Source organism: Onychomys torridus, chromosome 14, assembly GCF_903995425.1.
Source record: "Onychomys torridus chromosome 14, mOncTor1.1, whole genome shotgun sequence".
In the NCBI taxonomy this organism is placed as follows: Eukaryota; Metazoa; Chordata; class Mammalia; order Rodentia; family Cricetidae; genus Onychomys; species Onychomys torridus.
Genome location: NC_050456.1, coordinates 47260970 through 47382177, shown reverse-complemented (window position 1 = coordinate 47382177; position 121208 = coordinate 47260970). Strand labels below are relative to the sequence as shown.

The 121208-nt window shown below is 39.9% G+C and overlaps 2 protein-coding genes across 3 annotated transcripts in view; both read right to left on the bottom strand.

The window, feature by feature from the left end:
- Positions 1-2250: 2250 nt before the first annotated feature.
- Positions 2251-97222, bottom strand: Mpp5 (membrane palmitoylated protein 5). Of its 2 annotated transcripts, none has more exons than XM_036205819.1 (15): positions 97047-97222; positions 51008-51088; positions 48032-48552; positions 29724-29932; positions 20751-20828; positions 20337-20483; positions 18984-19145; positions 17179-17256; positions 15349-15532; positions 14281-14352; positions 13700-13771; positions 11272-11439; positions 10306-10508; positions 8775-8885; positions 2251-5345 (listed from the first exon to the last, which is right to left on the bottom strand). In XM_036205819.1, exons 3-15 carry the CDS (start codon positions 48396-48398, stop codon positions 5169-5171), a joined length of 2028 nt encoding a protein of 675 aa, XP_036061712.1. In that variant the 5' UTR covers positions 48399-48552; positions 51008-51088; positions 97047-97222; the 3' UTR covers positions 2251-5168. The 2 variants fall into 2 exon arrangements, with proteins under 2 accessions (XP_036061712.1, XP_036061713.1); XM_036205820.1 differs by having other exon boundaries at positions 4537-5345; positions 48032-48319.
- Positions 97223-117918: 20696 nt separating this feature from the next.
- The window catches only part of Fam71d (family with sequence similarity 71 member D), a 17807-nt gene continuing 14517 nt past the window's right edge, over positions 117919-121208 (bottom strand). The window contains exons 5-6 of the mRNA XM_036205639.1: positions 118095-118164; positions 117919-118047 (exon numbers count right to left, since the gene is read on the bottom strand). Of these exons, the coding sequence (XP_036061532.1) occupies positions 117919-118047; positions 118095-118164 (199 nt within the window). The remainder of the gene's footprint in view (positions 118048-118094; positions 118165-121208) is intronic.

Below are 121208 nucleotides of genomic sequence, written 5' to 3'. Positions count from 1 at the left end.
TTTGCGCCTTTCCTGGGACTCACTCTGTAGCCCAGGCTGGCCTCGAACTCACAGAGATCTGCCTGGCTCTGCCTCCCCAGTGCTGGGATTAAAGGCGTGCGTCACCACTGCCCGGCTGCCTTGCGTTTTCAGAATTGTCTGATTTGGCATGACTGTCTGATTCCTGACTGTAATGTAAGCAGTTCCAGGCATTCTGGGCTTTGACTGAGCACGACAGTTACGGGAGTGACACTAATATCACAGGAGAACCGCTGTCACAAGGTGGACTTTGGAAGACGTTAAATGATTTTGGAAACATTTAGGACTATTTGCCAGGCACTCACTGTTTTGTGTGTTTATGTTCTCAAAATAACCAACCATATTAAGGTTTTGTTTTTTGTTTTTTAAGTGGTGCTAGGGAGTAGACCCATGGCCTCATAAGCAAGCATTTATATTAAGTCACATCCCCAGTCCAAAAATACATATTTTAGCTCATTCCGTGGAATAAAAATTGAGACACATTGGAGCTTGAGTAATTGCTTTTAAATTAAAAGGCTGGAAAATGATGATGGTGAATCCAGAATTTAACCCAAGTAGTCTAACTTCAATTGTATAAAGGATTGTATTATTGTGTGTATGGGTACGTAGAGGTAGAGGAGTGTGTGTACCACAGTTCACACAAGTCAGTTTTCCCTTTGACCATGTGGATCCCAGGATGGAACTTGGTAACCTTCATCCATTGAACCATCTCACTGACCCTACCTTCACAGGTTCACACTTAACCTTTTGTCCTTTTTGGTATGTGGTGTACATGTTTGTATGTGCATATGGAGGCCAGAGGACACCCTTGGGAGCTATTCCTTAAGACCTGCCTTTTCTTTTTTTCTTTTTTATTTTTTTTGAGAGCCCTACTGGCTTGGCTCTTGCCAGACAGGCTAGACTAGCAGGCTAGCAAGCCCCGCCTCTGTTCTCCAATCCTGGACTTAGAAGCTATTTGGGTTCTTGGCAGGGTACTGAACTTAGATCCTCCTTGGCAAACCCTTCAGTAATCTCCCAGTCTATATCCTTTTTATCCTTCTTGTCTCTTCCATATTTAAAATTCTAAGTATTCAAGAGCAAGATAGCCTGTCTCGGAGGAGCTGATTTGTAGGAAACCAGATGTGGCTTACCGGAGAAAATGTCAGGTTCAGAGTCAGTTCAGTAGCCAAGTTCACAGTAGGTGACATTGAACTGTTCAGCAATCAACTGCCCAGTATCTTAGTGAGGTGTAAACTACCATTTCAGTTCTGCGTATGGAGAAATTGAGCAGCTTATATAAGTCAAATAGCATAGGTGGAAATAAATACAAGTCAAGGGAGACTTATTGCAGAGGCATAATCCTTGAGTACTCAGCACTGCTCTTAGTTCGAAGAGCGCCACATTTGGTGATTTTATTTTTAAGGAAATCCATTCTCTTGAAAGCATTGGACCAAAGGAATTTAGATTTCTCATGTAGTGTCATTAAAGCTCTGGTGCTTACTGGGCTTGCCTCAATGGTCCAGATCGACAGGTGAGTTCCTTTTGAAATAGGGTCTTACATGTTCCAGGGTGGTCTGGAACTTCCAAGTGCAGGGATTAGGGCATGCATCATCTCATTCAGCTAAAACTTCAAATGACTTTATGGCTTCACATTAAAAAGTCAAGATTAAATAGTGGGTAAATGTTGTTGCGTTTGGCTAGGAGTGAGCTGACCCAAGGGGAAAGACCAGGAGTAGAAAAGAAAGATGGAGTACATCAGGTTGCATGTATGTAGTATACGTTTTTATGATTTGTAGTCTTTGAGAGGTAGACAGCAGGAGAAGTGAAGCACGCGCCAACAACTAGAAATTCTCGAACCCCTGGCTGCCCTAGAGTGAAGCTGCCTAGTATACACCTCTTCTCTCTGAAAAGTTTTGTTTTCGCAACTGTCAGCTGGCTATTTTCAACAGTTTTAGGTTAAAGGCTAGGTCTGGTAGTACACACCTTTAACCTCAGCACTTGGGAGGCAGACGCAGGTTGATGGAGTTCCAGGACAGCCAGGACTCTCAAAAGTTTCTTGTTTGTTCCAACAATAAAGAAATAAGACTGACCATCTATGCAATTAAAGGACTACCCACGATGACACTGTGCTTTGTACTGCACTCAGATCCTAGCAGTGTTGCTTCTGACAAACCCTTGGAAGAGGAGTGGTCTGGATGTGGACAAACCTTGGCTCGGACCATCATAAAAGAAAGTATTTAATGGCTTTTATGATTCAAAACATAGTTTTACCTTTTATTTTTACAATACAGTGTACAGTATGACATCTCAAGATAATGAGTGAAGGACAAGATAGTCCTAAGGGAGGTCAACAACAATGTCAGAGTGATTACCTTCATGAAGGAGAAATCCCTGGTTAATATTTTACACATTCACAAAAATTACATTCAAATCATTCCTTGTCAATATTTACTCCTTAGGTCACGAGAGAAGGAAAACAATCCATACACTAGATTTTCATAGAAAAAAATCTGGACCAGTCTAAATGTTAATGTCCTATCTGTTCTGACATTGGAAAATTTAAGAAATGTTTGGGTTTCCTAAGGACATGTCATTAGCTGATACTGTCTACTTTGTTTCTGATGGTAACTGAGCTGCTGATCCTTCTGCTTCCACCCCACCCAAGCTCTGGGACTACAGCCATGAACCCCCATGCTGGGTGTCTGTAGAGGCTGGGGATCTAGCCAGGGCTTTGTGCATGCTAGGCAAAACCCTATCAACTGAGCTATGTAACCACAATATCATTTCTGTAAGTGCAGTTTCCAATCAACCACAGAGGGATGGGAAACACTGTACAATTACATGTATAACAAAGCTTTTTTTTTGTTAGCATAGCTTAACTTTTCACTGTTTAGGGACTATGTTGAGCATTAGTACATTCCTAATCACTAGGATTTAGAAAAGTTCAGGACATATACTATTCATTGGTGGATCTGAGTAAAGACAACTACAGGATCTCACTGACCTTGAAAATCACAGTCTAAAAGTATGCATGGTGGCATGGCACATGCCCAAGTACAGGCTCTGCCAGTGAAGGTCATGTGTTTGAGTCTTGATAGCACATGGCCCCACTGTCCCCAGTGGCACTGACACTACTTAAAACTTAACTCAAATTCAAATCTTCTTTTTCTTTTTGGAGACAGAGTCTCATGTAGCTCAGGCCAGCTTTGAACTCTAGATCTTCCTGCTGGGGTTAGAGGTGTGCACCAAGTCTCTGTCAGTCAGTATTTTCAGTCGGAATGCAGATCACAAAGCTCTACTGACCACTGACTACCCTTTCATTCCTGAGAAGAAAACACAGTGGAAACTGAAAAGATTTCATCTTTTAAGTGCCGAGTATAAATTGATCTTCAGTGCTGACAAGGATGTGACTTTGCATTTTTCTTGCTGTAAACTGGAAGTGTTCAGATTTGAAACTGTAGAGCATTCCTTCCTTCAACACAAGAATGTTCCTTTATTCCTAAGGAAAATCATTTTTTAAATATTTCTAAATAGACACACTTGCCAGCCAACTACAAAAGCCATGCAAAAATTGAACGTATAAAGACATCACAAACTAATTCATTCCAGTAAGATTATCTAGAAGAGACATCAGAGACATAAACGGCACTGACGAGACATCAACTGCTGGTGCTATGTGACAATTCCGTATGATTCCAGTGTTCAGTTTTGGGAAGAGGAAATGCTGTAGCTAAAGAAAATTTAGACATTCCTATTGTCAGACATTACACTTTGCTTATAGGCTTGAGAAGACTACAAGTTAACTTTCCACGCAGATTTGTAGACACTGCATTTTAAAGCTGTAGCTGTAGAAACAGTATGAAAATTCTATTAGTGTCAACATTTAAGATTTAGCAAGCTGTTGTATTCCGGTCACAAGGCAGACCTGGTTAGGACAAAAACATGTCCGTACATGCTTAAATAAACTTTTCTCCAATGTCCTTTTCTAAAACGCTCCATGACTTAAGTCTTCCATCTGATCTCAAAGTTAGTTGTCATGGTATTCCCTCAGTGTATATGTGTACAAATTATATTCCAATGCTCACGGCAGCTATTTATTAGTCTATTAAATATTAGTATACAGTACAGCAGATTTCCAGTTTGATACTTACATACATAGCACAGTCATAGGTAAAATTCTGTACTCTGATATAAAAATGCAGAAACTGTCAAATGTATTGTATCTTTCCATGGAAATAAAAAACTATTTCCATCACAAGGAAGAAACTTCAGTGGTCAACACAGTTTATACAAATTCTTGTATCAGAGAAAGAAATCAAGGCTATCAAATCACCACAATTTACTAAAAGAATTTAGAAAACTCTATCTTTAAAAATGTCAGAATCTTTTGTATACTTTTAACTACACTAGAGGCTGCATTTTCATCCACGAAGTCCAAACTAAAAAGCTGGTTCTTTTTTTTTTTATTTTTGGTTTTTTGACAGGATTTCTTTGTGTAGCCCTGGCTATCCTAGAACTCACTCTGTAGACCAGGTTGGCCTTGAAATCAGAGATCTGCCTGCTTCTGCCTCCTGAGTGCTGAGATTTAAAAGCATGCCCTGCCATGCCCAGCAAAGTTGGTACTTCTGATGGAATGGTTTTTTTTTTAGAATGATAAGACATAAAATAAACTTAAAAAGTTGCTCCAAACTAAAGCGGCACTTTTTTCTTTTCAAGAGAAATATTTCTGGTGACTAAATCAGTCGTTGAAGAAAATACTGTTATTCCCAGTGCACAGAAGCACAGCCCCTTCTCCCAATAGTCCCACATGGTCAATTAAGTTAAGTGTTAAATAGTGTTAATATTTATAACTCTGTGAGACATGGTATACATACCAGTTTTTCATTGACGTCTGACTGAGAAGCAGAGTCAGGAAGGTGAAAACAAAAGGTTTCACCAGGATAAATCAGAAATGCTTTGAAGAAAGTTTCCATTTTAAATCTCCAAACAAGCCAAGGATCCCTAAAGCCATGCACAGGAAGTAAGAGTGTTGTGTACAAACTGCCTAAAGGACCTTTCTCACTGCTTATTCTGCCTCCTTCTACCTTATCTCAGCATTGAAGCCATCTTCCTGTGGGTGGTTTGCCAAATAGAGTTCACCATGATGCCACAGACTAGACGAGCCGTTTCCTTCACCTTAGCCACGTGGACGGCACCCACTGAGGCTCAGTGTCCAGTTTGTTGATGAGCCTCAGCAGTTCCTGGCAGGCTTTGTCGAGGTCGGCATTCACAATCGCAGTGTCAAAGCAGTGCCCACTGCTTTGCTCCATCTCTCTAGTCTTCTCAATCACCTCCCTCAACTCCTCGGGCTGCAAAGAAGACAGACAGACCGTGAGGCCACACAGAGCACACGGCGAGTCAGCAGTGCCATGATGTGGCTCCTGTTAGACCCAGAGCTCCTTCCCGACGCTTCCCTTGGACCATCTTGGCGTCAGTATCCAGAACTGATTTGAATCTTGCCTTACAGCACTTTCGTCTTCATGTATTTCCATTTTATCTTTATGTGTGAAGAACATGGGCAATTACTTTGAATTCCCTAAAAACTTTCATTTTCAAACATTTTAGAGTCTAATAACCTTTATCTAAAAGTAACATTGGGGGCTGAAGAGAAGTCTCAGCAGTTCTTGTAGAGGACTCAGGTTGGGTTCCCAGCACTCGCATGACAGAGTTGACAACCATCGCTAACTCTGACCTCCTAGGGGACTGTAGGCATGTGATGCAGACATAAATGCAGGTAAAACACCCATACACATAAAAATAAAGAAATCTTACAAAACAATAGTAATATCTTGTATAATATGGAGTTCAGCTTTCTGACTAGAGTAAGTGCCTCTAATATATTTTTCACAGGAGCATTTACTTCTGCTGGGCCTGGTGACATGCACCTTTAATGTCGGCACTCAGGAGGCAGAGGCAGGGGAGTTGGAAGGCAGCTTGGTCTACATAGTTCCAAACCACCCAGGGCTACACAGTGAGATCCTGTCTTGTAAACAACAATAAAAGTGCCTTTATATGTGTGGCAAATTTAGGCAGAATTAACATGGGAAAAGAAAAGGATTAATACATTGGGTTATATTTTGCTAAGAAAATCTTGTATCAGTCCAAGATTTAATAACCCACTGGGGGAGGTATTCCACTTAATACACCTTAAAACTCTGTTTTTAATGTACAAAGATCCCCCCCCCCCCGCCCTGCTCCCCCCACCGCCACCACCAAAGGATCCCCAGGCTGGCCTTGAATTCTGGCCTTCCTACTTCTAGTATGGAATAACAACAAGTGTATACTGCCACACTGGACTTTCCTAAGGGTAGTTTTTTTATTTTTTATTTAACTTTCTCCTCCCCTGACTCTGCGCCATACAGTGTTTCTCTATATGCCTCTGGTTGTCCTGGAATTCCCTATGTGAACTAGGCAGGTATTGAACTCACAGAGATCCACCTACATTTGCCTCCTGAGTGCTGGGATTAAAGGTGTGTGCTGCCAAAACTGTGCTTGGCCCTACAAAGGACAGTTTAAGATGCAAAAGAAAATCCCACTAGAGTTTGGGAAACAATATAAAAGAGGCTAGTTTAAAATACTGAGTAAAGGAATGATATTTAATGGAGTAAGCCAGAGGGAAGACTATAAGCAAAAATAATTCAGAGTCCTACAACAATCAGGCTCACGGTCAAAAAATGGAAGCTACCCTAACCACACTTGTCAATCAAGATGTCTAATTAAACCAGACCAGATGTTGAAGTATCACTGTATTGGGCCTACAATCACTGTATTGGGCCCACAAAATGACTTCCACTCAACAGCAACAGGAAAACAGAAAAAGTGTGGCAACTCTTCCAGGCTCTCCTGTTTCCATTTTGAAAAGCTGTGATTGGTCCACAACAGACTTATTATAACCAAACACTATGACATTTTTCTAAAACCTGTCAACTCAAAGCTTAAGATTAGTTGTTAACAAACTAAAGCATTATTTCATCTTTTTATCATTTACTACCATATATCTTAATTTCTTATTCAAATTATAACCCATGGCTCAGATAAAATGTTTTACCTGAAAATTGTATGAACTGAAAAAAACTAACCTTTCACCAAAACCTGACATCCATCACCTCACCCTTCTCCTCTCAAACCCCTTCCCCAAACCTAGGACAGGTTCCACAACTCTGAGTACAAGACGTTCCACCAGAGGTTTACATTTGGAACCCAGTGAGCAACATTGTCACTAAGACTTGTGTTTACCCACCAGTTATATCATGTGATAAAGTACTATAAGACTGGTTTACATAGTTTCAAGTCACCAAGGGCTACACAGTGAGACCCTGTCTCCAAGACAACATACATACACACAAATATAAGTGGAATAAAAAGGCAACCATATATACTACCCTCTAGCCAGCAAGTATAGAGTAGACACTTAAAGCGTGTGTATTAAGAGTGGGTGATGGGCCATAAAATAAAATTCAACACATTTCAAAAGGCTGACATCTCTTGGGGTCCATTCTATGATAATGATGGAACTGTAATTCAGTTCCATTTGGTGATTTTAAAGAACTTATGAGGCAGAGAAAGGCAGGAGGGATGATTGACAATTTCATATCATCATGAACTTCATAGCAAGATCCTGTTTTCAAACCAAACCAAACCAAACCAAACTTATTTCTCATCACTAAAGAATTAAAGAAAAAAAGACAGCCAGATGTGGGTGTATGTCTTTAATCCCAACACCCAGATGCACAAGTAGATGGGTCTCCATGAGTTCAAGGCCACCTGGTCTACACAGCAAGTTTCAGGCTATTGAGAACCATTTTGAAAACAAAGAAACAAAGGACCAAAACAACAAGTAAGAACACAAGATGTAGAGAAAATAACTGAAATATATACATGTGTAAGGGGTACCAATATAGCTCAGCGGGCAAAAGCGCTCACTACACAAGCCTGGCAATCTGAGTTCAATTCCTGGGACCCAGGCAAAGGCGGAAGGAGAGAAACAATGCCACAAATTTGACCTCCGACCTTGATATCCACATCATGGCACACATTCACCCATCTACACAAATGTACACATACACACACACAGTCAAAAATACTAAACGAATACAAAAAACAACCCAACTTTTAAAAAATGACAAGGCTTGAGGTCTTCACAGAAGAGCATTCTCAAATGCCTACATGAGATTTTCATTATCCACCAGGAAAATGCAGATGAAAACCATATATACCATGGACTCCATCAACACATTCAGCAAAGATCTAAAGTAATTTAAACCTTTGTTCCCTTTCTGTTCCAGATCATGTTCTAAAATGAAGAGAAGGAAAACTAAAACAAAGCTCAGGTAAAAAGAAGACAATTCTGGAACCCTGAAAATGTGGACTAGCTAAGGAGAAAAGTGGGTGTTGCCAAAGATTTGCCGAGACCTTTGAAGGGGGAGGAAGCAGCAATATGATCGATCCCCTTGGAAATGTCAGACCTTTTTGGAGAGTAAACAAGTTTTAAGGGGTTCTGGAGGTTCTCATAGCTCTGGGGTTAGCAGAAGGGGTAGGGGAGACAGGAGCAGCCCTCGGATTTGGAGAGCTGCCATGGTCCAGCTAGCTGCAGCTACAGCAGCTTTGGGGCAAGTGATATAGAAAGAATAATCAGCTTGATAGCTGATGCTGATACAACTACTCAACTCTAGGAGGTAAGATGAGGGAGGTTTCCTGCTTGACGTCAGTGGAATGATACAGCACCGTGACAGGCTCACCTTTGGATTCTTGCCCTCTTTGGCTAACAATGCCCGAAGTCTTTCTTGTGAGGGCGGTGCAATGAGGATGATATACGGCTTCAAATCCGAATTCCGGAGGGTCTTCAGAGACTGTAAAGATATTTGGGTTTTAGAAACAACTCCCATCACTGAACTACTTCTCAATAATATATATTGTTAAGATGTCTATAAATATTTCCAAGCATTTTATCATAAATCATAACATTTTGATAGTATCTTCCTTCACAGTAAAAGTATATAAATATAAATTCACATATATTATGTAAGCCTAGTGTTCTATATACTGAAATAGAGATAAAAGACATTGAAGGGATTACAACTATATAATAAACCACATGGATTATAATAACCACATTAAAATTCATTTTTGAGGAATCAGAATCTGGGCAGTTGCCTTTCTAGGTGAAGATATTAAAAAGCAAAACCAGAGTGAAAAACTTCCCATACACAGGCCAAAGAGACCCAAGATGAGGCAGATTGTATGCAGTTCTATCACTGATTGCTGTGCACGCTCAAGTTGAAGTACTCTAACAAGCAGTATTACACAGACATGCCCTATCATATGTGAAGAAACATTAATATGTTACACTATTTTAAGTCTTATGGTAATATCTGTTAATCCAAATAAAGAATTCCAAAAGAAATTTATAAGTTTCCTTAGTCCGGTGGTGGCTCATGCCTTTAATCCCAGCACTTGGGAGGCAGAGCCAGGCGGATCTTTCTGAGTTCAAGGCCAGCCTGGTCTACAGAGCGAGATTGAGGACAGGCACCAAAACTATACAGAGAAACCCTGTCTCAGAAAAAACAACAACAAAGTTTCCTTAAATAAAATGTTTATGATTGAAATAGCACAAACCTAGTGCCTCTGCCCTCTAAAAGCCCAAACCCAAAACGAACAAACAAAACACTAATCTTAGGAAGCCACTTAAGAGTCAACTTCTGTCTGTGTACATCTACTTAATGCCCACTGGGGTTGGGGCTTGAGTTGGTATCTGCAACAGACCCAGCCACATTAATTAAAGTTCTATGTTAAAGCTGAATCATTTATAAGAAGTAAAACATTTCCACAGCAAACACAATCTTTAAAACCCCAAATTTCTAAAGGTAGCATTGAAAATGTAAATCTAAGAAGTACTGGCTGGTGTGATTATTCTATCAAATAGGTGAATCTCAGGTCTTCTTATTCAGATAACAATGAGTCTTGACTGGGATATGTGTGGCCTTTAAAACTAAGATTAACCTTTGAATTTTCCAATTTTTCTCAGATCAGAAAAGGTAGATTCTAGAGACTTAAAGTATAGTCGGTACCAGAGTTAACTATATTTTAAGTTTGAAAAATATGTACATGTTGAAAGAGATTTAATGACATATTTGGTTTTAGAAAATAGAAAATTGCACGAGAACGTAAATCATAGTCATTCTGGGACCCATTTTTTTTTTTTTTAAACTAGATAACTTAAGAAAATAAGTCCTTCAAGTTTAACACTCTAAAACACAATTCTAGCTTTACCTGTGTTCGAAGACTTAAAAGACAGATTTTTCCAGAGTTGATGACTTGTCGTACAGAATCTATGCTGGTTCCATACAGATTTTTCTCGAATTCACCATGCTCAATGAACTTGCCAGCTGCTATATCTGCCTCAAACGCTTGCCGTGACACAAAGTGGTAGTCTCTACCAGCTACTTCATGGTCCCGCCTATTCCGAGTCGTATCTAAGCAAACAAAATTAGATAAAAATCATAAACACAAGGGACTGGAGAGGGAGGTTAACAGTATAGTCTGGCCTTTCCGTAAGACCTGGGTTCGGTTCCTAACACTCACATCAGGTGGCCCACAGTTCCAGGGTACATGGAGCCCTCTTCTTTCCACAAGCAAGTGCACTAACATGCACACACCCCTCCCGCAACATACATATAAATAAAATAAATCTTTAATAATAATATTAATAAGTATGGATCAGTGTGGAGAGGAAGAACTTTTATTTTATACCACAAATTATGAAATAATGAGGAAATGTTAAGGGCCTGTGTGTTTAGCACTGTTCCTATGGAGACAGGAACAAAAACAATTTACAATGTCTTAATAGTTAACCTTAGTTACCTTGATCCATTTTGTTTCTACTGTAAAATACCACCAACTCACCTCTTCTGAAAGTTTATTTCCATAATAAGTACTATGTAATCTGAGATTTCTTTCCAGAAATTAGGTCTAAATTGCTATCTCCAACATCAGTTTAAGAATGAAGAATTGAGTTTCCCATGCAATAGGGAAATGGGCCTAAACTAAAATTTATTTAGAAAAATCTCCTAGTGCCATACACTTAGGACAATTTTAATTCCTCAAGAACTACTTTTAATAAAAACTTGCCAACAGGTTTGGTTAAACAAATTTCCTCTTTCACTGACAACACTGTTTCACTAAACGTCACTGAGATTCTGAGGCGAGCGCAGGAAAACGGAATGCGTCCAGACGTACGAGGGACTGCAGACGCGAAGCGGTCCTTTTCTTTGTTCATGAGTCTCTGGCGCAGCTCATTCTGGCCACAGTTCTGGGGACCAATCAAGATAATAGGTCTTTTCCTATTTGCTGGCTGATGGTAGAGTGACATTTCCTCATATGTTAAGATCTCTTCATTGTCATAATCTTTGGGGAAGAAAGAGTTAAGAAGTTCAGCTATAACTAATATAATGCCATGTCATAAAGATATGCTTTCTTACATAAATAGCTAAGTTTTGTTCGTGCTGTTGTGTGTTTGTTTCTGAGGTACGAGCTTACTCTGTAGCTCAGGCTAGCTTCAAACTTGTGGTGATCCTCTTGCCTCAACCTCCCACGTTCTGGGATTACAGGTGTTTAAGCCACCTGTCCAATTTAAAAGTTACTAGTTTGCAGTGAATACTGTACCAGAGGGGACTGTAGGGGATAAGCTTATGGTATATGTGTCATTTTCATAGACTCCACTTAATAGGGCTCCTTGTAGGATCAGCTATAATGTAGAGCAAGCATGGGCAAACATCTGCACACTGTGGCTACCACCAGGATATCTGAGAGTGCTAGAATGCTTTCCTGTAGGTACACAAGCTAAAGATATATTATACTTCAACTACTTACCCTTTAATCCAGAATCATGACTCAAAATACAAACTGTAAGCAGTGGGGTGACATCCCTAAAAACCCAAGATACACATGAAGCCAAAGCCATCAAGTCAGAACAAATGCAGGCAATTAGCAGCCAGCATGAGGACGAGGCACCAGGAAGTTCCTTGACGGAGGGAACCTTTTACGTCTTGCTCATGTCCAGCATAGATTTGGGGCTCAGACTGTTTAAATTCTAACTCAACTGTTTAATTAGCTGCAACAATTTCAACAGAAACTTTAATATCTGAACTTGAATCTCTTAGTCTGCAACCTCAAGGAATTGGCTGTGAGATGAAAGTACATTGTTTACTGCCACAGAGCACAGCAGGTACTTCAAGGAGCAATGGCTGCTTCTTTTCTCAGTCATTTTCCTTCTGAGCTTCTTCTAACTGTACAGTCACGTTGGTGCATTCTGATTTCCAGACTTGGTCATGTCTACATCTGGGGGCTTCAGTCTAGAGCTCTAGAGCGGTCTGTATCACTCTGAGTGTGTTCTAAAAAATAAAGGAAGAGGTGCTGGGATGTGCTCAACAGTGGAACACTTGCCTCACGGAAAGACAGATCGGGAGTGGAGGCAGAAAGGAAGGAAATAAGAAAACAGGCTCATCCCCACTTAGATCTGCAATGTACTAGCAAACAAAGATATTAATCAGTTTTAGCCAGTAAGATAAAGAACTTATTAACTCTTCTTAGTTAAATAATATACTAAGCATAAAGGATGTTTGCTTTAGAAAACAATTACTAAAGCTGATTGAATTTTAGATTCAGCATCATATAGAATTTCTAATAAACTAGCTGGGTGGTGGTGGTACACACCTTTAATCCCAGCACTCAGCAAGAAAAGGTAGGCATCTCTGTTGAGTTCTAGGCCAGTCTGTTCTACAGAGCGAGTTCCAGAAAAGCCAGGGCTACACAGAGAAACCTTGTCTCGAAAAAACAAATAAGAGTATCTAATACTCCTAAGTTTTTCTTTAGTAGTTTAATTTATGCTTCACATTCTTGAGAAATAAGCCTTGCAGATTTTAAAGTAGTGCTTCTGACTTATTCTTTGGTTTTCTTTCTTTCTTCCTTTTCTTTCTTTCTTTCCTTTCCTTCCTTCCTTCCTTCCTTCCTTCCTTCCTTCCTTCCTTTCTTTCTTTGAGCTGAGGATCGAACCCAGGGCCTTGTGTTTTCTAGGCAAGAGCTCTACCACTGAGCTAAATCCCCAACCCCCTCCTTGGTTTTCTAAAGTGGACCACAGCAGGGCTGAGGACTTTAAATACAATGCAGACCAATCACAAAGGTAATTTTCTGGACTCACTAGTCCAGAAAACGAGCAAATGAGAAAAATCACAGGTGGTGGTGACAGCTGACATAGATTGTAGGTGCCCCAGTCAGGCCATAGCTGTCAGTCAGTGCAGAAAACTGCCGTCCCTGGGAACAGAAACCCAGTGTTAACTGAGCTCTGCATTTTCAGAGATGGTATGACGTTGTAACTTCTAATCTTAGCAATCTGTCAAGATAAAAAAAACATTCCTGTGTGCTGGCCTTAGCCAGTAAGCAGTGTGCTCTGTAGAATGAGCTGCTTTTGTGACTTAAGATACTGTAGACAAACTTCATATTTTATTTAAAACACATTTTTTTGAAAAAAAAATTGTTAGAGGCAAGTAATAGTTTTGTAAAAAAAACCTTTAATAGAAAAAAAAAAATAAAAACCCTTATAGGAAACAACTGATTACAGATGTTATAAATACAACTCCAACAATCTATACCTGAGATTAGAACTTACCATCATTTTTATTGGCGTTATATAAAACCTTTTTCCTCTTCTTTTTGTTCTTCTTTGCACACCACAGTTTTCCTGTTGATTAATTAAAAATAGTTATAAATACAGTATTTTTTCCTTAAAAATGCTATTTCAAACTGATCTAAGATTTAACATATACTGTTAACAGAACTGTTTTTCATTTGTCATTTTCTATTAATTACACAATGTAGACAGATGTCTAATATTTTCATCCTTTCTTACATCTAAAGATAATGAGTTTTGGCTGGGCAGTGGTGGCACACACCTTTAATCCCAGCACTGGGGAGGCAGAGGCAGGCGGATCTCTGTGAATTTGAGGCCAGCCTGCTCTACAGATCGAGTTCCAGGACAGGCACCAAAACTACTCAGAGAAACCCTGTCTCTGGGGGAAAAAAAAAGATGAGTTTTGCCTCTAATACTTCTTTAATGCATACTCCTTTAATGTATACTCCTTTAATGCATACTCCTTTCTTTCTTGACAATTCTAGTGTGTATATTTAACATAATTCCAGATGAAAACCCAGGAATCTTGCTTTTACTAATACCGAATATAAGTCTCTAACCTGATTTCTCTGGCTCCTTATCTTCTTCTATGGTTTGCTTCATGGCTTCCCTTTGCTGTTGAAAGCTTTTTCCTTAATAACACAAAGAGAAAGAACAGTGACACATTTAAGATAAAAGGATAAAAATACTTTTAATCAAAGAGAAAACATTAGAAGTAATTTTTCATACTGCCTTCCAAACCCTTCTGCCAACACAAGAATAATTCCAGCTAAGATATATAGCCCATAAATGTCCTTTAAAAAAAAGATGGCTGGGCAGCGGTGGCACACGCCTGTAATCCCAGCACTCGGGAGGCAGAGGCAGGTGGATCTCTGTGGGTTCGAGGCTAGCCTGGGCTACAGAGCCAGTCCAGGACAGGCTCCAAAGCTACAGAGAAACCCTGTCTCGAAAAACCAAAAACAAAAAAAAAAGAAAAAGAAAAAAAAGATTTATTTTTAATTGTGTGTGTGTGTGTGTGGGGGGGTGTGCAACGTGGATACTGGAGACCAAATCTGGGTCCTTTGAAAGAGCAGTATGCACTCTTAATTGCTGAGTCATCTTTCTGCCCCAAGCCTGCAAATGTTTAAGTTTTGACTCAGCTTATCAATCTAATCATATGTATTATTTATTTATCACATATTATAAAAAGATGAATAATTGACAAATATCAGAAAACCTAATAGTTGAACTTTAAATAAAGTTTCAATGAACATTACTATATATATAAAGTACCATGCTGGGACGGATAATGGTTCTCCTCACTGAGGATTATCTCAAATCAGACATATAATTCTAGACATTAACTTTTGAAGTAGTATGCAGCAGGCATTCTTTATTTTCTGCTTCCAAGACACCAGCAACATACATATTCAGTGGCACTTATTATTCATAATTTCTCCTGTTTTCATGTATGTATGTGTGATAATGATTTCATTTCTTCCTTTATTACCAATGATACAGATAAGTAGAAAAGATTTCAATGTAAGAGGTTTTCAAGATGACTAACCTTCATCTTCTCAGATCTCTGCTTTCAAGTAAATTAGAGTTGTGCCCTCTGTCCTTCAAATGCTTTCACTCACGTCTCTTACCTGGAACAAGTCCAGCCAGAGGCTGATTGTCTTCATCCCCCTCTCTATAGGCCTGCCACCAATTAGGATCTTCTTGACTGATCACATGAAGTATATCTCCTTTTTGAAAAGACAGACCTAACTCTCGACATGGAACATAAGGGTCATCTGAAGGGTCATAGTCAAAATGAGCTTTTACATGGATCTGAAACACAAAAAGGGTAAAAATAGAGTAAGAATAAATAAAATGGTAAAGTAAAATATCCAGCACAAATGTAACATGTGTTATAGCAGTGCACAGAAATTAACTAAAAGGGCATTTAGTTAAGTAACAATACTTTAGGGTAGGATTCACTTAAGCTCTTCTGTTGATATCTCTGTAGACTACAAAGACATAGGAGAGTATTCAAGTTGGGTTCTTGTTAACAGCTAACAAAGGGCAAGGTAAGCAGAATAGAAACAATTTGACCGTGAAAACAGTGGTCCTCAGTAAGGTATGCAGCTTCTAAAGCACCACTATGAGAAAAGCCAGATTAATCTCACCAGGTCCCATGAAGTGTTCATCTCCCCGGGGCTGTCATAGCTGGCGGGCTTCATGATTGGTGCAACTGTGCCTTAGTTACTTAGTGTTTCTTTTAAAAGTGCATATAACTAGCATGTTCCACACTGCTAAATTATCTAAATCAGGATGGTCAACTGGGAAAAAGAGCCTTACCATATTTGATCCACATATCTGCAATCCATTTATAGAAAATAAAATACAAAGAACTGTTTCTAGAAATGAGGACAATGTTTATGTTCATCATGGGGTGGACTACAAGTGAATAGTGGCTCAAGGGGATATAAGGTTGGGATTTTTGATGCAGATGACACTGTGGTTCTTTAATTGGGTGTTGTTTGCAAATACAGGAAAGATCCTTTGTCCAATTTGCAAGTGGGGTCTGTTTACCTAAGAGGGTTCCCCAGGGAACCGTCTATTCTTGATATGAAAACAGACATCTGATGTAATCATATGCTACACAGCTTATGTGTTTAGTATATTCAGAGACAGGCTAACTATCAATATTGGTAGACTATTTTAACTCTTCTACACTCAATGCCGACGAGGGACTATTCCTGGTCCCTCCCTCGTCTCCAATCGCACATCTAAGGAACCAAATTTCTGTTTCCACGGATTTACCTGTTTTGGGGTAGAATATAAATGAACCAGTAAAGGCCTTTTGACTGACATAATTTTTCCAAGTTCATCTTTGTTGTAGCATATACTCACACTTTAGCCCTTTTTTAATCAAATAACATCTCAGAGTACAAACTACACTATAATTTTCTGATGTTGCTGGTAGCTATTTTTAAGTTTCTGTTTTATTTTTTTTTTAATTTTTTTTGGCTCTTACAAATATTACTTGCATGAATATTCATGTGCAAGTTGTTCTATGAATATGTGTCCAATTATCTTCAATATATACTTAATAGCAATTATTGGGTTGTATAGTAATCAAGTCTATCATTTAATAGAGCTGAGTTAAATATTTAACATGCAACCATACACTGAATTGAGTTACATATATTTGTAAAAGTACCTTTCTCCTCAATGTTACTGAGCTAAAGTCAATCATAACTGTAAACATCAATATTAAGAATAACAAAAATTGAGACTGAAGTATGTTGTATATTTTACTTTTAAAAAGTTCAGAGTTTACTAAATTTTAAATGTTGATATTTTATACTTATTTTAATAAAATCACCCAATTTCTCTGTTTTTACTTGATCACTCTATATTCAGTGAAGTTTCTGATACAGAAAAGTAGAAATCAAAGAACAATAAATAATAAATATTTAAAAATTACTTACTACAGTTTCTTTAGCAGGAGGAGGCTTGATTTGTTGACTAGGAATCAGAACAAATGTCAAAGTACCATGCATATCAGACTGTAACAGAAAGGTTAAACTACTTTAGAAATCTTTTTTGTTTGTTTGTTTGTTTTTTTGAGACAGGGTTTCTCTGTGTAGCTTTGGTGCCTGTCCTGGACTAGCTCACAGAGATCCACCTGCCTCTGCCTCCCGAGTGCTGGGATTACAGGCGTGCGCCACCACCGCCCGGTTACTTTAGAAACCTTTATGAAAACCATTCTACTATCTTATGATTACACTCTCTAAACAGGATGATCCCGGTCCTACAGGAAAACATTTTCTATTCTCAGATGCTGTCTTTCCCAGACTTAGTCTTTCTGTTCTACTGTTTACTGTACAGACGGAGTTGTACAGCTAGGTTCATAATTACTGCTCAGTACAGAACTAGCGGTTTTCGGACATACCTAGCCTAGACAGCAATCATCACAAATTTTGGTGCTAACACAACAGGGAACAATGCTCAACCTAAGACATCCACCAATGAAATGGGCTACAAGTGACATCCAATGACATTTGCTCTACCAGAGCAATGGGCTGAAAATTGGTGGAAATAAAGATAGGGATATTTTCTAGCTTTTATAATAGATATCAGCAGGCAGTAGACATACTACTGTAACAACTGATGCTAAATAATTAAGAATATAAACACTGTTTGTCTCTGGGAGGACCGCTTGTAATCCCAGAACTTAGGAAGCCATGGGAGGAGAATCACCAAAAAGGTCAGTCTAGGCTACATAGTGAGTTTTACTTCAGCCTAGATTAGGAGTGATACCTTATCTCCAAAAAGAAAAATCATAATTTGTACTTCTGTACAATATGATCAAAACTTGTTCTCAAAAAGACAATTATTCTGAGTGTGGCAGCAAATGACTTTAATTTCAGTACTCAGGAGGTATGGGTAGGTGCATCTCTGTGAGTTCGAGGCCAGCCTAATCTATCTACATAGTTAGTTCCAGGACAGCCAGAATTTCATGAAATTGAAATAATGAAATGAAATGAATTGAAAAGAAAGAAAGAAAGAGAGAGAGAGAGGAGGCGGGGAGGAGGGAGAGAAAGAAAAAAAAAAGTAAAGAAAAAGATGGTTAATCAACTACAATCACTTGTAGCTCTTACAGAAAATCTGGGTTTGATTTCCAGCACCCATAGGATGGCTCACAACCATATGTAACTCTAGTTCCAGGGGATCTAATGCCTTTTCAGATGTTCTCAGATATCAGACATGTACATGGAGCCATACATACATAAAAACAAAACACTTATACACATAAAATAAATAAATCTTTAAAAAATTGTTTTTATAAAGGTAATTAGAAGTGAGTACATGATTATATACTAACACTGCCCAACAGAATTTGCTCAACAGAAATGTGCTGTGGCCATCTCTCAAGATGACAGCCATTAACTACACAATAAATCTTGGACAATTGTAGCTAGTGAGAATGAGAAACTGAATTTTAATTTAATTCACCAGGCACACACAGGGTGTACAGACACGCATAAAATAAAAACAAATCTTTAAAAAATAATAAGGAAAAATAAAATTGTTATAATAAAGTGCTAAGTAAATAAAAATAAACAAACCCAAACCCAAAAATACAAAGACAGAAACTGACAAATACTGTAAAGTTAAGCTAAAGACTATCTTATACTCAATTATTAAAAAAACTGTTCTGAAATAATCCTTCCTAAGTTTAATAACAAGACAGGTTTTCAAATGAATCAATTATTCTACAGTCTGAACATACCAACAAGTCAAAAACCTCATTGACATCTTTCCCCCGAATTTCAATGCCATTGATCTCCAGAACTTCATCGCCTTCATGTAAAAGTCCACTCTTCTCTGCGGCTCCTCCTTTCACTATCCGGCTGATGATGACAGAGTCCATTTCATTACGAACTGTGGCACCCTAAAAACATCCAACATCTAATTTAAACATAAAAATGTAATTTTTTGTTAAGCATTTCACTTTCAAATTCTATTTATTTAATCTAATAAAACTAGCCTTTATCTTGAGAATAAATTTACTCACATTGCTACAGTCATAACTAATTATACATGAAAGCAAAACATCCCCCCCCCAACATTTTCTGCTTCAGAAATACTTTATTCATTAAAATTCTGAAATCACACAGATTTCTGGAGCATATAATAACAGAAAAATGTACTCAATATTTAAAGACATAAAATGGTAATTGTTTTCTTCTGGACAGCTCACAAACCCCTGTAACTCCAAAACCAATTACTTTTCCTGGCATCTTCATGTACCTGCATGTATGTGGTACACATACATACATTCTAGCATATACGCATACACATAATGAATAATTTTCTTAAGAATTTACTTTAACATTGTCATAACTTTCCTTTTTACTCTCCTGGAAGGAACTAGGTACATAAACTGCTTATACATTCTTTTTAAAAAATATTTTTATTACTCTATTTGTGTGAGCACGCTCATTTGTGCATGCCCCAGAAGTCCTCAATCACTCTCATATTTGGGGACAAGGTCACTAAACCCAGAGCTGACTGATTTGACTAGGCTGGTGGCTAGGCTCCAGAGAAGTCTGCTTGTCTCTGAGAGAGTTGGGATAACAGACACATGCCATCATCTTGGCTCTCCACAGAGATACTGAGGTGCAACCTCCAGATCCTCATGCTTGGATATCAAGCATGTTCCAATTAAGCCATCTACCTAGCTCCCAGAGATTAGATTTTCTAGCTGTAGGTGTAAAGAGTAAGTTGGAAGAAAATTAGTTATCTCTTCTTGATGCTCAATAGATACTTTATAAGCTATTATTTTCACTATATCATGAATGAGAAAAGGTAATGAAATTTGTTTTTCAACCAATAAGGGTTTTGAGCAAGAGTGTATTAGAGCTGCAACAAATTAACTCACAAAGAGAAAACTCCAGGAACATAACAGGATCTTTAGCTGTGCACATATGAGACCTTGTTCTTTTTTTTTAATGTGGAGCTGAGGATCAAACCCAGGGCCATGCGCTTGCTAGGCAAGCGCTCTACCACTGAGCTAAATGCCCAACCCTTTATGAGACCTTTGTATACAAAAACATCTCAGGTCAGACTTGGGAACACTTACCAATGGAATATCACGAGCCTTTTCTATACGAACTATTTTTACAGTTTCTCCTCCATACTGGCCGATACTTTCATAAACTCTCTCATCTGTAATGGGCTCTAGCTGCATTTCCTGCTCAGCAACCTTATCATGGGCCAGTAACAGTGCCTGTTTCAAAGAAACCCACAGTATTTTAAGGAATACACAATTGTAGTAAGATTTAGTTCTCTCATATACATAGTATTATGACCAAGTCCTTAAAGGCTTAAAATGCCACAGATAATCATGCAAGGGATTTTTGCCCAGTTTTAAAATAAGCTATTTAAAAACATGATTTGGATATTTTACATATGAAAATGTATAACCCAACAACTTTGCAGCAAGGTTACAAACACAAATACTGGAAACATATACAATGTTCTGTGCTTTCTTTACCTGAATATGTGGAGCATTTAACAAAGCAGTTAATTCTTGTCCTTCCTTCTGATGGACTGGCTTTAAGACAGTTTGTACCTAAGAAATTTAAAAGAAAATTTTTTTTCTGATTCATAGGAATTAACAGCAGCATCTACGTAATGTAGTACTTTCATTTTTAAGTGAGAACCAAAAAGGCAAAAAGCACTTATAGTGAAGAAAAACAGTAAACAAATATATGAATAAAAAAACCCTTTCCCACAGATCTTTCAATTTTGTTAGGGGTAAAAATCACATTTTTGAAAGCATTCTCCAAATATGGTACTTACATCTACAAGTGAGCCATTTCAACAGTTTCTCCCAACACAGCATAGCATACACTAAGGATCTCATGACAGAATATCTGCTCACCAGTTAGTTACCATGCTACCTTAGAGATGGTAAAGCCTATGTGTTTTTCCAGACAGGGTTGCTCTATGTAGTTTTGGTGCCTATCCTGGATCTCACTCTATAGTCCAGGCTGGCCTCAAACTCACAGAGATCCGCCTGCCTCTGCCTCCCGAGTGCTGGGATTAACAGCATGCACCACCACTGCCTGGCTAAATCCTATGCTTTCAGAACTACATTAAAAATCTAAAAAGTTATAGACTTACAAGATAAAAGTACTGATGTTGGACAATGTGTTGTTAAGATAAAACCCCACTGTCATGATACATTTCTGAGGTTCCTACGTCTTAGGCAGGCTGACCTCCACCATGCGGGGCTCTTCAAAGACTGACTAGATGCCCTCAGTCTGTGTCTGCATTTGTACTGTCTTTCCTAACAATGCTAGATGATTTAACTTACCATAGGTGTTGTCTACTTTCCTGTACTTTGCAGAGAACCAGCTTCTAATGTAATGATTATCTATTCTTCCTACTAAGAAATTTAATTAGTCTTTCCTATTTCCTTGGTTTCTAGTTACTTGAACTAAAAATTAAGTCCACTTATTTGTAATTCAATCTTCTACCAATGGAAAATGTGGTAGGTATGTTTCTCTGTACATTACTTTCTCTCAAAGATTTATTGCATGCTCTTGCTGTTTATGCCTCTTTATTGCCTTTGTACCTCCAAACCCCACAGCCACTCCAAAATGGTACACTGTAACAATGTGGATTACAAACCAAAATTTTCACTGTTAGTGAAATTAGAAGAGTAATCAATGATTAGAGCAGGAATTCTATATCCTTTTCAGCTATTTTATTAGCAATTCTCCAATTAAACCTATCAGATGACAAGATGAGGACCAATTTTACCACAACAAGCATACCAAAGCTGTGAGAAAGAGCTGGAGAGGGGGCTCCACAGTTAAGAGCGCTTGCTGTTTTTGTAAAGGATTGGCATTTAATTCCCAGCACCCAAAGCAGGCAGCTCACAACCACCTGTAACTCCAGATCAAGGGGATCAGATGCCTTCCTCTGGTCCCTGTAAGCATCCACATATACATGTACATGTATGTACACACACACACACACACACCCCAAAATACTGTGATAGTGCTAGGTGTGATGGTGCATGTTTTATTCTCCTCACTCCCCAGGCAGGAGGATCCCTGTGAGTTCCAGGTAGGCCAGGGCTAACCAGTGAAATAATGCCTAACAAACAAACAAACAAACAAAGTACCTCAAGCTACTCTGTCCCCAGTTTTGGTACCTAGAAACTACAACACAGTGCTTTCCTTTTGAAACTTCATGAAAACTGCTAGAGTTAACTTAAAATTTATAATCCCTGACCAAAAAACCTTTTGACTGCTGGAGAAAGCAACTGAGAGAGAAAGACAGTTTTGAATTAATAATGCATCAAGACTTTATAAAGGCTACAAATCAACTCAATACTAATATTCTATGTGCAACACTCCCCCCACCCCCGTTTCTACTTTTAAGTCAGTTCCTAAACATTTCTGAAATTTTTCTTTAAAAACAAACAAAAAACACTAGGCTAGGCAGTAGTAGCACACACTTTTGATCCCAGCATTCAAGAAGCAGATCTCTGTGAGGGAGTTCGAGGCCAGCCTATTGTACAAAATGAGTTTCAGGACAGTCAAGACTGTTACACAGAGAAACTCTGTCTCGAAAAACTAAAAACAAAAACCAAAACAAACAAAAACCCAGAACTCTGATAAATACCCCTTTCTCTACCAGCAAGCCCAGATATTATCTTTTCTAGTGTCAGTACACATCATTAGCTGCATTACAAGGTTAAAGGAATTGAAGGACTATTCTTATATGTTACTGGCCCCTTCCCACCAGCCTATAATCAGAATATATTAAAACCTCAAAACTGCAAATCTTCTACAGTGAAAACATCTGACCAAATAGTAAAGACAGAGAAATGGCCAATAACTGTGCAAAAATAGTCAGCAATCATGATGGAAATGTAAATTAAAACAAGAAACCACCACACCACATATTTGAGGATCAGTAACCAGAAAGTTGGCAAGATGGTTCAGTGGGTAGGTAAAGACACTTTCCACCAACCTGACAACCCAAGTTCAATTCTCAGAATCCACATGGTGGAAGAGAAAATTGACTCCTCAAAGTTTTGCTCTGAACTCTACATTCACACTCCACAATAAACAAAAGAATGTAAAAATAAATTTAAAATGAGTCAGTAATAGGAAACAACCAATCTCTCTCAACAGGTTTAAGTGACTAAACACTGAGACAGCCACACAATAGAATACTACTCAGAAAACATTACGAACTACAAGGGCTGGGACTTGGGTGAGTGGTAGTGTGCCTACCACGTGTGAAGTGTTGGGTTCAACTTGATACATACACAAGAGATGAACCTCAAGATCACACTGAGCAGAGGACCTCAGACAACTGTCACGGTTTGATGAGGAATTACCCCACAGGCTCATGCTGTTGAACATGTGATCCTCAAGTGGGGGTGCTGTTTTGTGACGCAGTGGGCTGCTGATTGTTTCTGTGTGTATGTGTTATAGGTTATAGCCAGCTGTCCTACATTCCTTCTGCCACAATGAGCTACCTCAATGTTTCACCTTCCCAACCAGGGAAGCTATGTCTTCCCGAATCCTGAGAGCCCAAACATATCTATTGAAGCTGCTTCTTGTCAGGTACGTAGCACACTGACAAGAAAAATAACTAATGCAGACACACACACAAAAATACTGTCAATTTATTTGACATGTTCATAAATGGCAGATTAGTAAAGCAGGAAGCAGATCAGCTATGACAAAGGGACAAAAGAGTAGAAGAGGTGATTACTGTCTGTTCAGGGCCTTGGGCGAGCTCTGTGGATGGTGGATGTTTTAGTAACTTGCTGGCAGGTGGTAGATTGCACAGGTGTATACACAGACATTTACACTGAACCAACCACAAAACACCAATTTTTAATAAATGCAAACTGTATCTCAATAAAACTGGACATACACACAGCACCGAGGACATACAAGCACTCTATGTATACAGTTACTCCTCAGTATCGAACAGAATTAGTTACAGGAACTCTTGTTCCGTACCCAAATCCATAGTCACTTGAGTTTCTTCTACAAAAAGGCAGAGTATCTGCATGTAACTAACACACTTTTCCATCCATATACTTCAAATTTTTCCCCTAGTAATGATACCTAATATAATGTAGCAGTTGTGTAATATTGTGTAGGGAATAACAAGGAAAAAAAGTCTCTGTTCAGTACAGATTTAAATTATTTTAGCAAACTAGGCTGAATCTGAGGATGTACAGCCCAATAACATAGAGGGGCAATTACACATCCCTTTTGTTTGTTTTTGTACGGTGCTTTGGGACTGAATTCAGGGCCTCGCACATGCCAGGCAAGCACTCTAGCACAGAGCTCTATCCTCAGCCCTGGTGGATAACTCTACACCTACTTTTACTAAAATGAGATCATACTGTTCAAACTGAATAAGAATATTGCATAATTATTTTGATTTGATTTTCAATTATAAAACAGAAAACGACCACTGTCATCTTCACTGCTCTTTTCAGGCACTTACAGAATCAAGTCAAGAACCTTGGCATTAAGTATCCCCTGATTTTTGCCTTTTTCCCAGCCCTGGCATTACTCATGCCCTTAGTAGGGTCCATCATTAAACCACGGTTGCACCCATATGCCACACTGTCTTCCCACAATCCCTGTGCTCATGCTAACACACACACACACACACACATGCACGCATGCACGCACACGCACACGCACAGGCACACACGCACCAGTATTTCAAAATAAAAAAAAAAATCAAATTCTATTTCCTAATATGTTGACTTACATTTTACTCATAGATGTTTTTTGGATAAGCAAAAGTTTATTTCATGAAATTCAAGTTACCAATCTTTTTTTTAAAAAAAGCATAACCACCACAAAATTTGCTTATTAATGTCTAAGAATTAGGTTATCAGAGATTTAATGTGGATTTTAATATTTTCAATTTTTCATAGTCTTTATTACTTATCACTTAGTAGTAAATGTTAACTGAGGTTTTGTTCACACTCTTTATGAAATGGTAGGGATGGAATCCAGGGCCCTCTATCACTGAGTGCCATCTCCAGCCCTTCAATGATACATACATAAATATTTCATTTTTAATATATTTATTTCCTCCGTGTGTGTGCATATGTGGGTACATACATGCGATGGCATGCATGTGATTAGAGGCCAAATTGTAGGAGTTGAATCTTTCTTTCAACCATGTTTGTTCCAGAGATCAAACTCAGGATATTAGGCTTGGTGGAAAGAGCCATTTCACCAGCCCTTAACTTACATTTTCAGTTATTGAAAACAAAGACTACTACTACTTTGTTGTTGTTTGGTTTTTGTTTTTTGAGACAAGGTTTCTCTGTGTAGCCCTGGCTGTCCCAGAACTCACTCTGTAGACCAGGCTGTTCTTGAAATCAAGAGATCCACCTGCCTCTACCTCCCAAGTGCTGGGATTAAAGGCGTGCACCACCATGCCCGGCCCCAAAGAACACTTCTTAATGTTTCACTAAATTTGTTGTGACTTTTTCAATGATATCACATTTCCATTTAAAATGACATAACTAGGGACTGGAGGATGGCTCAGAGGTCAACAGCACTTGTTGCTCTTGGAGGGACAATAGTCTGGTTCCCAGCACCATGTCAGATAGCTCACACCCCTTCAACTCCAGCTCCATGGACTAACTCTTCTGACCTTCATGAGTGCCTGCAAACATACATGTGTGCACACACAAATACACATAAATAAAAGTAAAAAAAAATAATCTTTAAAAAAAGACACAACTAAGAAGCATGAGGTTATCTCTTGTAGATGCACATGTACTTTTGGTTTAGAGACAGTTTGACTCTGTATAACTAACTCCAGGCTGGTCTCATATTAACTACATAGTTGATTCCTGGCTTTGAATTCACTGTGATTACAGTGTGTATTGTTGTTCTCAGAAAACGTCTTTTATTTATTTTACTTTATTATTATATTGTGGTGCTGGAGATTTTATACAAAGTTTTGAATGTGCTACACAAATATTTTACCAATGAGCTACATCCTCAGCCAAATTTCTTCTAAATGCTACATATTAAAACTGGTGAATTCTGCCTGGTGGTGATGGTGCACGCCTTTAATCCCAGGACTCAGAAGGCAGAGGCAGGTGGATTTCTGAGTTCAAGGCCAGCTAGAACAAAGTCATGCTATTTCAATCTTTTGTTTGTTTTGTTTTGTTGAGACAAAGTTTCTCTGTGTAGCTCTGGCTCTTCTGGAACTCACTCTGTAGACAAGGCTGGCCTCAAACTCAGAGAGCTGCCAGTTTCTGCCTTCTGAGTGCTGGGTTTAAAGGTGTGTGACACCACGAACAGCTTGATCTGTTTTTTAAAAAAGTAATTTTCAGGGAAGACATTTCAGTTAAAAGGAATAGAAGTGGTATTTTTAAATTCACAACAACAACAACTGCATTTCCTGTGATGCTAGCAATTGGACCTCGGCCTCATATACGGTAGACAGCTGTCAGAACACCAAGCTACGCCTGGTGCTCAACAATTCCGTCAATGAAAAGGACACCACACAACCAATTTCAACAGTAAAAGCAAGTTCAAGGAATAGGATCCATTAGGCCTTTGACACTCTGATAGATGGCCAGTTTTCTTCTTTCTAGAACAGGTCCATGTGTCTCTCTCCCCTGGGAACAGCAGACCTCTCTATCACACTGCATGTGAAGTTTTGCCATCTTAGGCATTTCAACAAGGAAAACATCTCCGTTAGGGACACTATGCTCATATTTAAAGTCTCTCCTAACCTAACGTGTAGTCTGTAGCTCTTAGAAATTGTACTTGCGTTCTTTATATACTTTGGAGATCAGTCCTCTGTCAGATGTGGATTGGTAAAGGTCTTTTCCCATTCTGTAGGCTGTCTTTTTGTCTTATTGACCGTGTCTTTTGCCCTGCAAAAGCTTCTCAGTTTCAAGAGGTCCCATTGATTGATTGTTTCTCTCAGTGTCTGTGCTACTGGTGTTATATTTAGGAAGTGATCTCTTATGCCATTGTGTTCAAGAGTACTTCCTACTTTCTCTTCTATTAAGTTTAGTGTAACTGGATTTATGTTGAGGTCTTTGATCCACTTGGACTTGAGTTTTGTGCATGGTGACAGATATGGATCTATTTGTAATCTTTTACATATTGACATCCAGTTATGCTAGCACCATTTTTGAAAATACTTTCTTTTGTCCATTGTATAGTTTTGGCTTCTTTGTGAAAAATCAGGTGTTCATATGAGCGTGGATTAATGTCAGGGTCTTCAATTTGATTCCATTGGGCTGTATGTCAGTTTTTATACCAGTACCAAGCTGTTTTTAGTACTATAGCTTTATAGTAGAGCTTGAGGTCAGGGATGGTGATGCCTACAGAGGTTGCTTTATTATACAGAATTCTTTTAGCTATCCTGGGTCTTTTGTTTTTCCATATGAAGTTGAGTATTTTTCTTTCCAAGTCTGTGAAGAATTGTGTTGGGATTTTGATGGGCATTGCATTGAATCTGTAGATTGCTTTTGGTAAGATTACCATTTTTACTATGTTAATCCTACCTATCCATGAGCATGGGAGATCCTTCCATTTTCTGATATCTTCTCCAATTTCTTTCTTTAGAGATTTAAAGTTCTTATCAAAAAGGTCCTTCACTTGTTTAGTATTATCCCAAGGTATTTTATATTATTTGTGGATATTGTAAAGGATGATGTATATCAAAATACTGAACAATCCAATTAAAAAATGGGCTAAAGAGCTAAACAGAGAATTCTCAAAAGAAGAATCACAAATGGCTGAAAGACATTTAAAGAAATGCTCAACATCCTTAATCATCAGAGAAATGCAAATCAAAACGACTCTGAGATACCACCTTACACCTGTCAGAATGGCTATGATCAAAAACACTAATGACAGTCAATGTTGGAGAGGATACTGAGCAAAGGGAACACTCCTCCACGGTTGGTGGGAGTGCAAACTTGTTCAACCACTGTGGAAGTCAGTATGGTGGTTTCTCAGAAAATTGGGAATAGATCTACCTCAAGACCCAGCCATACCACTCTTGGGCATATATCCAAGGAATGCTCAATCATACCACAAAGATATATGCTCAACTATGTTCATAGCTGCACTATTTGTAATAGCCAGAACCTGGAAACAACCTAGATGCCCGTCAACTGAAGAACGGATTAAGAAAACGTGGTACATATACACAATGGAGTACTAGTCAGCAGAGGAAAACAATGACATCATGAAATTTGCAGGCAAATGGATGGAACTAGAAAATATCATCCTGAGTGAGGTAACCCAAACCCAAAGGGACAAACATGGTATGTGCTTACTCATAAGTGGATTCTAGATATAAAGCAAAGAACAATCAGATGGCAACCCACAGAACTGGGGAGGCTACATAGCAGGGGTACCATAGGATGACTGTGGCTTATAATAAATTTTGGGTTTACTCAATTACTGGGCAAGCCTCAATGAAACATTTCACTATTAGGATAAGAATTTATACTGTATCAATCTGATAATAGAAAAATAAATAAATTAATAACTTTAAAAAAAAAAGAAATTGTACTTGCTCCCAGTCCCTTTTCTGTATTTTATGTGGACTCAAAGTACATTTATTCAATGTTTTTAGAATTATTTTTTGTAAGGTTAAAATAACTTGAAATTCTGTAATAATGACAGAATGTATACTGTCCCGAAATCAGAGCTTATTCGTAATGCTTTAAAACCTTCAATGTGAAAGATGCTTGGGGACATATTAAACATTGAACATCAACTAGCATTTGAACCTAGAATTTAAAAGCAATATGTTAACAAAAGAAACTGGATAACATGGGCTGGAGAGATGGTCAGTGATCAGAGCAGGGGCTCCTCTTCCGGGGGACTTGGGTTTAATTGCCAGCACCCAGATGGCAGCTAACAACTGCCTGTAACTTTAATCCCAGGGGGCCAGACACCTTCTTCTGGCCTCTATGGGCACTGCATTCATGGGATGCACAGACATACATGCTGGTGAAACATAGCAACATATAAAATAAATAATAAAAATTAATAAATTAATAATCTGCAACATTTATACTATTTTCATAAGAAAAATCTCCCAATTATCAGCAATGTATCTTCAAGAGTTAATATTTATAATCCCTGATTATTAGGGATTATTTTATCTGAGTTAATAATATATAATAAATGGTTAAATAAAACTATACTAAATGCATTAAAGTTGAAACATTTGCTACCATCTATACTTATTTTATGTATAAAATTAACACTTCCTGATCAGTATAACTAGGTAATAAATACTTTCAGAACATAATGCATGCAGCAATTTTTTCTCATTTCCCATTGCAGTATCTTAGCAGGTGACCACTATCAATTACCTCAGACAATAATCACATCAGCCTTGCCAACAGTCTGCCTCATTGTGACTAATCACTACCCTGTGGATGTCAACAAGATGTTTAGACACGTACCTCTTGTACAAGGTCTTGTACATTGGCGATAAGAGGAAATGGAGGACTGGCCTTGTTCATGTGCACTGTGACAGCATTGTGTATCTTGAACGCATTCTGAAAGTCTTTGTTTTGTACAAGTTGTAAAAGCAGTGAAATATCCTCCTGGCTCTGAGAATCAACCAAAGTGTGTTGGATATGTTTAAGTGAAGAAAATAAGTCTTCAACTTCTAGTAGGAAAAGGAAAGTTGTCCCAAAATTAATTGTTTTGGTTTAAATTCAACACATGTTTTAAGATAAAATTCCTTGAACCAGTAAAACTTTGTCTTTAGGATAAAAATAGTTTGCATAGTTTTAAGTGTCAATCATTGTTATTTTAATAACACTACATAAAACTGTTAAAGTATAAAACATATTAACTTGCATTTTAAGAAAGCATTTTAATTGGAAAAATACATTCTTACTATAAAATAAAGGAATACAATATCAAAGCTAAAAATATCAATAATCCCACTATCTAGAAACACTTCACCTCTTAGCATAACAGTACACCGTAACTGCTTTCCCACATCACTATTTTTAAAAGAACATTACAAGTAATGGGTGCATCATATTTTACATGGCTAAAGCACAACTTATAATAATTACATTAAAGTCCAACGTTTAGGATACTTCCATTTTAACTATCATAAGCAATAAGAAGTATTTCAGTATAAAAAAAAATCATTGCTGCACATAAATTTGCTGTTAGGATGATTTCTAGAAACCATTACTGGAAAGATGGCTCAGTGGTTAAGAGCACTCATTGGCTGCTCTTCCTGAGGACCCAGATTTGATCCTCAAGAACCCACGTTGCAGCTCACAACTGTAACTCAAGTTCCAGAGGATCCAACACTATTTGGGCCTTTGAAGACACCAGGTTTGTAGATGGTGTACAGACATACACACAGGCAAAATATCCATACATACAAAACAAATAAATGAAAAAAAATTTAATTTCCTAAAAATAGAACTTTTACTTAAGATTCTCACTTTTTTTTTTTTTTTTTTGAGCTGAGGATCGAACCCAGGGCCTTAAGCTTGCTAGGCGAGCGCTCTACCACTGAGCTAAAGCCCCAACCCTGATTCTCACATTTTAAAAGCCTGTTAGTGGTGGCCCATGCCTTTAATCCCAGCATCTGGGAGTGGTGGGTCTTTGTGAATTAGAGGCCAGCCTAGTCTACAAAGTGAGTTTCAGGACAGCTAGGACTATTACACAGAGAAACCCTGTCTTGAAAACAAACAAACAAACAAAAATCAAATTCATCTTAATGAGTTTTTGCTAATTTATATTACATTAGTAATGTCATTACCAATATCCAATATTCTTTGCAAAACTGATGTAATAGGGCGAATGAAGTGTATTCACATTACCAACACCTTAGGGTTCCTACTGCTGTGGTAACACTATGACCAACAGCCTCTTGTGGAGGACAGGGTTTATTTCATCTCACGCTTCCAGGGAACAGTTTGTCCCTGAGCGAGGGCAGGGCAGGAACCTGAAGGGAGGGACTGAGGCAGAGGTCACGGAGGAACACTGCTTATTGGCTTGCTCCCTCTGCCTTGCTCAGCCTGCTTTCTTACACCCTCCAGGACCAACAGCACTGCAGTGGCACCACCCAAAGGGGGCTGGGCCCCCCCCCACATAAATCACCACTTAGAAAATGCCCCACAGACTTGCCTCCAGGCCAGTCTTATGGGGTGGGCTATTCTCTCAATGTGGTTCCCTCCTCTCAGATAACTAGCTTGCACCAAGTTGACAAAACAAAACAAACTAGCCATTACAAACAACTACTTTGTTGTCTACAAAAGTAATGAATGTGTGTGTCTCCTAAAATGTGAAAGTTTCTAGTCTGTGTGTGTTTTTTGTGCCTACTGGTATACACACACAGCACACTCATTTTTCCAGTTATTGACCTGGCCCAAATGCATATGAACCATTAGTAGTTTCTCCCCTGTTCCCCAATATGGTTGTGTGTTGTGGGGGGGTATTAAAGTGAAAATGCTTTAAAAATCTTTATTTTCAAAATTACTCACAATCTTTAGCATATAGTCCATTATCTTTTTTCTTATTTTTCTAAAATGAAAAATCCCTTTGTAATTTTGACAAAAATTAAGTTTGTAAATGAATCTGGCAAAAACATATAGTGGATACTGTTACATACAGTAACATGGGGAAATGCCTTAACTCTTATTAGTTCTGAAGAGAAATTACCAACTTTCATTCCTTCATTTTATGTGGCACCATTTTAATAGCAGTTAAATTTTAAAAATTTACACTTAATTTTGTGTGTATTTGTGTGTGCAATGCATGTGTGTGGAGGTCAGAGGGCAACTTGCAGGCATCAATTCTTGCCTTCCAATGTGTGGGTTGAACTCAGGCTGTCAGACTTGGTGGGAAGTACCTTCACCACTGAGTTAAACTTTAGACAGGCTCTAAAAGCACTTCAGTTGATTCCTGGAGTTTCTTATCTTTCCCTCTCAAATCAAAAGAGCCCTAGTGGCCCTTGTTTTTTGGTGGGTGTGTGTGTGTGTGTGTGTGTGTGTGTGTGTGTGTGCGTGCGCGCGCGCGCGCGCGCATACAAACCCCTCATTAAGTACACAGGACAATGAGAAATTACATGGTTATCAACATTTTAAAACGATTCAAAACTGGAAAAACTACTCAAAACTGGAAAAACTACAACAACCTAGGAAATTGTTCCAGAGTTTGGAAGGAACACTTGATGAGAGCCAGAGCTTAGGCACAAACTATTATTATGTTTACAAGAGTAGATAAGAATATGGAATTTAAGATTCTACCAAATTCTAAGAGGTGACAATATTAATAACTTTCAAGTATCTTCAGAGCAATACAGGAAAACATTTAAGTAACTTAAAAGAAAAAATACGAAATCTACAAAGCAGTTAAGGTAATTGTCCACAATCTTAAGGGAACTACAGATACTTCGCAAAGTGGAGGGAGTCTTATTAAAAATGTTAATAACTTAACTGTTAAAAGCAGCTCAGGGAGTTTGTCTGGGAAATGAGACAAGTGAGGAGCCTGGGGCCTCACTGCTGACTGAAACCAATAAGCAACCTATTGCAGAAGGGAACTGCTTCTCGGGGTCTCTGCAACTCCAGGGAGAATGAAATTATTTTAAGACAAAAAGATGTTAGAAAATCTCTCCTGTACACTAAACCTACTTAAAAATGACATACTAATAATATTTTTTTAAATTATCTATATTCTCACCTATTTGTCATAATTACTGGCATTACTTCATACTATATAGCTTTTCCAGGTTGTTTTTTTTTAAGGCAGATCTAACCATATAGTGACACTGTTAATTTTTATAACTGTAATACTAATTATTCATTAGAATAAATCCCTAGGGTAAGCTTACTGAGAGTAGAAACTTAGGACTTCTATACACATTGCCAAACTGCCTCCCAGATCTGTGCCAACTTCTACTGCCCTAAGCAACGGCTGTGAGTCTCTGCTCTCAAACAAATTAAGGACTGCTGATCTTTGTTCTTTGGTGAACGTATTTCTGTAAGACATGACCGTTTGCATTTCTTTTTTTCCATGAATTTATCCTTAATAACTAGAATTTCACTGATATATTGATATTCCTCATTTTTCCAGTGGAACATAATGAATGTAATTTCACTGCTATATTAAAATAATAGCTTTTAGTCCAAAGTATCTATCAAAATAACTGAAGAGGAAGGTGAGGAGATGGCCCACAGTAGGCAGTGTTTGCTGCTCAAGTTCTGGTCACCAGCACCCACTGCTCATGGCAGCCCTGTGGAGTGGAGGCAAGGTGCCCGGGGCAAACCGGCTGCCTTGACTAGTTGACTTGGCAGGCTCCGGGTTTAGTCAGAAACCCTGCCTCAGGAAAACGAAGTGGAGAGCAACTGAAGATGACAATGGATGGCAATCTCTGGCTTCCACACAATGTACACATGTACTATGTACATGCACAATATGAACACACATATACACATCTGCCCTCCTCTGCTCACCCCCCCCAAAAAAAAATCACTGAAGAAATTTAAGAGTTGTATATCTAAGATTTCTACCACAAATACAATTCCAATTTCAGTGTCTCTAGTGATATTATTAAGTTGGCTATAATCTTCTGAATTAGAACCACTGACTTAAGGTATTCAGATTCAGTTATCACAATAAGAAATTACGTATTTGGGACTATTATTCATACCTATTTTCTCAATTACTATGAGTTTCTTTATTTTTAAAAAAATAATGTATTTGGCCAGGTGGTGGGTAGCACACGCCTTTAATCCCAACAATTGGGAGATAGAAGCAGGCTGATCTCTGAGTTCGAGGCCAGCCTGGTCTACAGAGTGAGATCCAGGACAGGCACCAAAACTATACAGAGAAACCCTGTCTTGAAAATAAAAAAAAAAAAAGTATTAATTTTTATTTAATGTGTTTTATGTTGTGGGTGTTTTGCCTGCATATATGTCTATATACCATGTGTGTACCTGATGCTTTTGGAAGCTAGAAGAGGGCATTTGATTACCTGGAAATGGAGTTACAGACTGTTGCGGGACACTGTGTGGGTGCTTGGAATTGAATCTGGGTCCTCTGGACTGGCAAAAAGTGCTCTTAACTGCTGAGCCATCTCTCCAGCCTCTACTATGAGTTTCTTATGTTTGCTTTGTTATTCTACTTCCTTCTTGGCAATTATCTGTCACCTTTATTCTTACTTTCAAATTTAAAATAAAACATGGAAATAATTTTTTCAAGTATATCAGACAGTGTAGTCATAAGCCAGGAAAGCCAACTGAGAAAGTAGGAGGTGGTACCTAGACTAGGGATGCTAACTGATAGAGAATGCTTGAGACCAGCACCATTACTTTGGAAGATTAGCAGAGTTAAGATACTGTTCAGAGGCCAGGCATGATGGTGCACGCCTTTAGTCTAAGTACTCCAGAGGCCAAAGGGCAAGTAGATCTCTGTGAGTGTGAGGCCAGCCTGCTATACAAAGTACATTCCAGAACATCTAGAGCTACATAATAGAGACCCTGTCCAAAAAACGAATAAACAAGATACTGTTCAGACAGTAAATAGGAAATTTGAAGCAATCAGTAGGCTTTTTCTGTTGATAGGATCTGAAATAAGGAATACAGGTTCCAAAGAAAGGTCATATCTAGCCAATCTGCCCACCTTGATTTCTAAAGCTGTTAAGACCATGTGGCAATTTCTAACTCAGAGGGGGAAAAACTACTTACTCTAGAGCTGCCTTCACTCAGGGTGCTTGAGAACAAGGTAAGATCACCGGTACAGGCAGCCAGAGAATAATAATGATACAGCTGAAACTTAAAAGACTCAGGACACTGAAGGTATGCACATTCAAGGATAAAAGTAGGGGCTAGAGAGATGGCTTCATGGTTAAAAGTATCTGCTGCTCTTCCAGGACCTGGAGTCAATTCCACATGGCAGGTCACAACCATCTGCAAGTCCAGTTCCAGGTGACCAGATGCCCTCTTCTGGCCTCTATGGGAACCAGGCACACAAGTGGTGCACAGACATATACAAAGGCAAAATACCCATACATAAAATAATAAGTTAAAAAGATGAAAGCAACTAGTGAGAAAACATTAAAACTACACTAATTCTAGAAATGCCTATAAATTTCACCTATATGTAAGACTAATTTAAACTTGTTCCAAGGAATGTTCTTTTTTTTTTTTATAATGGCTTCTTTTTTTTTTTCTTAAGGTTTTTTTTTTTTTTTAAAGATTTATGTATTTATTACGTATACAGTGTCCTGCCTGCATGCATGCCTACAGGTCAGAAGAGGGCGCCAGATCTCATTACAGATGGTTGTGGGCCACCATGTGGTTGCTGGGAACCGAACTCAGGACCTCAGGAAGAGCAAGCAGCCAGTGCTCCAACCTCTGAGCCATCTCTCGAGCCCCCAAGGAGCATTCTTTAAACCAATACTCAAGTCTATCAAGACCTATTCATGTTTGCTTCTGTTTTTTTTTTTCTTTAATTAGTAAAAATTTTTCACCAAAATTCCAAATGTCACCAAACTAAACTGAGATCACTTATACTGAAGCTCAGCTTTTATAATTAGGTATTACCATTACTGACTAAAACACTATGAATATTTGGCTGAATTACATACAGTTATTGCCCTTCCTGAATCGTAAAATATAGCATATATTTCATGTATTGCTTCATTTAATCTTCATTAAAATCTTGATAAATACTTCCCTCTGTGTTTCTGTTTATTCATTTTTTGAAATGGTCTTGTGGAGCCCAGTGTAGTGGTTTGAATAGGAAAGGCCACCAAAGACTCATGTGTTTAAATGCTTGGTCCATAGGAAGTGGCACTATTAGGAGGTATGACCTTGTTGGAAGAAGTATGTCAGTAAGAGGTGGGCTTTGAGGTCTAGAAGCTCAAGCCATTCACGTCCTGTTGTCTGCTGATCCAGATGTAGAACTCTCAGCTCCTTCTCCAGGACCATGTGTCTGTCTGCACACTGCTATGCTTCTCACTATAACTGTATGTTTTCTTTATAAGAACCATCATGGTCTTAGTGTCTCTTCACAGCAATAGAAACCTTAGTGAAGACACCCAGGCTGGCTGGAATCTACTAAGAAACAGAGGAAAACCATGAGGTCTTGATCCTTCTATCTCCATCTCCTGAATGCTGGTAGGTGGGCACCATCTTGCTTGTTTTTTTTCAGCAAGGCTGGGGAATAGTACACAGGGTTTCATCCATGCTAGACAGTCTACCAACTGATCTTTATTCCCAGACCCTGAGGAACTTTTCCAAATTAAACAAAGACCAACAAGGAATGAACACTTGGGGCTGGAGAGATGGCTCAGAGGTTAGAAGCACTGACTGCTCTTCCAGAGGTCTTGAGTTCAATTCCCACCAACCACATGGTGGCTCACAACCATCTGTAATGAGATCTGGCGCCCTCTTCTGGCCTGCAGTCATACATGCTGTATACATAATAAATAAATCTTTTAAAAAAAGATACTGAAAAACAAAAACAAAAATCAAACACTTAAGACACATCAAATTTATACAGGTGGAGAAAAATGACAGATTAGACTAATGCCATACATAAATGGCATCAGAATGAGGGTCCATTGCCAACTTCTAACCGGAGGCAGGGTGAAGCTGGGGTCCAGGGCTTGAGGGTATGTACAGTATTACTTACTTGTTTCAGAAAGGCTCCTTTGAGCTGTGGTTTCTGCCCAGTTCAGCAACACATACTGTTTTTACTTGGATTTAAAGGAATGCATGTGTTATGGCTGTATCACTCACTGCCTATTCATAGGAGATGCTTCCTACAGTTAATTGTCTTGTGTAAGCTCGCCTTCCAATTCACCCTCCAAATGCTACTTTTACAATACTGCTGCATGTTATTTTCTGATAATTTAGATAAGAATCTTATTTTTAAATATTTTCTCAGAGTATTCTGTTTAACATCATAATAGTAGGAAGACTATGGGGGCAGTTATACAAAGTAAGCCAGAGCTGCAAGTTTTCTGACTAACAAGGCTAAATGCCTTTTTGAGAAATGTAAAGGATTTCTGATAGCAGTGCACTGCTACTAGTAACCAAGACATACAGCACAGTCAACAGCTAGGACTGAAAGATAAATCCCACAGCAGTTTTCATGACTGAATTAACTGGGAAAGCTTGCTGTGGCGTTCTTAGGAAGAAAGCTGCACCATATGTAGTTGCAGCACTTTACAGAAAATGTGAAATACCAAATAACATAAGCCCTCTAATTGAAACTAGTATAAATAAGTTGGTCACTTTAAAGGACATCTAAATTATGTGTGCTGCATTTGCTCACAATAATTTTATCACATAGAAAGTAATAAACAAGCCGGGCGGTGGTGGCACACACCTTTAATTCCAGCACTCGGGAGGCAGAGCCAGGCCGGATCTCTGTGAGTTCAAGGCCAGCCTGGTCTACAAAGCGAGTTCCAGGAAAGGTGCAAAGCTACACAGAGAAACCCTGTCTCGAAAAACAACAACAACAAAACAAAACAAAGTAATAAACATGTACAACATTAGCCTTAAAATATGATGAATAAAATTATACTGCTTTCTCATTTTTTTTAAACTAATGAACATGAGAAACTGTTTTTTGTTGTTTTTGTTTTTGTTTTGTTTTTCGAGATAGGGCTTCTCTGTGTAGCCCTGGCTGTCCTGGACCTCACTCTGTAGACCAGGCTGGCCTTGAACTCACAGAGATTCTCCTGCCTCTGTCTCCCGAGTGCTGAGATTAAAGGCATGTGCCACCACCACCTAGCAAGAGTTTTATCTCTGAAATTAAGAGTAATGTCATAATGAATAATAATAACAGCAACATTAACTCTGATAGTTTTGATGGTTCTCAATCATCTTGATATGATTTTCAGCCTTATTTTGATCTCCAATGAAAAATTTTAATTTCATTACATTAAAATTTGAAATTTGCTCAGTACTTAAGAGCTCTGGCTGCTCTTCCAGAGGACTCAGCAACCACATGAAAGTTCACAACCACCTGTAATTGCAATTCCAGGGGATTTGATGGTCTTCTTCTGGCATGCATGTGGTATACAAACACACACGTAGGCAAAACATCCATACATATTCACGTTTTTCTATTTACTTTGTGTGTGTGTGTGACACACACACACACACACACACACACACACACACACACACACACGAGCGTGCATGCATGCATGTGGGTAGCTACAGGGACAACTTGAAGGAGCTGGTGCTCTCTCTACTGCATGGGCCCTAGAGATATAAACCTAAGGTTATCAAGCTCAGCATCAAGCATCGTTACCCACTGGCCTCTTCACCAGCCCCCAAAATGCTTACTGTCAAAGATTAGACTATTTAGTTGTAAATAAAACAACAAACCTTTGTTCTAAACAGCAGATCTTTAAAGGCCTTACACTAATATGCTCAATGCTCTTTCAGGACAGTTCATTTCTTACCCACTTAAAGGAATGCTCCCTCCACTGATGGCTGCACTTGAAAATTAAATCTACAGAAGTTCTTCAACAGAAAACAGGGCCAGAGGAAATTTCAAACCATGCTCTCAGACAGGACAAAATCAGTCCTGACAAACATGCATGCTCTTCTGAAATTACGACGAAGATGGGGTTAGACTGTGCTCAGTGGGGAGCACTCGCCCACAACACACTTAACCAGACTCGCTCAATCTTTAGCACCTTAAAACAAAGCAAAGCAAAACAAAACCCAAGACACAGAGGCAAAAGACAAACAAGACAGAGACAGCATAGGACTTCCTTCATCCTCACCATACACAGACAATGGACAAGAACCCTGGAACAGGTGAAAGAACACAGGGCTAGACAGACACTGGTATGAGGGCCAAGCAGGGAGCGACAAAGGGCGTTCTGAGGCAGAGAGGTGGGGATAGTCTACACTGTGGAAGCAGAGGTAACATGGCAAGTCTGGCTTTGGTAATAAATTCTAGGGGGGTTGCAACTTTCCTATATAGCACTTCTTCATATCTAGATTAAATTCCTCACAGCTACAGTGTTTAGTTATTTCTTACTTGATTTTCAGTAGAAATTATTTTAAGTTCCCACTATCATATCTACTATTTCATGTGATTTAAGTGTTGACTACATATGCTAACAGAAATCAAGTATATTGGCTTTGGGATATAATTAAAAACAAAAGCACAGGTCCTTAAATTCACCTCTTGACTTTTTTCCAGTCTTGGCTTGCTCCCAAGAATAGAAAACAGAAGGAAGACTCTAAGACAAGCAACGGGATCGGACATGAGGGCACAACCTTAGAGGTGTAATGCTTAGAGGTGGGAGGCAGAAGCATCAGTTAGAACCCAATACGGTCTACATAGGGAGTTCCAGGCCAGTCTGGGCTTTATAAGGAGACTTTCTCAAAAACTAATGAACCAAAAAATAGGTAATAAGAAGCAAGAGTCTACTTTCCAGTACTTAAGAATCTGGACAAGCATTTGAGAACATTTTTTAAATTTACTTTTATTTATATGCATGTCTTCTCTGTGTGGCTATGCACATCTGTGATGGTGCTTGTGGAGGCCAGAGAGGCATCAGGTTCCCCTGGAGCTAGAGTTACAGGCATGTCGGTGCAAGGAACCAAACCTGGGTCCTTTTCAAGAGCTGTATGCTCTCTCAACCGAGCCTCATCTCTCCAGTCGCCAGGCTTTTTTGACTAGAACTGGGTGGGAACAGAACTAGGGTAATCGCTAAACTTACCTCCAGAAGCTAAAGACCTCCATCTCCTAGCACAGTTTCACAGCATGAGACAGCCGTATTCTGTGAGTTAATCTCACTGTTACTTAGTGCTTCCACTTAGCCATAGTAGACAATCTAGCAGTTTACCTCAGCATTGCGTCCCAGGGATCAAAGCCAAAGCCTGGCTCACTCTCAGCAGGCACTGTACTGCGCTCACTTCACTGCGCTCACTGCACTGCGCTCACTGCACTGCGCTCACCGCACCGCGCTCACAGCACCGCGCTCGCACCGCGCTCACTGCACTGCGCTCACTGCACTGCGCTCACTGCACTGCAGTCACACTGGTACCCTCTTTTCTCTTTTAAACTCAAGAACAGAAAATCCAGATCTTTGAACTTTGATTTTTCATGGACTAGGTCAGTATGATTTTGTTCTAAATAATCAGAAACTTAAGAAATATCCTGAACAGTAATTACTCATTAAGCTAAATTTAAAAAACCCCAGAGACAGGGTTTTAACATAGTAATAACAATACTGCTTGCCTAGAATGTGCCAGGCTTTGGTTAAGTTACTAACAGTGCAACAAATAAAAACAATAACAAAAACCTCCAAATACAAGTGTACCACCTGCTTACATACAGCTTTCCGTTTGGGTCTCAAGAAAACCTTAATACCAAAGGTTTAGAAAAATAATTAATTTGTCCAAGGTCAATAGTAATTAAGTGACAATAAAAACGAATTAAAAATCAAGTGTGGGCCTGAGTTTTGTGCACCACATGCATGCAGGAGTCACTGAAGGTCAGGAGAAGGCATCAGATCCTCTGGAAATGGAGGTAGAGGTGGTTTTGACACCCCCTTCCCATCATGGGCCTCTGCAAGTGCACTAAGTTCTCTTAACCATCAAGCCATCTCCCCTGCACCTGCCAAGCATTTAACACGCCATAAAAGGAAGAAGCAAGTCTTTGCAAGAAAGGAAAAAATTAAAAACTAGTATTACCTAATAACAGAGTCAAATTTTAGGTATGTGTAAAAAAGTTTGAATGATGTAGCACTGAACCACTTTTAGTAAAATTATATTGAAGAACCAAAATTTATAGGAGTATGTACATACCCAATGAATTCCTAAATCTTTAGGGAAGCTCTGATTTTAGCAAACCCACTCAGAAACTTTTCAAATGGTCTCAATACTTCAAACAAAGCTATTTTCAATTGTTTTATCACTTCATTTGTAGGAAGAAACAAATGTCAATGAAGGTATGGCTAATACAGTTTGTTTAGAAGGACCTCTAGCAGGCTAAGCAGACATCTGATGGCGAACGTCACCTCACAAGAAAGATAATGTAAAAAAGATTCATTGGCCCTGACATTTTGCTAGCTTTAAAGAAACTTATTTTTAAAAGCTTATTACAGTAAGGCAAAACTGTAGTCTCACAATCAATACAAAAACTGATCAAAAGTTAGTTTATATTAGAAATGTGCAGGAGCTGTGTTACTTTGATTTCATTCTTTATTCACCCTTGTTTTCTTCACTTTTTTCTTTTCTTCAACATTACAAATATCTGGTATAAATCAGCAAGTTCTAACCACAAAACTCAAGAGTGTGTGTGTGTGTGTGTGTGTGTCTCCTTTCCTGCTGCCTCTTCAAGGACATATCAATTACACAGACGTGTATGTAACAGAAAGTAGTTTTCTTTAGCTTATTTCCTTTACTCTGTCTACTTGTTCACAACTCTGGCCCCAAATTATATAACTGTTAATACAAAACAGAAGCTGAAACACATAACATAGAAATATCTGAGAATTACTTGATTATATCTTACTCTAATCTACAATTTTTTTAGGATTCGTCTTACAAGATAGTTTTCTCTGCTGATAAATGAGAAAAATTTTTTTTATCTGCAATAAAGCAAGGGTTTGAATGTATGTCAATTTTAAGGAAATCTTAATAAATTAAAATTCTTACAACTTATAACAGTATTATTTACTGGTTTCTGACTGCTTTGAAAAAAAATTCAATTTATCCCTTCTGAGTATTTTCTCTATCAATTCCTTTTTTGAGCCTTTATTATATATATTACAAATTTACAAGTACTTTCATTAAAAATAACTTTTCTAATGACATTTTAAATTCTTATGGAATGTTTTGTCTACTCACAGATAAATGATGTATCATTTGGAAACTGAAGGTGTCTTCTCAGAGAAATAAACCAGTTGCTCCATCCTTCCCTCACTTAAAACAACACTGTTGCTTCTGGCTGTGAGGGCTGACACCCTCTCTTATCATGTGTGTTTAATTAAAATACTGACAAGAAGACACTTAATTTTTAAGGGAGTATTTCTGTTGTAGTCTGATGTGTTAGCAGATTATTAGCAGAGAAAAATATTTGGTAAACACTATTACACTTCTTTAGAAATATTTTTCAGTTCTTGCACAAGACGAGGAGTTTCATTATGATTTCTTAAATCTTCCAAGAAATAAATTACCAATGCCCGGCACTATATTTCAATTTACTTTGAACAGCTTTGAGTTCAAAGTCCACAATGAAGGTATCAATGAAAACCATAGTGGATTATCAATTGGAAGAAAGAATAGTTCTTTTAAACCTGTGGGAAAGCGAGCTATGGAATCCATGAGCAGGAACAGAAAGAAGCAGGGAATGTGGCTTAGTGGTGAGGGAGGGAAGAGGAGTCGAAAGCAGAGGAGGAAGAGGAGGAAGAGGGGAAGAGGGGAAGAGGGGAAGAGGGGAAGAGGGGAAGAGGGGGAGGAGGATTGGAAACTCACTACAAAGGCTGACACAGGAGGGTAACTGGAACCCAAGACACGTGAGACCAATTTGAGCAATGTAGTGAGAAAGAGGGTATGAAAAATAAGAAAACAAATAATAAAACTAGAAATTATTTTACTTTTTGTGTGAAAACAAAACATTACATTTTCCATAAACTAACCTAGCTTAAGCTATATACAAAGTGTAAACAGCCTGATTCTAAGTAGTACACATGGCCAAATGTATTAAGATTTTAAACTAATAACAGATCAATCCAGACTTTATGAGGGAGGAGAAGGAAACGGAGAGATGGTGAGAAATGAGGGGTAAGCAAGAAGAAATAGGGAATGACTCTCAGTGGGAAAAATATTAAAATTCCTTCATACAAGTACACTAAATACATAGTTTTCCCACTGTAATCACATCTGAAGGCATGCAGCAGTGTCTCTGAACACTTAGCTGGAATAAACCTGGAACAAACGCTGTCAGATCCTGACCAAGGAACTTCCCCTTCCCTTACGACTTGCTGATACCCCACATCCCATGTAGAAACTCCAGCCCCTTTTCCCTCACCACCTAACTCAATCCCCCACTGTCTCCTGCATCCTGAAAGCTGCATCACGGTAGCCCGATAGGCGGGGCAAGGCAGTTTTGAAAGATAAAATGCCTTGTCTGGACAAACAATTCCAGGAGGTAGAGACTATGAAAGCCCCTGAGGCTGCACTTACCTTCCCATTCCTAAACCCCAGGCACTCCCTTCCCTCTTTGCAGACCACTCCTCCACACACATCCAGGCCTGTCCTTCCTGGGTCAAACAGTCCTTTCTGCTGAGGTCAAGCTGCTGGTCTCTTTCTGACTTCTGTCTCTTTAAGCTGCCCCAGAAGTCTAGCATACATTATCTATGACTATTTTGTTTGTTTATTATTATTATTATTATTATTATTATTATTATTATTATTATTATTTGAGACAGGGTTTCTCTGTGTAGCTTTGCACCTTTCCTGGATCTCGCTTTGTAGACCAGGCTGGCCTTGAACTCACAGAGATCCGCCTGCCTCTGCCTCCCAAGTGCTGGGGTTAAAGGCGTGCGCCACCACCGCCCGGCTATCTATGATTTTTTAAAACAGAAGCATGAACATCTGAAATAGGCATTCTAAAAAAATTACCAAAGAAAAGTAAGTGAGATAGAGTAGCAACTGCTCCATATTTGAGATAAAAAGACTCATGGAAGAACAAATATAGCATATATATGATGCTTGTGGGCAAACCGGGTTAGCATGAGCCCTGGCCAGGTGCACCAAGTGCAGGTTAGCTACCACGTTCTATCTAAACCACTACTTGCTGCAGTGGCAACTCCAGATCTGGCAAATTCAAATTGGACCCTCCCAAGTATTAGCTTGATGTCTTTATCAAGTGTGATGTGACTGAGAGTCAACTGTTGCTCCTTTATCACTTTGTTAGAGACGTCTCATCATGCTGCCCTGGCTGGTCTGGAACTCACAATCTTCTCACATTCGTCCCCAGTAGTTAGGATTACATGTGTGCACTGGTACTGGCTACTTCCTTCATCTCTGAAACAGAGATGACAGAGACCTTCGTAACAGGATCATTATAGGAATGGTGTTTGCTAAGGTACCTAGGCTGCAGGGTTCAATAGGCATGGGAATGGCAGAATGATGGAAAAATAGAAGCATGTCTTTATCACATCTAAAAACCAGGAATCACAAGAAACAGCACCAGCTCTAAAGAAAACACAAATTAACGTGCAGGGCAACATTTCTCAAAATGACTTCTACTGGCTTCTAACACAGCTCTGAAAGTATTGGTGTGTGCAGGAACAAAGTTCATTGATTAAATATTCTAAGTGTGGGAATATACATCTGCCATCACTCATCAATCTCATTAGGTCTACACTGCCAGCTAACATTATAAAGGCTTAAAGAAATTCTTTCTGAGAAGGCTTTTGACCTAATACTCTCATGGTTTTTGGACACATAACTCTTTTGCACATAAATCGTATCCTAGGTCCAGGTTTTCAGTTTTTGTCAGGCAATAGAATTTAGAGATAAGTTGATCCCACATGAGTAGTTCCTGTTTGTCTTACTGACAGTCATAAAAAATAGATTTTAAGATGTAGTTATCATTTTCATTATTATTTAACTTTGCTTTCCAGTGGTTTGATTTTTAAAAAGTTGAGTTAATAGGAAATGTGAGAATATCAACTCACTTTACAGTATAAAGCCTGTAGTATCGGATCATTTGTGCTGGTTAGTTTCTGTCAACCTGACCCAAAACTAGACATATTTGGGAAGACAGACTCTCAACTGAGGAACTGCATCTTTTCAGACTGGCCTGTGGGCATGTCAGGGAGGTATTTTCTTGGATACCGAGTGATGTGGGAGGGTGCAGACCATTGTGGGCAGTGCCCCTCGTAGGCAGGTGGTCCTTGGCTGTATAAAAGAGTAAGCTGAGCAAGTCACATAGATCATGTCGATGAGTAGCTTTCCACCATGGCTCCTACCCTAACTTCCCTCAATGATGGACTCTGATTCTCTCCAAGTCACTTTCAGTCACTGTGTTCATCACAGCAACAGGAAGCAAAGGAGGCCACGAATAGAACCAGGAGTGCAGTATTTCTGTGACAGACCTGACCATAATGTGTTTGGGAGAACTGTGGCGAAAACTGGAACCCAGGGCTGGTAAAGCTGGTAAAGAGTTTAACAGGCTGTTCTGTTAACAGCCTGGAAGAGAAGAAGATCGAGGGAAATGCAGACAATGGAAGCCCAGCATGTAAAGAGAAGTTTGAGTCTCTCAAAGATTTTATTAGGGCTTTCCTATGATATTTTCAAATTAAGAATCTCTAGTTTCTGGTTGCTGAGGTTGAAGAATCATCAGTGATTTCTAATAGAGCAGCATCACTAAAGTGCAATGTTTACTTAGATAGGACAATCGATACTAGTTAGCAGAGGTTGAAAAATAAACTGATTAACAAGAGACCAGCAACACTGTGTGGTGATATATTGTGTACCCTAATAAACTTGCCTGAGGAGCAAAGGACAGAGCCAGTCACCAGATTAGACGGAGAGGTGTGTGGTGGCACACAGCTTTAATTCTTGTACTGGGAAGCACACATTCCTTTAATCCCAGGAAGTGATGTCTGGGCAGAGAAAGGTACATAAGGCGTGAGGAAACAGAAACTCACTCTCTTGAGGCAGAGGATTTTGTAGAGGTAAGAACTAGTGGCTGGCTGTTCTGCCTCTCTGATCTTTTGGCTTTCACCCCAGTATCTGGCTCTGGGTTTTTTTTTATTATAAGACCTTTTAAGATTCGTGTTACAACACTGAGGAGAAATTTTTTGGCAACTATTTCCTCCAGGAGAACACAATGAAGCTGTGGTCCCCTGCCAAGGCTGCATCTCAAGATGGCAGATGAAACTGGCAATGTGAAAGTCTCCCGCACAGTTTGTGCCAACTGGTTTTTGATGGCTCAAAATTTCAGAACTGAAGAGGTCATGAAGACAAGCTGAGGCCCGGCACCTTGTGGCAGGGTGGGAATCCCTGAGAGGACATGAGACCCACTGGTGAAGATGTAGCCTTCACTGCAGTGGAGACTCCAGAATATGGGGAGATGACAATACCATGGGAGAACCACCAAGGATGGTAGTATGGTGGAGTGAAGCCAATGAGCCTATGACACAAGCTGTGCTCAAGCCCTTTGATACTTAGAAGATCATAATTGAGTCCCAGACACTGGACACTGAGCCATTTACACTACTGGGATTTCCCTTTTGAAATAAGAAAGTATACAACTTGTTTTTGTTTTTTAAGGTTTATTTTTTATTATTTGAATTATGTATACAGATGTGGGGAGTATGTGTACCTGAATGCAAGTTCCCAAATAGGTCAGTGGTATGAGATCCCCCTGGAGCTAGCATTATAGTAGTTGTAAGCCACCTGATGTGGGTCCTGGGAATTGAACTCAGGAAGAGCAGTATGTGCTCCTAACAACTGAGCCTTCTCTCTAGCCCCTTGTTTTATTTTTAGAGGAGCACACAATAAGAGATTTTGGATTTTTAAGAATTTGGGCTTTTAAATTGCAGGAATTTTTAAAACACTGTGGAAATTTTAAAAGTTAGATTGTCTTATACTGTGATATTAATAGTAACATGATACATTAGGGACAAGTAACAAAGGAGCGACTATGGTTTACTAGTGATGTATTTGTATATTGTGTTGGCAAAGGGTCAGTTGTGCTGGTTTACACTAATTTGACATAAACCTAGACTTACCTGAGGAGAATCTAAGTTGAGGAATTACATCTATCATATTGGCCTACAGGTATGGCTGGGAGCATTTTCTTGATTAGTGGCTGATGTGAGGGGGCCAGACTATGGTGGGCAGTACCACTGGTTACATGGCATGTTCATAAGAATTGCAATAGTCCCTCCAAATTAAGGGAATGTTTGTTTTAGGAAGGAAGGGGAGGATTGGGAGCTTCATGAAGTAAATAAAAAGGCACATGTCAGGGAGAACAGGAACTTACAATCTCATTCTTCAGGGCCCTTTCCCAGCAGTGAAAAAAAGAAGCGAACAATTATTGGGGGCAGAGGAGAGATTCTGTCCAACTAAACTGGCTGAAAAAGAAATTCAGACTGTCAAGCTGTTTGCCAGCTGCACAGAGTGAGTAAAGTTTGCAGTTTTGGGGAGCTGCTACCCACATTGGTATAGGCTTTCCGGTGCTGAGTTGCTTTTACATTATCCTTGCTCCTTGTAAGTAATCCTTTACCCATAGTCCAGTTAGTGACGCCAATAAAAAACGCACTGGCTCACCAAATTGGACATTGGTGCAGCCATTACTTTGGTCTGTCCTGGCTCCTTTTCTGGGATGAATAGACATGTATTACATCTCCCCAGGAAAAGTCTGTGAAACAACAGCCACCCCTGGGCAGTTAAAAAAAGCAATTTGAGGAAGCAAGTCACGGGCAAGCCAGGAAGCAGCTTTCCTCTCTGGTTCCTGCCCTGACTTCCCTCAATAACCGACTGTGAGTGGGACATGTAAGCCAAATAAATCTTTCCTCCCCAACTTGTTTGCGGTTGTAATGTTTATCCCAGCAACAGAAAGCAAACCAGGACAATATTCAAACCAGTGCTTTTGTTCTAAGAGCAAAGAACTGATCCTGGTCTTTAATTCAAGCTGCCATTACTTACATTCTCTTAAAGCTGGCCCTTCTCATAGACACTTTGTGACAGTGTAAGTAAACCAAAGCAAAACATGCTGTGCTATTTTTACTTACCTAATATTTTCACAGCATAGTGAGGACTTTCTAAAACAAGTCCTTCTTCGGTGTCAAATATAGGGTTATCTATTCCAGTCTTTGGAGGAATTTGAGCTAGTTTCTTCAGTCTCATGGAAGAGTTTAGGTCAAGTTCTTGCTTTTTCCCTTCTTCCTCACGCCTGCGTCTCATATCCTCCTGCTGCTGCCGAATCCGCTCCAGCTGTGCACTTCTTCGCACGGGCATCATCCTGGTGCCCAAATCTCCAGGGCAGTCAACAGCCATCTCTCGGTGCTTCTGATGTTCCTCTGGTGATGCAAGATCAAGATTTTTTATTCCGATGGCTGATTCCTCTGTCACATGCCCATTCATATACGATGTTGTCATGGTTATCTATAAAACCTGTACCACTTTTTAGATATCAATTTTCCTATAAAGCCAATTCTTTTAATTCTGTAGTATAAAATCCATGTTACTTCAAAGAAAAAAAAACTTCTCATATCACATAATAACGCTATGAAAATGTATCCATGAGGGAAATCTAAGAGGAAAGATGAAGGAAAAAGTGTAAGAATTACAATATAAAAACAAACTTTACATAGCCCATTTCCCATTTCTACACAATATAAAAAATATCTACTATGTTCTTAGTGTAGTTTACAATGCAAATTAAGGTAAGGCCATGCGTTCCCTTCATTTTACTGATAATGTTGAGAACATCAAGATATTTTTTAAAAAGTTGCCCCTCCAGAATATAAAGTATACTATTCAATTTACAGGTTAAGAAAACCAGTTTACTGTAAAGTTTAGCAGAGCGAGAAAGTAAACCAGTTTGGCTATTAATTCTATAGAGAATAGGTGCTTTGGATATAAAGATATATTTCAACAGTCACTTTAAACATCTCAATCTTATTCTTAATTAATACACACAGGATTAGTTAACTGTGTGAACAACAGCAATGTAAATGGCTAACTTGAAATACAGATAGTGTTTTTAGGTTAAATTCATTTTTAAGTGGGTTTTGTAATGAAGATGATGCCCCAAAACAATAAGGCTTATCAGTGAAACTATCTAAGGACAAAACTACATAGATTAGAAAAGGACTATGTAGAACATCAGTCTTTATAACTGGTCAATTTATAAAGAAAATTAAAATTATGTAAGGACTCATTTAGAGAAAATGGTAGTTTCCATACCATTAAACCAAAGACATATAGCAAAAGGAGCACACAGACCAGAAAACTGAATTTTCATTTTGGCTCTATTATATTTCCCAGCTTGTTTGCTTAGAGACAGTTTCCCTCTGAACCTCAGAGGCACTTAGAAAACTTACTCACAGAACTTTATTTTAGTTTTAAAAAAGATAATGTATACAAGTTACAAAATAAATATGTGTGCTATTAGTATTAACTTGATTCTATCTTAAGAATCCTCCAACATAAATTAAACTAGAAAAACAGTTTATTCAATGGCACTAGGTTTTAATCAAGCCACTTAGGCATAAATTACAGGATGTTTATGTGTGCAGACCCACACATTAAATTTAATTAGCTTCTTCTGCCCAGGCTTTAAAAATATTTACAATAATGAGTCTTCTACCTCCTTGAGTTGAGCATCATTTCAGTAAAGATGTTTAGAGTACAATGCTGACTGAGCAAAACCCGGGTTTTTAGACAGTATTCCTAATTCCAATCAATCTTCTTTCTAATGTCATTACAGTGAAACAGGTAAAAAGACAAACTACTATACAAATAAACTCCTATCCAGGCCCTGGGAGAACCACTAAGATCAACAATCAGGAAAATAGACACAAATGGCAGGAACTGCTAACACTGTATTTTTATAAGAATGACAGATTATCCTCATCAAACTTTAAGTCTCTTTATAAGCATGTGACCTATATATAAGCACCATATTTACCATTATGTTGACTTCTGTTCCATGAAAATTAGAGCTATGTAATTTATATTAGGTGATCTTTAAGCTGTGTTAATTATAAAAAGGTATAAATTAAACTAGAAACAACTTACTTAATGTTTTCATTATAAGTAAGCAGAAATTTGCATAGAAGTTATTATAGTGCTATGGTTAATTTTAATTTTAAAAACCTAGGAGTTTACATATTTCCAAAAATGAACTCTTAGTTTTTTAAATTTGTAATTATTGGATATTTTAAAAATGTGTATATATTCACTACACTGAATCATGAAAGAGAATTATAAATCATACACCTGGATCAGAATTCTCATCATTAGACTATTATTAATCCACTTAATACTCTATTTTAGCTATTTCTCCTAAGTGTCCAGTTTAGTGAGAGAGAAAAAAATTAAATGTTTATTTTCCTCTGGTTCTCCTCATCTGATTCCAAATGTTTTAGAGAACAGGTTATGTCTTATTTTTACATCTCCAGTACTTAACATAATACATGTGATAGAGGAAATGGCCAAGAAATATTTGTTCAACAAAATTCAAGAGTATCATAAGTCTGAAGAGGGTGCAGACATCTAAAACAGAGTAACAAGAAACAAGGAAAATCTAAGGATACAGTTCTTTGTGCTGCACTCTGAAATACAACTATCCATATACAAGTAGGGTCTGTTGAAGATAAATGGAAATCACATGACCAAATGATAGAGATGGAAGAAACCAAAACTCAATACCAAGAAACAAGCATTTGTATCAAAGCTGGGGAACAAAGCAGGATATTGGGGAAATGGTTTCTTATATAATCTTATGCTTTCGGTAGAGAGGCAGGAAAGACAGACTTCACATGCATGATTACGTTCACTGCCTACCTATAGTCTAACCCCTCCCCTCCAGTTGTCTTTTCTTCTCTTTTCTAGCATGTAATACCCTTTGACCAGCAGCTGGAAAGTCTCATTTTAAGTGATCAGCATTCCTCTGACATTTTAAGAGACTGGACTATGTTTCCATAGAAACAGCTTTGTCAGCTAATACAGGACTTAGGCCAAAAATAGTGAAAAGAACTTACATTATGCAAACTGGAAAACCTTGTCTTCTGTCGGTTTCTCTACTCTGTTTTTTCTCCAAAATTCAAGTTAGCTTTCTTATTCTGCAAAACAGAAAAAGGAGATAATTAACTAAGCATAAAAGTATGCAAGTATGTTTTGTTGGGAAGTGAAAAAAATATTCTTTTTGCAGATAGGGTTTTTTTTTTTTTTTTTGCAAAGTTAGTTATATAATATGATATATATCATTTTTTTGCACACCACTATCATCCCAGTCACTAAGAGACATCAATTAAAATGAGTGTTGTTATATTTTAATGTAAACATAAAATGCTGATCATAGTGGTAAATGTCTGTAAGGCCAGTGCTTGGGAAGTACTAAGACAAGTGGATTCTTGGAGCTCATTGGCCAGCCAACCCAGCCAAAATAATGAGCTCCAGGTTCAGTGATACTGTTTAAAAAAAATAGGGTAAAGAGGGGTTGAGGAGCTTACACACGCACATGTATATGTGTATACCCACACAAACACATATATACACCACACATACACATGAAAAAAAAGCTAGTTAAAAGCCCACATACTGTACAATTCTATTTATTGTCTAGAACTGGTAGGACTATAAAGACAGAAAGTAAATAGGTTGCTTAGGATTTAGGTGGGAAGGTGGGCAAGAGAATTTTAACTGAGGTGTGTAGGTTTGTTTCTTCAGGGAATGATAAAAATTATTGGTGGTGGTCATATAGTTTGAATATACTAAATACTAATACATTGTAAATGTAAAATGGGTGAACTGTTGGCATGTGAACGATATAAAACAATAAAGCACAATGAAGTAACACTTAAAACATTGTAACAGCTATCTTGGTTATCAGCCTGATACACCTGGAAAGGGGGAGCTTCATTTGAGGAATGATTCCATTGAACTGGCCACAGGGATGCCAGTTGGACCTTTGCTTAACTGCTAATGATGGAGGAGGGCCCAGATGTTTCAGGGCAGTTCCCCACCTTCAGGCAGTGGGCCTTGGCTTTGTAAGGAAGGTAGCTGTGTAAAACTGGGAGAGCAAGCTAGCAAGCATTGTTCCTCCTAGGTCCATTTCAGTTCCTGCCTCTGGGTTCCTGCCTCTGGGTTCCTGCCTCATTGACGGCTGTAAAAAGTGAGACAGAATAAACCTTTGCTTCCCCTAAGCTGTTTTTGGTTTTTGGTCACTGTGCTTATCACAACAACAGAAACCAAACTAAAACAATAAAATCATTAAGATTAAAAAGAAGGAAGGTTGGAGAAACCCAAACTCACAAAGTTCATGGACTCAGTTCTCCTTCTGCCACGAATAGACTCAGGTTTGTAAGGCTTGGCAGCAAGTACTTTTACTTGCAGAGTGCTTTCCAGCCCTACATAAACTATCTTTAAAATTCACTACATTGAACACTTAAAATCAGATTTTAATGTAAGTTTTGCCAATTCATCAATTTTAAAGGAAAACAAAGCCTGATTGTACACTTAAACAACTCTTCTAGAGCTGGGGATAAAGTCCAGTCTAGAATTCTTACTTAGTATGCATGAGACCCTGTGTTCAAATGCCAGCCTACCCCCGCCCCACACACACACCCAAAATAAAAAGGAGTTATCATTGTTATGTGTGAATTATACCTCAGAGGAACAGCTGTATGTGTGTGTTGCTGGGGGTGAGGATGGGGGTGTGACACAGGCAGACTCATGTAGCTCAGGCTGGCCCAACTCACTATGTAACTAATGATGACCTTGGAACTCCACTGCCCCCCTACTCAGAAAAAAAAAAAAAATCACAGAAGGAACTAGCTATATCCAAAACAAAGTAAATACAAGTCAAAATCAAAATACATTTGGATTAGTCATACAAGGTATCAACTTGGAAATTATTACTCAGTAAAAAAAAGTACAACTTTAAACAAAAATCAATCCAAGATCCAGCTGAAAAAAAGTTTGTGTTTTGTTGTTTTTGTTTTTGTTTTGTTTGTTTGCTTTGAGACAGGGTTACACATACAGCGTAGGCTGGCCTAGAATCCGATGTGTCTGAGGCAGACTTGCAACTCCTGATCCTCTTGCCTCCTTACCCTCAGTGTGGGGACTACAATCATGTATTACTATTCCTGGATGGAGAAATAGTTTATAAATTTCAGAAGGAAATAACTGTTGTTCTTGCTTTGGAGATCTATACTTTATTATTTTTAATTATGTGCATTTGTATCTTTTTGCATTTGTATGTGCACACATGTGCTAGTTCCTGTGGAAGCCAGAGGCATTAGATCCCTGGAGCTGGAGTTACAGATAGTTGTGAGCCACCTGACAGGGGAGCTGGGAAGGGGAGTACATGCTCTTGACCACTGGGCCACCTCGACAACACAGGAAGCCTTTGTAAAGAAACACTTAAACATCTGAAGTAAATTGAACTCAGCTCAACAGCACACTATCAAATTAAAAGACCAAGTACAAATAACCTGGGTTTACTTTTTAGTAGATCACACTGGCAAGTCTTGTAAAGTCATTTTAAAATCTTACATAGTTTAGTTTTCAGATACGAGTGCATTTACTTGTCATCCACATAATTGCATTCCAAAGGAGTTATTGCTATTTGCACATCATTAAAACTAACTATATTAAAACACACAATGCCAAATAAGTGTATAGGGAGTGGAAACAAAATTCCATTAAAAAAATATTTAGCTGGGCACCATGGTGCACGTCTGTAACTCTAGAACTTGGAATATAACATAGGAGGATCAAGAGTTCAAAACAAAACAAAGCTGGGCAGGCAGCTCATGCTTGTAAACTTAAGGATCCCTGAGTCAGACTAGCCTGGACTATCCAGAGGCAGGCGGATCTCTGTGAGTTCAAGGCCAGCCTGGGCTACAAAGTGAGTTTCAGAACAGCTAAGGCTACACAGAAAAACCCTGTCTCGGAAAAACCAAAAAAAGAAAAAAAAGTTTAGAGTAAAAACCCAATAAAGATCTCAAAGAGGGGCAGGAGAGATGGCTCAGAGGTTTAAGAGCACAGGCTGCTCTTCCAGAGGTCCTGAGTTCAATTCTTAGCAACGACATGGTGGCTCACAGCCATCTTTAATGAGATCTGGGGCCCTCTTCTGGTGTGCAGACATACAGTCTGGCAGAACACTATTCAAAATAAATAAATAAATCTTATAAATAAATAAAAACTGACATAAAAAAATCTCAAAATGGGCTAAGGGTAACATATATCTTTAAGCCATTAAAAATCTTCAGCCTTTGAGGACAGAAAACAGTAAGAATCTTGACACTCAGCTAGATACCAGTAAGATGATGTCATCAGTTTAGAAGATCTATTTATCTTCTGATATAAACTTTCAAGGATCTAGCAGTTTTTACATTCCTGAACAAAATTATATAATCAAACACATCTGAACTCAAGTTTCAAGTTTACTTAAGTTTACAAGTTTCTTCTTTCCTCCTATGATTGTGGGTCAGACAATTGCCTTAACATAAAAATAATATAATACAGACCAAGTAGATAGGAAAAATACTGCTACATTTATAATTTACAAAACTCAACCCAAAAACTGGTTAAAGACTTAAACATTAAGACCAGAAACTGAAAGTTACAAGTATTAAAAACATGGGTTGGGGATGGGAGATTGAACACTTAGTCATAGTGACTGTTTTGAGGGACTCACCCAAAGGCACAGCCAACAAAAACAAAAACAAATACTATGCCACTGAAAAGGTTGGTGTAGCAAAGGGATCAACGGACCAAAGGCCGCTTCCAATGAGAGACAACATCTGCACATCACGAATCAAGAAAAGTGAGTATCCAAGATGTGCAAGGAGCTTAACAATTATACACTAAGAAAAATGCAAGAAAAACACAATTAGGGGGCTAGAGAGCTGGTACAATGGGTAAATATGCAAGCATGAGGAACTGATCCAATCCTCAGCACCCACAAAAAGGCCAAGCACTGCTTTGCACATCTGTATTCCAGCTTTTGTGGGTGGGGGAAGGGCGCAGAGACAGGGGTTCAATGGCCAGCCAGTGTATCTGAAAAGATGAGCTCCAGGTTCAGTGAGAGACCCTTCAAACCAAGTGGGGGAGGGGGTAACAAAGACACCTCACATCAGCTCACACACACACAAACATGTACATACACATGCATTGTGCACAAATATTTTTAATTAAAAAGAGAAACAGAAAAAAATGGAACACATATACAATACCATTCAGCTTTTAAAAAGAAACTTTAGCCATTTTTATAAATATGGTATCAAAGAATAATATGCCAAGCAACATAAGCTGTGCACAAAGACAAGCACTACATGCCCTCACCTAGACGTAAAGTAATAACAGACATTTAGGAAGAAGCAAAGAATAGACGGCAGCTAGAGAGGGATAGGAAGAGGGGAATGACAACGTCTAAGGACACAAAATCTCAGGAGAGCAAGAGAGCAATACCTGAGTATACTAAATAGTACAGTGAATACAGTGAACAAAGTATTACCCAGTCAAAATGGCTAAGATAATACGTTTCTAATGTTTTCACAGCAGACCCTTTATCTTTGTGATAGTGGATGATCCCAGGACCATTCAAACAAGAGGAGGAGAGGGAACTTTTAAGTATTTGAGTTGATGTGCAGATTATTTAGCTTGATCATTCCATTCTGTATTTAATAATCATAATGGCTACTTTGTACCCCAAAGCACATGCCTTTTAATAATTTAAAGCAAACAGCAGTGTTTAAAAAATTCATTCTCATGGAACTGTGTTATCAGAGAACTGAAAGAACATATGGCAGATAAGCAGCAAACAGCAGAGTCCAGCTTCTCAGTGACTTAGGATGGAAACAGCCAGTAAACAGCTATGCAGTGGGGTGGGCAACAGAAGGAATGCTCTGTATGGACTTCAAAGGGGCGCCTGAGGTCCAGGAGTTCAGCAGAGTCTGGTGTTAACTCAGCTCTGGAAATAAATCAAGTTAATCTGTTCCGGGTAAACTGAAAGCCAAGGGATCTTGAGTTCGGTGCTACTTGGTATTAGCCACAAGGAAAACGGAGTCATTCCAACCCACTCTGATGCTGACCACTCCCACTGACCAGATGGTGGGCCACACACAGAGCAAAAGGGATACCTTCCAGCTTTTGCCTTTCCAGGGAGCTCACAAAGAAATCACAGAGAGTAGAGACAGAGGCAGAGAGCAGGCACTCCTGCCTACAGAATCATTACACAGACAGCACACTTTTGTTAAAACCTGCCTCTCCTTCCCTTTCAGAATTTGCTGGTAGGTACATAAGTTCATAATTTCACTACATGTATATGTACATATACACACTGTTATATATACATGCACACTAGCCTGGGTTTTGTTGTTACTTTTTCTAACAGTAAAGTTCTTTTATCCATTCCTTCTTCCTCCACACGTTTATTATATATGCATATTTTTGTTTGGTTTGGTTTTTCGAGACAGGGTTTCTCTGTGTAGTTTTGTGCCTTTCGTGGAACTCGCTCTGTAGACCAGGCTGGCCTCCTAGCTATGCCTGCTTTGAGCCTAGTCACGACCATGCATTTGTTTTGTTTGCGGTGTGCAATGCACATGTGTGTGGAGGCAGGAGGAGAACATCACATGTCCTGCTCACTGCCACTCTACCTTCACTCCTTTCTCACTGCACCTGGAGCGTGGCTGTCTGTCCCAGGGAACCCAGTGAACCTCTCCATGCTTTCTGTCACTGGGGTTGCAGCACACGCAGCCACACCTAGCTTTTATTTAGGTAGGTGTCTGAGATCCGAAGTCAGGTCCTTGTACTGTGCCACAAGTACTCTTTCTTACCCATTAAGCTATCTCCCAGCCCTAAATGGAGGTTTTATCTCCCCTATTCTTTTGAGTTAAAGTATTCTTTGACTTTTGAGCAAGCATAAATTGTGTACAGAGCATCTTGTTGCTATTTCTTAGCTGAGCTATGGGTATAGTCCAGCAACAGCGTTTCTATAGTTACGCAAATGTTGTGCTTGAACTCATCTCCAGAAAACTAGTAGTAGGACTAGCGACGATTAACAGTGAACACAGAAATAAAATAAAGTGCAGAAATAAAGTAAAAACCAAGAACCAACTGTAGCATCTCCCGCTTGAACTACAGCAGGAATTGTGTGGTCGTAATAAAAACTGAAAATTTAAGCAACAAGTAACAGAAGAAAATGGAAAATGAAAAGCAAAAGAAAGTTCAATATTCAAAATGTGAAAAGGGAGAAGGCAGGAGAAACAAGGTTGTAATTTTAGAAAGTGGTGGAGAATGAAAGATGGAATGGATAAAAGAACTGAAAAGAGAAAAAGTAACAACAAAACCCCAAATAATAAATATGCAGTTGGATGGTGGTGGTGGCGGCGGCAGCGCACGCTTTTAATCCCAGCACTCGGGAGGCAGAGGCAGGTGGATCTCTGTGAGTTTGAGGCCAGCCTGGGCTACAAAGCAAGTTCCAAAAGCTACACAGAGAAACCCTGTCTCAAAAAACAAAAAAAATAAGATAAAATAAAATAAAAAATAAAAACCCTGCTATCTGGGATCTGGAAGGATAGATGGCTGTGTGGTTACAAGTACTGGCTGCTCCTGCAGAGGATCCAGGTTCTATTTCCAGCACCCACACCCAGTTCAACTCTAGACGCAGGAACAGATGTCCTCTTCTGACTTCCACAGGCACTGCGTGCAAGGAGTGTCCAGAAACACATGCAGGTAAAACACCCACATGTGGTGATACTATATTTGTAAAATGTGATTTTATTTGTATATTAATAAAGGTGCCTTGGGGTCAGAGCAAGCCATAGCAGAAGCTGGGCAGCAGCGTTGGTGGTAGTGGTGGTGGTGGTGGTGGTGGTGGTGGTGGTGCACGCCTTTAATCCCAGCACTTGGGAGGCAGAGCTAGGTAGATCTCTGTGTGTTCAAGGACACAGCCAGCATGGCAGACACACGCCTTTAATCTCAATACCAACCATAGAAGACCTGGAGGTCTGTACAGACAGGCAGTGACGAGGAGGTCATGTAGCTAGGTTTACAACCAATGAGAAAGCAGAACAGAAAGTCTATAAAAAGACAGGACACACAGGAAGTAGGTCTCTTGCGGAGAGGAAAGACAGCAACAGCAGTGAAGGGTAAGGTTTTCAGCTCTCAGCTATTGCTCTGACCTCTTGGTTATAAACTCTGTATTTGGCTCTGTGTTTCTTATTTAACGAAAGTTACATCTATACCCACACAAATAAAATAAAGGTTAAAATGCAAACAAAATACAATTTGCTTTTGAATTGCTAACTTAAGCTTCAAAAGAAATCAAGTGGTAGCTCAGTTGTTAAGAGCACATGCTGCTCTTGCAAAGGACTAAGCTCAATTCCCAGCACCCACATCAGGCAGCTCACAACCACCTGTAACTCTAGATCCAATAGATCTGATGCGCTCTCTGGCATTCACAGGCACCAGCACACATCATATACAAATAAAATAATACAAGAAATCACCTAATTAATTTTGGTTCGAGAATAGGATATAATTTCTGTTTGTAAAAAGGCTCTAAATATACTTCTACCACTTTGTACTCTGAGTTTATGTAAAAGTGTACAAATTTTCAGAATTAATGATTATAAAGTCAAAATATTGCATGCACATGGTACACATCACATTCATGCTGGTAAAACATTCACACACACACAACATTTTTAATTCTAAAAATAATTTAAAATATAAAGCCAAAATATTGGTCAGTTCTGAAAATTGCTAAACATGTTCTACATCCTATAGTATAAATATTTGGCCAAGATTTCATTCTTGGGGCTTGTGAGTTGCCAAGTTTCAGACCAGTCTGGTTACGAATGCTTGCTGTTTCTGTTGGGGACAAGAGTTGGATACCCAGCACCCAAGTTTGCTGGCTCACAACTGCCTGTAACTTAAACTCCAGGGGATCTGATACCTCTGGCCTCCACAGGAATGTGCACTCACAGGTACATACCAAGACTCTGATACATACACATACATATACACAAAAAGGAAACCTTTTTAAAAAAGATTTAATTCCTTACATTAAAAATAAGTAATTCAGGGCTGGAGAGATGGCTAAGCAGTTAAGAGCACTGGCTGCTCTTCTAGAGGTCAATTCCTAGCACCCACATAGTGGCTCACAACCATCTGTAATGAGATCTGGCGCCCTCTTCTGGCCTTCATGCATATATGCAGACAGAACAATGAATACATACTAAAAATCTTTTAAAAAGAAAAAAAAAAGTAATTCATCTTTGTTGTCTTTAATAAATGGTAAAATTATATGTATATTCAAGAATTATCTTCTAAATAACTTTTCTAAATAAAAGTTTATGATTTATTCCAGTAAATGTTTAATTTTATACCTATCTTACACGTTGAGGAATGGCAATGGGAAAGCATTAAGGTCTTTGCTGTTCTCTACAGTTTAACTATTATGTCCTGCAAGGGCAAAGTCTTGTGTGTGCAGTGACAACACCACTATATACAACAAACAACAGTCTCAAGTCTGAGCTAAGGTGCTTTAGCTGGTGTTCATTAATGGTGTGAGGCATGATGGCATACAGTATTTTATGTTTACATCTAAGACTTCAGTGAAGACACACAATGCCATACAGGCCAGCCCTGCTGGGAACACCTTGAATTTATCATTTGATTTGAATTAACTAACTGTTGGTCATAGCACTTCTTTCTTTCTTTCTTTTTTTTTTTTGGTTTTTCAAGACAGGGTTTCTCTGACCCTGTGTAGCTTTGCACCTTTTCTGGAGCTCACATGGTAGCCCAGGCTGGCCTCGAACTCACGGAGATCCGCCTGGCTCTGCCTCCCGAGTGCTGGGATTAAAGGCATGCGCCACCACCGCCCGGCCTGGTCACTGCACTTTCTGAGATGACCTACTGTTGCCACATTTTTCATGAACCTTCCCATTCATAACTTCAAATGGGGCTGTAAGCCACAGTATTAAGAAGATGGCTAATAGGCTATTTGAAGTCTTAGCCAGAGCAATAAGGTGAGAGTAAGAGAAAAGGGGTGTCAAATAGGAAACGCTAAATCACTCCTATTTGGAAAAACATGCCTCTACATTTACATGACACTAAAATTTCTGCCAAAAGACTTTAAGGCCTATACAAGAAGTAGGACACAGAAATCAACATCAAAACAACAGTTTTCTTACACATATACAAGGTCTTTGCCAAGAGAGAAATCAGGAAGAAAAACTCATTCACACTAGTATCAGCAGTAAAGTACCTCTCGGAATAAACTCAGAGACTTAAAAGACCTCTACAATGAAATGTATAAAACAATGAAGAAACTGAAGCCACCAGAGATGAAGACATCCCATGTTCATGGATTGGCAGAATTAATGTTTAAATGGTCACCTGCCCCCTCAATAAATAAATAAAATGTATTTTTAAATGTTACAATAACAATTCTTATATAATATATGCTAATAAGTTTAAAAATTACTCCCAAATATCACCCCAGCTCTTCCAAAGCAGTATCAGATGCCAGTTCTTAAAAAAAAAAAATTGTGTATATATTTTGTCTTCATGTGTATCTGTGCATCATAGTCACACAGTATCCATGGAAGCCAGAAGAGGGCATTAGATCCCCTGAAGCTGAAGTTCAGGCAATTGTTAGCTGCCATGTGGGTGCTGGGCATCGAACCCAGATCCTCTAAAAGAGCAGCTAGCACTCCTAACTGCTGACCATCTCTTCAGCCCTGGATGCCAGTTCTTAATCAGTGGTTATTCTGACTACCAACACCCACTGTTGTAGGGAAATTTAAAGATTCATAGTCACAGTTTTGACTGTAAAAGCACTACTAGTTGGGCATGGTTGTGCTTTATTTCCAATGCTCAGAGACAGAAGCAGATGGGTCTCTGTGAGTTCTGGGCCAGCCTTGGCTACATAGTGAGACTCGTCTGAGAACAAGCAAACAACAGTGCTACTGCATCTGCTCTACTGCTCTGCTCAGGCCAGAATGCTTACTGTGCCCAGGGCAATGCTGCACAACAACAATAACAACAATTATCTAAATCAAAATGTCAATAATGCCGAAGTTGAAAAACTCAAGAGTTAAATGCTGGAATATTAACTAATATTCTCTAATAGAAACTCAAAATCGAGGCATTCACACATCAAATAAAATTGAGTAAATTTCTCATACATTAAAAAGTATGTTAACCCAGCACTCAGGAGGCAGGGGTAGGTGGATCTCTGCGAGTTCAAGGCCAGCCTAGTCTACAGAGCAAGTTTCAGGAAAGGCTCCAAAGCTGCAGACAAACCCTGTCTTGAAAAACCAAAACAGTATGTTAAAATAGCTAAGTTTTCTATTGAAACATTAACTGGAGTATTTTTACTTTAAAAAGAACTATAGGTTTTCAAATACCTATAAATGCTGAGACTGACTGAAAAAAAGATCCTCGAATATTTAATCCACTGTTTTCTAAAATGTTCAAGAAAGGACTTCTATATTTGTTTTTCAGCACAGTGGACTGAACACAGGGCTTCATACATGCTAGGCAGCTGCTCTACCACTGAGCCCTACTTGGCTTTCTGAAGCTTAGTTCCTCACTTGTCACTTGGGACATTAATAGTCCTTGAATTTGTAGTTTTGAGAACTAACTGTATTTAAAGTAAATGGTACAGTGGTCATCAGGGAGAATGTCAATAAATGTTAGCCATGGCTGCTAATTATGCCTGTTTTTAGCTTTTTCCTTCTTTGAGTCTTTTCCTTTCCTTTGAAGACAGTCTTGATATGCAGCCCAGGTGGTCTCAAACTTACTAAACTCCTGCCTCAGTCTCCCTAGTGTTGAAATCCCACACATGTGCTAACATGCCAGTTGGACCAATCACTTAATTTATTATTTTTGTTTGGTCTTTCCATCTCGATTATAAGCAACAGATGGGTATAGAGGGTATGAGGCCCTTGTGTTACAGAGAAGCACTAGAGAAACCAGGAACGTTAAACATGCGGTTGTCTCTTCAAAGAAAGAGATATACAACCTGTTTACCACCCAGAAGGCTGGGAATGGATGTGGTTAATAGCCCGATGACCTGCGCTACCAGTAGGGCTAAGTTATATCTGACTCCCCCAAGGCTCTTACGTTTACCCCAGACTCTTCCTCCCTACACATTTATTTTGAGCATTGTTTCTCAGTCAATAGAACCTACCCTTACGAGAGATGTCACATGTACTTCACAAAAGGTACAGAGTGGTTGATAGCCTGGTCACCTCTGAGCTATCTATATGGGCATGCCATACCTGGTTCCCCCAGACTTTTGTTTATATCAGTTATTCTCCCTAGACTCTTATTTTAAAAAAATTGTTTCTCAGTCAACAGAACCCATATTTATGGAAGAAGTCATATGTACTTTGAAGAGTATCAGTGTAACCTTGTCTTAAGCTTAAAAATGCCTGAAATAAACTGCTTGGGGTCAGACTCTAGAAGTTTGAACCAACACTGGCTATTGTGTCATGTTGAACCAGATTTCCTTCCTGCCTCATACAGACTGACACTCTGCTGGCCCTGGTGGTCAGAGACACCACCCCCAGCCTCTCCCAACAACACAGAGATGGGGAATGCATATATTTTATTCCTGAAATTGTGTTTCTTATTTAGACCCCAATACACAAGGTAAAGAAATTTATTCAGCAGTAGTTTTAATTTCTCTCTGCTCTATATGTATTTTGCCAATGACTATTACCTTGTGGACCTTTTCTTTTTAAAATCTCTGTCACGGGCCATCAGAGATGGCTCAGCATTAAGAATACCTGTTGCGAGGGCTGGAGAAATGGCTCAGCAGTTAAGAGCACTGGCTGTTCTTCTAGAGTCCTGAGTTCCATTCCCAGCACCCACATGGTGGCTCACAACCATCTGTAATGAGATCTGATTCCCTCTCCTGGTGTTCATGAAAACAGGTCACTCGTATACATAAAATAAATAAATATTTTTTAAAAAGAACACTATGGCTCTTTCAGAAGTCCTCCATTTGATTCCCAGCACATATATGCTGCTTCAACACAGTCCGTACCTCCATTTCCAGGGGATTTGATGCCCTCTTCTGACCCTGTAGGTACCAAGAACACATGTGGTGGTGCATGTACAGGCAAAATATTTAAATTTAAAATAAAATAAATCTAATAAAAATTAAAATCTGTCACTATTTGTATAACTTTGACTAGCAACTTAAATTTTTCTGGGCTTTCTTTTGTCTTTTATTTAAACAAAATAGAGGAAAAACAAACAAAAAAGGAATAAAACTGATCAGCCTTTGTTTTTTTAGGTAGCTTCTCACTGTTTCCCAGGCTGATCAGAACTAATAGGCTCAAGTGATCTCCTTGCCCCATTCCTCCTATGTATACAGATTCATATCCATTATATTATTGTCTTTGTTAGGATTTCTATTGTTGTGATGAACACCATGATCAAAATGCAAGTTGGGGAGGAAAGGGTTTATTTGACTCACACTTCAGCACGGCTGTTCATCACTGAAGGAAGTCAGGACAGGAACTCAAACAGGACAGGATCCTAGAGGCAGGAGCTGATGCAGAGGCCATGGAATAGTGCTGCTTACTGGCTTGCTCCTCGTGGCTTGCTCAGCCTGCTTTCTTACAGAACCCAGGACCAGCAGCACGGGGATGGCACCATTCACCATGGAGTGGGCCCTCCCTCACTGATCACTAAATGAGAAAATGCCTTATAGCTGGATCTCACTGAGGCATTTCCTCAACTGAGGCTTTCCTCTCTGATGACTCTAGCTTGTGTCAAGTTGACACACAAAACCAGCCAGTACAGTTACCTAACTCTTACAGTTCTTGTATGGCAATTCAAATAGAATTCTTACCCTTATTTTATACAAAGCACAAAGCAGTGCGACTATCTAAGTGGAGAGACTTTATTCTATCTCCATCTCCATCTCTCTCTCTCTCCTCTCTTTAAAGATTTATTTATTTATTTCACATGCATTGTTGTTTTGCCTGCATCTGTGTGAGGGTGTCAGATCCCCTGGAACTAGAGTTACAGACAGTTGTGGGCTGCCATGTAGATGCTGAGAATTGAACCTGGATCCTCTAGAAGAACAGCCAGTGTTCCCAACTGCTGAGCTGACTCTCCAGCCCCTACTCCACATCTCTTATTGCTGCCCAAACCATTTGGACTGAAGGCCAGGGCTGCATAGATAGCTTCCTCTACCTTCTATGTGTTTATTAAAATAAAAACAAAGTAAGAATTTTAGTAAGATAAGGCATTGTAACAGACTTGTAACTTCCATTTACATCTTCCATTTAGATTACTTAAAATTTTTATGTGTGTGTGTGTGTGTGTGTGTGTGTGTGTGTGTGTGTGTGTATGGTGCAGACCACACACAGTGGAGGTCCAAAAACAACTGTGTAGTGCTTCTTTCCTTCCACCTTACATGGGTTCCAGAAAAGCATTCAGGCCGGGCGGTGGTGGCGCATGCCTGTAATCCCAGCACTCGGGAGGCAGAGCCAGGTGGATCTCTGTGAGTTCGAGGCCAGCCTGGTCTACAGAGCTAGTCCAGGACAGGCTCCAAAGCTACAGAGAAACCCTGTCTCGAAAAACCAAAAAAAAAAAAAAAAAAAAAAAAAAAGAAAGAAAGAAAAGAAAAGCATTCAGACTGCCAGGTTTGTGTAGCAAGTGACTACTTCTGAGCTACCTGGCTGGCCCAAAATGTTTTCTAAAGTACACTACAAGTGCATTTCTTAGTTTTAGCTTCACAAATTCTCTAAAAAGTAGGCAAATCACACATCTCCTTCCCAAATATGCAGGCATTGAATAGTTAAATCATATAACTAGAAATAAAGAGAGAGAAACTAAAACCCAAACAGGTGAACATTCCTGTGGATTCACAGTGCTATTTCTGAAATACGGTACCTATCATACACAGACTACATGCTTCTGTGAAAAGTCACATAATCACACTACTCTGTAGCCTTTAAATTCGGTCAGAGAAAATTAACATTACCTTAACTGATAGCTTCATACTTTATATTTGTTAATGTATCACAATTTTATTTTACTACCCAATTGCAGTAACATTTATTGCTCAAGGTCCCTAAAAAGTGAACTAATAAAGGTGCAGAGGTGGTCCTGTGGAGAATTGTTAGAAATGTGATTTCTCCCCTACTATCCATGAAAAATCAAACTAGGCTACCAATATTCCAGTTTCCAAGGATCTTACATTAAAAAAAAAATTACTCTCTATCCTATCATCTCCAATTTCAACATGCATTGCCAAGGAGAGGCACTTGTCTTAACCAGACAAACTTTTCAATAATAAAATATTAACTCACAGCTCTAAAAATATGCTAAAGATGTAACAGACCAGCCTCTGTTTGACAAACTAGCTATCCCCCATGGTAAAACTGAAGCAGCTTGAAAATCACACCTGTAATATTTCTAAATGTGACTAGTTACACCACTTTAAGTCCATGACATTTCACATACATCCCAGCTCCTCTCTTCCCATGGCACTCTCCACTGTCTCCAGCATGGGTTTTTCTGAGCTCCTTAATTCACCCTCTGTCTTGCCTTTTGTGGATCACTTCTCACAGTGATGCCAGATTAACTTTCCTGAAAGAATCCCGATTACCATGACAGTGCTCCTTTACAAGTTTTTGTTGCCTCTTCCCCTTTAAAGTGACTGTTTTCTGAGGGTTAACTATGCAACATTCACTCACTGGGCTCAGTCCATGGCATTCATAATCTGTTTAAACCTCACAGCAGACTCCTTATCATTGGTGTGCCTTACTTTAGCAAGGTCCAAAATTTGTCTGTGCCTTCAGTCTGTTTGATTCCAGGGCACTTTACCAATTATCCTGTAGGACACCTTTGAAGTTCCTTAGCCTGACACTTTGAGGACTTCGTTGGCTTGTCCCCACTTTATTTCTCCCTCCCCTAGCTCCCAGATCAAACTAATATTTCCCATGTAATTCTTCTAACTTTCCACCTCCACATCACCAACTTACTGTTCCTTACACCCACAGAAACAATCACTGCTTAATTTTTCAACCTGTTAAGTTTTCCTCTCCGCTGAGTGTCTTATGAAATCTTCCCTAAACTCACCTGTTCTCTTCCAAACCTTCCCCTCTAAGGTACTTAACCCATGCCTTTGAGGAACCATGCATTTTCTACCTGGAAATCTGAATATTTATTGTCACATTAAACCAAGCAGATTTCAAGCTCTGTCATGGAGTTAATGTCTAATTTGTATCTGATGAGCTCATACTGTGTGCGATATAATAGTCCTCCTTAGGTACATTATGGAGCTCCTTTGAAACTGCTTTCCAGTTTCAGTGAACAGGAGTAGAACGTAGTAAACACCAGAGGAAGGAAAGACTATTCACAAAACCTGTAGAATTGTATGTTGTCCTAACTGTTTTGTTTTACTATTATTGTTAATCTCTTCCTGTCCCTAATTTATGAACTCAATTTTACTATAAGGATGTTTACATATAAGGAAAAAAACCTCAGTATTTACAGGGCTTGGTATGACACTCAACTTCTTCAGGCATCACTGGAGATACTAGCACATAAGTTCCATGAGAATAAGGGAGACTATATATACTGTGCTACATATCAGTAAGTACTCTTTTGAATGAGTACCTTTGGCTTGGAAGAACTACTTTTCTTTGGGAGGAAGACAGTCTTACTGTGAATGTCCTCATTCGTAATTCTACAAACAAGTCAGTCCCCAGGGACTGCCAGCAAGTGGTAAGATGGCCCTTAAACACGAAATTCATTTTAAGGACAGACTACCATTTATCAAAATCATGCCTAGGGGTTAAGTTATGACCATTCTTCATTGAATATATATATTTTCCTTTAAAGTAATGAGGAGTGATGCTCAGTACCACAGGAGTAAAAGTAATAAGGAAAAATGGTTATTTTTCGATATCTCTCCTCGGGACACTGTTTCTAAGACTAGAACTATAGATTCTGGTAGAAGGCGGACAGAAATATCAGATCAAAGCCTTAAGGTCTAAAAATATTAACAAAATACAGATGTGTAGCTAGAGTTTTCCTGCCTGGCCCACAGTCAGGACAAATCTCTCTTACCCGTCAGTCCCACAGTCACTCAGACCCAACCAAGAAAGCACACAGAGACTTATACTATTTACAAACTGTATGGCCATGGCAGGCTTCTTGTTATCTACTTCTTCTATCTTAAATTAACCCATTTCTATAAATCTATACTTTGCCACGTGACTCGTGGCTTACCAGTACCTTACATCTTGTCATGGCCGTGGCTGGCAGTCTCTCTCCCCTCAGCCTTCCTGTTCCCAGCCTTCTCCTCTTCCTTGTCCCGCCTGCCCTATCCTTTCTGCCTGGCTACTGGCCAATCAGCATTTTATTTATTTTAACCAATCGGAGCAACACATCTGACATACAGCACATCCCACAGCACTTCCCCTTTGCTTTTTTTTTTTTTAAAGCAAGGTTTTAACTTTTATATAGTAAAATTTCAGATAATAAAACAATTATCAAGCAAGAATTACAGTTAGATGTTATGGCTCAAATGGACTTAATCGATATCTACAGAACATTCCACCCAAACAAAAAAGAATATACCTTCTTCTCAGCACCCCATGGAACCTTCTCTAAAATCGACCACATACTTGGCCACAAAGCAAATCTCAACAGATACAAAACAATTGGAAAAACCTCCTGTGTTCTATCAGACCACCATGGTTTAAAGTTAGATTTCAACAATAGAAAAAAACTACAGAAATCCTACAATCTCATGGAAACTGAATAATGCTCAACTGAATCACCAATGGGTTAAGGAAGAAAGAAAGAAAGAAATTAAAGACTTCCTAGAGATCAATGAAAATGAATACACCACATACCCAAACTTATGGGATACTATGAAAGCAGTGCTAAGAGGGAAATTCATAGCACTGAATGCCCACATAAAGAAGCTGGAGAAATCTCATGCTAGTGACTTGACAGCACATCTGAAAGCCCTTGAACAGGAAGAAGCAAAGTCCCTCAGGAGGAACAGACACCAGGAAATTATCAAATTGAGAGGTGAAATCAATAAAATAGAAATAAAGAGAACAATACAAAGGATTAATGAAACAAAGAGTTGGTTCTTTGAGAAGATCAACAAGATAGACAAGCCCTTATCCAAACTAACCAAAAGATACAGAGAGAGCATCCAAATTAACAAAATCAGAAATGAAAAGGGGGACATAACAACAGACAATGAGGAAATCCAGAGAATCATCAGGTCATACTTCAAAAACCTCTACTCCACAAAACTGGAAAGTCTAAAAGAAATGGAAACTTTTCTGGATAGGTACCATATACCTAAGTTAAATCAAGACCAGATAAACCATTTAAATAGTCCAATAACCCATAAGGAAATAGAATCAGTCATTAAAAGTCTCCCAACCAAAAAAAAGCCCTGGACCTGATGGTTTCACTGCAGAATTCTACCAGATCTTCAAAGAAGAATTAATACCAATACTCTTTAAATTGTTCCACACAATAGAAGCGGAAGGTATATTACCAAACTCCTTCTATGAGGCTACAATTACCCTGATTCCTAAACCAAACAAAGATGCAACAAAGAAAGAGAACTACAGACCAATCTCCCTCATGAACATTGATGCAAAAATACTCAACAAAATACTGGCAAACAGACTCCAAGAACACATCAAAACAATTATTCACCATGATCAAGTAGGCTTCATCCCAGGGATGGCAGGGTTGTTCAACATACGGAAATCTGTCCATGTAATACACCATATAAACAAACTCAAGGGAAAAAACCACATGATCATCTCACTAGATGCAGCAAAGGCATTTGACAAAATCCAACACCCCTTCATGATAAAGGTCTTGGAGCGATCAGGAATACAGGGAACATACCTAAACATAATAAAGGTAATCTACAGCAAGCCAACAGCCAACATCAAATTAAATGGAGAGAAACTCAAAGCAATACCACTAAAATCAGGAACAAGGCAAGGCTGTCCCCTCTCCCCATACTTATTCAATGTAGTACTTGAAGTTCTAGTCAGAGCTATAAGACAACATAAAGAGATTAAGGGGATACAAAAGGGAAAGGAAGAAGTCAAGCTCTCCCTATTTGCAGATGACATGTTAGTATACATGAGTGACCCCAAAAACTCAACCAAGGAACTGACACAGCTAATAAAAACCTTCAGCAACATTGCAGGATACAAGATCAACTCAAAAAAATCAGTAGCCCTCCTATATACAGTAGACAAACAGGCTGAGAAGGAAATCAGAGATATATCACCCTTTACAATAGCCACAAATGTTATAAAATACCTTGGGGTTACGCTAACTAAGCAAGTGAAGGACCTATATGACAAGAACTTTAAGTCCCTGAAAAAGGAAATTGAAGAAGATGTCACAAAATGGAAAGATCTCCCACGCTCATGGATAGACAGGATTAACATAGTAAAAATGGTGATCTTACCAAAAGCAATCTACAGATTCAACGCAATTCCCATCAAATTACCAACACAATTCTTCACAGATCTGGAAAGAATAATACTCAACTTCATATGGAAAAACAAAAAACCCAGGAAGCCAAAAGAATCCTGTACAATAAAACAACCTCCGGAGGCATCACAATCCCCGACTTCAAGCTCCACCATAGAGCTACTGTAATAAAAACAGCTTGGTACTGGCATAAAAACTGACATGTGGACCAATGGAATCAAATTGAAGACCCTGACATTAACCTGCACACCTATGAACATATAATTTTTGACAAAGAAGCCAAAAATGTACAATGGAAAAAAGAAAGCATCTTCAACAAATGGTGCTGGCATAACTGGATGTCAAATAGATCCATATCTGTCAACATGCACAAAACTTAAGTCCAAGTGGATCAAAGACCTCAAGATAAATCCAGCTACTCTGAACCTGACAGTAGAGAAAGTAGGAAGTACTTTTTAACGCATTGGCACCAGAGATCACTTTCTAAATATAACACCAGTAGCACAGACACTGAGAGAAACAATCAATCAATGGGACCTCTTGAAACTGAGAAGCTTTTGCAGGGCAAAGGACACAGTCAACAAGACAAAGCGACAGCCTACATAATGGGAAAAGATCTTCACCAACCCCACATCTGACAGAGGGCTGATATCCAGAATATATAAAGAACTCAAGAAATTAGACATCAAAATGCCTAACAGTCCAATTAAGAAATGGGCTATAGAACTAAACAGAATTCTCCACAGAGGAAATTCAAATGGCTGAAAGACATTTAAGGAATTGCTCAACATCCCTAATTATCCGGGAAATGCAAATCAAAACGACTCTGAGATACCACCTTACACCTGTCAGAATGGCTAAGATCAAAAACACAGAAGACAGCTTATGCTGGAGAGGATGTGGAGCAAGGGGAACTCTCCTCCACTGCTGGTGGGAATGCAAGCATGTACAGCCACTTTGGAAATCAATATGGCGCTTCCTTAGAAAATTGGGAATCCATCTCCCCCAAGACCCAGCTGTAGCACTCTTGGGCATATACCCAAGGAATGCTCAATCATACCACAAGGGCATTTGCTCAGCTATGTTCATATCAGCTTTGTTTGTAATAGCCAGAACCTGGAAACAACCTAGATGGCCTTCAACTGAAGAATGGATAAAGAAAATATGGTACATATACACAATGGAGTACTACTCAGAAGAGAAAAACAATGACATCATGAGGTTTGCAGGCAAATGGATGGATCTAGAAAAAAATCATCCTGAGTGAGGTAACCCAGACTCAGAAGGACGAACATGGTATGTACTCACTCATAAGAGGATACTAGATGTAAAACAAAGATGACTAGATTGCTACACAACTCCAGGGAGGCTGCCTAGAAAACGGGACCCTAGGAAAGACTCAGCAATCATCCAATGACAGAGAAATGGATGAGATCTACATGAACAACCTGGACGACAGTGGAAGTAATGAAGGGCAAGATTTGAGGGAAAGAAAGCTTAGGGGAGCAGGAGATTCCAGCTGGCTCAAGAACAGAAAGGGAGAACGAGGAATAACAGACCATGATAAATGAAGACCACATGAGAACAGGAATAGGCAGAGTGCTGGAGAGGTCCCCAAAAATCCACAATGATACATCCTCTGTAGACTGCTGGCAATGGTCAAGAGAAAGCCTGATCTGACCTAGTCCGGTGATCAGATGGCTAAACACCCTAACTGTCGTGCTGCAACTCTCGTCCAATAACTGATGGAAGTGGATGCAGAGATCCTCAGCCAGGCCCCAGGTGGAGCTCCAGGTGTCCAACTGTCGAGAAAGAGGAGGGTCTGCAAGAGCGTAAATTGTTGAATCCAAGATTGCAAAAAGCACAGGGACAAATAGCCAAACGAATAGAAGCACATCAATTATGAACCAAAGGCTGTGGAGCCACCAGCTGGATCAGGCCCTCTGGATAAGTGAGACAACTGAATAGCTTGATCATGCTTGGGAGGCACCCAGTCTGTGAGACCAGGATCTGTCCTTAGTGCATGAGCTGGCTGTTTGAAACCTTGGGCTTACACAGAGATACTTTGCTCAGTCTGGAAGGAGGTGACAGGACCTGCCTGTACTGAATCCACCAGGTTTAAAGGAATCCACAGGGGAGTCTTGATCCTGGAGGATATGGGAATGGAGGGGAGGGGCTGGGGGGAAGGTGGGGGTAGGGGCGGGAGGGGGGAGGACAGGGGAACCCATGGCTGATATATAAAATTTAAAACACATAATAAGAAAGAAAAAAAATGTAAAAAAAAAAAAAAAAAAGAAATACAGTTACAATATTAAAAAGGATATCCTATCTATCTTATATTTGTGAGTCTAAGGACAGAGAAAAAACAATATTTTTATTTAAATCAGGTTGATTATAAATGCGATCTCTTTCTAAAGAAGAAAAGGGGATATGATATAGATATAATAGGATGAAAGGGTAGATTAATGAGCAACAGCTCGTTTAAAATGTTTTACATTGGTATAGATTTTAGTCTATTGATACAAACTTAAAGTTAATTTTGTTATATTGTGTGTATATTTCTACTCTTGTTTAAGGTATTATGTTTGCACAGCTCATTTAAAATTGTAATGGATAATTAAAAATAGATTAGTAATTAGTCATCTATGATAATCATACATGTAGCCATGTTAGTTAAGTCTTCTAGGTATACATAGAAATATTTCAGATAGATAGGTAATTTTCAAATACTTCAAAGACCTACAGAATATGGCATTTAAAATATTTTTAAAATTTAGACTTTCTGGACAGTGAGACATGTCTGCTCCTGGCAACACCGATTTACTTCAGAGAGAAGGATGGGCATTGAAGACACTTCATATCTTCACCTTGGCAAAAATAGCCATTTGGGCAAGAAACTGTTCTTGCCTGGACTGCTTGATTGATACAGGACCCATAGAAAGGTGACCACTGAACTTTGCTTGACAAAACGGTCCTTCAGGTTCCTGCTTCACAGAGGAAACTGCCAGACATTCTACAGGACACTAAGAAAAGTGACCAAGATACTCTAGCCCTGTGGGCTGAAGACAAATGCCCCAACTTTACAAAGGAACATTAGGTGACTGTCCAGGCTGTCAGCTGTCTGTCTACCCTACAAGACTCCCAAAAGTTGCTTGCATCCTTCTCCCGGTTCTCGGGTAATATTATATCCTTCTGAGGTCTTTGATGTGGTTGAAGACTAGATAGTTATAATTTCCTCAGTTATGATAAAAGATAAGTTAGATATAAACTTTAGACTCACAAATATAAAATAGATAGGATATCTTCTTTAATATTGTAACTGTAATTCTTGCTTGATAATTGTTTTGTTATCTGAAATTTTACTATATAAAAGTTAAAACCTTGCTTTTTGAAAAAAAGAAAAGGGGAAGTGCTGTGGGATGTTCTGTATGCCAAATGTGTTGATTTGATTGGTTAAAATAAATAAAGTGCTGACTGGCCAGTAGCCAGGCAGGAAGGATAGTATAGGCAGGACAAGAGAGGAGAGAATTCTGGGAGGTAGAAGGCTGGGGCAGACAGACACCGCCAGCAGCCGCCATGACAAGAAGGATATAAGGTAAGGGTAAGTCATGAGTCACGTGGCAAAGTATAGATTTACAGAAATGGGTTAATTTAAGATAGAAGAAACAGATAACAAGAAGCCTGCAACAGCCACACAATTTGTAAACAATATAAGTCTCTGTGTGCTTTCTTGGTTGGGTCTGAGCGACTGTGGGACTGGCGGGTAAGAGAGATTTGTCCTGACTGTGGGCCAGGCAGGAAAACTCTAACTACACAGATGTTTCTAAAGTGACAGGAATTAGAGTAACATCTAAGAGACTATTAAGTATTCATGAGTAACTATTTCCCACACCCCGTCTTAAAAGGCAGTCCATTATTTTTACTTGCATTCACATTGGCCTAAAGTAAAAACTACAGCAAATAGAGACAGTTTATGCATAGAATTAAAGTGTAGCTATGGATACAGTCAATAGTAGCATGCATGACTAGCATACACAGGTCTCAGTTCCCAGCATAGAGTATATATACTTTATATAAACAGAGAATACAAACAGGATACCAATTATGACAATGAAAAAAGTTAAAAGCAATCAAACCAATTTTTTTAATAAAGGGAAAAAAAATATGAACCTTGTTGTTGTTCCAAGACAGTCTGTCTCTCTGTAACTCTGGCTATCCTAAAATCTGCTATGTAAGCCGGGCATGGTGGCACACGCCTTTAATCCCAGCACTCGGGAGGCTGAGACAGGTGGATCTCTGTGAGTTTGAGGCCAGCCTGTTCTACAAAGCAAGTTCCAGGACATCCAGGGCTGTTACACAGAGAAAACTTGTCTCCAAAGACCAAAACTTGCTATGTAGACTAGAGATCCACCTGCTTCTGCCTCCTGAGTGCTGAGATTAAAGGTGTGCACTACCACACCTGGCCATGAACTATTTGTTATTAAAGACTTAATTCCAAGGAAGCTGTCTGAAACCAGGCAAATGTATGCATCCGTGCCTACTCTTGTATTTACCCTAGTCAAAATATTACCAATATTGCTAGAATAGCTCAAGCCCCAGAAAGACCTATAAATAGTTGATTTAATGATCAAATATTTCCTTTTTATATTAGTAATTCTTAACTATATAAAATAATGGTTTCATTATGACATTTTCATACATTTATACAATGTATTTCTACCACCCCCATTTTAATCAAGTCTTTAAAAGAAAAGGATTGGTTGGGGATTTAGCTCAGTGGTAGAGGGCTCGCCTAGCAAGCTCAAGGCCCTGGGTTCGATCCTCAGCTCAAAAAAAGTAAAATAAAATAAAGGAAAAAGATTTACTTTTATGACTTTTTTTTACCTGCATTATGTATATGTATTGAGTGTCTACCTAGAGCCCATGGAGTCTGGAAGACAGCATCAGATACCCTGGAACTGGATTTACACGTTCATGAGCCGCTATGTGGTTGCTGAGGCTTGCACCTGAGTGCTCTAGGAAAAGCAGCTAGTTCTCATAACCTCTGAGGCATTTCTTCAGCTCCTATAATCAAGTTTTAAAGCACATTTTCTGTACTATTTACCTTGTCACTACTATGTTCTACCTGCAGGCCATCTAGATGGCTTGGGGGTAAAGTACTGACTGTCAAGCCTGACAGTAGTTCCATCCCCAGAACTCACATGGCAGAAGAAAAGAATTCCCACAAGTTGTCCTCTGACCTCCGTATGCATGTAATGACATGCATGCAGCCAAATACATACATAAAATTATAATATAGATCTGGAGAGATGGATCAGAGGTTAAGAGCATTGGCTGCTCTTCCAGAGGTCCTGAGTTCAATTCCCAGCACCCACATGATGGCTCACAACCACCTGTAATGAGATCTGGTGCCCTCTTGTGGCCTGCAGTGATATATGCAGACTGAACACTGTATATATAATAAATAAATAAATCTTTGAAAAAATTATAACATAAAAAAATTTTAATCTGTCCTACCCGTTCACCTATCTATATGTGCAAGTACTTTATTTTCTCAACTGGAATGCAAATCATCTATAGCAATTCTAGTCTACTGGTATTGGCTCTTCTAGATCCTAGGCAGTGCCATGTATGCTCATATTAGAAACTCAATATTTGCTGCATTAAATTTGAATGAATTATTGAATGCTGGATACATGGGTGTAATGGTTGATCTTAACTGTCCACTTGGTAGGATTTAGAATCACCTGGGAGACTGGTCTCTGGGCTTGCCCATGGCGTGATATCTGATTAGGTTAACTGAGGTAGGCCATCAGCCATTGCAGGAGGCCTCATTCCCTGAGCTTCCGTCCTGGGCTACATCAAAGGGAGGAAGCTGGCTGAGCACAGCATCCAGTTGCTCTCTGCTTCTTGACTGTAGACAGAATGTAACCAGCTGCCTCGAGGTCCTATGGCTGTTAACTTTCCCACAATAATAGACTGTAAGTTCAAATATGAGCTGAAAATAAGCCTTTCCTTTAAATTTCTCAATATTTCACTACAGCAAACTAGAAAGTAAGATGGGGGACAAGAGGAAAATCATACCTACCACAAAGCATTTAATACTTTCCACATTTTGTATTGACCATCGAAGGAAAGAAGTGATACTAATGTGGTGACAGTAATACGTCATACAACTACATTACTTACTGGAGCTTGGATCTGCAACTCTGCACTGTATGTGCAATTGTATGACACACAATTACACACGTACATGCATGTCACTACACTCCAGAAAACGTAAGACAAAAGGAACAATTCAGTGTCTCCTCTCACCTCCTCTACCTTACTCCTTTACTCCTTCAACCGTTACACTCTGAATTCATCTTTGTACTTCTAGCAATATGTACAGAAATAGGCTTATACATATATTATGTGTACACATATATGCCATTTTTGTGACTTTGCCTTTTCAAAATTCATTTTTTTGTGTGTATGGGTATGTATGGGTATATGTACATATACCATGTGCATGTCTGGTACCTACAGAAGCCCAAAGAGGTTATCAGATCCCCAATGGCTAGAGTTATAGACAGCTGTGAGCCAGTAAGTAGGTGCTGGAAACCAAACCCAGGTCTTTTGGAAGAGCAGCCAGTGTTCTTAACCAATGAGCCAACAACTTTCCTGTCCAGTAGTATTTTTTAAAGACAATTTTTGGGGATTTTTGTTTGTTTTTTATTTTGTTTTTCCTACCCAGATTCACTCATCACTCTCTTCCGTTTACTCCAGGTTCTAGAAGGTTGACTCCATTATCTTATGTTTTCTTGTTCTCCAATCTTGCACACGGTTGCCAGTAAGAATTACCCACCAGAAACAAGCAAAGAATGGTTGGGTTCTTTACTTCCCCAGCTTCCTCCTGTGGTCCAACAAGGGTTGCACTCCATTCAGACCATAGTTCTCAAGTGGCCCCACTGTTTCTGCTACAATTATAATTCCTTTGTTCCTTCAGAGCTATAGTCAAGAGACTTTCGGCTGTTGCTTGGGGTGTTTCACCATTCCTTCTTTGTGAACTTGCGTTCAATTCTCTTCTTTCTATTCCTGGCTTGATTTTGCAATCCATTGCATGGATTCTAATAGAAATATCTGCGTGTGTACAACAATCAGAGCCACTACTAACTCTTCAAATCCTCCCATCTTTTCCTTCATCTATGCTCCTCTGAGTGTTCTCCAAAAGCTTCCTGAGAAAGGATACCTGGGGATACATACATTTTATGAGACCTTGACCGACTTGGTACTAAAGTAGATCACATCCTAGAGACATTCTTTTGTTTTTTTGCCTCCAATGTGACTTCATAGCCTCTTCCAAGAACTCCCTGGCATATGCTAGACTAGAGCTATGTAAGTATTGCAGCTTGATGGAAAGGTATCCTGGCAGTTAGGAACAAAGTCATACCTCAAAACAAACTTTCCATTTATTGAGAAGGAAAAAAACCGGAGGGTGGCTGCCTCTACTCAGGCGAGAAACAGAAAGGAACTGAACAGAAGGCAGGGTTTATATAGAGTTTCTTGGGGAGAGGGGCAGAACCTTTCAGGATGAAGCTTTCCAGAGTGGGGATTGGTGGGATTTCAAGTCCAGAGCTTGGGCATTTTTACTTGTAGGGTTAAGACAGGGTCTAGTTGTTAGGCTAGTAGAGTGTTCTGTGGGTGGAACCTGGCAGCTGGAGGGCCTTGGGGGAGATGCCTGTCCACTAGTGTGCCTCCTGAGCCTTCAGGGATTTACAAAGGGGGTATCTGCCTGTGGTAGCTAGAGTTGGCTTGAATAGTCAACAAGCTACACAGTGGTACACTGAACTACATTTCTAGCTTCCAGTGACTTTTGGCTTTTTGTTGTTTGTTCCATGGAAATATGTATAGTGAGAATAACCCTTTTCTCCCACTATGTGAGTAAAAAGGTGATGTAAGTAGGGCGGCACTGGAGATGGGAGAAGGTAGTGTGTGTGTGTGTGGGGGGGGGATAAACGAGACTACAAACAAAGGAAGTATGGAGTGTATGTATGAAAATGTCATTATGAAACCCATTTCTTTGTTTGCTAACTTAAAAAATAAATTAAGAGGGGCTAGAAGGGTGGTTTTGCAGTTCAGAGCGCTTCTTGCTCTTCCATGGGATCCAAGTTTGGTTACCAGTACCCACATCAGGCAATTCCTACAACTACAACTCTAGGGGATACAATGCCCGTTTCTGGCCTCCATGGGCACCAGCATATACAACATGGTATACATTCATACAAACAGTGTACACATAAAGAAAAATAAGAAATCTTTTTTTAAAGAAATCTTTTAAAAATTAGTTTTAAAAAGGTGATATAAATATGTAAAAAGCTTACTTTCCTATTATTTCTGTATTGTTGTTATAACTGCCAATAATGTTCAGTGTTGGGAACTATGTATCAAAATAGACTTTATGTATTGGTGATGCTACTTAATATTTTTTAAGGGAAATTTCTACCAAAAAGTAAAATAACTGATTTATTAATTATTATAATTTATTAATTATTTATACATCATTCCTATATAATGTATTTTTATTAGGATAGCCACTGTAACATTGTAACTTTAAGAGATAATAATCCACCAATAGGAAATTGAATAAATTATAAAAATAACCTGCTAAAAGAAAATTGAACAAATAAATTATAGAAAAATCTGTAAAATGGGATACCACCAAATTTTAAGTTATACTGTTAGAGCTACTTGTCACAGGATACTAAACGCTTGAAATATGACCAAAATAACTGTAGAACAAATTTTTAAATTTAATTTTAATTAATTTAATAATTGATATTATAAAACTTTCAAATATTCAGGGACAATTCAGGGATGTTATTCTACTTTTTAAAGCGTGAATTTAATAAAATTTAAATGCAAGTCAATCACAGTCATGCCTCACTTAATGAGGGAGATAGGTTCTAATAAGTAAATCATTAGGCAGATTATTACAATGTAAACATCAGAGAGCAGACACACAAACTCATTTTAGGCCAATTCAATGTGGGTCATGCTGATGTTATTGTTAAAAGACCACACACTGTTTTACTGTGAATGTGTTTTTGTAAATAAAGGAATGCACACTAAAATTATTAAAGTATAGTATAGTTTTGCAATCATTTCCTCATTTATGTGACTACATTGCTAAATGTTTTTCTATGGCTGGGACTGTAGTAGGTCTGTCTGTACTGGCATCACCACAAACACATAGAAAGTTGTACTGTGTTTAGTATCACTAGATGACAGCAATTCTTCAGTTCCATTATTAATGTCACAGGACCATTATCTAATATATATATATGGTCCTCTGCTAACCAAAATATTGTCATATAGTTTATGAGTACTACTGATGATGAAAAATTATTAATCTAATTGAGATAACATTATCAGTATAAAATACAAACTGGATTTCAAAGACTTGTTATTTTAAAAGATTTAAACTATCTTTAATATTTTTATATTTAATACATATTGAGATAGTTATAATTTTGGTAAACTATATAAGACCTACTGTTAATTTTCTTTCTGCCTCTCTCCCTGGGCTGACTACTCCTGTGCTACACCTCCAGATCTTTACTTTTGTTTAATTTGGGTATTTCAGCAAGAAGTTCTAAAGATGCAAAGGTGTATGAAAAAAGCAAGTTTCAAAATAGCATTTGTGTACCATCTACTTTTGCAAATACACTGAAATAGCTTATGAAGTTATTAACAAAAAAACTGGGAAAATATACATAACTTTTTAAAAAAGATTTTTATGTGAATGAATGTTTTGCCTGAATATGTGTGTGTGTGTGTGTGTGTGTGTGTGTGTGTGTGTGTGTAGCCTGTGGAGGCATACACACAATATACAACAAATGTCCAAAAGGACATTGAACCCCTTGAAACTAGAGTTACAGACAGTTGTAAGTCACTGGGTTCTTGGAACTGAATCTCTGTTGCCTTTATAATTTCAAAACTAGTATTACTTTCAAAAACAAGGATAGAGGTTTTAAGTTTCAAGCAGGCCACCAACACTTTAAAATGTATCAGGCTGGGGATGTGGCTTGCTGATAGAGCAATTTCCTACTATGTGTGAGGCTTTGGGTTTGACTCCCTGAACTGGAAGAAAAGGTAAGGTCCATAACTTCTGACTGCATTCTGTTATCATATTAGTAACTCTCAGTAACACAGGAAGAGACACAGCAACAGGTACAAGCACTTGCTATGCAAGCCTGATGACCACTTGAACTTGACCCTCCAAGCTGGGTGCAGGAGAGAACCGATAACTTTGAGCTGTCCTTTGACTTCACATGCATGCCACAGTCCATACCTGCCGTACACACAATATACAACAATAATGAATTTTTAAAAATACAGTGACAAATATTCAGAGAATTCCAGTTATTAAACTCGCACGGCTATTGCTTTGCTCTGAATGTATTCACTATAGATTCTCTCCACTCCCTCCAATCAATCATTTCCTTAACATGTTTACATAAAGTTTTAGGTCTCTAAAACTGCATTACAAGATATTTCAACTTCTAATACTGAGTGATTTACAGCTTCCTAGAGGAAAAATATTTCAAAGGTTAACAAATTAGTAGATGATTACCTCTATGTAGATGGCTGGCTGCTATACAAATTAAAAATAATGGGGGAGAGGGTATCGCTTTGCCAAAGAAGAAATATCAAATAATCATTTTAGAGTTACCAGGACAGGAATATTAACCAAAATGAAAGCTAATAAAGACACAGCAGGACTAACCTGAAAGGTTAGACTGAAGAAGTAGTGATAGTATAAGTGAGGATGTGTCACTACAACAGGAAAGGAGTCTTGAGAAAGAAGGTGGAGAATACCTGTCACCAAGCTAGAATACAACAGACTTTAGGTAGCACAGTACTCTCAAGAGTACAAATAATGCTCTGAGTCTGAGTAGTCTTTGAGGAGAGAGCACGGGTCTAGTCTCTGTAGCATTCTTAGCAGGTCAATATGGAAGGTTACCACACTGCTAATCCTATAGTTAAAGGAGTTAGCTACGGTTTTATTCAAGAATATTAAGTACTCATCAGTTGGTCACTGATGAGAAAAAGATGACTAAGGTAGCATTCTTGTCCTTTGTGCTTGGTGGTGCTGTTTTGAGACAGTCTTAGATGACCCAGTCTGGCACTTACTATGCAGCTTACTCATTAACTCGCTGCAATCCTTTACTTCTTTTTTTTTTTTTTAAACCGGAGCTGAGGACCGAACCTAGGGCCTTGGGCTTGCTAGGCAAGCGTTCTACTGCTGAGCTAAATCCCCAACCTATCCTTTACTTCTTTATACCCTTATATTCAAGAAACCTAAAATCTACCACAGAAATCAAACAAGAATAAGAACTCAATACAATATTAACTGTTAATTGCTGTACCAGAACTACAGAAAAAGAGCATTCTTAAGAGAATTTGGATAAAAAGAAAAGAATACAAAGCTCAACTGATTGACTACACAAAGGTTAAAGTATTACTGCAAACACATTAATACTGGTAAACTTAACACTTTTTCAAACACCACTGAATTTCAGCTCTCCCATTTGAAAATATATGGAATGAGCCACTCTGAATCTCAGCATGCAGGAGGCAGAAGCAAGATGATCTCAGTGAGCTTGAAGATAGCCTGGTCTACATAGTGAGTTCCAAACCAACCAAGGTTATATAGTTAAATTGTCCCCACAAAATTAATAAGCAAATAAATAAGAGGAGGTGGGAGGGGGCAGAGAGCCAGCCATACATAGAGCTTACTGTTAAAAGAGTTTGCCCAGCATGTGCAATTCCTAGCACAGGGGGAACAAGTACGTAGTAAATATAATGAAATGGAAAAACTTAGACTAATGCTTGAGAATCAAGTGGAAAAGCTGTATAGAATTTGAATTCGTGATATAAGTGAATTGTTTAAAGTGGAGCAACAAACTTTTTTCCTACTGACTTTCACTATTAAATTACTGCAGAGATAAAAGACCTGACCTTGATGTTCAATTACAATGATCCCATCACTGACCTGGACTATGACAACCAATTCAAATACTTCTGTAAAGTTACTAAGGCAAATTATTAATAATTATCTAATCTATTTAAAATATGTCTAAATATAATGGTAGTCAGGAAGCTGAGCCTGGAGAATCACAAGGTTGAGGCCAGCATGCACAGTAAACAGGATAAGACTGTTTCAAACCAAATAAATCAAACCAAATAAACACAACAACAATTTTAAATGTAACTAAACACAGCTCACCTCAACTACCCTTCAGTATCACAAATTTAGTTTGTATTCTATCTTCTACTTATTTTTTAACATTTATAGAGCACCTAATATTTATCAGCCACCATGCCTATTTTTTTGTTTTTGAATATTTATTTCATTTGCACTGGTGTTTTCCTGCATGTATTTCTGTATAAGGGTGTCAGATCCCCTGCAACTGAAGTCACAGACAGTTGTGAGCTGCCATGTGGGTGCTGGGAATTGAACCTAGGTCCTTTGGAAGAGCGGGCAGTGCTCTTAACCACTGAGTCATCTCTCCAGCCCCACCTATTATTCTTGATAGACCATCTCAGTTAACTTTCAAAATAAACCCACTGAATTAGGCACTCATTCTCCCACTACACAGGTAAGAAAGAAGGCATGGCAACTGTGACTAGTTATCTTGCTCAGTCACAGATGAACCTATCCAGCACATCCACAGAAGTACTTTAAGTTAGCACAAGCAGTGGAAGTGTGGCATGCACAAGATGCCTCTCAGTAAGTACTTGTAGAAAAGAGAAAGACACAAACCAACCACCAGTATAAGTTTATACTGCTGCAGACAAAATTAATTCAGAACACATGGCAGACTCCTTCTCACTTCAAATTTCTGGCCAACCTAAAATAAACGTAATTGTCACTAGGGAGATAACCCAGCCTATTGGTATACAAGCATAAAGGCCTGAATTGGATCAATTTGATTTTTTTTTTTTTTTTTTAAAGCAGGAACTGGCACTGCACACTTGTAATACCAATGCTGGAGGGGTGGAGACAAGCAGGTCCAGGGAATTGCTGGCTAGCCAACCAGCCTAGCCTTTTTGGTGAGCCCCAGGCCAGTGAAAGACACTGTCTCACAACAGTTAAGATAGACAACTCCTAAGGAATAATATCTGAAGTTGTTCTCTGGCTCTATATAGATGTACCCATAAAGTTAAGAAAAAAATGAACCAAACTGCTTTCAGTTTCAAATTCTTAGTTTATCAGGGGTAACTAGGATCAAAAGATTTCAATATGGACAGGCGATGGTGGTGTATGCCTTCAATCCCAGCATTCAGGAGGCAAAGGTAGGTGGATATCTGTGAAATCGAGGCCAGCCTAGTCTACAGAGCGAGTTCCAGGACACCAGGGCTGTTACACAGAGAAAGCCCGTCTCTTTGATACTGAGTTCACAATCAGAGTTAACATTTAAGCAAGTGGTGAAAGCGGGGCTAAGTATGCAGTGTGTTTCATTCTGAACTGTTTTCACAGTATACTCCTTTCTTTAGATTTTATGTGTATGAATGTTTTTCCTGCATGCATGCATGTGTGCATGGTGCCCATAGAGGTCAGGAGGCTTGGGTTCCCTGGAAGTTACAGATAGTTATGAGCCACCACATGAGTCCTGAGAACTGAACCCAGGTACTTTGCAAGAGCAGAAAGTACTCTTCACTACTGAGCCATCTCTCCAGCCCCCACCGAACACCCAACATCAAATGTATAGGTCTCTTTCTCAGACCTGGAGAAGATTCCTGGAGACCAGTTCTTCAGACAGCAACGGAGAATCTTGTCATTCCTGTTTACCTCCATCTGCCCGGGTATGCTGTAGATCTCAAGGCTGCCTCCACTTCAGACACCAGCCTTAAGTCCTGGGCCTCCTGTACTTGTGACCATGAAGCTATTTATTAACCATGGCTTCCCATGATCCCTTCCCTGTATTCAAGCATTTGTTAGAATGGCTCAGGAACTTAAGAAGGCACTTGGCATACAATTTCTGGTTCTCATAAGAATACAACTCCAGAGTATCCAAATGGGCGGCCCAGGGCAAAGCACAGAGGTAAAGGTGTAGTTCCTGTGTCTTCTTCAGGAGCACTGCTCTCATGACTTTGATACACACACCAAACCAGAATGCTATCATCAGAGTTGTTAATGTAAGCTTTATTTTCACAGCACCACTGATTTAATCACTGTCCACTACGACTCCACTGCATCTTAGCTCCTCGGAGGTACAGAGGGAACTTCTAAGCATTCCTTGATCTTTCTGGCAACCAGTTCCAACCTGAAGCTATTTTGGGGCCCAGGCAAGAAGTGCCTCATTGCAACAAAAGACACTCTTATCACCAAGGAAATTCCAAGGGATTGGAAAGCTCTGCTTCAGGACAGAGGACAAAGACCAAACACAATTCACATTACGTCATAGCCACATTAAGCACTAAGACACTCAGATAAAAGGACACTGTTTCTACCCATGTTGAGCTTAATTAGTAATCTGCTCAAGATTCTTCATCTAATTCAAGTATATTTTAAATACTAAAGTTGAAGATGGCTTTCTTCAAAACTATTTTAATCTTACCAAAAAGAAGTAAGTCTTAAGTAGGCTACACTACAGACAAAGAAAAACCAGGGCTTAAGGTTAAAATAAATTCATATCACTTACAATGATTTTGGATAAAATAATTTGAATCTCAATTTCTTCATTTGCCACAGAGAGAATAATGATAAAAAGTTGGAAATGTAGTTGGTAATATTTAAGGAACAGATCAAAGAATACCACTTGAATTAAGAGTTATGAAAAAGCAAAAGGCAATGTGATTTAGTAACAGTATATATTTGTATTGCTCTAAAACAATATAAAAGAATAAAGTAAAAAAAAATAGAAGATTATTTGGGGGGCGGGGGCTAGAGAGATGACTCAGTGGTTAAAAGCACTGACTCACTTTCAGAAGACCTAGGTTTAATTCCCAGCACCCATAGGGTGGCTTACAACCATCTGTAACTATAGTTCCAGGGGATTCAATACCCTCCTCAGACCTCCAGGACACAGGTGCACAGACATAATACATGTAGGCAAAACACCCATAGACATAAAAAAAATTAAAAATAACTTTTTTCAAAATGATTATTTTTATTAAATCTCCAAAAACCTACTAACTCCCCTTCAGCTAACTGTTAAGCATCTATTAATTTCTATTAAGTGAATCATTTTCAAAAATATTTTTTCAAGGCAGTGATGGTGTAAGCCTTCAGCACTCAGGAGGCAGAGGCAGGTGGATCTCTGTGAGTCTGAGGCCAGCCTGGTCTACAGAGAGTTCCAGGACAGCCAGGGATGTTATATAGAGAAACCCTGTCTCGAAAAACAAAAACAAAAACAAAAGTAAAAGCCCACAAATTTGTTATAAAGAAAGGATATATAAAGTCATTGAATACTGTTATAGTGTAACATATTAAAAAACGTGCTAGGGAGCTAAAGATGGTTCAGCAGTTAAGAGCACTGGCTGCTTTTCCAGAGGATCAGGGTTCAATCCCCAGCACCCACCTGGCAGCTCCAACCGTCTGTAACTCCAGTTCCAAGGGATCTGACACCCTTGCACAGACATACATGCAGGCAAAACACCAATGTACACAAAACAAAAATAATCTTTAAAAAAACAAACTGCTAATGGCAAGGGTATAGACAGTTCCTGTGGAATCAACGGTAAACCAAGGGAATTTTATTTATTTATTCATTCATATTTGGTGATAGTGAGCCCTTATGAATGCTAGGCTCTGAGCCACATCCACAGCCATCTTCTTTCTACAGCCCTCTGAAGACTGAACCTTAAATATTCAGGTTTTTCATAATTCCTATCAAGATATACGCAAAATACCTATGAAAGTCAACAAACTTATTTCAAAATAAATAGACTAAATCAGCCACAACAATTTTTATACAGAATAAAGCTGGAAAACTCAGAATACCTATTGTAAGTAGCTCCAGGAGCCAGGACAGTGAAGAGCAAGAGCTCACCCATAGATACTCACAGATTATACAACAGTTTCTAGACGAGACGAGAGGAAATAAATGGAGAAGAAAAAATCTTTTCAACAAATGGATATAGAACCTCATACTTTACAACAATATTTCACCGAAAAACAGATTATAAGCCTAAATCTAAAATATAAAACCATGAATCTTGATAAGGAAATACAGGAGAATCTTTTTATGACCTTGGGCTAGGCATAGTACTTAAACTATAATATCAAAAATCCCTCCACATGGCAGAGGTGGGCTGGAGAAGTGTTTCAGGTTAGGAACACTTCCTTCTCCTGCAGAAGACCAAATTTCAGTTCCCAGCACCCATGCCAGGCAGCTCACAGTGCCTAGAACTCCAGCTGCAAGCGATCCAACACTCTCTTCCGCCCCAGTTCCAGCTGACTAGCATTGCACACACGTGGGTACACACATCTACATACAATTTAAAACAACAACAACAACAAAACCTTTTTAAATTCCCAAGATCAAATTGGTAAAATGACCAGGCCTAACAAATGGAGTTCACTCTTTGAGGCCAACATGGTAGAGAGAATCAACTCTGAAAAGTTGTCTGTATTCCCCACAGATTTGGGGGGGGGGGGCATGGGGGGAGGGTTTGCCTTAAAGGAGATGTATGTAGTCAAAGTTCAAAGGACAAATCAAGTACACCCTGTTTTCACAAGGTACAGTAATACTCTGCATAAATACTTTCTAGTCAAGACAAACTACATTAAGACACTGATCCAAAAGATTATAATGGGTCACATTCGTGCTGATGTTGGTGTAAACAAAACCTACTACATATAAAAGTGCAGTAAGTACAATTATGTGAACCATGTATACTTGACAATGACAACAAAGTATACCGCTAGACAGTTTCTATTATTTATACTGCACTTGAACCATGATGTAAGAGACTACAGGCTTACTGTGAAGCAGTGTGCTGTGCTGAGATGGCAGCACAGACTGGATCAAGGTCTCATCGAGTGACTGACCTACGTCATCTAATGTGTGTAAGCGCATTTTGTGATGTTCATACCATAAAAAAATTAATGATACACCACATTTCTCAGAACATATACCTGTCAGTAAGTGATGCACAAACCATAAAGTTTTATTGGAACATAGTCATGGTTGTTTGGATAACTACCTTTGCACTCTTAACAGCAGAAGCGAATAACAGAGACAAAATGGTCCATGAAGCTTAAAGTATTTACAGAAAGTAATCTTCCACTGTCTTAAGAGACCAAAAGACAATCTAAGAGGCCTCAAAGCCTTTATGTTTAGGGTCTTTGAAAGAATTATTAACCGAAAGGAATCGTAAACTTAAAAAACACAAAAGGCAAATGCTTGAATTCATATGTTAAATTAAACAGCTCAATTATTACATTACTGAAATATTAATCTTCATAATTAAACTATCTACTGTACTTTGACAGAAGAAAAGCTTCATAACTGAAAATATATTTAATGAAGATGCAGGTTTTTCCATTTACCCACATTTCGTAAAGGTAAAATCAAATAATCTAGAACTTTATATTTCACTTCACTTTTTAATGGACTCACTAGCAAGCAAGCAATCCACTCTAGCCAACCCACAAATGGATGTGACTTCTCAGGCATTTTGGTATACAGAAGTAAATGGCCTTGTTTGTTTCTTTAAAGTCCCTAAGTTTTCACGATAAATTAAAAACTCCAAATTAAATTGTCTTTGTCAAAATAAATTCACCAGCTCCACATATATCCCTTGAATCCCAGTAGTCATAAGGCTGCAATAGGAGGATACAGAGTTTGAGGCTAGTCTGGGCAATACTGTGAGAACCTGTCATCCATTTATATACATATATATGTGTGTGTATGTATGTATATATAACATATATTACATATTATATATACTAGACATACACATATCAAATAACAAGTTATATTACTGGAATGTTTTTACTATCTATATTGTACTTTTAATCATTATTTTAGAGTCTACTTGTACTTAAGATATATATTCATTATACATCTAATATTCATTGTCTTAAATGGACAGCTCTACACTTCTTACCAATAGACTGAATTAAGATTTCCAGACCAATACTTCTCAAATTTTATTTCTCTGCATTGCAGCTACACCAGTCTTTTTTTAGTTCTTCAAATGAGCATTTGACACCCCCCCCCCTGCTTCTAATGTTCCCAAGAGTAAACTGCTTCCCAAGTGTGAGGGTGTCTGGTTTTTTGAACAAGGTTCACTCTATAGCTCAGGCTGTCCCAGAAATCACTAGTGGCCTCAAAGGCAATTCTCCTGCCTCCATCTCCCAAGTGCTGGAATTACAGGCATGAGCCATCACATCTGACTTCAACAGAAGCTTTTCCTCAAGCCATCTAGGTCAAGTTCATCTACTTTATATTCATATAAAACTCAGTTCCTTTCCTTCACAGTACATGGGGGCATAATTATAATTTTGTTCTGTCCTGCCTCCTCTTCTGAATAATTTACTGAACTATGGTAAGGACAGGGAAATCAAGCCAGCATTGGCTGTTTTCATCATCAATACCTTTTTGTGTAGGTGAACTCTGCCATTTCTCAGGCTAAGGTCTAAGTAATGCTAATGAAGGGACAGAGAGGCAACTTGCACACGGGACTAAGTATGTACCGGCTCTGACTGTGATGTAATCTGGGAGAGAGTACCTCATTTCTACCACATTTCTCTGAACATATCCCTGTCATTAAGTGATGTATGAACCATAAAGTTTTACTTTAACGGTCATGTTCATTTGGGCAACCACCTTTGCCCTCCAACGAGAGAACTAATACCTGTAACAGGTTCTTTGGTACCTGTAGAAATTCTCAGGTGAACAAACTGAACTTACTTCTTTATCCACCTTAAATTCTTACTTGAATGGCCTCATCCTTTATAGGGAACACAATTTCTTCCAAGGCACTTCTCTAGATTCCAGAGCTAAGGTATAAATTGTTAGAATTTTTTGTTTTCTTTGGGATTTGTTCCCTAAATGCAAACTTTTACTTTTTCACCCACTCTTCACCTTTCTCAGCTATAGTTCAGCAGCATATCCGCACGCTCACAGTGTTGGTTAAGACTGCCGTCTTCATAAAGACGCTTGGCATAGCCCTTTGAGGATCACAGCTATTCCCTTCCACTCCTGTAGCCCTGCCTCCACTCTGAATTCTGTCATTTCAGGTACATTATGTAAGCAGAACCACACGGAAACTTCTTGCGATCCGGCACTAAGTGGTGTCTGGAAATTCACCCAGGTCATGCCATGTACTGATCTGATTCTTCTCATGCTGAACACTATTTTATGGAATGAGTACACCAGTTTAATTTTTTCCCATTAAGAGATAGGGATTTTTCCCCAGAGGAGTCTTGGCCCTGGAGGAGATAGGAATGGAGGGGAGGGGATGGGGGGGAGGTGGGGGCGGGAGGGGGGAGGACAGGGGAACCCATGGCTAATGTGTAAAATTAAAACACAAATATAATTTTTAAAAAAGTTTAAAAAAAAGATAGGGATTTTATTAGGAATTGAGCTTCTATCAACATCTGTGTAAAAAACAAAGCCCCATAGCTCATATTCTGAAGCCATTTTATTTATTTATTTTTTAAAATATAAAGCCATTTTAACATGTCTAAATAAACCCAGTGTGCAGAATGCTTATTACAAAGTGATACACATAAAATTTTCTTTGTTCACGTAGTAATTTTAAAGAAGAGTCCTCCAGTCTGCAAACTCCATTTCGTATCAAGCAATTTTAAGTCAGGACTGAGGAGATGGCTTCACTGATAAAGCACTTGCTGTACAAGCGTGAGGACTAGCCCACAGGAAAACCTAGCTGTGGGGCTCTCTTACTTGTAATCCCAGTACTTGGAAGATAAGATCCTTGGGCTCCGGGGCCAGTCAGCCTAGACTAATCGTTTGTGCCCCAGGCCACTGGGAGATGCAGTCTCAACAAACAAGGTGGACAGGTACTGCAGAACACCAGAGGTTGATCTCTAACATATGCATACACAAGCATAAGCACACATGTATACACAAAGAAATTTTAACATGCAAAACACACACAGTTGCTCAAAGAATCTTAATGCTCCTAATTTTATACAGCACCCTAGTTTACCAAACCTTTAGTTTTCTTTCCTGGCAGCACAAAAACTAAGTTCTACCAGGCCCACCCCTCCCTCAGTTTAAGATTGTTAATATGCTTTAGCTTAAAAAAGAACCCCAGAATGATTTTTGTTTAAAATAATCCTAGAAGCATACAAGTTTAATTCAACACTGAAAAACTAGTATGAATCATGCTAACAGACTAATGGGGAAAAAAAATCATGATCATCTCAATAGGTGCAAAAAAGTTATGACAAAATTCAACATCCATTCATGACAAAAACAAGTAACTTCAATAACCTGGGACCACAAGAAAACATTTTTCACTTAGTTCCCAGAATCCATAAAATGGCCTATATTTTAAAGGTGAATAAATAATAAACAAGACAAGATTATCCCCTTTTATCTATCCTATCCCAAACCACTGGGAATCCTAGCCAGTGAAGGCTTAAAAAGTAGAAAAAGCCTGGAAATATGACTCAGAGGTTAAGAGCATCGACTGCTCTTCCAGAGGTCCCGAGTTCAATTCCCAGCACCCACATGGTGGCTCATAACCATCTGTAATGAGATCTGGCACCCTCTTCTGTACACATAATAAATAAATAAATCTTTTTTTAAAAAAAAGTTGAAAGAAATAAAAAAAAACAAAATTTAGAGAAAATACAAAGCATTCAGTTCACACTAAAATAAAAAAAAAAATTCTTTATACTACAATTGTCTAATAAGAAAATCCCAATATATCAACCCTTTCCCTAGAATAGAGAGTCTAGAGGAAAAACAAACAAACAAACAAACAACTCAGGGGCTAGAGATGGCTCAGCAGTTAATAGCATTTGCTGCTTTTGCAGAGGAAGCAGGTTCAATCACCAGCACCTACATGTGTGACTCACTGTCCATAACTCCAGTTACAGGGGATCTGATGTTCTTTCTGACCTTACCAGGCATGCATTTGGTGCAGACAAATATCCAAGCCAAACACTCATACATATAAAATAAAATAAATCTTAAAAAAAAACCCAAACTTTATAAAGTTGGAATGCAGAGCATGGCACCAAATACTTATAGTCCCAGCTACCTGGGAGACTGAGGCGGGGGGATCATTTGAGCTCAGCATTTCAAGGTCAGGTGGTGATACAATGATCCAAGCCTATATCCACAGTACTTAAGAAGCTGAGGCAGGGTTTCTCAGTTCAAATCAGCCTGGACTACATAATGAGACTGTGTATCAAACCATGCACAAAAACAAAATATAAAGTCAACCTCTACAAATTAGTTGGATTTCCATATATTAATCATAAATTAGAAACTATTTTTAATTCCCATCTTGCCATCTACAATTGAACAAAAAGACTGAACTACTTAGGTACAGACCTAATAATCTGCAGGATCTATATGTTGAAAATTGTAAAACTCTCATGAACAAAATCAAATACCAAAGTAAACGAGGAGAAACACTGTATTATAAATACTAGACAGAGGCTTGGGATACAGTTTAGATGCTGTACTATAAATACTAGACACAGGCTCATAAATTACTAGACTTAGGGATACGGTTTAGTGGTAGAGCACTTGCCCAAATGCTCAAGACCCCTGTTTCAATCCTTAGCATCACAAAATTAAATATAAATTAAAAAATAACAAGACAGTATCCTTAAGATCACAGATAAACCAATCCCCATCAAAATATCAGCATAATGTTTTTGTGGCTATCAGCAACCTGGTCAGCATTACATGGGAAGAAATGGAAGTAAAATAACCACAGAGAATCTGAAAAAGAATACTTGGAGTATCTACATTTACCTTTCCTAAGACACATTTATTAAATAATCAAGACAAGGTATTATTATTAGTAAAAAGACAGACACACAGATCAATGTAACTTATCAGTGTTGCATTGTTTTTGACAAAAACATGGAGCACTTCAATAAGAAGTTTTTCAAGTGTCATGAACTTGTAACAAGACAAAGAAATGGAATTACCTGTATCTTTCACTTCATATTAAAAATTAATGGCCTGAAACACAAATCTAAGTGTGAAATATAAAAATATGTAACTTGTGGGAAAAGTAAAGAAGAATCGCAGTGAGTCTGGGAAAGGCGGACTTCTTCAGCCACACCAACAGCACAGCTCAGCTCCACAAAATAAACAACTGCTCATTTGGGCTTCATCAAAGCTACAATGTCAACACTTCAAAAGACAGTTATTAAGATGAAGAGGTTAACAGGTCAGGAGAAAAACCTTGGAGATTACTTAAGTGACAAAAGAAAAGGGCCATAAAGAACTATGAAAACTCGGGCTGGGGTGTAGCTCAGCAGTACACAAGCATAGGCAAGGCCTTTTGTTTGAGTCTCTCAAAACTCAATGATGAGAAAATGTAAGTCTGGCAAGCTGGTGCATGCAATGGTCCCAGCTACTGGAGAGACTAAGATAGGAAGATCAAAACTTCAGGAACAATTTGGACAACAGAGTAAGACAATGCCTAAAAATAAATAAATTTAAAAATAAATAAGTAAATAAAAATGGGCAAAGAATTTAGTTCCTTCACAGAGTACAAATAGTTACGACCGTTAGTTATAAGGGAAGTGCAATTTTAAAAATGCAGTGACATACTATTATATTCTGTTATATGCCCGCTGGAATGGTTAGAATGAAAAGACCGACTATACCAAGTGCTGGTAAGGATCTAAAACTGCAGGGACTCTCACACATGGCTGGCAGGAAAGTGGTCCAGCTACTCTGAAGAGACTTTCACAAGTGCAAAAGGTTCCCAGGCTGCTGCAACCAAGTACCACAAACACAATGGCCTTTAAAGCAACACATCCTTACGAATTTTTAATTCTCCAGGTTAGAAGCTTGACACACGTCTCCTGGGCTAAAATTAAGGTGTTATTAAAGCTGCTTTTTTTCTGCAGGTGCCAAAGGCCAATCCATTTTCTACTTTCTGGAAACCAAGTACATTCCTCTGTTCAGGGTTTCCTTTCGTCTGATCTTCCAACACACCCGTTTCTTCATCTAGAAGCTGTCTCTACTGTTTCATCCCTTTTCTGACTCCATCCTTCCTCTATCTCCTTTTAAAGACTCATGAAAATTAGGCCCACCTGAATAATCTCTATATGCTAATGACAGCCGATTAAACAACCTAAATTAAACCGACATGTAACCAAATATATTCAGAGGCTCTAACCATTAGAAAGAATAGCTTCAAGGGCCATTATTTTGCCTACTGAAAGCTGTTCTGATTTTGCTGTTGTTTCATTTCATTTTAAACACAGTTATGCTCACATTTGCTCATGTAACCCAGGATTCCCACTTGTAAGTACCCACCCTAAAGAAAGGAAAACAAAAAGCCTATCCACACAGATTTATGCCAACTTTTTAAAACATTGTGTCTGTGTGTTTTGTCTGCATGGATATCTGTGCAACATGCACATACAGTGCCTGCAGAATCCAGAAGAAGGCATCAGATCCTCTGGAACTAGACAGTTGTGAGCTGCCATGTGGGTGCTGGAAATTGAACCTGGGTCCTCTGGAATAACAACCAGTGCTCTTAACCACTGAACCATCTCTCCAGCCCATTATGACATTATAATAACAAGAAGTCTGAAAAAAAAAGTCCTTTAGCTGGTGAATGGCTAAACAAATGGTTTATTCTTACAAGAGAATACCATGTTCATCAATAAATTGGAAGGAACTGGACATGCTCAGCATGGATGGATCTCAGATCTTATCAGGCTAAATGAAAGAAAAGCAGGGTGATGCTTGCTGGAGCACACAGACACTAATACTGGCAAGACAGAGATTGGCACTTACACAAAGGTGGTATGCAAATGCATGGAGTAGTCCACACCTTTACACAGACTTCAAGATATGGCCTGTATAAGAAGAAAAAGATCCCTGGGCAGTGGTGGAGCACACCTCTCATCCCGGCACTCTGGAGGCAGAGGCCAGCCTGCTCTACAAAGAGAGTTCCAGGATAGCCAGAGCTGTTACACAGAGAAACCCTGTCTCAAAAAACCAAAATAAGAAAAGAGGAGGAGGAGGAGGAGGAGGAGGAGGAGGAGGAGGAGGAGGAGGAAGACAGTGACAACCACCCCAATAAAACAGTTTAAGGATGCAAGAATAGAACAGAGGTAGTTAGTGAACTGAAAACCAAGGCTGGCCCTGACAAATGGTCTGAGGGATCTCCAGTTCAGACTTAGCTAGGCTTTCTAACAACACTCAGCATCTCAAACTACCCCTCCCAAAGACTGAGGCTTCATGGCTCTGTGCTACACCATGAGTACAGTGGGTGCATGGATCTTTCACAAGAGGATTTAATAAGCTGTAAAAACTTCAAATGAATGGCAAAAAAAAAAAAAAAAGCTAAAGACTGTTATGATTAAAATGAAATGATATCTTAAAAAGAGAAATCATAGGTGGGAAAATCATTAATTGCCATGGGTAAGTTTGGGAGAAGGCTGACTTGTAAAAAGGACAGCACATGAAACTGTCCTGACTCTTGACTATGCCAACATATAAAATTTTAATCTTTTTTTAAAAGAAAGGAAACTAATACATAATTTCTCATCCAAATGGACAGAAAATTTAAAATCTGACAATGCTAATGGTGGGTAAAGATGAGAAATCACTTCCACTCAGAGACTAAATGAAGGAATAAAAATTATTTGCCCTTAAAGTATAATCTGGCTGCAACCAGTCAAGTTTTTTAAAAATGCATATTTTAAAAAATGCACACCAACCCATTATCTGCAGTTCCCTTTACAGGTAGATTACATTTTGGGTAACCACACATTTTTTTCAGAGACACACAGAAGAATATTCATTAAGCATTGTTTGAAATATTGAAACAAACCTTTAGATTAGGATGTGGTTTAAAAAGGAAAAACAGGCAGAAGCGTGTGGGGGTGTGGGGGGAATAGCCCTACTAGCTATTTCTATGATGTGGAGAAAGTGACTTACTAATTTAACAATTAGATAGGTGAGGAGCTGGGTGTGGTGGCACATGCCTGTAATGCCAGCACTAGGGAGTCAGGGCAAGAAGAGAATCAGCTTGGGGCCAGTCTGGGTTACCCCAGTAGGGAAGCTTGGACTTCATACAAAGCAAGATCCTGGGGAGGGAAAGGGACTGGAATGTATAGTAAAGACAGCCTAAAAGGAGGATACCAAGTGAGTGTGTAGCATTTAGTTCAAACTCACTGCCACTCCTTAGCACATTTCTACAAACTTCATTTTCCTGTCCCTGGAAAATAAAAAGGTTGGACTATATACACAACAAGATTACTTCCAACCTAATGATCCTGTAATTCGGTAAGTGTATAATAATAAAGTTACATTCTAAAACATGCATTTGGTATCTCTGTGATGACATTTTTTTCCAAAACATTTCCAACATATTGTTGATTGTAGCATACATCAACATGAAACTAACACATGAATTTTACCTGCGGAAAATTACAGGTGATAATATCACAAATTCGACATAAAAGAATAGACTAAATATTATCATCTTGAATTTTTTTAAAAAATCTGATTGTTGTGAGTTAAATATGTGTTAACTTGGGTCAAATTTGAGTGTAGATGTTCATGTGAAGGTATTCTGTAGTGATTAACTGACATTAAGGAGATTATCCTCAATTATGTGAGTATTTTTTTATTTATGTGTTTTTACTGTATGTGCATTAGTGTTTTGGCATTGGTTTCAGGGCCTCTGGAACTGGAGTTATAGACAGTTGTGAGCTGTCCTATGGGTGCCGGGAATTGAACCCGGGTACTCTGGAAGAGCAGCCAATGCTCTTAACATCTCTTCAACCACAAGTCTGAGATTTTTAATCAGACAACTATATACGGGGCTAGAGGGAGGGCTCAGCAGCTAAGAGTCCATACTCCTCTGCAGAGGACCCAAGTTATATTCCCAGCACCAACATTGGGAGGCTCCCAAGAGCCTGTAACTCCGGATCTAAGAGGGTTCAATGCCTTTGGCGTCCACTGACACATACACTCACACGTGAACACCACTCCCCAGCACATATTTTGAAATAAAAATTTAAAAAATCACAATTCAGAAGAAGACATGGATAAACTACTGTACCGATTTGGATAACCCTCAGCTGGAATTAAATTGTCCCTCATCTATTTTAACGTTCTCAAACAAATTTAGCACTATGAGTCTACCTTTATTTGCCAAATTCAAGGTGATGACTTTAAGTCATTCGTGACAATATCTACTCAATTTTAAAGATTATGCATATCCTTATACTTTTGCTTGTTTTACCTACAAAGCTCTTTAAATTTTAATGGTAGCCTGATATAACAGTTTAGAATGACTTTTAAAACAAGGAATTGTGTCCAAAGGAATCCCATAAAAAACTGTTCCTATTCAAGAAAAGAGTATTTAGTAATTTTCATTACCACCAATACTTATACTTCAAAGACACTAACACATCGCATAATTTGTTCATGTTGCAAAATTCAACAGGTTATTAATTTCTGACCTAATTTAAAAGGATAATTAGAATACTATCATTAAAGCATGATAGTGCCCTATTAAAACTAGAAATATCTTTCACCTTGTCCGCTAAATCAAAACTTCAGAATTCTTGGTACAACTGGCTTTCCGAGTCTGAGTTCTTAAAACTCTAAAAACACAACCCGCTACTCAAAAAACAACCCTCCTTAGCTATGCATCCACTTTTAAAGTGTCTTGGAAAACTTTTCCACCGACACCTAAATTCCACACCCATTACTGTGTAATCCGTCAGCTGGACAGAAGGTGAGAGCTAGCTACCCTTCGTAAGTTACATAATTTAAGGATCGTTCCAAGCGGCTTTCCTCGAGAAGTGACTGACAACCACGTTACAGGCTTCAAAGTTCAACTCGCAACCTCCCTGGAAGTTCTAAGACAGCGCGGCGGACACCGGGTTTTCTCCAGCAGCGGTCACAAGGAAGCAGGAACTGTTTATCTCAAGAACGCGACGAGCAGCCCAACACCCGGAGCTGACTCAGGCACCGACCGGGACGCTGGCTGCATTCCGTCTTCCCTGGGAAAGTGTTTCCCCGGCTTGGTTCCCCGACCCGGCCCGGCCCGGCCCGGGGGGTGTGGGGTGTGGGGGTGTGGGAGGGAGTCCCGTCCCCCACTCCCGGGGGTGGGGACACGCCAACCCCGGGCCTGGCCGCAGCGAAGCGACTCCCTGCCGCGCCCCCCGCAACTCGGCCGGGGTGGCCGGCCCGCGACCGCGCCGCGTCCCCGGCCCAGGAAGGGGACCCACCGACCCCGCGCAGGCAGCGTTCCTCCCGGGGGCTCAGCCCCGCCGCCCCTCCCCCGCCGCGCTCCCGGGGACCTGTTGATTAAGATCGCCAACAGCCCCGCCGCCGCGGGCCCGCCCCTTACCTCCTCGCCGCGGCGGCCGATCCGCTCGCCCTCGTCGCTCCTCCACGCGGCCCCGGCGACAACCCGTCCGGCGGGCCGCCCTCCAAACACGGGATAGAGACTCTAGAAACTCCCGATCCCCCTCCTACACACCACACACACTCCCGCACACACACCCGCCAACCTCCGAGCCCTCAGTCCCCGCCCCCTCCCCTCCGCCAGCCTCCTCCGTCGCCGCCGTCGCCAGCCAGCTCCTCCTCGAGACCGCGCGCGCGAGACCGGCCCCCCCGCGGCCGGCGCGAGGCCGCGCACGCGCTCCCCGGGACCACCCCCTCCCCGCCCCCCCCCCGGGGGCGCAGCCCCGCGCGCCTATCCCAGGCCGTCTCCCCCGGCGCAGCCCCGCCCACGGCCCGGAGAGAGGCTGGAAACGCAGCGCCCAATCCTGAGCCCGCGCGGAGACAGAGCGCGCTCATTGGTCCGCTCCGGTTCTCCTCCCCGCCCCTCTCGTCATCGTTTCCGCCCTCCCGCCCCCCCCCCCCCCGCCCACTCCGCCGCCGCCGCCGCCGCGACACCTCGGGCGCGCGCACGCTCGCTCTCGCGGCTCGAACGACGGAGCGCTCGCACACTAAACGGCGGCGGGTTTTCCTCCCCGGCCGCCTCAGCCCACCTCCTCGCCTGTGTGCGGGCGCCCTGCGGCTTCTCCGAGACGGACTCGGGAGCGCGGCTAAGGCTCGACGGCCACCAACCCCCATCCCCCCCCCCCCCCCCCCCCCCCGCCCTTCTGCAGCCCGGGCAGCAGACATCTCCCGAGGAAAACCAGATGCCCCCTTGAAGAGAGAGATTCCTCTTGTCCTGTCAGGCACGTCCAAAAATGCTCACACTCCCTTCAAAAACAACCGGTTGTGTGTGAGCCCGCACAGAACCGCCTGATTCCGTAGACGACCTGTTTCTGGACATCAGGAAGGATGGTTGGTGCCCAGGGCCACCGTGGTGGTCACAGAAGTCTCCCGGACAGGATTGGGAGTTAACATGGGTTCGTCTGTCAGGACGTGCCTGTGCCACTATCTGGAAAGGGTGGACAACCAGAAGTGCCAGGAAAGTGAGGCCATGAGGACCTGGATTCGGAGCAGACCGAAATACGTTCTATGCAGAAACCTCTTCCCTTGGACCAAAATCCATGGCTTCAGCCTCTTGAGTTTTCTTCGGGGGCGTAAGGTGTAGACAACTCTCCCTCGATGCCTTCTTATATGCGAGTTTATTTCCTCCCACCGTGCTTTTTAAGCATCTTCGTTCCCAATATCCCCAGGCCTCTCAGTACCCTCCCGTCTTTTCACATTCTTACCCTTTTCACCTTGAAGGTTGTGAGTGTCCCCAGGGAACACTCTGTCCTCTGAATTAAGCACACCCTCTCTGTCCAGGTGCTCAACATCTTTTGGGGGCCTTTCCTGGATCATCAGCCTCATATCTTGTTTGCATTCTGTTTAAGTACTTAAAGTTGCTTACTAGTGTTTTGTAAGACAGAACCTAGGACAGAACGCTGTTACCACTAAAGACCTCGTTCCTTCCATGAAACATTCCTCAGTGGACTTTGAGTACAGACGGACAACTTCCACATTTACGTAACTGAACCGTCTTCTTAATTCATATTCTTCAAAAAGAAGTGAGAATTTGTGAACCACGAGTAAACTGTCTCCAGAATTCCTACAAACTGTTAGCCATACAGAAAAGGTTAGTGTGTGCTGACATTCTTTCTACATATTTAAGTACATAAAACACAAAGTAACAAGCCTTCTAGTTCCTAAAAAGCTTTTTTTTTTTCTTCTCTTGGAAATATTGACATTTTGGCTAGCTTACTCTTGTGGAGACCACTCCGTGCACTGTAGTGTGTTTGACAAAATAGTTTCTGTCCATTAGAGATGTCCAGGCACATCCCCCCTTCCAACTGTGATAAAGACATTTACAGATATGCCAAAGGGCAGGAGGCAAACTTCCTGTTATGGACCACTGGTCTAGCTTTTCATACGAAAGGTCCCTATAATGTTTTCTTTCTTTTTTTTAAACAAAGATGGATTTATTTTTATTTTGTGTATATGAGTGTTTGCCTGCATTTGTATATGCACTACCTGCTTGTCTGGTGCTTGGTAAGGCCAGAAGAGACTTTTGGATTCCCTGACATTCAGGTTACTGACAGGTATGAGTCACCATGCCTGGTGCTAGGAACTGAACCCAGGTCCTCTGCAAGAGCAGCAAATACTCTTAACCACTTATCTTTCCAGCTCCCTAGATAGTATCCTTCCTCATGCCTTCCAATAGCAGTTTTCTAAAACATTTCCTCCCAAATGAACACCCCTGCTAGGTACCTTGTCTTGCTTCCCTATTGCTTAGTTTCCCCTGGTGTAGGTGCCACCCTGATAAAATGATGATCACTATTAGTGTGAAACAGTAGACCAGCTGCTACTCTCAAAATATGGGAGATTGCTTTATAAAGTACAAGAAAATTGTATTATTTTTACCTCGTAAAGGAAGTTTTATTTTTAAAAAGAGAAGACTATGGAAACTATGAAATCTATTCTCTGGTGAATAAAACCTTTTTCAGAGCCCCCACATCACACTAATAACTGGCCTTGTGTGGGAAAAAAAGTGGGGGATGGGGTAGCTGGAAAAGTAGGAAGTATAGAAGTCACAGGCCAAGTGGTTGGAGTTCTATCATGTGATGTGGGGACAAGCTTGCTGGGCTTAAATGCCCTCCATTGTAAGATGATAGTTTGTTGCCGATTTTGTGACTGGTGGCTTCTGCAAGTGGAGTCTAACAGGTAGTGTGGGAGTTAAGACAATATAACATTCATCCCCAAATGGGGTAAACTAGGTCATCAGTCATTTATTTAAACTCCTGTTTGAAGAATTGTCCGTCCTTGTCAGAATGCAGTTCACCTGCTGAGTCGCCCTGGCAAATCTGTAACTAGACATTATGGATGGAGGAATAGAGAAAGCCAAACTGTAAAGTCTGGTGTAAGACAGAGAACAGCCACAGTAAATATCCTCCCTCCTCCTTCAACTTGATGTGTGCTTATGTATCTGCCTGTGTTAGATTAGTAAAATGCCATGCTATTTTAAATTTGGGGGGACATATTAACATCGTATTTTAGCCTCTTGTAAAAAGCCTAAAATCTAAAACCTCATATTCTACAATTTATCATTATCTTTGAAGCCCAGAACCATGAACATTATTCTTATTTTTGTGCTAAAGAGGAAAGAGGCCGGGCAGTCGTGGCGCGCCTTTAATCCCAGCACTTGGGAGGCAGAGGCAGGCGGATCTCTGTGAGTTTGAGGCTAGCTTTGTCTACAGAGTGAGTTCCAGGAAAGGTGCAAAGCTACACAGAGAAACCCTGTCTCAGAAAACAAAAACAAAAACAAAAACAAAAAAAAAACAAAACAAAAAAAAAAAGAGGAAAGAGGTTTCATAACTGAATTAGTTGCATAAGCCACCCCCCTTTTTTTCTCCTAAAACAGGCTCTCAATATATAGCCAAATCTAGCCTTGAACTTATAGTCCTTAGCTTCCCTAGTATTAGGAAGCAAAAACAAAAAAACAAGCACGTGCCACCATAACTGCTTTTGCTTACTCAATTTTAATTGTATGAACTACATATAATGTAATTTAAAAGCAGAATGCTCAGTAAGATGGACGTTGTAAAACAACAAATTTGTTTCTAAGCTAAGAATATGAAACAGTTGCTTTCATGTAGAGGGAAAGTCCCACTGTCTGTAGTTAGCATCCATTCATTCAGTTTAGGTCAGTATGGTTCAGGGAATTGTCCTTAAGAATTTCCTCTTTAGTTAAAAGTCTATTGAACAGTCCCCTGTAATAAGCATTGTGCTTTAGGAGTTGCAGTAGCTGCTGGTCTCTGTTCTAGAGAGTTCACAGTAAGTGGGAAGACGGACAAGTTACACGCACATAGTAAGAAAGCATAGCAAGTGAAATTAAGGGACCAAAGAGAGAGGAAGAGCAGCTTTATTCGCTAACTAACCGGGGGTATGTTGGGGACAGAGAGTAAACTGCAGTCTGAATATCTACAATAATGGGAAAGTAGGTGGGAGTGAGATTATGATCAAAGGCTGCAGAATTTGTTAGACTGGAGGAATACGTTCAAGAGATCCACTGTACAAAATAGTGACTATAGTTAATCATCTATGGTATACTTGAAACAGTAAATTTCAAGGTTCTCACCACACAAAAAAAAAATGTATGTGAGGAAATGTTAATTAGCTCAGTTTACCCACTCTATAAATAGATATGTGTATTTGAAAACATGTTATCCATCACAAATATATGCCATTTTCCTCAATTAAATTTAAAATTAAAAACAGACAAACACACGAGTCACTTTTCACCACTGTCTTACAGTACCTGGGAAAGAGGAAACATCTCATTGGGGCTCACAGTTTCAGGCCATGGCTAACTGTTGCCCTGGCTTTTGGATCCATACTCACGGATGCAGGAACATGTAGTGGAACAGAACAGCTCACATCATGTAGGACAGGAGACAGAGCAAGAGAGAGGACGAGGGCTCTGGAAACAAGGGGTGCCCTTCAAAGGAGGATGCCCAGTGACGACTTCTTCCAGGCCCTGCCTCCTGTTTAGCCTACTAGCCTGATGCATTCAACTGTGCTGTCAGTTCAGTGCATTAATCCATTGATGAAGTCGACCTCTTCTCAGGGTTGGGATTTGAGAGGGACACTGAGGCAGGTTGTTCTTTTTGGGTAAGAGATTTACTAGAAGAGCTATTAACGATATGGACAGACAGACAATGCCATGGCAGGATCTCTGAAAAGACAGGCGGACAGCATGACAGGAACTCTGAGGCACAGTGGGTGTCCTTTCTTAAGAGTCTCAGAGGATGAGGGAGGTTCATAGTACTACTTGCAGTTAGACTGTTTTTTGATTCTCTGGGGGCTGGGAGGGGAGGGATCGTGCATTCCAGGTTGGAAATTAGTGACGGTGAAGATTTAGGGGAAGTGGGGGAGGGCACATTTAGTTAAGGTATACCGGCTTATCAGTAGCCTTCTGACGTCTGGCAGCCTGAGCGGTTAAACTTTCTTGAGGAAGTGGGAATTGAATTAGGACATCTGCTTTTCTCCTGTTATCAGGGCACCTGGGGAGTCTGTTAGGGAGTTGAGGAGTCACAGACAGGCTCTAGGTAGGGAGCTTGCCATTTCCTTTACAAGGTGGGTAAGAAAAGACGCTACTGCAGGTAGGTGTGGCTTGATTAGCTCTTAGCTGGAAACAGATCCAATCATCTCTTAATTGTGCCCAAGCAGCTAGGAACTAAGACTTTACCACATGACCCCTTGGGGGGGGACGGCGACACATCATTGTTAAAACACAACAGACATAGACATTTGTCTAAATTTGAATGACAAGTATACAGAGAATAGAAGTCTGAGTTTATTATAAGAACAAAAATGAGAAATAACCCCAGTATAACATGTTCAATATTTAGGATATAAGTCATCCATCACACTTTCTTAGTGGCCCTGTGGCAGGCTGAGGACATTTAGCTAAATAAAGCATGCTCCATGAGAAATTTTATTCCGGAGAGAGGAAGTAGGTAAATTTGGAACTTTGAAATTTTTCTGATGAAGCTATCTATGTTAGAGACCGAGTTTCAAAAAAGCAAGTCAAGTCTGTTCTTAAAAGAGATTTGCAAAATTACATTTTCCCTCATCAATTTCCCAATCAAATTTGTTTCATTTGCATGAAAATATCAGCTACTAATTTAGCTCATGTTAATAATATGAATGTCTATGAATAGGTCTGAGTAATATATGACCCGAGTCTTCTATTCGGAACTCATGTTTGATTAAAATTTAATTCCGTAACTGTTTGAAATAGTGTTTGTGTCTGGTGTGATGGTGTGGCCTACGGTCACAGCTGTTTGGGAAGCCAAAGTAAAGGAGATCACTTGAACCCAGAAGTTAACACCTGGGAAAGGCAGAGAGACAAGCAAAACCCCAGACAATGCCTAGCTAGTTGGGGTAAGAGCCTTCTTAGCTGGTGTGAGACTCTCAGTCCCATCTCCCACAGCAGGAATGTTGGAACAAAAGCTGGAGATTACCATGTGAAAGACAGTTTTCTGGGGAAGCCTGGAACCCCTTCCTTAGCCTGATATCATCTATGAATAAAGTTGATGTGAAACAAGAGCCCCAAAATACAAGTAGGAGGGAGCAGGGCAACAAAAGACAGCTGGCCAGATGCTTCCTGAGCTCTTTCCTCTGCTCACTCGTCTACTTGGTGCTTGGGAATGGCTTTTGCTTTCTTAGTAAACCCATTTCTGGTCCACACCTAACTAAAAGGCAGGGCCTTTTTTTTCTCCGTCTGCTCCTGGTGGCTACAAAGATTCCACCTAACCAGTGCTATGCTTTTCCCTTAAAGGCCAAGAAAATTCCCCTAGAGCTCCCTTTGAGTCAATTTCTAAATTCTTTTGTTAATGAGACTAAGACTCTCCAAAGGGAACCCAGTTTCCCTGGTGATAACCCAAACAAAGCCCAGTAATTGTCCATGCTTTGTCAGTGTTTCCAGTCCTAGCTACTTTGTTAACCTTAGGCACTGGTGTGTTTGGATCTTCATCTGGGGTTGATGTTTTCTCTGTTTTCTCCTCTACTTTTGTGTTTGTTTGGTTTTAATTATTTTGTGACCTATTTTATGACTGATCATTAAGATCTTCAAGAGGAACTGGATGCCACATTAGCTGAATGCCCTGTTCCCTCACAGACCCCATACCTAAATCTGTGACAGATGGTTTTTAGGTGTCTGGTTTGCCCAGCCAGGTAGTATTAGCCTTGGCATTCCAGTAATACTTTCTCTTGAACCAGGCTGGGTAGCCACCTCTGCATGTTGACTTTTGAAGGCGGTAGGCCTTAAAGCCACAGGGGCAGCATATATTGTGTCTGATTGCCACGCTTTCCAAACAATGACCTCGCCCTTCTTCCTGCTGCTGCTGCCAAGACCAAAGATTCTCTGCACTCTTTACACACGGTTCTTCTCTTCCTGTCTCGTTGGCACATCCTTTGTTATCTGTTCTTTGTCTCCTCCAATGATAAGTTCTGGGGTGTCCTAGAGTTCTGGCACACAACAGTTCACTTCTCTCTGGGTTTGAATCGCAGTTACAGAACTCACCATCCAAGCAGAAGAAAGTCATTTAATTTCTCTGAGATAAAATGAAAGTGAAAAAAATAGGTCTCTTCTACAATGGTTATGAAGATTAAGTGAATTTATGTGACTAGTCTTTCTCTGTCCCACCTGCCAGCTCCCAGATAACCACTGGAGCCTTTTTTTTTTTTTTTTTTTTTGTGGAGCTGAGGATCGAACCCAGGGCCTTGTGCTTGCTAGGCAAGCACTTTACCACTGAGCTAAATTCCCAACCCGAGACTTCTTATTATGAAAGCTAGGCCTTAGCTTAGGCTTGTTCCTAACTAGTTCTTATAACTTAAATTAACATGTCTTTTACTGCACGTTCTTTTATATGGCAGTTACCTTTACTCTGTACTGCTCATCCTGTTTCCTCTGCATCCAGCTGGCAACTCTGCCTTTCTCCTTCCCTGAGACTTCTCTGTCCCCAGAAGTCCCACCTAACTTCTTCCTGCCTTGCTATTGTCCATTCAGCTCTTTATTAAACCAGTCACAGCAACACATCTTTGCTGTGGATATCGCTCTGTGTAAATAAAATTCTGATTGGCCAGTGGCCAGGCAGGAAGGATAGTGTAGGCGGGACAAGAGAGAAGAGAATTCTGGGAAGTAGAAGGCTGGGGAGAGACACCGCCAGCCGCCGCCATGAGAAGCAACATGTAAAGACACTGGTAAGCCACAAGCCATGTGGCAAAGTATAGACTAACAGAAATGGGTTAATTTAAGATAGAAAAAGCAGATAACAAGAAGCCTGCCACGGCCATACAGTTTGTAAGCAATATAAGTTTCTGTGTGCTTTCTTGGTTGGGTCTGAGCGACTGTGGGACTGGCGGGTGAGAGAGATTTGTCCTGACTGGGCCAGGCAGGAAAACTCTAACTACACATCTTCACACAGTGTAAAGGAATATTCCACAACAAATTTATATGTGTAAAATGCTTAGAGCAGTGCCCAGATAGTGTGCATTATTTTTTGGTTGTTGGCTTCCTGTTTCTGTGTTACTGAGGATCAAAAGACAAGGCTATGTGCATAGGAAATTGCTCTACCATTGAACTACATCCCTGGCCCTATCATCATATTATTATTTACTGTCTTAATGATTTTATCTGCTCTCATAGCTTCAGATGCTATCGAAACACACTTAACTTGTAAACTTCAAATATGTGTAGTCTACAATACTACCCTAAAGCTGCAGATCATTTATTCAATTGGCAGCTCAGCATCTTCAGTTGAAATTCTAACAAGCATTGAAAATTTAATGTGAAAATCATTTTTGACTAGTTTCTATTTGTCTAGGTATTCTTTCACATGTACATAAAATCCATCATGAGATTCTATTATATCTATCTTCAGAAGATACTCAGCCCAAACTAGGAAGACGGCTCAGGGGTAAAGGTGTTTACCACCAAGCTTGACACTTTGATCTCAGGGATACTTATGGGAGAAGGAGAGAATCAGCTACCACAGAGTAGTCCCCTGACCTCCACACGTTCATTGTCACACGTATGCAAGGGCAGCATGCACATACACAATAAATAAATAGTAAACACATTTATTTGTAAAAGCTATCTGGGTTCCAATCCTGGTGTTTCCAGTGTACTCCAAACCATCATCCTTTGCTTGGATTACTACAAGTAGCCTCCTTCCCATCAGTGTTTTCTCTTCTTAGTATAGCTGCCAGAAAGCTAAATAATGATGAAGTCAAGTCACTGTGCTGCTCAGTACCTCTGGGTCAATATGATCTTTCTTTCCCTGACTTCAGCTCTTAACTACCATTCCCCTTTCTCATTTCACATCAAACACAGCTCTGCTCCTGCTGCTCCTCCTGTTCCAACAGCTTCTGTTTCAAAGCCTTTGCATTTGATGTTTGCTGTGCTTGAAGTCCTCTCCACAAGACTGCTTCACTTCATTTAGGTCTCATTTCGGATGTTCTCAGTGAGGTCTGTTATACACTGGATAAACAGCAAAATCTTCCCCACTCTGTCTCCCAGTACGCCCTTTATAGTATCTCCACTACTCCATTTTCACTCTGTTATTCACCACCTGATGTGCTGTATATTATCTTGTCTTCTCAAACTCGACTAGTAAGCTCTGTAAAGACAAAGACTTCATTAATTCATGATTATCGATTTTTAGATTTCTATACATCTATTATAGTACCTGATACATAGATAGTACCGAACAAATATTTAATAGATATGAATGAATGACGGATGTAGACATGAGTAGGTAGAATAGAGATGATGAGTCAGAGACAAACTTCAGCTTTGTCATGTGTTTAGCTTGTGATTATCTCATTTCATAAGCAAATTCTGCATGAGGGTGAGTGCTTCTGTTTCTTGCTTCTTCCATCCAAGTGGCAGGAGGTAGGTAAGGGTAGACAGTGGTTTCTAAAGAAAACTATTTGTACTTTCCTACCTCGTTGCTATGCTCCAGGGGTTACTATACTATACTTACTATAGCGACCATAATGCCTTATTTAATTGGTATAGCCAAGAATTAGAAACCAAGAAGTCGCTTTCCAAGACAGAACAGATGACGAATTACTTGCACTTAGCTTGAGCTATAGAGCTTCTGCAAGTTTCTGACAAGCTATGCTGTCTTGTTTCTAGTACAGGCAGCTCTCAAGGCTTACCTACAGTGTGGAGTTTCAGTAGCTGTGCTAGTTCTGCCATGAAACGGACAGGAGAAGTCAGGCCAGCTGTGAACTTCTGATGGAAATTACACACCAGGTGTAAGAAGCAAGTCTGCCAAGACCTTGTTCAGATCTGCCAGTGGACGCTGACAGTAGACTTCACAAACTTCTCACAGGAAGTCCTAGCCTCCCGTGTAGGGACTCCAGAAGAACTGCAGTAGGTATTGGCCCTTGCCGGGTGTTTTAAGTGTGTCAGTGGAATGGGAGACCAGAAACATCTGAGTGATTCCCTGTAGAGCTATTCCCAGAGCCACCCAGGGAAAAGGACACCCTTTCCTCTTTCCAGAGTAACCTTTAGAGGAATGTTTCAAAGCATACTGGGGACTTTAAACTATTTAAATCAAGTCGATGTAAACAATGTGTAGCTCCTGCTGGGGCTTAACTAAATAAGTACTTGGAGAAAGCTTTTAGGCCTCCTAGCCCCTGGGTAACATCTTAAGCAAACACAGGAAAGCAGACAGTCTCTCAGCCCTTTCATCTCAGGTCAGGGCGTTGAGAGTAGAGGACAACTTGGCACCAGCAGTGAGAATGCATTAATTCCCTACTCCTTCTAGACTACATGTGTGTATGTGAGTATGAATACACACAAATCTTGATAAAATGCATGGATTTGCTTTAATGAAGACATGGACAGACAGCATTATTTCATAAAGCATCTGAAGTGTCCGTATAAAATATAGATAAGTTCTGGCAGTAAAATTGGGGATCAGTTTTGTGATTCACTATCGTGCACAAATGTAACCTCTCCATTGGTGTGTGTCAGAAACCAGAAGCGAGTTCACTGGGCGGCTCTGCTTTATGGCTTCTCCCGAGGTTATAAATCAGAGTGGCAGCTGAGACAGTAGTCATCTGGAGGCATACGAGACTTAAGGGTGTCTTTCAAGATGGCTCACTCTCATGGCCATTTACTATAGGCGTCATTTTCTGGTCATTTGGCTCTCTCTCTGGGTGGTGACAGCTGTCTCACCCCAGAACAAAGGGTCCAGGGGAGTGACCAGAGCAGAAACCATGGACCTTTTCATGATTTAATCTCCAAAGCCAGGCACTAAATCTCATCCATACTCCAGAGGAAGGGGTAGACGCTGCCTTTGAGGAAACATCAAGTATTTGTGACCATATTTGGGGGGTTGTGGTTGGTTGGTCATCTGGCTTGATTTGTTTTTGTATTTTGTACTTGGTAGACATGATTTACCACTAAGCTACACACCCAGTCCTGAGGAATATTATTTTATCTGTAACCTTGAAACATTTTATTGCCCTCTGGGCAAGCAACCACTGGGGTTATATAGATAAAATCAAATACCAGCAGACCATTACCACAATCTACGCTTTTGTCCATATTTATGTAAATAACTTACATCATCTGCTTCCATTCCAAGCTCCACCCAACTGTTGACTATGAGTCTCCAAGAAAATCCTTACAATTCCTTTCTCATGAGTAGTGTACAGGAAATGGCACACTCCCATGACAAGTTTACTTTACACCCATTGCTAAGCATTTTTGATATGGCACTTTCTTAAAAGGTATCCTAAGTCCAAATAAACATTTAAATCTCAAAATTGAAAACTCATGCTGGGCGGTGGTGGAGCATTCAGGAGGCAGAGCCAGGTGGATCTCTGTGAGTTCGAGGCCAGCCTGGTCTACAGAGTGAAATCCAGGACAGGCACCAAAACTACACAGAGAAAACCTGTCTCAAAAAGCAAAACAAACAAACAAACAAACAAACAAACAAACAAAAAACCCAAAAACTAAAAAAACAACAACAAAAATCTAACTCGTAGTCTCGGGTGTCTTAGCTTTAGTCTCCAGGTAGCTTCAGTAGGTTCCTTGGGTCCCAGTTTTCTTTCAGGAATTTTCTGTTGATTTGTTTTTTAGCTGTAGAGACCATTTCCTAAGCTCTACATTTCTGATGATATGTTTAAAGGAATAAGGGTCCCCCAAATAAATCTCTTTCTTGAGACAGACTATATAATACATCCCTAGACTCATGTGATCCAAAGCTAGGACTTCACCACTATACACACGTGTGATGAGGTTTAAAAAATTTGAGCCAGGTGGTGGTGGCACACGCCTGTAATCCCAGCACTCGGGAGGCAGAGCCAGGTGGATCTTTGAGAGTTCGAGGCCAGCCTGGTCTACAGAGGGAATTCCAGGACAGCCTCCAAAGCTACACAGAGAAACCCTGTCTCAAAAAACAAAACAAAACAAAAAAAAAAAAATTTTTTTTATAGATTTATTATTTATTATGTACACAGAAGAGGGTGCCAGATCTCATTAAAAATGGTTGTAAGCCACCATGTAGGTGCTGGGAATTGAACTCAGGACCTCTGGAAGAGCATTTGGTGCTCTTAACCTCTGAGCCATCTCTCCAGCCCTCCCCCCACAAAAAAAAAAGAAGAAAAAAATTTTTTGATAATATGCATCTGAGGGTTTTGGCTATATGTATGTCTGTGCACCAGATGTGTGCCTGGTACCTGCAGAGGTCATAAGAGGGTATTGGATCCCCCTGAGGCTGGATTATGGATAGTTTTGAACCACCATGTGGATGCTGAGAACTGAACCAGAGTTTTCTGAAGGGCAGCAAGTGTTCTTATGTGTTGAGCCATCTCCCTATCCCCTCTGATAATTCTTATGCTAATTTACACATAAAAGGAAAAGCAGCAAAAACTCTTTTGATTATATAGTACATAGCATCGGTAGCTCTTTACTCAAAGGGTATTGGGGAATGTGTTCCAAGCTGAAACCTCAGCCTGGGAATCAACCCCTCCCTGCCATGGTGGGAGCATTTCCCGGAGTGGAGCAGGTAAACAAGCACTCTTTCTGTGTCACAAACCCCTGTGACAGCACAGTGAGATACATTATTAAGAGCAAGCAGGTTTGGGTGTATGTGTACTTTTGTTCTTTAAGCCTAATAAAACTGTGTGCTGGGGATTGGATTTAGGGCCTCAGGCATGCTAAGGCTCTACCACTGATTGCGTAACAAAATAAAATGAACTTTGGCTCACAGTTTCAGTCTGTGGTTGCTTGAGGCCTGTGGCAGGACAATACATTGTGATGAGAAAACACGTAAGGGAACAGATCATTTCCTGGTGCCCAGGAAGCAACAAGAAAGGAGGAGGGGAATAGAGTCACAGTATCCTCTTGAAGGGCACATCCTATCTCAGTTACTTTTCTATTGCTGTGACAAACACCATGATACTTAGCAAAGAACATATTTAATTGGGTGTGTGGTTCCAGGGGGCTAGAGTCCATGATCATCATGGCAGGGAGCATGGCAGCAGGAAGGCAGGCCTGGTGCTAGAGTAGCAGCTGAGAGCTTACGTTTGATCCACATGCAGCAGGCAGGAGGCAGAATCAGAGAGCTAACTGGGAATGACTTGGTCTTTTGAAACCCCCAAGTCTGCCTCTAGTGACTCACCTCCTCCAACAGGCCACACCTCCTGATCCTTCCCAAATAGTTCCACCAACTGGGGACCGAACATTCAAATACAGGAGCCCACGGGGTCCATTCTCATTCAGACCACCACAACTCACGATGATCTAAGTAATTTCCTTCCACTAAGCCCCACTATCTGAAAGCTAGGTACCTTCTAGTCATGCCAAAACCTGGGGCCAAGTCTTCAATACGTGGGCCTTTGGGGGCCATTCAAGATCCAAATTATAGAACTTCATTGTTTTAGTGTATAATTATATTTTGACTTTAAAAACCAACTCATCAAGGTATAAATTATAAGAAATAAAGCTTGCCCACTTTAAAATATTTTTATTGAAAAATATATACATGGAAATAACAGCCACTTCAGTCAAAAGACAGGATATTTCCATGTCTTCCAAAAGTTCCCTGTATCTCTTTCCAGTCATTGCTCTCCTAGCCAACTGTGCCCCAGATAGCCACTGACTTACCTCATAAATGAGTTGTTTTCAGATTGTCTTTTAAATCACATTGTGTATTCTTTTACTATCTGGCTTCTTTCCATTCAACATGTTTCTACAACTGCTGTGTTGAAGCATTTATTACTGGTTTGTTTCTTTTGGTTGCCAAGTGGTATTGCTGTATGGACATACCACAATTTGTTTAACTACTCATCTGTTGATGGGTAATAGGATTGTTTCCAAGTTTTTTCTGTTATGAATAAACCACTATGATCATTCATGTATGAGTCTTGTTTTGAACTTATGTCTTGTTATGAACATGCTTTTCATTTTTCTTTGCTCATCTGATAAGAATGTCTAAGCTTTGTAAGAATCTTCTGAACTATTTTCTAAGGTGCCTGTGCACCAGTCTTTCGAAGGACTCTTATTAGTTAGGAATAGCCCATCATAGTTAAGACTGTCTTCCCTGATTTGTCATAGACAATCTATATCAAAGAAGTAGTTTATAAAGGAGAAGTCATTTCCCACTTGCAAAGTGTTTATGTGTACTTCAGATGGGAGCACATCCCCAGTGACAGTCTCTTCTTGATTCTGTGGAAATCTTTTTCCTTGTGTGGAGGTGGGAAAGAAATTCTTTCCCTCTTATGAGCAGCAGGTAAAGGAGACAAATCCCCTGGTCTGTGAGCCAAGAACAGGTAAAGGGTTTTTCTCCTCTGGGGTACTGTTAAATGGAAATATACATGAATGTGAATTAGAATTTTCTTTTAGCTTGGCTATAGGGCTCCTCATGTTCAAATGCTATTTCCACCATTTTCTGGGTGTACCTTCAGCAAATATCCTCCAAGCTTCATTTTGCCATCTGTAACCAGGGGAGACAACAGTACTCTGGATTTCTATGCAGATTAACTGTAGAATGATCAGCAGGTTTCAGAATGTAATTAAGTGGTAACTGTATTTTAATGTGTATGAGTGTTTTGCCTGCATGCATGTACATGCATGCCTAGTGCCCATGGAGGTCAGAATGGTGTCAGGTCCCCCAGAACTGAAGTTGTGAGTTGCTGTGTAGGTGCAGGGAACTGAACTCAGGTCCTCTGCAAGAGCAGCAAGTGCTCTGAACTGTGAAGCCATCCGTCCAGCCCCTAGATGGAAACTTTAAAGAAGTACAAATCATTCTCCAGACAGTGATTGTCTATAGTTTCCTGCTTTTCCTCTTTGGCTTTGGGGTTGTGGGCATTACAATCAGGATCTTGTGCATGCCAGGATGGGCAAGTGCTCTACCACTGACCTCCATGCCCAGCCTTGTGGTTTCCTTTAAATGGAGTTTTTTAAAAATCTGGTTGAAGGCTAGGTGGCGGCAGTGGCGGCGGCTGTGGCACACGCCCCAGCCCTCGGGAGGCAGAGGCAGGCAGGTCTCTGTGAGTTGGAGGACATCCTGGTCTACAGATCGAGCTCCAGGACAGGCACCAAAGCTACAGAGAAAAACCTTGTCTTGGAAAAACAAAAACAGGTTGGGGATTTAGCTCAGTGGTAGAGCGCTTGCCTAGCAAGCGCAAGGCCCTGGGTTCAATCCTCAGCTAAAAAAAAGAAAAAAAGAAAAACAAACAAACCAACAAAAAACTGGTTGAAAATGACACTCAGTAAATTATCACTTAGTGTCATGGATTGCCAAATTATGAATTCAATGAATACTATTTAGCACCAAGTATTCACTAGAACACAGATATGCAAAGAACACAGTCTTCACCATCAGTGACCCCACAACACCCAATGCAGGAGACGGATGGGGGGCTAGTGTAACAGTGATGGAAATAAAGCCACAGAGAAGAGCAACTTTTCCTAAGAAGCCCAAACCAAAGACACCTTTCGAAACTGAGTTTATAAATTAAAATCCTTATAATTTTCTTTTTTTGTTTTTTTCGAGACAGGGTTTCTCTGTGTAGCTTTATGCCTTTTCTGGAACTCACTTGGTAGCCCAGGCTGGCCTCAAACTCACTGAGATTTGCCTGGCTCTGCCTCTCGAGTGCTGGGATTAAAGGCGTGTGCCATCACTGCCCCGCAAAGCCTCATAATTTTCATAGCTCCTTAGTTGCTGGTGCTGCTTCCTCCTCCTCCTCCTCCTCCTCCTCCTCCTCCTCCTCCTTCTTTTTTAAAGATTTATTTAGTTATTATGTATACAGTGTTCTGTCTGCATATATTCCTGCAGGCCAGAAGAGGGCACCAGATTTCACTATAGATGGCTATGAGCCTCCATGTGGTTGCTGGAAATTGAACTCAGGTCCTCTGTAAGAGCAGTCAGTGCTCTTAACCTCTGAGCCATCTCTCCAGCCCCCTTAGCTTCTTTTAAAATACATATCTATAAACAGGAAAAATCCACACCTAAAATATGATTTTAGAAATTAGGTGGCATAGATTTGCGTTCTGAGTGGTTAGTAGTAGCCTTTATTTCTGCCACATAAAAGATACTGCTGTTTTCCTCTTGGAGAAATCGCCTTTTTCTGAGTTGGGCTTTGTTTTTAGTTTAGTAGTTTGTACTGATCTGACAAAAAAACACAAAAGTCAGTTTATTTATCTGAAATGCAAAATGTATACTTACATACAAAATGTCCTAAGAGGTTTTACTCCTAAGTGAAAGGCTAAAAATTAATACAAAGAAGTGAATAAAAGATAAAATTAGAGCTGGAAAGATAGCTTAGTTGTTAAGAGCACTTGCTGCTCTCGCATAGGACCTGGGTTCAGTTCCTGGCATCCACATGGTGGCTTATAATTGTATTATATGTTAGATAGTACAATCTACTGTACCATACTCCAGCTCTAGCGAATCTGATGCCTTCATCCACCCTCCAAAGGTATGGACATAGTGCACATCCATGCAGGCAAAACACTCATACACATAAAATAAATAGGTCTAGAAATTAATATTAAAATGAAAAGTGAAACTAAGGGCTTGGGATGTAGATCAGCAGTAGAGGACTTAGGAAGAAGGCCCTGGGTTCATCTCCAAGTGCCACTAAAAAGAAAAATAATACGAAAAGTAAAAATAATAAAACTGCAATGACGCTTTTCTTTACAACAGAGAAAAAAGGAAAGATCGATGCACAGACAAGGTGTCTTAGGTACAGGTGCCCGCTGGCAAGCCTGACAACCCGAGTTCAGTCCCTGGGACCTGCACGGTATAGAGAGAATAACCCCGTGTAGCGGCAGCAGAGGAGTGTAGTTCTCTTCCAGTGCCTCACCACACCCCCCCCACCGCTGTTGCCCTCTGGCCTATGAGAAGAGTCAAGAGAAGAAGCCAGAAGCAACCCCTCCCTTCACACCCCATTCCCCTCTTTATGGGCAACTTCTACTCTTCTCACAGTAGAAATAATGAGGCTCGTGTTAAGGGTAAGGTATTAAAATTTTCTGAAGGCACCATGTCCACCGTTTAAAGCTACAGTCTTAGCAGATTGCAAACTCACCTTTAGGTCATCCAACAGGCTTCTCTAGCGACTGTGACTTTTTCTGTTTTACTTGTCTTCTGTACACTCCCTCTGAGAAAGGGGGAGACAGATGTGGTACCAGGTCGAGGAGATTAGAAGAGGATTTGACAGGAGGAGAGAGAGCCAGGAGTGGCCAGGAGCCAGAGTGAGGGAGAGTGGAAGAGATGAGAGAGAAGGGCACACAAGGAGAAAACTTAATTGGGTCTCCGTTCCAACAATGTTCTAAGCACCTCGTCCTGTCCACTGGAGCTCACTGATGGCTCACAAACCTGGTCCCTGGGGGCCTTCCTCCCTTGTCCTTTAGTTCCGGTTTCACAAGCAGGGGATGGTCATGGCTACTTTTAAAATTTGATTCGTACTATTGAACAGGATGATGAAAAAGAAGCAGGAGGGTGGGAAGGAAACTTGAGTATTTCACATATGATTTCCCTCTCATTTTTCAAACCTTTATCTTTGGTCTCTCTTTTTTTTTTTTTTCCATCTAGGAAAAATACTGTAGCATCACAGAAAAGTCTGGGCTCTCTACAAAGAAATCAGAATGAGGAGAATGAAGCCTTGAAAGGTAAGAAATGAAAAGTCAAGGAAGGAGAGAGATGGACTCGGGTCCGGAGCGACAGGTCTAGCTTGGGATCTGCCCTGTCAGTCCACAGCCTTGCTTGTAGAAACAGTGCATCTGAAAGTACCACTCTCCATAGTGCAGAAAGAAGAGAAAGTGACCCCCTTCCACTGCAGAGGTGTGTGGGAGATGAATCGGTTGTCTCTGTCCTCAGCTAGCACTGCCTGGGAGCTGGGAGAGCGAGAATTAGAGAGCTGGGCACCACGGTTTCTTTTCCTCCTTTGGGCAGCATTATTATTCTGGCTTTACCTGGAAATTAGGATTACAGACACATTTTTAATCTTCGTGCAGCCTGAATTTAATAGAGTGGAGGTTTAGGGTGTGGTGGTCTCTGCTTTCCTGGGGTAAAGACTGTTAACAAGTGGTAAGGATGTTTGGGAGGGAGACACTAGTCAGAGGAGGGTGAAAAGGGGGAAAGAGATGCTCATCAGGGGGAAGACTGAAAAGCTGTACAAGCCTGCGAGGGAGGACGGGAAAGGAGAGGAGGAGGAGGAGGAGGAGGAGGGAAGAAAACAAACAGGAAAACAGTTAACGCCATGTTGTGCACTGTGCCATGCCTGGGATTCAGCAAGCTCCAAGTGGACTTGTGCTACACTCCTCTGCGATGACCGTGGCTAGTCCCTGGTGCCCAAGACACCCACTCCAAGCTGCCTGCTAGCCTTCCAGAAACAGGCCATGAGCAGCCCCAAATGGCCAGCCTTTAGAAGAGTAACTGTCGAAATGGCCTTCTCAGCCCAGCGGCCCACCACACACAGAGACAGGGTAAATGGTGTATTCATGTCACAGAGAAAGGACCATTAGAACCAAAGCCTGGGGCTCTGACTTAACATCAATGTGCAATTGCCTCTCTTCAGCATCCTCCATATTACTCCCCAAACTGTCATTCTTGTTCTTTGTCTCTGTTGTTCCTATTCATCGACAGAATAATTCTCTGTGTGTGAGCACACACATGTGTGGTGGGTCTACATGTACGTGTGGAGGCCAGAGGACAACCTCAGGTGTCTCCTCAGGACCCGTCCATCTTGGTTTCTGAGACATGGTTTCTCTGGGCCTGGGGCTTACAGACTCAGCTAAGCTGATCTGTGGCCCTCTAGGTTCCTCTGGTCTCTGCATAGTGCTGGGATTACTAGTGTGCACTGCTATGCCCAGATCTTTATGTGGGTGCTGGGGGCTGAACTCATGTCCTCATGCTTCAGCTCTTCAGTGCTGACCTACCTCTCTCCAGCCCTGTCAATAAATCATCATTGTCATGGTCATCCCCCATCATTGTTAGTACACACTAGTGTATAGAATATGTAAGGAACTCTTTCTGACTTCATATACACATCCTTGTTTGAATTCTGACTGCTTCTTACCTGTTCAAGACTGTTTGGCACCCTCCACCTTGATTGACAGAGAGCTTCCTACCTGGCCTCTCTGTACCCAGCATCCTCTAGCTTCTCAGAGATTCAGTCAGTAGAGAACAGTTTTAAAACACAACAACAACTTTACCACTTCTCTGCCATTCAGTGGCTTCTCTTTGGCTAACACACAGTATTTTGGCAGGTAACTTTCCTGCTATTTTTGTCTAACCTCCCCTGAATCTGCCGAAGTACTTCATATAGAATACATAAGCATTACATGCTTGGGCAGTTGCCCAAAAAAAAAAAAAAAAGGAGTTAGTACCAGAAGACGTATTAGCGGAAATACTAGTCACATGTAAGATAAAGACAACTATTAGTGCCCTGCATGAACTAGACACATCCGTAAGTGGCTATCTCTATGTTTAGTGACAGGCTAGTCATGATTATTAGCAGTCGGGCTGCCATTAGATGGAGCTTTGCCTTTAGCAAACAGGCAGTATTTACTTTTACTGGGTAACTCTGGAGATTTAGTTTGGCTCCTTTATAAAATAAAGTTTGCAGTAGAAGTTGATAGGTAAAAAGTCTACAAGCTAAAAGGTGTATCTTGTATTTTCTTTTTTAAAAGATTTATTTTTAATCATGTATATATATGTGTGCATGTCTGTGAAAGTATATACCATTTATGTGTGGGTGCCCATGGAGGCCAGAGGTGTCAGATCTCCTATAGCTTGAGTCACAGATGGTTGTGAGCTGGCTAACCTGGGAGCTGGGAATCAACTGGGATCCTCTAAGAGAGTAATACACATATCTCCAGCCCCTGTCTTGCATTTTCTTTATAGAAGCACATTTCTCTACAGTGTTCTTAGGTTCAACACTGTAGATTGGAATGCAGATCCCACATTGTGATGAAGCTCAACTGGTGTTTTGGATACTGATACCAATGAGAATATATAAAGATAAATCCCATTTGTGTAAAACTCTATACTATATTGGGCTGGAGAGGTGGCTCAGTGGTTAGAACACTGGCTGCTCTTTCCAGAGGACCTGGGTTCAGTTCCCAGCACTCACCTGATGGATCGCAACTGTTACTCCAGTTCCAGGGCATCTGATACCCAAATATGCATGCAGACAAAATACTTATACATCTAAAATAAAATAAATCTTTAAAAAAAGTTCTGTCTACCCTATAATCTTCTTTTCCTTCCTTTCTTTTTTTTTGTAGGACTCTTAAGTATGACCACAAATGTCTTCAGATACTGGTGTTTTGTTTTTGTTTTTGTATTATTTTTCCTCTCCACTTAAATCAAGTTAAATATTCCTCTGTGTTCTTTCCAGAATATTCTTTTATGAGTGTGAGGTAGCTGAGGCTTATTCTAGCTCACAGGTTAGAGTGGCTTAGAGGTGAGTCAGCAGTCAGCAAAGGGCAAGGTTTCTGTGTTGGCCTATATGACAACCTCCTTGTCCAATGTTTGTTGTTAGAAGTTAAAGATTCCTTAAGATACGGGAATGTGTTAAGAAGAAATCCTTGTGCCCAAACATTAATGTCACTCCACAGTGAGTGTTAGGCTAAAGACAGAAATGGGAGAGCAGAAGAGCTGAGTGATTTTTAATTTACCAAAAGTGTTCCCCATACAGGTCTGTAAGGATGGGAGGTCCTCTTACCTCTGTGGGCTGGATTCCATCTGTAGAGCTTTCCTTAGAGTGGATCATGCCTGATTAGACTCAGGGAACTGGCAAGTCAGAGTGATAGGCACACTTGGGAGAATCTGAAGATGGGCTTGGCAGTCTCTCTCCAGGGTGGGGTGTTTAGATTGGGAAGGCATCAGAAAGTCCAACTAGAACCCTTGTTCTACTGTTCTAAGAACCTGGCTGACTCCTCTACTGAAGAGCACAATAAAACATATCTTGGAATTTGTTCCTTACCTGAAGTGTTTGAATCATTCCTTGTACTCCTGTAAAAATAAACAATACATTTCAGGGAGTTGCCACCGTGACCACAGATATTTAGAAAAGAATGGCTGGGTCTGAGATCACTAGTCATTTTTCAAATGCTTTGTGAGTAGTAATGCACCCTGTTTGCAAGCCTAGACTGTTAGTGATTATGCCAAGGTAAGATTGTCTATTTACAGGTTATTCAACTCGTAAAAGCCACAAAAATCAGATTGTATGTAATAACACAAACTCTGCTGGCATCTCCACCTACCGCTGCTCAGCCTTCCCCTCTTGGAATGCCAGAGTCTGCTGATTTCACTGCCCACGTCATTGTAGAGGTGGATATGACTCATGCGAGGGGTCAGGCAGATCCATTCGCTTCAGGGTCTACAGTGGATCTTTCAGGATCTAAACTTAAAGCAGCAGTTCTCTGGAGTTTGCCAAAAAGGAGTCACATAGCTTGTGCCAATAGGTCAGATGACTTAGATTGAAGGCTGAGGCTAATGATAAAAACTGTCAAGAGACCAGGCAATACAAAGAGAATGTGCCTTACAAAACAGGTGCAAATTAAGGCCAATTATCCCCGGTCAAAGCAAAGGGTAACAGCAGCACTGTTCTCTTTGTATATGAGGAGTGTAAATTCTTCAAGACATCTTGCTACAGTGGAGAAAAGCCTAGTTCCTTCATCTATATTCCATATAGATTTAAATCGCTTACTTTACATTTTAAACAGTAGTGACCAGAGAGGCACAATACTCAGCAAGGCCGTGTTTGGCTTTTTAACACTTTTGCATCCTAAAGCCAACAATTATAAAGTGTCCCTGAAATTAATGGTCTTAGGAAAGAAAAATAACATAGAATATATTCATTAACCTCACCTTCCTGGCTAAATCCTAAAAAATAGCCCTGGAATAAAGGTTAGGTGAATTCCATTCTGTTCTTAAAATATTACATCTTTCTTTCATAATTAACATCTCAAATTAGAGGCTAGCTACTAATTATGTTCCTGGTGCAAATGGGCAGCAAAAAGGAGCCCATGGTATACCAAAAATATTCCCCATGCACATATGTCCCCATGGGACAGACCTCAAGAGCATTATTTAGAATAACAATTTAGTTTTGTTTTTATTTCCTTATTTATTTCTTTCCAGTAGTTAGTAGATTAATGGTATAGGAAGCTAATGGGTAAAGTCTTAAAGAATTTAAACTTGCTAAATTATAGTATCCTTGTATCTTAAAATTCCATTACTTAGCTGCTTATGTAGGGATTCATATCATTTCTAATGATCATACAGTGAGGTTAACATAACCTGGAACATACTGAGTGCTTTTCTTCCTGTTTTCTTTGTAAATTTTAGTATTAAAAACAACAGCAAGAACAAACCCAGGGGGCTGGTGAAATGTCTTAGAGGGTAAAAGCACTTGCTGCTAAGCCTGAAAACCTATTTGATCCCCAGACCCACATGGTGGAAGGAGAGAACCAACTCCCACAAGTTGTCCTCCAACCTCCACACGTGCAGCCTCACACATTCATTCCCCATCCTATCCTCACGAATGAATAAACAAAATGTAAAAATTATTTAAAAATAAAACAAAAATAATGCTGGGTGTGGTGGGTTAGATCCTTGATCTAGAGACAGAGGTAGGTGGATCTCTCTTGAGTTCGGAGCTGCATGGTCTACATAGCAAGTTCCAAGCTAGCCAAGTGTCTTAGGGTCTATGTTGCTGTGAAAAGACACCATGAGCATGGCAACTTTTACAAAGAAAATCATTTAATTGGGGTGGCTCGCTTACAGTTTCAGAGGTTCAGTCCATTATCATGGCAGGGAACATGGCAGCATGCAGGCAGACATGGTGCTGGCTACATCTTGACTTGCAGGCAACAGGAAGTCAACTGAGACACTGGGCGGTATCCTGAGCATAGGAAATCCCAAAGTCTGTCCCCACAGTGACACACTTCCTCCAACAAGGGCATACCCACTCCAACAAAGTCACACCTCCTAATAGTACCTCCCCTCCCTATGAGATTATGGGGACCAATCATATTAAAACCACCACACCAAGATTACATAGTGAGACCCTCTCTCAAACCAAACCAACCAATCAACAAAACTACCAGGACAAAACAACTGAGGGCTTGGGATGTAGTTCAAGGTAGAGCACTTGCTACCATGTACAAGGCCTTAGGGTCAATCCCCTGAACTGAAGGAAAAGAGCAATGAAGAGCTAATAGGGACTAGAGAGATGGGTCAGCAGTGTGCATTACTCTTCCTGAGGCCCTGAGTTCAGTTTACAACACTCCAGCTCCAAGGGATCCAATACCTTCTGCTAGCCTCCATGGCAACTGCACTCACATATACATAACCCCACACACATACATGCCCAGAATTAAAAATATTTTTTAAAGAGCTAGTCTAATGCTGAGGGAATTTTAGAGCAATGAAATGATTCTTGTGAACATATAACAAAGGCTACATGCTACATATGTTCATCAAAACCTGTAAAACTTTATACTATGAAGTGTGAACCTTTATGTCATAAAATGTAAACTACAGCCATTTAATAACAACATATCAGCATTGGTACATTGATTATAACATGTCAAGTAAATGAGGAAACTGGGTGTGGAAGGGAAGTGGCTGAGGTTCTAGTTGCTCATTTTTCTATAAATTGAAAGCTGCACCACACAATAAAGCCTGTTAATCAATTGTCCTAGACACGCAACAGTTTTCATGGCAAAAAGGCAGAGAAAAGGGATGCCGATCTAACGGCCTCATGAGGTTAGAATTTAATTTATGGTGTTTGTGGACTATTGTGGCTGGGAATAATTGTGTTGTGAGATGGGGTAGAATAGAAGGGTGTGGCCAGGGTGCAGGGGCCTGACCGCTAGTTATTTAGGACACATCTGCTAAATTGGATGGGTTCATTTCGATCACTGAAGGAAGACACCCAGGGTTTTCTATGAAGCCCACACTGGTGAATGGCAGTGGGTGCTCTGTTCCCCACTGGCTGGTACTGCTTCTTTCCTGCATCCTGTCTTCCTTCTCTGTTGCTGACCAACAGT

Excerpts from the sequence above, each read along its gene's own strand:
- Mpp5 (XM_036205819.1), bottom strand. The coding sequence starts at position 48,398 with ATGACAACATCGTATATGAATGGGCATGTGACAGAGGAATCAGCCATC. Across the intron at positions 20,829-29,723 it reads TACAAGACCTTGTACAAGAG|GTACAAACTGTCTTAAAGCC; the intron begins GTACGTGTCTAA and ends TAAATTTCTTAG. Across the intron at positions 15,533-17,178 it reads CTCCTGCTAAAGAAACTGTA|ATCCATGTAAAAGCTCATTT; the intron begins GTAAGTAATTTT and ends TTTGTGTTTCAG.